General features: G+C 36.2%; 4 protein-coding genes across 5 annotated transcripts; 2 read left to right on the forward strand and 2 right to left on the reverse strand.

Moving 5' to 3' along the window:
- The first annotated feature begins 8,770 nt into the window (after positions 1-8,770).
- Positions 8,771-19,803, forward strand: LOC135153154 (uncharacterized). Of its 2 annotated transcripts, XM_064095185.1 has the most exons (4): positions 8,771-8,871; positions 13,066-13,146; positions 13,975-14,125; positions 16,702-19,803. In XM_064095185.1, exons 3-4 carry the CDS (start codon positions 13,981-13,983, stop codon positions 17,286-17,288), a joined length of 732 nt encoding a protein of 243 aa, XP_063951255.1. In that variant the 5' UTR covers positions 8,771-8,871; positions 13,066-13,146; positions 13,975-13,980; the 3' UTR covers positions 17,289-19,803. The 2 variants fall into 2 exon arrangements, with proteins under 2 accessions (XP_063951255.1, XP_063951256.1); XM_064095186.1 differs by lacking the exon at positions 13,066-13,146 and having other exon boundaries at positions 16,702-19,796.
- A 1,744-nt stretch (positions 19,804-21,547) lies between these two features.
- Positions 21,548-33,158, forward strand: LOC135153155 (mucin-2-like). The gene has a single exon (XM_064095187.1). It carries the CDS (start codon positions 21,564-21,566, stop codon positions 26,259-26,261), a length of 4,698 nt encoding a protein of 1,565 aa, XP_063951257.1. The 5' UTR covers positions 21,548-21,563; the 3' UTR covers positions 26,262-33,158.
- Positions 33,159-34,940: 1,782 nt separating this feature from the next.
- On the reverse strand, positions 34,941-75,382 carry LOC129253954 (protein VAC14 homolog). The gene is made up of 17 exons (XM_064095694.1): positions 75,276-75,382; positions 64,081-64,231; positions 63,257-63,424; positions 61,331-61,393; positions 60,458-60,565; positions 59,261-59,370; positions 54,797-54,903; positions 49,611-49,748; positions 49,004-49,118; positions 47,936-48,077; positions 46,715-46,780; positions 46,045-46,274; positions 45,254-45,428; positions 41,215-41,333; positions 40,186-40,265; positions 39,359-39,566; positions 34,941-38,896 (listed from the first exon to the last, which is right to left on the reverse strand). Exons 1-17 carry the CDS (start codon positions 75,380-75,382, stop codon positions 38,758-38,760), a joined length of 2,226 nt encoding a protein of 741 aa, XP_063951764.1. The 3' UTR covers positions 34,941-38,757.
- A 16,173-nt stretch (positions 75,383-91,555) lies between these two features.
- LOC135153156 (trypsin-2-like) lies at positions 91,556-110,498 on the reverse strand. Its single transcript, XM_064095188.1, has 6 exons — positions 110,304-110,498; positions 109,017-109,194; positions 108,231-108,532; positions 98,707-98,858; positions 95,565-95,751; positions 91,556-94,510 (listed from the first exon to the last, which is right to left on the reverse strand). Exons 1-6 carry the CDS (start codon positions 110,371-110,373, stop codon positions 94,371-94,373), a joined length of 1,029 nt encoding a protein of 342 aa, XP_063951258.1. The 5' UTR covers positions 110,374-110,498; the 3' UTR covers positions 91,556-94,370.
- Positions 110,499-117,988: the final 7,490 nt, after the last annotated feature.

A 117,988-nucleotide genomic window follows, 5' to 3' on the forward strand; every position in this document is an offset into this window, starting at 1 on the left:
TGACAATGCAGACCCGAAAACGGATATTTTGATAATTGCGCGGGAGCTGAAAAGATTTGAAATTCAGACCATACATTTTACAGAACACTTTAAAAGAATCAATTTGAAATCAAACAAAATAATGAAAGCATAATGTAAGACAGGGGCCGCGAAACGGTTTTGAAAGTGGGGGGCTAGCTGATGTTAAATTGTTATTTATCAATCTAATAACCCTAATGAGAGCGCGAAATTTGTTGATAGGGCATATGAAAAATTGACGTTTTAAGCACTTTTGTAATTGTGAATAGGATGCATGGGTTAATATATTTTAGAAATTAATGCGAGTGCAAATCGCGAGCAGATTTTTTTCCATGAAAGGGGGATTTTAAGTAGTTGTTATAGATTTACTCTAGAGGTATATGCCCTACATTACTCACGAATCAATTTAATGCGAGCACGCAGCGCTAGCTGATAGGTCATGTAGGTTTTTACGATCAGACCTGGAAAGGGATATTTTGAGAACTTTATGAAATACATGAAGAGAACAGGTATACTTAACAAATCAAATAATGCGGGCGCACAGCGCGAGCTAAAAATGTTGATACTCAGACAATAATAGGGGAAGGCGGGGTAATTAAGTTGAGCATATAAGTTGAGCCACCACCCCCGGCCAGGCCGATAAGGAATGAGTCAGACATTGCGGTGGTGCCATATGACCCACGCATTGCATAACCCCTAACCCCACCACACTCACCGTTTTCAACATTGAAACAAAAAATAATTTTTCAGAGGGTAAAATACAAATTTCAGTTAAAAAAAGTATTTAAAAAAGGTGTTGAATAGATAAGCCTTTTTTACCCACATGCATCTTTAAATAATAAAGGCATAAGAACAATAAAATTGTTAGTCCAGGAATTATGGATCCCCATTTGTAATAGTCTTTTACATGAAGGATGCATAAGAAATGCGTTGATGTGAAAAAATCACATCAAGCTCGGACCGGGGTAGGTTGAGCCAGCCAACATCAGACATGGGGCAAGTTGAGCCATGGTAATAATAATGTAAAAAAAAAACTTGAAAAGCCATTGATATATGCTGAATATGCAGGCAAAATGGACAAAATTCACAAAACAGTTGTTTTACCTTTAGCGGATGTTAGTATTTATAGAGAATAAGCAAGTGAAAAGACTTTAAATAAAAAAAAATGTCATGCTGGTTCTTGTCCCATAACTTTTGTACATAGTTTTTGTGGCTCGACTTACCCCAGAAGGTGGCTCTTCTTTTTTTTTTTCAACGCCGTATAGTGACTTTCAGTGTGGGGGTAGAATAATGTTATAGGTAAAAAAAAAATGTTTCCCAAGAATCAAATTTTCAGGCAAGGTAGTTATTTTCTACAAGATTATGAATCATATAGTTCTAACATGAAAAAAAGCAACAACAACAAAAATGGCTCAACTTACCCCGCCTTTCCATATAATTTTGTTGAAAATTGGTAAATCAAACAAAATAGCCGCGGCTAAATGAGGGCATAGCTATATACATGGGTGTCGATCGGTATTCTTGGTTGGGGGGATAATTGACACAAATGTTCTTGTGGATGGGGATCTTTCAACATTACCCCCACTAAAATCACAAGTTAGGACATTTGGGAGTGGTTGATATGCATGGTGTTCTTGCAGTGGCATACCGTGAGTCACTGCATTGGGGGGGCACCAGCAAAAATTTTGAGTCACTTAGTGAGCGCACGAAGCGCGCTCAGTTGCCAGGTATACTGACCTAATAGGGACATTTTAAGGACAGTGCCATTAAACGGATATGTATCTCACTGCTCAAAAAATGCAGACCAAAAAAGGACATAATAAGCAAATTTTTGTAATCATGATACATACCTGTCTCGCTAAACAAACAATGCGAGCGCGAAGCGCGAGCTGAAATTTTTGTAAATATTGACCCCAAACAAGAACATTTTAAGGACTATATTTTAGGAATCCATTAAGAGTATACATATCTCACCATAGTCATCTAATGCGAGTGCAAAGCGCTTGCTGATTTTGCTACATCTAAACACATGAAGCACTTTTTGTAGTCATTGTAATCATGATAATACGCATCTCACTCATCACATATTGCGAGCGCAAAGCGCGAGCTGAAAATTTAGGATATTCAGACCTGAAGAGAGGCATTCTAAGGCCTGTTTGTAAGAATTCACTAAGACTATACGATAAGTATTTCACTAAACAAATGATGCGAGCGCAAAGCGCGAGCTGAAAATTTTTGATATTCAGATCAGAAAAAGGGACATTTTAAGGACTGATTTTTAGGAATTCATGAAGAGCAGACATATCTCACCAATCTACTAGTGCGAACGTAAGCACGGACAGGAAATGTTTTATATCAACACCTTAAAATGGTGCAATCACTTTAAGTAGTCATGAAAAAGAACCATAATTATGTCACTCACATAAAACAATAATAAGTCGAAAAATAAGCAAAACTTGTAATCATTTGATATTTGACCGTGGGGCGCCAAATTCATGTTTCACATGGGGGGGGGGGCGCAAACTCATGTTTGCTCGCATCAATTGCTTATACTTAAATACGTATCCTGTTCATGATTACCAAAAGTGCAAATCTTAGGTCAGAATATCACAAATTTTCATCTCGCGCTTCGCACTCACAAGTCCACCCCCAAAAAATGATTTGAATCAATATAAAAATAGCCTAACACTGAAAATTTCACCAAAATCTGATGTAAAATAAGAAAGTTATGACATTTTAAAGTTTCGCTTATTTTTCACAAAACAGTGATATGCACAACTCAGTGACATGCAAATGAGATAGACGATGAAGACCCTCACTCACTATTTATTTTTTTTAATTATTTGAATCATAATATTTCATTTTTTACAGATTTGACAATAAGGACCAACTTGACTGAAGCAGTATGCTAATTCCACATGTTCCGGAAGGAATTAATCATTGTTTCTCTTGACAATGAGGAGAAAAATAGAATATTTCATATTATAAAATATAAAAGAAATAGTGAGTGGATGACGTCATCGGTCTCCTCATTTGCATACCGACCAGGATGTTCATATAACTGTTTTGTGAAATTAAGCGAAACTTTAAAATGTAATTTTCTTATTTTACATCCGATTTTGATGAAATTTTCGGTGTTATGGTCGTTGGATTTTTCTCTTTTTATCAAAATCAACTTTTTGTTGGGATGGACTTGTCCTGTTAGTAAGGTGAAGATCCTGTTCATGGTTAGATTGTCCAACTTTGGGTCGAAAGATCAAAAATTTTCTGACGACCCTGTTCATGGTTAGATACCCATCCTGTTCATGATTACCAATCAGGAGCGCCGATCCTGGGGGGGGGGGGGGGGGGGCACAGTGCCCCCACTTTTTAAAGCACTGAAATAATACCCTTTTTATGCAAGAAAAATGCCCCTCACTAACGTGACATACTGTGCCCCTTTCATCTGAGGAGGACCCGTTTTATATAGGTGTTACCAAGTGCCCTTTCTCGTATACGTGCCAATTTTTTTACAAAAAATGCCCCCTCTCGGACGTGCTCTGTGCCCCTTTCTCCCGAGAAGGACCCGTTTGTGTATGAGCAAGTGCCCTTTCTAGAATCAGTGCCCCTTTTTACCCGAGAAATGTGTCCCTCACGAATGAGTTCTGTGCCCCTTTCATACCTGAGAAGGACCCGTTTTATGCCGTTAGCATGTGCCCTTTTGCCTTCTTATAAGTGCCCTTTCTCGAATTAGTGCCCTTTTTTACCCAAGAAAAGTGCCCCTCACGAACATGTTCTGTGCCCCTTTTACCTGAGAAGGGCTCGTTGTATGTGTTAACGAGTGCCCCTTTGACATAAGAAAACAATATAGCATTATGTGCAAATTCCTGGATACGCGCCTGATAAGGCCTGAAAACTGGATATTTTAATCACTTTTATCAATTATGAATAATTGTGATACATGGGTTAACATTTTTAACAATTAATGCGAGCGCAAAGCGCGAGCCGAAAATCTGTCATTAAAAGGTGATTTTCAGCAGTTTGTTAGAATTCATATGGTAGTAAAGGCCAACATATCTTACAAATAAAAATGCGAGCGCGCAGCTCTATAGCTGATAAATTTTGACAATGCAGACCCGAAAACGGATATTTTGATAATTGCGCGGGAGCTGAAAAGATTTGAAATTCAGACCATACATTTTACAGAACACTTTAAAAGAATCAATTTGAAATCAAACAAAATAATGAAAGCATAATGTAAGACAGGGGCCGCGAAACGGTTTTGAAAGTGGGGGGCTAGCTGATGTTAAATTGTTATTTATCAATCTGATAACCCTAATGAGAGCGCGAAATTTGTTGATAGGGCATATGAAAAATTGACGTTTTAAGCACTTTTGTAATTGTGAATAGGATGCATGGGTTAATATATTTTAGAAATTAATGCGAGCGCAAATCGCGAGCAGATTTTTTTCCATGAAAGGGGGATTTTAAGTAGTTGTTATAGATTTACTCTAGAGGTATATGCCCTACATTACTCACGAATCAATTTAATGCGAGCACGCAGCGCTAGCTGATAGGTCATGTAGGTTTTTACGATCAGACCTGGAAAGGGATATTTTGAGAACTTTATGAAATACATGAAGAGAACAGGTATACTTAACAAATCAAATAATGCGGGCGCACAGCGCGAGCTAAAAATGTTGATACTCAGACAATAATAGGGGAAGGCGGGGTAATTAAGTTGAGCATATAAGTTGAGCCACCACCCCCGGCCAGGCCGATAAGGAATGAGTCAGACATTGCGGTGGTGCCATATGACCCACGCATTGCATAACCCCTAACCCCACCACACTCACCGTTTTCAACATTGAAACAAAAAATAATTTTTCAGAGGGTAAAATACAAATTTCAGTTAAAAAAAGTATTTAAAAAAGGTGTTGAATAGATAAGCCTTTTTTACCCACATGCATCTTTAAATAATAAAGGCATAAGAACAATAAAATTGTTAGTCCAGGAATTATGGATCCCCATTTGTAATAGTCTTTTACATGAAGGATGCATAAGAAATGCGTTGATGTGAAAAAATCACATCAAGCTCGGACCGGGGTAGGTTGAGCCAGCCAACATCAGACATGGGGCAAGTTGAGCCATGGTAATAATAATGTAAAAAAAAAAATTGAAAAGCCATTGATATATGCTGAATATGCAGGCAAAATGGACAAAATTCACAAAACAGTTGTTTTACCTTTAGCGGATGTTAGTATTTATAGAGAATAAGCAAGTGAAAAGACTTTAAATAAAAAAAAATGTCATGCTGGTTCTTGTCCCATAACTTTTGTACATAGTTTTTGTGGCTCGACTTACCCCAGAAGGTGGCTCTTCTTTTTTTTTTTCAACGCCGTATAGTGACTTTCAGTGTGGGGGTAGAATAATGTTATAGGTAAAAAAAAAATGTTTCCCAAGAATCAAATTTTCAGGCAAGGTAGTTATTTTCTACAAGATTATGAATCATATAGTTCTAACATGAAAAAAAGCAACAACAACAAAAATGGCTCAACTTACCCCGCCTTTCCATATAATTTTGTTGAAAATTGGTAAATCAAACAAAATAGCCGCGGCTAAATGAGGGCATAGCTATATACATGGGTGTCGATCGGTATTCTTGGTTGGGGGGATATTGACACAAATGTTCTTGTGGATGGGGATCTTTCAACATTACCCCCACTAAAATCACAAGTTAGGACATTTGGGAGTGGTTGATATGCATGGTGTTCTTGCAGTGGCATACCGTGAGTCACTGCATTGGGGGGGCACCAGCAAAAATTTTGAGTCACTTAGTGAGCGCACGAAGCGCGCTCAGTTGCCAGGTATACTGACCTAATAGGGACATTTTAAGGACAGTGCCATTAAACGGATATGTATCTCACTGCTCAAAAAATGCAGACCAAAAAAGGACATAATAAGCAAATTTTTGTAATCATGATACATACCTGTCTCGCTAAACAAACAATGCGAGCGCGAAGCGCGAGCTGAAATTTTTGTAAATATTGACCCCAAACAAGAACATTTTAAGGACTATATTTTAGGAATCCATTAAGAGTATACATATCTCACCATAGTCATCTAATGCGAGTGCAAAGCGCTTGCTGATTTTGCTACATCTAAACACATGAAGCACTTTTTGTAGTCATTGTAATCATGATAATACGCATCTCACTCATCACATACTGCGAGCGCAAAGCGCGAGCTGAAAATTTAGGATATTCAGACCTGAAGAGAGGCATTCTAAGGCCTGTTTGTAAGAATTCACTAAGACTATACGATAAGTATTTCACTAAACAAATGATGCGAGCGCAAAGCGCGAGCTGAAAATTTTTGATATTCAGATCAGAAAAAGGGACATTTTAAGGACTGATTTTTAGGAATTCATGAAGAGCAGACATATCTCACCAATCTACTAGTGCGAACGTAAGCACGGACAGGAAATGTTTTATATCAACACCTTAAAATGGTGCAATCACTTTAAGTAGTCATGAAAAAGAACCATAATTATGTCACTCACATAAAACAATAATAAGTCGAAGTGCGAGGAAATATATTTGGTGTATATTGACTTAAAAACGTTATAACAGACAATACCGGGAACAATGAAGACATCTAGGCCTGAGCAAAATAAAGTTATGAAAAAATGTTTCTTATGTATTATAACATAACATTATTATAATATAACATTGTAATGAACAATAATTTCTTCATTCCCACTACATTTCTCTTCCTTTCTCCTCTTCCCCGTTTTTTTTTTGGCCAGCCGATTGGGGGGGCACGTGCCCCCATGCCCCCCCCCCATAGTTACGCCACTGTGTTCTTGGAAATTCTTTCATTGTTGCAGTGTACTGTACTTATATAATTTTTTTGAAAATTCAATTTGTGTTACAAGTAAGCCTATTCTAAACTCATACGAAAGAAAAAATGACAAAAATTGTCTGGACCATGTACAAAGTGATCTGTTTATTGAACATGATGTATACAACTTCTCTCTTAAATCTAACCCGACTGGCGATATCTTTTTTCTTAATGCATGATGATAAAATGCAGATTCGGACAAATTAAGACTGGCACAAATTACAAACTGTGTGGCTTCTCGTGCGCCATCAGGCTTACCGTCATTCCTTAGACGATTTTAACCCTGGATTTTAACATGTTTTAAATGCTTTATAAGTGCATGAAACAAAAACAAACATAAAAACAATCAAAACTCAACTGTCATGTTATGATATTTCTCCAACATTTTCTTGAACCATCGGTGTGTAATATCAGCTAATATACGTGATATATGTGTTAAAATGAAATTTACGTACCGCATGAGTGTGCTCATATAGAATGCAAAACTGTCATCCCTTTCCAAACTCAAAAGAGATGGGTGGAGGTTCAAGATGTCAATCAAGTTTAGTTATTCAAGTCCATAACAATAACAAGAATAACATGGAAAAAAAAATATCCGAAGATACGCTTTAGAGAGAAATGAATGATTATTCTTTCTGAAACCATTAATTGATTTCACTTATCAAAAAATTTTAAAAATATGATCATATTACCACTGGTGGGATGGAACACCCTATCAACAAAAGTTGTTTTTCGTCGGGGTCCTTTTATGTCATGTGTTAAAAAATATCATATACATAAACATTTAATTCTTTTTCATCTTGAACCTCCACCCATCTGTTTAAAAGTCCTGGAAAAGAATGTTTTTATTTAATAACAATATACACAAATTGCGAGGGAAACAAACTGATTGATGGCATACTATAATCATCACTATAATCATCATGATTAAACTTTTCATTTTTTCATCATCATTATTTTAAATTTTCTACCCTAAATTATTGGGGGGGGGATGATAATACAGGCCATCCCCCCCACTTGAAATATTGGGGGGGATATATCCCCCCATCCCCCCGTGATCGACACCCATGGCTATATATAATGAAAGCTCGATGCATGATCCGAGCTGAAATATGTTTTGTATACTAAAAAACTTGATATTTTGAGCTCCATATCAGCCTATTGAACAAGATATATGTATTTCATCGAACATGCAATGTGAGCGCGAAGCGCGAGTGAAATCTTTATGAAAGATTTTTAAAAATTATTTTCCAAGTCTTCCCCTAACCTAATTATTTTATTCACTCGTCGGCTCTTTTTTCCTCTTCTTCATTTTCTCCTCTTTCCCCTTCTTTCTTTTTATTTTTCCTTTTTTTTTGCCTCGCCAAAAGGGAGGGGGCGAGCCCCTCGGCCTCCTGCATGGATCTGCCTATACATATGCATGCATGGTTTCACAAAATGGAGGTCGGTCCCCCGGGTCGGTCCCGAGATTCAAAGAAAAATATTTTGGGTTTACCTACAAAATCAAGGTCATTTTCCTTACGTACATTTTTACACATCATATCTTCCAGAATACCTAGCTGGGGTTGCTGCCTATATGGATAATAATACACGCAGCACCCCCAGGGCTACCACTGAACTAGAAATACGAGGGCTACCCGCGGGCACCCCATTGGAAAACTAAGTTTTCCAATGGAAGACTCCCCATAGTCATAGATATATATTGCAAACTAGTAATATATCTCTATGATCCTCCACTTTTTACCCCCCTTTAACTTTATTTATTTATTTATTTTATTTTTAGCGCCGCCAATAGGGGGGCCGACGCGACATACATGAAAGATATAAAACAAATTGTTGAAAGACTATCATTTTGTTATGGTGTAGTGCTAGGCCTACCGTACACAGTAATAATCGAGCGATTCTGACTGAGCAAGCTGATACAAGTCAACGCAAAATAAATACATTCCTAGGTCATATATCTGTCAAAAGGTGAATATATTTTGCTCTTTATATTATTCACTGGTAATCGCTTGTATTTTAAGTGTAATTTTCTGTGCAATATGCATCTTTATTTAGATTTAATTTCTCTTCATATGTGTCCCATGTTCAGTACCACGAATGATGTATTAGCATTGTCCCACATACCTGTTATTGTGTTAGTATATTAGTTTTAAATGAGATCGCGTCGGACTCGAGCTTCGCCGACGATCGCCGCCGGGCCGGGCTGAACCTGCCGAAGTCGGGGAGTTCAAGGTAAAAAAAAGGTTTTGCATTTAGTGAACATGGTACAGACTCTTATAGGGGAAGCTGACTGCCCATCTCTAATTTTTTGTTTGATAATTTGAAATAAAAATGAAACTTTGAACTTGATGACTAAACTTTTTTTTCTGTCGGTGTCAGCAGTGCCAGTGCGCGTGCGTGCGCAGCGGGTGTAAAATGAGTTCAACTACATGTATCTATTGTTTATGCTTCCAGTATGGAGACAGAATCAGCATTTTCAGCGTCATTTTAGAACGCCGATTGCAAAGGTTCTGGGAATGCTGTTTATGCTTCATTTTTCAGAGTCAAAATCGCAATCTGCAACTGGCTTCGCATTATAATTTTTCGTTGAGCAGGAAAGCAAGGTTAAATTGGGCACGCCCTTTTTTGAAATTTTTTTCAGTAGAGCTGCTGGTCCAAAAATTGGGTTTGTCCCAATCTTGTTCAATGTCCAATGGCCTGTTGCATGACGAGATGAGCGATACGTAGGAACGTCCTAGGACCATTCTTCCGAGATAGGAAGATTGGCGACAAATCAGCGCTTTCCGTTTCACGAAGGCAATTTTGTAATAATTAAAGAGTCATATTGACTGAAGAGCCAAGTTATATGATGATTAGCTGTAATGGAATCTGACAGTGTCGAACAATCAAGCATTTGTTCCATAGAAAAAGAGAAAATAAACCAAATTTTGCCAACCTTATTTTGCCACACATGGAGTACAAACAGAGAACATGGTTATAACGTCATAACCTTGTTCATTGAATGAGTGGTTTATGCTAGTTTTTCAGAGGCGAAATCGCAATCTGCAGCTGGCTTCGCATCGTAATTTTCGTTGAGCAGGAAAATGAGGTCAAATTGGGCGCACCCTTTTCAAAAAATTTTTCACCAGAGTGTTGTAATGGTACCAATTTCCGGTCTTTTAGTAATTGTATGGAGCTAATTGACATAACCATATGATTTATAATAGCACTTGCTTACTGCAACCATCCTGCCTGTGGGGAATCTACAAGTAGGACTATGGCATACCAATACAGTACACAACACACACTTTAAAAAATCATTAAAAAAACACTTTTGTGACAAAAAATACTAATTTCTTTACAATTCATTTTTCATTAGTAACTTGGGAATAATTTTTGTATTCACCAGAGTGCTCAAAAACTTGATTTTTTTGCATATTTTTGTGTACGCCCTCTATTGGTGGAAAGTAATATGGCAAGAAAATTTTCATTTTTCAGTCTCTTTTTTTTTTTTTTTAGAAAAAATAATTAAAAGAATGAAATTTACTTAAGAGCCAAGTTATATGATGATTAGCTGTAATGAAATCTAACAGTGTCAAACAATCAAGCAATGGTTCCAAAGAAAAAGAGAAAATGAGCCAAGCATTGCCAACCTTATTTTGCCACATACGGAGTAGGCCCTTCTAACAGAGAACAAGGTTATATCATAACCTTGTTCATTGAATAAGTGGATAATAGCACTCATCCAATGAATCAGGTTATATATAACCTTGTTCTCTGTTACTATACCCTGTGCGGTGAAATAAGGTTGGCAATGTTTGGCTTATTTTCTCTTGTTCTTGGGGACAAATGCTTGATTTTTTTATTTTTTTTTTCCTCACCAGTAATTGTTCAAAAATGTCATATCAAGTCTCTCAATCACATTTCAAGGACAATATTCCTACTGCCAGGACTGTTTTTCTGAATATCGCGATCGGGTGTGTTGTATGCTCATTCAGAGTTGGACATTTTGCTTGGCATGTTCGGCTTCGCCTTAGTTTTGATATGGACTGAAGTTAGCAACCAAAAAATCTGCCTGCGGCAGCTCAGCCGTTTGTGGCATGTTTGCATAATTTTGGTCTTCAGTCCAAATCAAAATTACATTGATTTCAAGCGAAGCGATGTCTAACTGAGAATTCAAACAATGATGTCGAGATCAAGGCCAAAATACAGTCATTCAATTAAAATATTCAGAAAAGTGGTGGGCATTTTGACCTTGAACTGTGATTGAGAGACTTGCTATGACATTTGCGAACAATTAGACTCTACTGGTGTTAAAATTTGTTGGAAGTCGGCTGGTGTGACAGTGAAACTGCATTAGCGCTGTTTTTTAGAAAATGACATTTCATTGACTTTTTTTTTAAATTCACGATACATGGGAAGCTGCTCACATATTACATACATGTATGAGTATGACGTCACAAATAAAAAAATTAAAACGCCAATAACTTTTTAAATCTCTGCTGGATTTACCTCAAACCTTCACCAATAATTTTTTTCTGCTATTACAATATAAACTTTTTGTCAGGGTGAACTTCCCCTTTAAGTAATATTGCACACATTTATTAAATATGGTTATTTTGCAATGTATCACAGCATACACTTTACACAGGACAGATTTCTTGTTTGGCAGTAGCTGTGATCACTGCAATACTGTGATAAACATACTTTTGATCTATTCATTACCACTTTGTTCATTGTATTATACAATATTCTATATTTGAAATGATATCAGATTTCTGTAACTGTACTTTTATAATGATTAAGATTATGAGAGGAGTAATGAGCAAAGTACAAGTCAATTTCCAATTAAATTGCTCATATTTTTATTGTTGTAGTGTAAGCACGATGAGACTGAGTAAGAGTGACGTGAAATTCTTTATTCTTCATTTTTTAAGAAATTAAAAGATAAGTACGATGGAGGTCAATAAGGTACACCAGACCTTTAACTAATATGGAATTTTCGAAGTTCATTGCCAGTATTGTTTATAGTAATTTATTTTAAAATGTGAATATTGAGAAATTATCCTACTTTATAGATGGTGTCCACTATCAGAGAATTTTGTCATAAATTTTCACATGCAGTTTCTTTTTCAGAGATGATCTCCAATATACTGTACATGTAGGGGACCAATTATTATTTTATAATGGTTAGTTATCGAGTTGAGGTTAAAGGCTTTTCAGATCAATTAATTGATTGAGAATTTTTTAGAATATTTAAAAATATCTAATCAAATCAAATGAAACTTGTATGAGATGATTATTGGAAATAACAAATGATATGAAATGAATAACAAGTTTATAACTTTCTAAGTCAGAAATCAGTCAGAAATTAGAGGTCAGCGAAGTTAGGATTTTTAGTGAGTGAGCCCTGCTGCTATTTTGAATGAAATATTTTAATGCAGGTGAGACTGCTAGAGACGTTCCACTTGTCATAAATATATTGGATTTTCAGGCTTATAAGAAAAAGATCAGTGTTTTCATTGAACACGTACACATGCAAATAATGCCTTAGGCTGAGTTCACATAGTATACTATTCAGATATACGATGCACGTTTTCGAGGGTGCATGAATAGCTTGAATCGAACAATAGGATTACGTCATACTGGTTCACTTAAAAGGGTACTATTCGGAAATGTCGTATACATGCAGCTGCATATAATAAAGTATAGTATAGTTTAGTACAGTGCGAATCGCACTTGTTCGATTTTCGTGTAGCATAAACAATCCAGTTCGAATGTGGCAGCTGGTGTGCTGTGGTGAAATAAGTCGAATTAATTACAAATAAAATGATTTCTTGGTTCCCATTTTATTGCTATTTCGTAGCACATGTTGTCATATTTAAGTTATCTAGAACTTCAGGAGGCAAGACTTCCATATGTCCCCTCCACCAAAATGAAAAAAAAAATTGGAAAGGGTTTATAAAGTCATGTCTGACATTATCTAAGAGATTAAGGAAAGAAAAGTTGAATACATACCAAATATATATGGCTTTATTCCGTCAAATTTTCGTGCAGGATCGAGTTTGTGTGTTTCCCACTGGTATCAGTTTATTTAGTCAGAAAAATAAATTCGCTACAGTCTCGGTGACTAGACTAGTCGCGATATCGGCTTATAATCACTGTGAAACCCTTGGCTTTCAGCAATTCCTGCTAGCTCAGTGAGTTAGGCGACAGACTGGAGATACAACGGAGACTCATCGAGAGGTTCGAGTCCAACCAGAAGTAAGTAGTAAAAAGAAAAAGAAATAGAGAACAAAGGAGGAGTTTTTGTAGTAGAATTTTTTTAATTAGTGGAGGGGAAAATGCACAGAAGTCTTTCCATTCAGGATTGCAATGTCAAACAAAATTACCCCCCCCCCCATTTTTTTAAACTGAAAGAAAAATATCTCATGCACATTTTGCATGATTTATGTGGGCTCCTCACTTTTCTTTCGTATTTGACCTCGAAATGATTGAAGACACAAGTTCAAAGTGGCTAAGCTAACCCGCAGCGCTGCATGGTTAGCTTAACCATGTTGTTGTGTATAGTTGAGCCATATGTATCTAATTACTTGATTATTCCTATAATAAGTTGAAACTATTGAGGAAATAGATTTAATTAAAGAAAATAATGTTTATCAAAAAAATTCTTTATTATTTCACTTTTGTGAAAGTTCATCACAGAGCTGTGATGGGGGAGTAGAATTAAGCTACCCTCATCATAAAAATGATGATATCACAGCAAAATTAGGAATAATTGATACAAATCAATTAGGCTGATAAGTGTTTTAAATGTTAAATTTTTTTGGGGAAACATAAGCACTATATTTTCATTCACATTTCCCCCAATGAATAAAATGTTAGTTTTGGTGTGTAAAATCCACTGACTCGAATAACACCATCTTGATCAATTAACAGTTGTATTAAACAGAAGTTAAATATTTTGCAGAGATGTTTGCACACAAAGGCCGATCCCACCCCACCAATCCCCTGTCTTGGCCAAACAAATTGATGCCCCAGAAATCTCCTCTTCATCTTATACTCTATCAACCAAATGATATTCTTCAACAGGTTATCATGGATGACTACAAGTACACAGTAATAGAAAAAGTTAGACAGATGCCTCTGCTGTGGGATCCAGAACATTTTGATTATAAAAACAAGGATCAACGACAGCTAGCATGGGACAAGCTTGAAAGTGATATGAAGCCGCCCAATAAAGGTATGTATTACTGTACTTGTTTTTAATCATTTTCGGGGCGTTGTAGTACATTTCTGAACACATGTTAATATATTGCCATCCCACACTCCCCTGCGGATCACAGTAAAACTCTGTGATAGCATCTCTCAGGTCAACTGCGTCGCCAACAAACCCTTCCCCAAGTGGGTGAAGATTGAAGAAACCATCTCCTAGATTCTGGAATGTGCCATCGTACTTCACAGATGATGTGCAATCTTTCATGTGGCCATCCCGTCTTCTGACATGGTTGTGAAGAACCGGGCCTGCATTCGTAAATACAACTGCTTTGTCCGGCTGAAGGCGCATAGGGCATTGAAAACAATGTTTTTGCCAAAATGCAGAAAGCGCATTCGGGCTCTGGAATGTCTATAGTCTATAGTTGTACATACATCTGTCATCAATCAGTGTATGGGCTGCAAAAGGGCGCATCAAAGCCGTCTTTAAGGGGAACGATTCATCCCTGATGATCGTGAACAGAATCTGTTCATCTGACATGTTTACTTTGAAATTGTTTTTGGAATGTTCAGCTGATTCCTTTCCAAAATATCAGTTATCACTGAATTCTTCAAGATGCCGGCATCACAAAATTTTACATATTGACTACAATCAACCAAGGTGGAACAAGAATCTGCATCACTTAATGCCATGAGCACAATACTAGGAAAGCCTTGTAATTGTTTTTGGTTTGATTTATTCTTTTACATTCCACAAAAACATACATCTTCAGCAAATGAGAAAATAATGACAATTACATTCACTTTTTCAAAAAGTAATATATAGAATCATGCGAAATATGAGGAACGTATTAAACAGCATTATTTTGTAAACATGTCATAGGTTCCCAGAAAAAATCTGTAATGATTACAAATTTCTAACGCAATGAAGAAAGTCATCATTCAGTGTATGGGCTGCAAAAGGGCGCATCAAATCCGTCTTTAAGGGGAACGATTCATCCCTGATGATCGTGAACGGAATCTGTTCATCTGACATGTTTATTTTGAAATTGTTTTTGGAATGTTCAGCTGATTCCTTTCCAAAATATCAGTTATCACTGAATTCTTCAAGATGCCGGCATCACAAAATTTTACATATTGACTACAATCAACCAAGGTGGAACAAGAATCTGCATCACTTAATGCCATGAGCACAATACTAGGAAAGCCTTGTAATTGTTTTTGGTTTGATTTATTCTTTTACATTCCACAAAAACAAACATCTTCAGCAAATGAGAAAATAATGACAATTACATTCACTTTTTCAAAAAGTAATATATAGAATCATGCGAAATATGAGGAACGTATTAAACAGCATTATTTTGTAAACATGTCATAGGTTCCCAGAAAAAATCTGTAATGATTACAAATTTCTAACGCAATGAAGAAAGTCATCATTCAGTGTATGGGCTGCAAAAGGGCGCATCAAATCCGTCTTTAAGGGGAACGATTCATCCCTGATGATCGTGAACGGAATCTGTTCATCTGACATGTTTATTTTGAAATTGTTTTTGGAATGTTCAGCTGATTCCTTTCCAAAATATCAGTTATCACTGAATTCTTCAAGATGCCGGCATCACAAAATTGTCCATATTGACCACAATCAACCAAGGTGGAACAAGAATCTGCATCACTTAATGCCATGAGCACAATACTAGGAAAGCCTTGTAATTGTGTTTGGTTTGATTTATTCTTTCACATTCCACAAAAACATACATCTTCAGCAAATGAGAAAATAATGACAATTACATTCACTTTTTCAAAAAGTAATATATAGAATCATGTGAAATATGAGGAACGTATTAAACAGCATTATTTTGTAAACATGTCATAGGTTCCCAGAAAAAATCTGTAATGATTACAAATTTCTAACGCAATGAAGAAAGATGAATCAAATGAAGAAAAACAAATACATTATATAGAGGTAGTCACTCGAGCCAAGAGTTTACCTACATACAAGCATACAACTGCAAAAGAAACTTTTTCAGTCTACATTTAAAAGTACACATAGAGGATGATTGAATTATATGGGTGTCTAAATTGTTTTAAAATGTAGGTCCTGTGTACATGTAGGTAAATATTTGAGAGCAAGAACAATACAAACTGTGGAAACGTGGAAATCGTGTACTTGTCGAGTTGGGTTTTTGTAGTACATTGACCCACTGTTCGCTGGGTTCACAAGCACAATGTGTTTCCCATTAAGTGTACTGACCGCAAAAGGATAAGCCCACAAGTTGCTGAAACATTTCACCATTCGTTTCCAGTCATCTTCGGACGGTTTGGGCATCTCGAGAGGCTGAAGTAATGTTCATAATTTCTCACAGGTTTCATACACATGTTGGGCTATCGTATTTTTGATATGTGAAACGATGCTGACATTGACGCAGCAAACAAGGCTCCTGTGGCAAGATTTCTGAAAACAAAACACATGAAAAAAACATTATTTTAAGATACATGTAAAGATGAATAGATGAATACATAAATGAATGAATTAATAAATAAATGAAATTTTAAATAAATTTACAATTGCCATGTTTTTTTGTTCAATTTTCTTTTCATTTTCAGGGGTGACAGTGAAACAAACTTGGGAAGGCTTGAACCGTGCTTTCAACAGTGCCATGAGTCGACGAAAAAAGAAGACATCCGGTAGCGGCCAAGGCAACGATAAGCCATGGAAATTCGAAACATCAATGGGTTTTTTGAAAGCTGTCAAAGAGAGAAGGAGCACTATATCCAATCTGGAGGAGATTGATGATTCTGATAGTGATGAGAATTGGAGTAGAGTGGTATTGGAACAGGCCATAGATAAATCGGGCATTTATGACGTCCATGATGATGACGAGGACAACATGGCTCCATCAACGTCATTCAGACCCATTCCTCATAAACCCAATTCAAAGAGGAAGGCAACTGATGATGTGTATGACGACACACAAGCTGGATTGTACAAAGTTATGACCCAATGTCTGGAAGAAAAACAAACATCCCCTCGACTGAAGTTCTTTGAGTCAATTATGCCACAGGTTGATGAAATGACAGATGATTGTTTTTTAGACTTCCAGATAGAAGTTCTGAACTCTCTCAAACGTTTCCTATATGATCCTGGCCCCGATTGCTCAAACTACAGTCACCCAATGACCCCAGCAACATGATTAATGTCATCGTCAGATTTTTATTACAAGAAAACTATAAAAAAAAACTGACCCAACTCCACAGGGGATCATTTTGGGCAAATCAGTTAAAACTGATTTAATTAAATTTGTTTAATTATATTATATCTGATCATGATATAAAGCACTGTATCAGAATATCAGTCTGTATATGTCGTTCTTGTTTTTTTTTTTGTTAACCGTCAAGTTTCAGTTAATCGGAGGAAGTCAATTTGTCTCGCCTGCATAGCAGAGCTAGACTATAGGTGCAAAAGCGGCGGCAGCGTCAGCATTGCAATCTTAACCTAAGGTTAAGATTTAAAATGTCATCATAACTTAAAAAATATACGGACTAGTTCATGAAACTTGGACATAAGGGTAATCAAGTATTACCGGACAGCTCAGTCGGTAGAGCGGGGGTTTCGGATTCAGGTGACCCGAGTTCGATTCCCAAGTGGTGCGCTAGTGCCCTTTGGTAAGGGATTTATCCTCATTTCCAGGTCCCTCGGAGAGGACCTTAAGCCATTGGTCCCCTGGTTGCTTGCTCACAGGCATTCGTGCTTTCTTAGCAGTCAGGTAAAAAAACCTCGGTATATAAGTTTCAGGTCACGTGACCAAGGTCAATGGTCATTTAAGGTCAATGAACTTTTTGCCATATTGGGGGTATTTTGGGGGATTGCCATTATAACTGAAAGTTTATGGATCTAGTTCATGATGAAACTTATCAAAAGAGTAATCAATTATCACTAAACGCCCTGTGCGAGTTTCAGGTCACATGACCAAGGTCAAAGCTCAATGAACTTTGGCCAAGTTCGGAGTATTTGTTAGATTACCATCATAACTTAAAAAGTTTACGGATCTGGGGCGGTATTCTGATGTCATTTGATCTTTAAAATTTTTTTTTTTTATCTCTTAAAATGAAATTGGTATTCTGAGATGACATTTTATCTCTCAGATAAAATTAAAATTTTTATCTTGCGTATGAATTTTATCTTGCGTATCTTTGATGATACGCAATAGAGCAGTGGCTGCGTAGACATACCCATCGCGTAGCTGGCCATTGCAACGCGAGTGATGTGCTTGCGCCTAAGTTACTTTGAAGAAAAAATATAATAAACTTAAAAGAGGGTAGGGGCTATTTTATCTCCGCGACGTTGATTTCGTCAATATTTCTAGGTGAATTAACTCCAAATGTTGACATGAAAATGAAGAAAAATTGTATATTCATTGAGACACCTTAAAGTTATTCCTGTACAATCGGGAAGTATTTTCATAAGACTTTCCTTGACTAATATTGTCTTTGAAGTGATGCTTGAAAAGTGCAAAATAGACTTCGAAAAAAAGATGAGAGTATTGTCAGTTTTGTCAAAAAGAAATCTCTGAAAGACGCGCAAGCGTATAGTGCAAGCGTATTTGAAGGCAATAAATTGACGCAATCTCACCTCTTCGCCACACCTCCTCGCGGAATGGATTTCCATTGGTTGAGTGATATGAGAGAGATATAAAAGCGCGTTTCTAATTGGATATTGATTAAAAAATAGGTGTGTCTTACAGATATAAAATAAAGATAAAATTGTTCTCAGAATACCAATTCATAGAGATTTTAAGGGCATTTTATCTCACTGATTTTAACGGATATAAAATGTTTCATTTTATCTGAGATAAAATGGATCTCAGAATACCACCCCTGATTCATAAAACTTGGACATAAGAGTAATCAAGTATCACTGAACATCCTGTGCAAGTTTCAGGTCACATGACCAAGGTCAAAGGTCAATGAACTTTGGCCATTTTGGAGGTAATTATTAAATTTCTGTCATAACTTTCAAAGTTTGTGGATATAGTTTATGAAATGTGGACATAGGGTAATCAAGTATCACTGGCAAGTCTTAGGTCGCATGATCAAGGTCAAATATCATTTCGGGTCATTGAACGTAGTATTGTATCGTTATATGAATGTTTTTTGTGAATAATTTTTTATAGTAGTTTTCAAAGCCAACACTGCTGCTATATTAAATCGTATAATGCAAGTGAGACTGCCAGATGCACTCCACTGGTTTAATCATAGAGTTGGGTCGACTTTGCATTCATACAAAAGTTTGGTACATGTCTATAATAAAATATTAGTTCTGCTACATAGCATCGTTATCAAGCACGTTACATGTATTTATTTTTGTGTATGTATGGTGATTCGGTGTGTGAGCTGTGTTGTGTGATAGTGATGATGTGAGTGATATGCATTTAAGCGCAAGATTATTTAACCCTAATAAGACGGGTAGGGGGCTGATTAACCCCCCCTCAAAATTTTGTGACCTCATTGCTCGCTGGCTTTCTACTTTAAGTCTGGCGCAAACTTTTGAAATCAAAATTGTGACCCCCAGGTACGCGGTTCCAAAATTACGGAAAATTTTGTAAGTGCATGCAGACCTAAAATTGCTCAAAAAGTGAATTTGTGTACAAATCCAATGCAAATAGTGTTTTTAGCCAAAATTCATAGATGTATCATTAAATTATCATTAAAAATAAAAAGTAAAAAACAAAGAAATACGTAAGAAATTTAGAAAATAATAAAATACGTAAGAAAATAAATGTGATGTTGAAATTTTTTTGGAGTATTATATTTGATCAGATTCTTAAAGTTATCATTTTAGGGGCATTATTTAGAGCTAACTTTTAATTTTACGCATAAATTACCGTAATTAGCAATGAGATTTTTCACAGAATTTGATCTTGTAGTTTTGTAGATTATGCCATGGGTAATGCGCGTGCCAATTTTCATCCCGATCGCACAATCGACAGCTGAGATCATAAGGGGGCTGAATCAGCCCCCCTTCCAGTCTTAGGTGTTGAAATAGCCCAGTCTATTTAGGGTTAACTCAGTTTAACCAAAAATTAGAGTTGGGTCGATTTTGTACTCACATACACAATTGATGTTTGTTTCACTCACCTGATTATAAAAACATGTTACTGTTCCCCTGATATCAGTGTCCTCCAGTTTGATCCATTTGGCCCTATGGAGGGGAAAATCAGGGCCCCATCTTACAAAGAATTAAGATTGACCTGATCAACCTCAACTCTATAGAAATTCATCAATGTCATAACTTTTTCTACAGGAAATTTCCACAAATAAACATCATATCTAGAAAATAATTTGAACAAGCATGCAGTTTAGATGTTAACTTTGCTGGCTTTCCATAGTTGTGGTTGATTGGATTGCTCGCTACTCTTTGTATGACAGAGCCCAGGGGCCGATTGCACGAAAGGGTCTTTGCAAGAACCGTCTTTCTTGTCACCCATTTATTATGATGCGCCATGGAAACGCATTTTAATTAAATTACTTGCAAACATATTTTATTCATCCAATAAATTAAACAAAATCTTTGTTTATAAAAAGATGTAATATATCATGAAATCGTATACAAATTGATTTAATACATTTCAGAAATATCCCGCGTACAGCTTATCATAAAAGATGGGCGACATGAAAGACGGTCCTTGGAAAGACCCTTTCGTGCAATCGGCCCCAGGTCTTTTTTTTGTAGCTGTTGTATGACATCCGCATGTAGTTGAAAAACACCATCTCATCAGGGTGGTCTATCGGGTTCAGAGATGTTATATGGAACTCCCCCAATGAAAGTGATGACACACCCCTTCACATGTGCTTCCTCAGCCTCGGCCAGTAGGAGAAGAGCCAAATCTTCTTTGTTCACTTTGACAGCACCAAAAGAATACATAAGTAGGACATGCGTGCTTACCTTGTGTGACCCGCCGTGCCCATATAACGTATCGCGAATACCGTATACTTCTATGTGAACTCAGCCTTACGCAAGTCAAGGGCATGCAGTGGTTGGGATTTCATGTAACCAATGGGGGATTTAAACATACCAGACCATGCCTCAAAATCAATCAAGTATACACTATGGGGCATAAGTTCCAAGTTTATTTCAGGGCCTGAAAGCGGAAAGTGTAAATTTGCTTCCCAATCATCTTTTGGACTGGTGGCCAAATACAAAATGTATCCAAAATGCTTAAAAAATAGAAACAAGAATGTTGAGCTTTAAAAATCAAACAATCTCCCCAGAGAAAATCAGGGGGGGATGTCCCTGTCACCCCCCCCCCCTGATCGCTGCCTATGAAGGCACACATGTACTTGTACCTGGAAGTGCAGTGGCCAGGGATATCATGAAATGTGCTACATCTTTGTGATCACATGGATTTCAAAATAATCTTTTTTTTTTCTATCTCATTTTATGTGCAGATGAGCTTTGATCGCAGAAAATGGAGTCTCGGGAGAAGAAAAAATTGGCAGTTGTGGCTGGAAAGAGAATGTCTGAAGAGAGTGACTCGGCAGATGCCTCCATGGAAGACCTATGTCGGAAAAAATTCAAACCAATCGCACCTAAACCTGTTATTAGAAAAGATCAGCATCAGGCAGTGTTATCAACAGCACATCCTGTGAAAAATGATTCAACACAGAGAAAAGAACAGGTGGTGTTTCCATCTCCCAAGTTTGATCCCAGCAGTGCATTCGTTATGAGACCAGGAAACTCCTTCCCATTCATGTGTGGTGGACCCATGATCATGCCGATTCCAGTGCCAGTTGTCCCTGGCAAAGACGGTTCCTACGTCCCCCTGCAGGTTCCAGTTCCAATTCCGGTTATGGTGCCTGTTGTTGTAAGTCTCAATCAAGCTGCTTCTCCAAGTGCCTTGAACACAGTCGCAGTATCTTCAGATTCCACCCATAATGCTCCATGTGGTGAAAAGGAAAGTCCCGGTGGCAGCAAGAAGGACAAAAATAATAAGAAGGTGGCTTCGTCAAAGCAAGACAAAACCTCTTGCTCAGGAGACAGTTCAGACAGTAAAGGAGCCAAAGCTAAGCCATGTCGGTACAAGTACAGCATGATAAAAAATGAATCTTTATTCAGGGATATTCTTCGTGGTGTTGGAGGGGATTTCATGGCAAACCATGGCATATCTCTTGCAGTATCATCCAGTGATGCCATTGATGTTAATAGCATATCAAAAGGAATGGTTGCAACATTGGGTCAGAATAAGAAAAACTCTGAGAGCATTAATGATGAGGCACCAGAGTGTAGTCAGAGGCAATCCAAAGTCCACAAAGATGCAGACGGTGATGACTCGAATCTATCACTTAAAGATATAAATGAATGTCATGATGGAAGTTCCAAAAGCACTGGAGATGTGACGGATACTGTAGTATCAAGTAAACCTCAGTCTTCACTTTCCACAACTACCGGTAATCAAGGATCAGTGGTGACAGTACCAGGAAATGTTTGTGTGAACAACGGCCCATCAACATATCCATGTTACACTAACTCATCAAAAGAAACAACAAAAAACTCAACTGTGTCTGCTTCTCAGGCAAATTCAAACCAAAGATCGCTTGGAAATCAGTTAGGGCAAAGTGTGCCGCATGAAAGTAATCGTAATAATTTTCAGAGTACTTCCACTGTAGAAATGAGTCAATCAGTGCAGCCTTCTGGAACAGCTCTTAGCAATAAACCATCAAGTGTGCGTGCTACCACTGCTTCATGTCCTTTGAGTGTTCCTGAATCATCTGTCCATACATTTTCTTACTACAATACATCTTGTCATAACAGTGTGCCTTCCAACCTGACAAATTCTAATACCCTTGTTTCCACACTATCCAGCTCTGTAGTTCCCAATAACAATTTGCGGGGATTACGTCCACAATGTCCCCCAACAAGTTCCACCATCGTCAGTGCTTCTCACAATCCCCATTGGAATTATGCTCAAGGAAATTCACAAAATATGATGAGAAATGAACCCCCAAACAGGAACGTGCTGAGACCCTTTCATAATTTAGCACAGAGGATTGCAGCAGTACAAAATTCTGAGCATGATCACCCCGATGAATCTAATTTTTATGGTATTGATGAGCTTCATTCCTTCGGTGTAGAGATGGACCAGTCTGCAGGAAGCTTACTCAGTTCTTCCGATGACAGTGTCAGTGGTGTTCTTGGCATGGCAGATGTTGCTGCTTCTGTGCCTGGAACTCTGACAGATAGCCCAACAAGGAGAGCTGTCACAGCTATTGTTACACCACTACCTCGCAGTGTTCCCCTTGCAACCAGCACAACTGGCAGTACTTCTGTGTCTCATATGTCCGAAAATGTTCCAAATGCATCCCAATCAGGATCTCAAAGTTGTGATGTTCCACTTGGGCAAATGCGACCATCTTCTGACCAAGGTAATATTGATAGCAATACCCCAGGATCCAGTCAAAGTAACAAGTTTCTTCAAGCAATTTCATCTTCCACTCAATCAACACATCAGTGGAGTTCTCCAAGTAACGATGGTGCGAGAAGACTACCTAATGCTGAACTATCTGCAATGCGTAATCACTACCCACAACCAACAACTTCCGGTAGTCAGGCAAACGGAATTATGAATGCCACATCTTCTGTCGGTCAGCAAAGGAATATGCATATGGAAGGGTTGCAAAGTCGAACATGTCCAACAGTAACGTCTTCTGGTCTCTTGTCAAACGAGCATGTTCCTAATGCACAAACCTGTGTTGAGAACTCACCGTCTACAACCCAAACACCAGCAGCATATTCTGCTGTTTCTCAGAGTGCTACATTAAATAAAAGATCACAGTCATCCATGTCTACAAATTATAGTATGCCAAACATGAGTACACATCAAACCCATGCATCAAGGCCAAGTTTTGATAATGCTAATAGGAATAGTTCAGGAAATGCACCTTCATATAGAAATAGGAATGATATGCCAAACCCCCAACAGATGCCAAATCCTCTAATAGCAGGAAATTCCACCAGTGGCTATCCAATACAAAGCCACACCAAGCAAAGTTCATACGCAGTTGGTGTAAATTCCAAAGAGAAATCTCCAAACAAAACAGGAGGCAACAGGCAAGCCGATCCTCGGCAAAGTCAAGTACATAATTCTGTTCCATCTTCATCTCGTATGGTTCATCAGTCTCAACCTTCCATTTTGCCTGGTGTTGCCACCAGCCAGCCCGGGTTATCAGGTTTCAATAGTGGGAATTTCTATAATGCAAGTAGAAGCCAGGCACCTATTACAACTCGTTCAGTCTCTGATTCAAGAGGAATGACAGTGACATCTTCTGTGACTGGTCCTTCCATGAGCAATGTATGGCAGCCTTCCTGGTCTGGTAATGTCCCACCCAGTCAGAGTCATCCTTTTACTGGTGATGGGAGTCGACATCAGCAACCAGTATCTGCTGCTCATGCTACTTGTCCTGATCAAACAGCAGCACAAGCAAGACATGTAAGCACGACGACTGTCACTGCAACTACCTCGGTACAATCTGTTCCATTGCAGAGCAATGTTCAGACAAGATCAAGCTTGATTGAAACTGTGCCACCACCTGATAATCAGTCTAGAAATCATATGGGTATGTCGGACACTAGAGGGAGTTCTTCTAATCAAATGCACTTACCTGGTTCAGTACAAACTCCTATGTTTTCAGGGAACAATCAGAGACAGTCACTTCCGCATCCTGTCTCTTCAGGAAGTTTCAATGTCCCTTGTACAGAATCAGGACCAAGAATGCCCTATCCACTAGTTCCTCCCATCATGTTTGGAAATTCAACACCTCGGGGTATTCCTATGGGAAGTCCTATGGGAGGAATCCGTGGTGTACCACTCCCAGGAAGCTTTCCAGCAACTAGCATTTCAGAACAGAATGTTCAACCACCTCAGGTTATGTCATCGTCGCCATCTGCCATACATCATACCCTGTCTCCTGCTATGCATGAACGCCATCGGATGTACTTGCCTTCGCATTTCAATACTCTTCACAGGCCTCTCTACATGCCACCAAGTCCTGCACCAAGTACAGATCTTCCCTTGCTTTCTCCCCACTCATGTGGCCAACTACATGTCCATGACAGTGTACTGTACAGTCCCAGATATCCATCTTCCATTCATAGTTTGTCTCCAGGAGTCAACACCAGTTTCCATGCTTCTACTTTGCATCGGACCTATTCATCCTCCGAACATCAAGAGAATTTTGCCAGAAATAGCATCAGCCATCCTGCACCTCATTATGATAGCCCTATGCCATTGCGAATGACACATCTTGGACAGAGTTCGATGGGTGTGGCAAATGCAGTGAGCTCTCAATCAGGTCAGGTACCACCATCGATAACCTCCTTGCAACATAGTAGCATTGTAGCCAATAGGGAGCAAAATTCACTTTTTGAACAGAATCTGAAGAGACTCCTTGAGCGAAGTGCTAGAAGACACAGCATGGCTTTGGCCAGCTCACATGGATATCCAAGATCATTGTCATGTGACCATACATTTCCCCCTAGACCAATGAGCACCTTTTCTTCACTTTCATCGTTTCCCCCTCCACATTCTTCATCCAGTGTACCCTTCAGTGCTCCATCCACAATGCCTTCAACTCCATCAATCCAACCAAAGACAAGGTTACCATCACAACCACTGCCAAGCAGGCATGCAACAACCACAGCGTCACCAGGAACCGGTACAGCAACTGTCACTACAGTGTCAACAACTCTTACACCGACAACATCCTCAATTGTGACAAGTAGAGCTATTCTTGGTAACACAAGTGATAAGTACCTCCCTCTTGAGTTGCTCAGTCCAGATTCTGCAAACGCTCAACCAGCAACACCTGCCACAACCCCCTCGGTACCTTCCCCGCAGGTTGCCGTTGACCTCGTTGTGAAATGTGGAGACACTGTTTTGCAGTGTAGTCGCCAGGTTCTTCGAGAGTCTGGTCGGACTGTTCTTTGCTGCTGGCATTGTGACTACCACACTGCTGAGCCACGTAAGATGAAAAGACATCAAAAGAAAGAAAACGAACCTCTTAAATGTCAGCTCTGCAGTTACCAGAGTGGCTCTCGATGTAGTGTTAACCAGCATTACAAACAGGAACATATGGACAAGGATGATCCTTTTCGTACTATTAGTCATTAAGAATTTTATATTTGCATGCCATGGATGGAAGCTTTGTGGAAAGTCTGACTATCTAATGTAATTTATGCACCCAGTTGTGAATTTTCAGGATTTGGGGAAAATTACTGCTGATCTCCTTCGGACATACTCTCCTGTACCTTACCGTGGGTCAAATTTTCATATATTTTGTTTACTTAATATTGGGTATTCAATATTTTATTCGTACACACAGAAATACTTGCTTGCCCTTTCTGATGAAGAATTATTTTTTACTGCTTGTAAAATATCCCACAAAATACCTTTTATACTTTAAGGATAAAATTGGACCTTTGAAAAGTCAGAAGTTGATTTGAATGAATAGAAAAAATCAAACAAACATCACACTGAAAATTTCATCAGATGGGACGGAATCTAGGAAAGTTATTCCAGTTCAAAAGTTTGCTTGTTTTACAAATGAGTTATATGCACAACTTTGGGATATGCAAATGAGTCAATCATGTGATATCACATCCTCACTGTTTCCTCTGTATTTTATTATATGAAATATTTCATATGATAAATAGTGAGTGTGTGACATTGGTTCTCTCATTTACATGTTACCTGTGTTGTGCATATAACTTTTTTTGGGGAGAAATTTGATCAGAACTTCATAGCACCATAACTGTCTTTCATATTTTACATCCAATCTTGATTTACATCCAATCTTGATTTACATTCAATCTTGATTGGATGTGAGCTTTTTGCTTGTCTAATTTTTCTGTTTAATTCAAATCAGCCTGTTCTTTTGAGTGGACTTGTCCTTTTAGAGTCTGAAATGTGACAGTAAACATATTTTGTTGAAAGCAAACTTTTTGTCGAAAACCATTTTGGTCACCCTAATTTTAATGGTATTCTGAAAGTTATATATTGTTGATTTTTCATTGATGAAATTTAAAAACTTGAGTTTCTCTGTCACAAGAGTCATTTTTTTTGTTGGGGTCTACTCCGCACATCCCTATCAAATAGTCTAAACTATGTGCCCCCAGCTATTATGCAGTAATTGTCCCAATATTGTTCCAATAAAAGTAACTTTTACATGACTGGCAAAAAGGACTTCAAAATCTGCAGGATGTGCATTACAGGTGTAACTATAAAGTGTACATATAAAGTTATATGATGTAAAAAGGTATTATTTCAAATATGAAAAGGTTTCTAAATCATCACCATGTACAACCGATCTTGCACAAACTAACTTTAAGAATTGTGTATTCACATTTTGTACTTTTACCTGCAGTACTTAACATATGTAATTAAGTAGTATGTGATATGCATTGATGACTGTGAAAACTAGTTTAAGTTTTCTTTTTTATAGTTTATTTTATATACAGCTATAATAAGATATGTTGACATGAAACACTGAATGTCTATAAATAATTCAATTTCAATCAAAGGACAATTTGAGGGGGGGGTACACTATATTGACTTATCACATGATATTAACCGAGGTGACATCGGTGAGTTCTGAAAAGTTTGCTTTAAATGCAGATTAATCAAAGTACTGGTACTCATAAACTCAATGACCCGTATTCTAAACTCGGGTTTAACTAGACCGTGGTCTCACTCTGGGCCAAAATTATGGGAAGCCAAACATGTCAAAATTTGTTCATATGCTATGTTTCTTATGTTTACTGTGCTCTCCTAGTTTTTTAATGGTGAAGACAATTATCTTATTTATCCTTCTCAGACTGACAGGAATGATTTGAGAGTCAAATGAGCTGATACTATGAACCTCTACTGTTAGAGAATATGTCACAATTTGCTATCCATAGTTAAACCACATTTTTAGACCACAGTTTGAATTGAACCCAACTTCAGAATACGGGCCATTATCTTCAGCTCTGAGCCATCAAGAGATTCATTGATTCATATCAATTTCAACTGGGAATTCTGAGGAAAAGGTGTCGATCATCATTCTCAATATGAGATTCATTCGTATATCAATCTCAGTTGTGTACTCTTAATTCTGAAGAAGTAGTTGCAATCATTCTCAATTTGATAATATTGACTTGTGGGGACGAAGTTCCAATCATTCTGAATTTGAATCAATCACAACTTCTTTAATTGACTTGTCAGCTCAGTACCCACAATAAATCTACCAAAATGACTTTTGAGTTACTTTTGTATACAGTTTGAAGAAACTGATGGTAAACTTTTGGAAAGTGATAAGTAGCCTGTTAAAATTGATCAAAAGTAACCCAAGGAATGCTGATTTATTTTTGAAGAATTTGGCTAGGATTCACTGAGTAAGGCGGGGGCAGCGGAAACGGGCGGTTTGAGGGAAGGGGGCTGGATTGGCTTCAGCACCCCTACTTTCTTTCCCAAAAAAAATGTACAAAAACGTATAAATGATCATCTGATCGTGATTTTTGGCATGGTCAGCCCCCCCCCCCCAATTTTCAAAACCGTTCGTAGGCCCCTGGTTGGCTTATACCTTCAGGGTTCTTTCTCTTTTCGTTGCTTTTTTTTCTTCAATTTTTTCTTCCAAAACCGTAAAAATGACAATCTAATTGTGATTTTTTTTTGCACGATCAGACTCCACCCCCACTCCCACTTTCAAAACCTGTTCCGAGGCCCCTGGTTGGTAATTCAGGGTTCTTTTACTCTAGATTGTTTTTTTTTTCAATTTCATCTGTACTTAGATATGCTTTATATGTATAATGGTTTATTTCTTCCTTGTTCATGTATTGATGTAAAGTTCATATCCCCACATTCTGCTATATCAATGCACATGATATGTATAGGTTAGTATTCATGAGTATACTATGGTTTGATTATTTTGTGAACATTTTGATTTTTGTGCAAGTTACGATATTTATGTTTATATTGTCTGAACTATCTAAGGTTTTTATTGAGTTATGTGGGCCGTGTAGGGGTAATAATACATGGTATCTCCCCAAAGTAAAACCAGCCAATCTTTGAATCGGACATTTGGGGTGGTTTTCATGAAAGGATTTGTCAGACATTTTATCTGACAAGTTCTGTTTTATCCTACAGTTACCATAGTAACTGTATGATGAGCTGTTGTTTCATCCCCCCACTTGAATAGTATGACGTCATGTGCAGGTAACTCTGCCTAAGTCAAATATTTTGGGGCCACAGAAATCGGATCGATTTAGGAGAAATTGGACTTAGAAGAGGTAGATAACACTTGTTTTGATTAATCTGTTCTAAAATATTGCTTCGACTTGGGCGATTATTCGACTTATAGAAGGTCAACTTATAGTTCTCTGTATTTACACCCATGGGCAGTAAATTCATGTTTGTTATTTTAATTGGCCCATTGTTTATGCAAATATGAATTTACATAAACAGACATAAGTTCATTAATGCTGTAACCCTTTAACAACTGTAAATGTAACTCTCTGAGACAGAAAGCATGCATTCATTATTAGACGCTTTCTCAATAAAAAGCGCAATTTTTGGAGTGAAGTCTGCATAAATCATGGTTTCAATCCACAGATTGATGGCTAAGCGCATGAATTTGGAAAAAAAAGTTTAAAGACTTTCACAAAAGATGGCGATATACGAAATATCTAATGAACAGAAAGCATGAAATGTGTATTTTTACTGTATTATTTTAAGGTAGTTCCAACGTTTCTGTGCTATTCATACTATTTTCATGTGTACATGAGTTATGATCTCAATGGCAATCAAATGTTTGGGAAAATGGTCAGGATTCATAAAATGTTATCTTTTTTCGGGAATACAAGGGCGAATCTGTGGTGGAGCTATTCTTTGTAGAATTTCTTTCTTAGTTGACTTACCCATCATGTTGAAATTTCTCAATACTTTGTACAACTTTGTTGTGATATGTTGTATTTTATACACAGTTTATTTATTTTGTCATGTTGCACCTGTATTTTAAATAATAGGTTTCTTGGTAATGAGTATACTATGTATAATTAAAGACTCAGACCGGAGCTAAAAGTGAACTTGGCAAATGAGAAATATATATGCTACATAGTACAACAATGTAAGTTTTATGCATATATTTACTGCTTGACAGCTGAGTAAATTGCTTAAGAAAAACTCAAATTTACAGGTTTTGACAATAGGCTTTATTGAGCCTCTAACAAATGGCCTGAATTATGTTATATCACATTTTGTCAGGGTGGTTGTGATTCCATAGAAAAGAAAGATAATGTTTGATTACCAGATTATGAATTAAATTGGTTTTCAATTTTTCAGAGGAAAATGACTTGGGCAATTACTCATTACCCAAAACGGATGGAAACCTAGAACTCTTCACTAGTTTTTTTTTTATTTCTTTGTTTGGCTATTATTGGGCCTAAATTGCTATGTCAGGAAAAGTGTTACACATAATCTGAATGCAGATTGAATTGAAAAGCTGTGCCAAAATTAAGCGGGAAAGAAAATATGGCAAAAACTTTTCTAAAACTGTATATTTTTATAAATTCAAGCTTGAAGGAAAGATGTTATTATTTCTGTGATAGAAGTGAATAAAATAAATGCATAATCAGAAAATCATAAAGTTTGTGTAAAAATCTATGGAATCACAATACTTAAATACAACATGACATGTTCTGAGGCCGGTGAAAAGCAAAGAAAGCCAATTGGAGCATGGTAGGTCCGTGATTGGAGCTACATATATTCTTAAGCAAGTACTCGGTTGGTAAGCAGTGAATTGCATTGCTGTGTTTAGTAGTTTATAAGCTTTCAATTGGTGTATGTTTTGTTAAAATCACTTTTGTGTCCGATCTTGGTCTTTAAAAATGAGAGAGGTATGTACAAGTATTTGAGAAGAGTGTTGTGGGATTACATAGAAAATTAGGTATGCCCAGTTTTATCATTTTTAACTAATGGATTTCATAATGTGTAATTGAATCATCTTGGATTTTTTATCAGTTTTGTAATCAATATTTTCCCATAATATTGTGCCTTTAGTATTAATAACACAACAAATCAATGATAACATAGTTTTGTATTCTTCTATTATAGATACATAATACATGTAAATGTAGGCTTATAATTGTCACCTATTATGAATATCAACATTTGTTTTAATGCTATGTATTTAGATTTTGTACTTTTGCACATGAGAAAATCATAGTTTATTTCATTTTCATCATGTTTTGACTTTCCATCTTAAAAAAAAAAATTATTTGGGATGATTTGGAAAGTCTGTAGGACATATGTAAATGTATTTGATTTTGTTTGTAATTGGTTATGTGTCAACTTGCAAATGCATGATCAATTTTGTGTTCAAGGCATCATTATTGAGCTGTTACTAGGTACATTATAATGGCTGTAAGCATGGGGTGGGAGGGGGGGGGGCAGAGGAGAAAAAAAGACCCAAGAAATTTCAATAACTCCCAAGTTTTCACAGTTTCTACCCAAATTTTCTACAGACCCTTAAATTTATTTTAGTTATAAAGAACACCCCTGTGATCAGGTCTGTTGCTTCTTTAGAAGTATGAATTTAAATTTCAACATTTTTTTATGACTGGGATAATTATGTCTGGAATCCAATTCAAGATACTTTTAAACACTAATATCTAGTTGCCTATTAAAGCAAAGATGCTATGTGCTTACATTCTCAACGTAGCCCAAATGGAGATGAAATGATCTTTAATATTCATAGTTTATTTGACAAGTGAATGTTGATGATGTGTGTGACAGACAAGTATTCAATATACATTATAGAAAACTTCATTGTTTAAGAATCCGTTGAACTATTGCTTATGCAGTTATGATTATGAGCTATATGATGATTATAATGTGTATATAAAAATTATATGTACTTTTTTTCATTTTTAGAAAAGGCTCAAGTTGGTTTAAGAAAATGAAAATACATATATGCAATGTATATTTTGTAGCCCATGTTTTCTTCACTCTAGTACTTAATAAAGTGAAATTAAACCCCAGTTTAAAATTTGGGGAATAGCTGTGCTAAATATTGTTCTTTGTGTTAACTGTGCTCTGAGTTCCAGCTTTTATAGTTAAGGAAAATAGTCATACAGTATTACAAACCATTCCTCAGCTTTTAGTTTTCTTCCCCAGAATCTTGATAAGTTTAAAATCTGTTTTGTTATTTTGTGGGGGGAGGAATTGATGTCACATTTGGCTACCTTTAATTGGTCTAGCAATTTCAAATCATTTAACTTATCCTAGTAAGCTTTCATATCACTCAGTGAATATTGTATGAATGGGTACAATATTTTATACTGTTCTTTTTATTGTATTTTTGCACTGCTGGCAAATTTTAAAGAAAATATTTTGTTGTCAATGAAAATTAAAAATGAAAATCTACATATTAATATGGATCCTAAATTGAAGTAACGAATGTGTAAATTTCATTTATGTATAAAACTATGAAAGGGACCATCCTTGAAAATTTTATGTTGAATTATATACATATGTTTATATATTTATAATTTTTCTTAGGTAATTTTATCCCCACATGCACAAGTGCAAGCTGTTATAGTTTCTTTTAAGTAACTGGGGATGTTAAAAAAGGGAGAAGTGGGAGAGTAAATGTCTTCTTTTAAATGAGAGAAAAAAGGTATCCTGTTTTGGTTTGTGGGGTGTATATTTTTACTCAAAACATGAAATAATGTTTAGCCTCCTTTTGGGAGTCAAGTGTTTGAATTCGCTGTCTTTTGTGAACAATTGATAAAACTTCATGATACTGAACTGAATAGGTTAAGATGAATATATATCAGATGTAATTATCATATGTATTATATTGGGGGGGGGGGGGAGCTCTCAGTAATATGTGATAATACAAGCTGTGTTGATGTATTCTATAAGTGGCTAGTTGTACTTTGAAATTTACCATTTGTTTTCTAGATTTTATGCACCAAAGATCCAAGTAATAAAACAGATTCATATATGATCTTTTGTACAAAATGGAAGAAACGTTCTTGTGTTAATTCTCTTTTGTTATAAGTGTATAAATAGTTTGCATGTTTTCATGGAGACAAATTAAGAGCAAATTGTCAGTGGAAATATGATCAAATAAAAGTAAAGTATTTTTTTTTTAAAGGTGACAAATTTTGAAAAGATGTATGACCCAAAGTGAGCACTCTGAATATTTCTTCATTGGGGTTTAATGTTGTATAATATTAATTATGGAATGCATTACAATATATCTGGAAGTATACAAAAACATCACATCCTTAGAAAGCCAAAGAAAACATGGAAAAAGCAAGTAGAGGAGGAGGGTTAAGGATGGAGGATGCACTGAATCGAGCAAAGTAGAAGGGGGGGGGGGGGCAACTCGGGTAAGGGGGATTACTGCAAGTGTGAGGTGAATCTGGCCACCCCTGTTAACGGGGACAAAACTGGATGTATATTATTGATTGATGATGGTGATATTCTCATCCGTCCATATGGGTTAAATGTTGAATATTGTTTCCTCTATTTTTTTACATTTCACATTAAAGTTTTCTGAAATATTGTTGATGGTGATATTCTCATCCATCCATAAGGGTTTGAATTTTGAATATTTTTTCCTCTATTTTTTTACATTTCACATTAAAGTTTTCTGAAATACATAGTATCTTGTCCAAATATCAAATCTGGTGTTGCAAAAACATTTCAAAATGCAAAGTCTTATTCTGGTTTTTACATATACATATATATAATTACCGGTATATATATTGCAAGAATTCAAATATGGGGATTGTAAGGAAATAAGATTTATGAGTTGTAAAGGTTCATTGAACATGTTTTCAGTAATTAAGCTTTCTTTAAAGGTATGGTCCAGGCTGGAGATATTTATATCTCAATAAATATAGTAAAATTCATAGAGCAAAATGCTGAAAATTTGATCAAAATCGGATAACAAATAACAAAGTTATGGAATTTTAAAGATTTGCATTATTCTGGTGAAACAGTTCTAGGCATGTCTTCATGAATATTCATTAGGTGGGCTGATGATGTCATCCCCACTTGTTATTTTGAAATTGGGTTTATTCAAATTTTTTCTACCAAGAACTAAAACAATTGGATTGACAAGTGATTAAGTGCATCAGTTATTTATTGCCGCAACTTGTTTCATCATAATGGAGACATCATTTACACATGTATGAAAAAATGAAACAATTATGATTTCATGTAATAACATAAGAAAATGGAAAGTGGGGATATAACATCAGCCCAGCTAATGAATATTCATGACAATGTGCATACAACTGTTTTTACAAAATATTGATAAACTTTAAAATTCAATAACTTCGTTATTTCGTATCAGATTTTGATGAAATTTTCAGCATTTTGCTCTGTGAATTTTACTCTATTTATTTAGATATAAATATTTTCAGCCCGGACCATCCCTATAACAGATTGGGACATACCCGGTAATCCTCTCTTTATTTCAATGGAAACGGATAAATGGCAAAGTGAAGAGCCATTTGATAAATGTTTAATTTTTTCAAAGTTATCAAACAAATATAATATCTTGGCATTGATGAGAGGTAGCTAATTTTTCCATCCCTAAACTATAGAAAGCAACAGCTTAATTATAATTCGTAAATGATAATTCAAAGATGTAACACCAAATTACTGTATATTTTTCAAGACACTGGTGATCCCGTGTACAATGCCCTTCCCAATTAACTACCAAATGAAACAATTCTTATTTGATGCCGTCGCAATCATTTTTTTTTCTGATAAAATGAGACAAGGTACAATCACCGATTTAATCATAATTGATATATATTTCATATATAAATACTCTGTATCAACAAAATCAGAATTGCAAAAGAAATGTAAAAAAAAATATGTTTTTACAAATTTACGATGATTTCTACAAAGACACAGAGCAAGTTCATAACAGTAAAGCTAATCATAGAGCAATTGTTGCATCCATACATTTATGTTACTGTTTGGTTTCTGGATTTAAAAATGCAAAAAATCAGTAAAATATGAAGTTACAAAATGCATAATAATGAAACTGTAACATGGAAATTACAAGATGAAACTACGAGGGACAGAGGGATGACTTCATTCACTGCCTCTGTCAAAACACTATGGCAGATGAAATGAATGATTTCAAGTATTTATATTCCACATACTAAGAACCTTGCTATACGATTGGTCAAAAGTAAATTATGTGAAAGAAAAGAGTAATTTTCCCTTCAATGTCACTGGAAGTGATGGAACTTTTGCATTTCCCGTTGTCACTTACTTCAGCTGATGGGGTCATAACGCATTGAATTATTAAGAGTATGTGCGAAATACAAAGTCATTGCCACTTTATTTTTTGTTTGTTCCATCTATCTCCATCACATGCAGTGATGATCATGCAAAGTACATACACACTAACAGTAAAACATTTATGCAAATATCCCTCGATTGTTTTGTTGTGAAGGTGAAACTCTTTAGTGAGGTCACAATAACCTTCCTTAAGCAAAATCTAGGTACTGTTCTTGTTCACAATTTATCTACGTGCTAACAGTAAAAACACGCATTGACTGCAGTGAAGAAAAAAACAAACGACTTGATATCTTTAAATCAGAGTTTTGACCGCTTGGTGTTTTGGATTGAGTACACAAGCAAACAATTTTTTAAATGCATAGATTTCTGAGAATCAAAGCTTTTAGGAAAGTTGGTAAAATCAGGAATATTCTGATGACGCTGTATCTATTTCTGCTCCAGCACCTCTCCAATATTGACTGTACTTCATACCCTAATTTAACTGGCTATTTCAGACCAGGATATAGGGGGAGGTTTCAGATCTCGGTCGCTGATATGTGATCGCCGCAAAAATTTGCACGCACATAGAGTCCGTTGTAAACTACAAGACTGTATCGTAAAATTTTCTAAAAATTGTTTATTTTTATTATTAATTAATTATGCGAATAAGTGTATGAGTGTTTTTAAATTGCGCGATGGCGTAGTGATGAAATTTGTAGAGGGGGGTCAATTTGACCCCCCCCCCCCCCCCCGTTAAATAGGGGTTAAACTGAAATACTTTGGTTACGTTTGTATTCTTGCATGATTTATAGTTAACAGTTGGAAAAGTAGAAAAATATGTCTCGGGGGGGGGGGTTCTAAGCAGTGATATTGGCAATGCATTCAGTTTTTGAACCATTTGGTTGCTTTTAAACATACAAAAATATCATATTACCATTACAATCAAATGTCAATGTCACTTGTTCATGTGACATACACACAGAGTTTATCTGTAAATTGCACATACAAATTCTATATTACTTTTACATACTGAATATTAATTTCATGAGAAATAAAACGTCACATCCTGGGAATGTTCAGAGAATGTCTGAAAGTCAATAATATGTTTACTTTTAAAGTAAGCAAGATAGATTTTCACTCAAATCTTTACCAAACTTGAATACAAGTCAATATTCTTGGTTATAAATAGCAAGCAATGACAATGCTAAGATATGTATTCAATAATATGGTTGCGAAAATCACGTTGGGAAGAGCACATAACAAATATTACAAAGAAAAAATTAAAACAAAGGTGAGGTTTTTTAGATTTATTCTGTTTTCCTCCCAACATTAACCCTTTTGCCATAAAATGGCTCAAGATAACTAGCTAAAGCACATCCATTTCATAGAATCTTATTCCTAATTAAACATCACCAATATAGGACAATAACATGACAATCTATGAGCCATATAATCTTTCATCATAAATTTTGGTTGACTGTCTTAAAGAAAACCTCTGAATATTTCAGTTATTTTGCTGAGATACAAGCAGCTCCATTCATTGAACATTTGACGGCTTACTTTCTGAGTCGGTAAACAATACTAATTCTTTCTTCATATTTTCAAACTTTGTAATCCATGTATGTTTAAAATATCAGAGAGAAATGCCAAATTGCCATCGAGATTAGGACACTTCCATAAAATGTTCCAACCTTTTTTATGTCCTGCTAATGACACGATAATTAGAGAGCATGACAATATCGCGACGACTAGAAAACTGATCATTTCAGGAAGCTCCCACTAATACAGTGGTTAAACACCCAAGTATATTTTTCATCCAGAACAAAAAATATAAATATTTAAATAAGAGAGATAGAGAGATGAAAAAAAGAGACCGAGAGTGAGTGAGCAAGAGGATGCCATAAAGTAAGAGCTTCTTAGAAAGATGGGATAAGTGGAGTGATTGCAGTCCAGAGAGAAAGAAACAGGAGAGACATAAATTCAGCAGCTTCAATTTGACATTTAATTCCATTGAAACAAACCAATCCTCCATCTCAATAAGACCATTAGTCACAAGATACATTAATGAGGCCTAGGCCCCTATCTTACAAAGACATCCGGGCGCCGTTACACAAAGGTAAGCGGTTAATCGCTACATGAAATGGCCTATGAAGATCATCGTTGCATGCGCATTTTGCTCGGTAGACTGACTAGGAACCAATCAGAATTGTTCTTTCAAAATAGGGCAATTCCATAAAATGATCAATCTTTTTGTACATGAGACCCCCATTTTTCTTGAGTCTTACTTCACTTCATAAACTGACCAAATCATGGTCATTTGAGAACATAACAGACTGTCAAAAGAACGAGAAATCAGAGACAGAAAATTTCATGAAGGTCCCACATATATGGGGTCGGACGTACACATTTTATGGAATTGCCCATTAGTGATCAATCGCTAACCTTTGTGTTACGGGACCCTGAACTATGGAAATCCATCAATGTCAGAATTCTTCAGATAAGAAATGTATGCAATTTCCCTTTGAAAACAAAGATGGACACACTGATTTGTCAATACAATAATGCATGTACCAGTATACATCATATTTAGAAAACAATTTGGACAGACATTGGCATTGCTGGCTTTCCATAGATGTGATTGACCAGTCAATCTTGACATGCTGTAGGACGGGAGTGACCCTGGCCTAGGTTTCCTCTTGCTTCCAGGATTACCTTATAAATTGATGATCGCACCTCGGTGAATTCAACACCATTTACAGTTCATTTCATAGTAGATATTTCATGGAAAACCAGGCATTCTTTTACAGTACATAAAGAATTTGGTGATCCTAGCAAGCACCAACACAATCCTGCCGTAGGTATGTTCATACTATGTTCATTCATTCATTCACAATAATCTACTTAATTATTCACGATGAATCGTACAGAGATCTTGTTGTCTTTGGCACTGGCTAATTGACAATAGATTATCAGGAAATGAACCATAGAAGCTTTTGACAAGAGACCATGGAGAATGTGTCACTTCAAGTTCACTGGCAATAGTCTTTGGCATCCGCATACTTGTCATTTCCTATCCTTCAGAGTTAAGGATCTACAATGACTAGCATAACTAAGCTGTCATCTTTGGCAATGGCTCATCAGCAACGGATGCTGACGAAAAACAAATAAAAGTGACAACAACTTCTAACCAAAGCCATGGGGGATGTCTCAAAACCTTGGCAATGACAGAATGCATCCCCAAACTGCCATATCCTCTCCTGCGTGCAGGAAGGCATATCCAGCTGAATGCATGAAAGCCGGCATCCCTAAGATCATGATCTCAGGATCGTCCAGATGACAGGGTCTCCATGGGTAGATGTCTGGATCTCTTAGCTTTACTGTGGTCCTGCTGGATCTGATGAAAGTGCTCCAGCATCTGACTCCAGTTGATATTCTTCTTGTAAGATGAGTCGCCCTTACTGTAGGATGGAGACAAAAAAAAGGAATAAGAAACAACATCTCAATGTCATGGCAAGGTATTTTCAATTATGAAAATCGTTGTCTCTCAGTTGAAATCTACTTAGATTGATTAAATATGTGTGACTTAATTTGATTTACATGGCAGAAAACAAAGTAAAATTAATATGATCTTTTTAAAAACTACAGGGATATGAAAAAAAAATCAACTTTCACAGAAAGTATATTAAACTTCTCAGAGTTTGATTTACATCAAAAAATCATTTTGGTTTATTGATTAACTCGGTTATTTTTTAGTTGAACACTGACTTCCATACAGGTATTTAATGCAAGTGTAAATCAGAATTTTAATTTTCATTTTTTATGAAACTTTTAACAGAATTTAAGAATTCTTAGCGTTGGTAAATTGCAACTTTACTATCATATATATCTTTTCCTTTCATTACAAAAAAAGCTCTGCTAACCTTGAGTCAACAGTAGCCTTATTCCCCGGTAGGAATAGTTTCTTGGATGTTCCCCCTGTACCCGACAAGTACTGAAGATTAGGTACACAAGTGAGCCTATGATGAAGGGTGTTGAAGGCAGTACTCTGTGGTAGCAGCATCAGCAAACCATACAGGCTCTTCAGAAGAAAGGGGTTGTGCTCTGCATCTAATAGCTGAAGCCGAAGATCTGTGAAAGGTCAGAGATCAAAGGTCATTTGGCTAGATGGGACCTGTTTGCTAATGAATTATTTTTTTACATGAGGTTTTATCCATTACATCATAAGACATTAGTAAGCTATAATATTCAGACAGTTTATCAACATCTGGGGAATACCTTAAAAAAACATAAAACTGCTCAGATAATCTTGTCAGGGAATATGCAGTATTACCTACTAGTAAATATATTATACACTGGTATCTGAGAAACAATGTACAAGTCAATAGAAGAAGAGGGAGTCATAATCCATATTTTCGTGACTGAAATACAGTTGTGCTCAAAAGTTAATGAACTCCTTCACAAAATTAACTCTTTCATGCTAAGTGTTGAATGTAGACAACAACACTACAATGTTCGGTTAGCCCAGAGAAACAAACTTTATTGAACGTAATATTTTATCACCTGATTTCACAATTAAATATCTAAAACACGACAGAACTTGAACACTTTTAAATATTTTCATTTTCTGGTGGGGTTCACTAACTTTTGAGCACCACTGTATATATACTGATTGATTGATTGCATTTATTCTGATATACAAAAATGAAAAGGTATATATGAATATACCTTCTTAGAAAACTATACTTACAAGTGAATATAGGTGACTCAATAAGCTGGACTAACTTGTCAATCTCCGTGAGAAAATCAACAGTGACTTCCAAGTCTCCACTGTAGCAGAAAATAATTCAGGGATATAAACATAACAGAATAACCCTATGTCACCCAAGCCTCAAGTTTAATTAGCTGTTTATTGTACAATACATGGAGTTCTACATCATGAAAACGGGCAAAGAAATTCAATGTAAATAGGGTTAATATTTCTAGGGTTGAAATAATCAACCATCTTGTACAACCATCCCCCATTTTGCTCCATTCTTATTTCACTTTAAAGCAGAAACAAACTAATAGCGCCATCTCCAGTCCTCAACTACTCATCCTGGGCACATTTCCTGACCCATAATGCTGGTGTAGTCTAGCAATATAGACCCACTTGAATGATAACATGCTAATTAACTACTCAATACATTTATACCGCAATAATGATGTTACCAAGTAGCAAAACAATTACTTTTCCTCTCAAAACATTTGAGTTTCTCTATACAAGCACAATTATAGGTCAATTTATTCTCTGTATAGTATTAACAGATATCTGAAAACGTATATTCTAAGACTCAAGTATTTATAAAACACAGTCAATGAGAGACCACATACAGTTCCCTCCCCCTTTAATAAAGGACTGCTCAAGCCATGATAATATGAGGGACTTGCATCCTATCATTTAAACCAAAACACAAAGAAATCATTTCAAAAAGATTCTAGTTATAAGGGGTAAGACAAACATGTTTCATGGTATCACCCTATTAAAAAATGTATAGTCTGGTATACAAGGGGGGAAACCCCAATTAAACATCCATTACTGCCTGATCTCTTTTCAGGGAGGGAAATGTAATAATCTATTAAAACATTGTCAGCCATAATTTGTGAAGGTTACGCCCTCAAAATGTGTTGCTAAGAGAAAAGCTATAAGCATAACAGAATATCAAAAAAATATTTGAGACATAACATGACATTGATTACTGTATTATTGCTGATAAAATATTGATTGTCATAAGGATACAATTGGTATATAAGATCACAGGAATGTTTGTAGTTTTGAGTGAGAAGACACAGTGAGACAGTAGCAACGGGACTATGGCACCAAGACTTGTAAAGACAGCAGAATAAACTGCAACTAGCCTGAAAGAGAACAAAGACAGTGAAAAGAACAACATTAAATTGTCTTAAATGCATAAATTCTATGCTCATAGTGAGTTCTTTTCCAAGGCTAGCAATGATAGCTTACTAATTTGAAGTACACCAATAAAATGGTAACAGCTTTCAGATGGAAATATCAAGTTTTGTTTCAAGAAATGTGACCTTGATACAAAATTTTGAGATTCTGGAAAAACATCAAGCAAGTAGAAAAACCAACATTAAAGATAATCATAAGTTCAACTTGTAGCACTGAATTGTGGAAAATTTGTTCTGAATTGATTTTGAAATATAATCATAAGAACTTGAAAAACTTGTGCATACTATCAGCATACCTGCCAACCTTTGATAATAAAAAATCAGTATCAAAGTTCCGTCGGCGCCGAGCGGGTGTCCGGTCCGGCCCGCTCCAACGGTAGGGACTCTTTGCATTTTCAGCATGTAAAAGTAGCATTTCCCTACACTTTTTAAGCAAATTTACCCTCATTACCACACCAGAGGATGACCTAAATGTAGAGTCTACCTTTATTCATCAATTAAAAAAAAAAAAAAAAGATCTTTAAAATATCACTTTTGTCACAAAAACCACCCAGTTTCATTCAGGTGTGATATGTTTTCATTTAAATCTATATAGTTAGACTTAGGGTTTATTTTCTTGTTCATCAGAGCTCTCTAAAAACTTTGATTTTGAGCATATTTTTGTGAGGCCCTCTATTGGTGGAAAGTGAGATTGATGCAGATCTTCATCTCCACACATTCTATTTTTGATTAGACAAAAAATAATTTCAAGATTTTATGATGAATTTCGATTTAAGTTATCCCTACTGGTATTAAAAACCAATAAATCAAACATTTATTATCAAGCCTATCAATCATGCATCAAGAGAAAATAAGCCAAACATTGACATTGTCTTATTGTTATTTCACCACACAGGGGTTACTGACTGAGGACAAGGTTATATCATAACCTACATTGGATAAGTGCTTGTTGGTAGAAGAAAGCAGATTTTCAACCATGACAAATACGGAGCCGAAACTAACGACTGCATGCGCCCGACCCGCACCCACCACTGCACTTGCGGTGCGCCGGTAAGACGGGGAGACTGAGGCGCAGCCACTGGGCGGGCGCCGGGAGTTTAGGCAAGCGAAGCAAGCAAAGTAGATTTGGCGTTCGGCTCCGAAGGCTCAACCCGAGATCGAAAGTTGATCATCTTTCTTCCTCAAAAAATAGACAATTATTCGAAAAATAAAGTACAGATCAATGTTAAAATTGCATAGGGATAGATCTAACTTAATTGCGTCGGTACGCGGGCCGGTGTTCAACGACCTGCCGAGTGCCGTTCATATCATCAGCAGACTCAGCGATATACCACTGTAATCACCAACACACTCTAGATATGTACGCTACATCACTAACTCACTCCCACACTACAAAATCATCCGGCGACATGGGCAAAAACCTCAAATAAAAAGTAAAATTTTCTTACCTAAATCACCATGTTTCGCGTCAAAAATATCACCATCGGTGATTCTTAACATCGTAGTTAGGAAACAAGGGGTCTAAAAAGGTAACTTTTTCACGGTTTTTCCGATGTTCGTGGATTGTGAAAACATGTCCTCACTAAAAACTGGCTCTTTCGCTAGCCAATGTCAGCCGCCATTTTTTTCCGGAAGTCAAAGCTAACGACAACACCTCAAAATGTAGCGCCCTCAGTGCTGCCGTTGTGTGTATGCTCGTTAATTTTCACATGTATTTGCAATGGAACTGCGCACTTAGCAGTGTTCGCGCCGTTTAAAGTCGCTCTCTGTGTATATCGTGTAGCTAGCGCATTTGCGTAGCCGTGCGGTCCAGTCGTTTATGCGTTAGTCGCATCTTACAGCCGTGCATGCGTTAGTCGCATTATACAGCCGTTTCAATAATTTCAACACTATATTGATTAACCCGAAAATCGGAATTTTGGTTTTAAAATTCGGAATTCGGAATGGAGGTCGAAAAATCGGTATAATTCCGCCAAAATCGGAATGGTTGGCAGGTATGTATCAGACTCTTGCCTTAAACCAATCTCTTGGAATCACAGATGTTTGTTTGATTTGGGGCGAAATTTGACTTACATGCAGAAGTAAATAGTGCATGCTTCGCAATTCCTGATCTGAATAGCTGCTCCCACTTGGCCAATCTTTTAGACTTGACTGTATATTTTGCTGTGAGTCATAGGATTATTCTTCTTTAGGATCATAGGATTGATTCTTTACGCTTGATTACAATAAATATCATGAACAATCGAGTGTACAAAACAACTATACCAGGGATTCTCAAATGGTGGCGCACGCGCCACTACTGGCGCACCAAGCCTTTCGGAGTGGCGCGTGGGAGCCGGTATAGAAAAAGAAAAAGCATTAGAAAATAAAAGGCTGATCTACCATTAATCTGGAATTGAGGTTTGATCATTTAATTACAAAGGGAAAATAAAAACTCAGCTCTTTTTTAAATCTAATTGCTATTTGATTTCCTCTGATTTTGTGTAATCTAGCATTCGATAACCCCTATTATGGAGGATCTATTTAATGTATTCATTTACAATTGGTACAAAGACTATGTACATAATATGTGAACATAGATTTGTGAACAGTGCTTTTAATAATAACAATAATAATCATAACTACGTTTTATTTACTCAGGGTAGCCATTTCGGTTAGGAAACTGAAGCGGGCCCTGCATTTCCATGTATGTTATTACTACCCTTCTCCAATCTAAATGCTGTGCGCCAAGCAAGAAGGCAGAAGGTTCCATTCCTATATTATATTTTTTTTGTATGACTATGTTGGGGATCGAACCTACGGCCTCCCGTTCATGAGGCTGACGCTCTACCACTAATCAACATACCCGGTTTGCTTTTCAAACACGACCCTCATCAAGAACAACATTTAATACAGAAACATAATAATTAACACTAATTTGAGCAAGTCACTCATCATTTTTTAAATAAATTGTGTAGTTGGTATTTTTATATCTTCTGTTGATTGAGAACCCCTCTTGGCCATTTAAAAGGCTTTTTACTTAAAGGACACGTCCACCCCAACAAAAATTTGATGTGAATAAAAAGAGAAAAATCCAACAAGCATAACACTTAACAATTTCATCAAAATCGGATATAAAACAAGAAAGTTATGAAATTTTAATGTTTTGCTTAATTTCAGAAAACAGTTATATGCACATCCTGGTGGGTATGCAAATGAGGAGACTGATGATGTCATCTACTCACTATTTCTTTTGTATTTTATTATATGAAATAGGGAATATTCTAATTTTATCCTCATTGTCAAGCGAGACAACGATTAATTCCTCCCTGAACATGTGGAATGAGCATTGTTTCATACTATATGATTCAGTCAAGTTGGTCCTTATTGTCAAATCTATAAAAAAATGAAATGTTGTATAATTCAAACAATAAAAAAAAAAGAAATAGTGAGTGAGGGACATCATCGAATGTCTCATTTGAGTTGTGCATATCACTGTTTTGTGAAAAATAAGCAAAACTTTAAAATGTTGTAACTTTCTTATTTTACATCCGATTTTTATTAAATTTTCAGCGTTTTGCTAGTTTGATTTTTCTCTATTTATTCAAATCAACATTTTGCTGGAATACTTGACCTTTAAGCTCTTCAGGTGGTCCTGCATTCCCCCCATACCACAATATTTCGCTCTCCGCGTGTTGGATAGTGGAGCAGTCCAGATTCTCAACAAGAAATTTGGCGCTTCAACAAAATTAATTGAGAATGGCTGAACTATACATTCAATTGTCAACATTTGTGTAACAGCCCCCAGAACTGAAGGTTGCCTTCATGATAGGACAATGCCCATGATACAAATGACAAAGAGAGAGACGAGAGTGCGTGAATATCACCTCTGTTTTAAGATCCTTGAGTTTACTGCGGAGTTCAAACAGCTCGGTGGAGGTCAGCAGGATGGTGTTCAGGGTCTGGACCATCGTAGTAGCAAACTTCATGTCGGGCGAATCCAGAAGAATCTTAGACAGGGCTTGGTAGATGTGTTCAGCATTCAATAACAGACACAGCTGCCTGCCATGGTAAGAAAGAACTCAAGCAATACCATCAACCATTCCAATGAGTCATTGATTCCATGTCGTACTAGTATAAAGATTATTTACTAGTCTAAGGTATGATTCAGTCATAGCAAAACAAAATAAGCATACAATTATTAGAAATAGTATCCCATTGTCACAGTTTTCTGAAAATAAATATTGCCATAGATCATCTTAAATTCCACTCATGGTGTTGTCAGGCAACTTTCTAGTGAAATAATACAAATGGTCAAACACAAACTGTCGCAACACTATAGTCATTCATGGCCACAGCTCCCCCACACAGATGAGCAGAGCGCTTTGTATACATGATCACATGACCAGAATCGCATTGGTTCTAGATATGAATTTTCAAACATATATGAACCAATTATGCTCAAATAAAAAGTTCCTTACGTTTGAAATCTATTAATCAAACTTTGAGCCATTTTCATTCCAACCAACAAAATAGTTAAATATCTAAAGCACCAACTCTTCCACTACTGAACCTAAATTGTTGAAGTGTATCTTATTCACCACTCGGTCTTGTACCACTCCAAATAAAATCTCAAACAAACCCCCAAATATGACCAATCTCAAAACCATGTACCTACCTAATGATAAAAGAGCCTCTATCCTCAAGAAGTTGTGGATCAGTGGAAAAGAGGTTGAGAAGCTTCACCATGAAGTCTTTGAAGTACTTGTTGGTACCTGATACTGCCTTGAAGGATGTGTTGGATGCTGATTGGGCGATCTGATTGGCTGCTTGCTGGTCGGCAATAAACTCCGGACCAGCCGATGAAGAGACTATCTCGGCAAGGACCTCAAGGTCACGGAGAACAACCTACAGAAACGAATAACAGAATTTATCACAATGATAATTATTTTACAGAAAATAATTGAAATTCATTACTTTTATGAGCAAAAATAATCAGCACTGTATACAAAAAAGAAAAAAAAAAGTCTCAAAGATTTGCTGAAAATTGCAATTCTAAATGAAAATTTGGTTTGGAATATGGTGTTGGTTGTAATCAAATGAGAACAAATAGTTTATAATTTTGAGATTCTCAAAGGCACATTTTTCATCAGACTAAATTCAGCTTTTGCAGGAATTCAATTCAGTGACTACCTTGCACCTTATAAAATTTTTAAGAATATTCTTTGGTTTTTGGTCTTCCAGTGATAAAATGACACCAGACCTCCATGGGTCTTTTTTCTTAGGATGACAAATAATCATTTTCACACTACAAATCAAATTAGAAATTTCAATTCCATTTTACCAACCTCATCGGATGGATCTGATAGAGTCTTCAGGAGAACTGGGAAGAGTTGCTCAACATGATAGAATATCTGTTCAAAAGGAAAATATGAAGTACTAGGATATTACTAGGATAATTGTATGGCCAAGCCCCTAGTTATCTTTTAGAATTGCTTTCCGTGAAAATGCCATCAACCTCACACAACCTGTGAAATGCGAAGGATAAATTCCTTTTGGAAATACCCTACTCTAAAACCAAGGCTACTCTTGGAGACTGTGCATTTAGCTACGCAGCTCCAAAATTATGGAACCAACTTCCCCTTAGCATTAGAATGACCCAATCTGTTCCTTCTTTCAAAGCATTATCGAAGACACATCTGTTCAAGGAAGCTTTTAAGTAGATCATCATGTTATGTTAGTATAAAGAGTAGGAGTAACCAAAGCACAGTAAAGTATATTTATATAGTGGTTGCGCTATAAAAATCTATCTTATTATTATTATAATATTCATGTATGGCAGGTGTGCTGTAGGAGTGTCTTCTTGGAATACGATAATCATTGATAAGGAAAGGCTTTTCCAAGAATCCTGAAGATCTTTTTGTCAACTCAAATCAAACCATCATCTATGATCACAGGAATAAACTTTTTCTGGCCCCTTTCACTATTTCACTAGTTTCCATTATACAAACTGTATCAATTGATTGTAAAGTCAACTGATTGCGGTTGATTGCATGGATCAATATTAAAGTGCAATCAATCATTTAAATCAACTTCATGATCAATCACTTAAAGTTTAGAGCTACAAGGCATTAGTCTAGTTTTCACAGATTTGTATGATTAAGTGCTGTAATCCATGTCATGGAATGGTGACCTAAGCAGTAACAAAAGAAAACCCCCAAATGGAGCAAGAAAGTTGTTCACCTCTCACTTTAATTAATAAAAAGTTTGCAAGTGCATTAAAACATTTATTATTGTTAAGTCACTTCACGATAATTTTGAATCGAAAATTCAGGTAGAATGTAAAATTATATGTAGGAAGGAGCCAACTGCTTTTTCTCCTAAGTAAAAGGATAGAAATTTAATAATCATAATTTACTGTGCATGAATGAAATACCAAATGACAAATTTTACTTAAAGACTTCTGCCTGTTTATATATTTTTATGTACATCAACTAATTTCATTATGAAGCATTTCATCTTTCTTTTTAATTGAAAAAAAAATGGTTCAAGTAAATTTGAAAGCTGACCTTCTTTGGTGTCTTGATGTGTAGATGATAGATCCACTGTAATACAGCTATCCTGGTCTGCATTGACTTGTGACCTAAGTACCGGGTCAGGACCTGGACTATCGGGGCAAGCTGGAGCTTCACTGGAAGAGTAATACTGGTTCTACACGCAACATATCATACACCAAAATATAAATGAGTTTATACAACATATAAATAGATCCTTGACAGCTGATTGGATGAATGCAGGTCACATGATATTCAAAGGAATCAGCTGTAGCACGCCAACACGTGACAGTCGTGCAATAGACATCTATTGTACGCTTGAACAAGAGAGCGAGTAGTGCCATAGATCCCAAACACAATTAACGAGGCCAATCAAGGGGGGATATGGCCACTATTGGTGACCATTCTAGACAGTTTCAATCATTTCTTGTGCAAGGGAGACCAAACACATGGCCATTGTAGAAAATTGGACACTGAGGGGGGCATTTAATGACACTTGCAATCAATTTGATGGATTCACAATACGGTGTGCCATCTATCATGGGAAAAAGTCAACATCTGTTGCGCGTGCTAGTACTTTGGTGAATGTATGCATGCAATTATTCAGCGCTGGCCGACGCAGCTTGACCGGATATGCCGTTTACCTGGGTCCAGTGAGTAGGAGAGAAATATGCCCGCATATTTCTTTGCGCAAGTTAGACCGCTTTTGGTGAATTCTTGGCATATGGATTTCATGTTTGAAGCACTAGCACTGTGCGCTGCCTGCGCACGATGTCGAACTCAAAGTTAGACATTAGGCCTATTCGCTGCAACCGATAGATGGCGCACCGTATTGTGAATCCACCGAATTGAAAGTCAATTTTGGGTCACAAATCAATCATTTACAAATTTGGAAATGATTGTTTATCTGCTTCTTGCAACAGAAAGTATAAATGAATTTGCAAAATTTACAATTGAAATAGAAAGTATAATCCATTTTGTAAAAGATAGCAAATGGTTTCAGGTCAAATATAAACCCAAGAGCAAATTCATGTAATATTCAAATATTCGATGAACAGTGGGTGAATTGAAATAGCTACTTACATATCAGATTTCTCAGGAGTACTTGTTATTGCATGTTGGTTCGTATCTTCGTCATCACTCTGTGTTACCAGTCTCATCAGACTTTGATTGACTGATGTAGCAACATCTTTGATACGTGAATACCAAAGGTCAAGGAAAATTCTTTTATTTATGATATCACTCTGGGGAGACTGAAATCTAATTATTTTATTTTATAATAATAAAAGGATTGAAAATGAAATAATAAAGGATTGTAGAATCTGAGATTGAAAAAAAAAAGGAAATTTGTTCCTATTTAAATATCAAATTCGTAAATAAGCTTCAAATAAGGATGATTTGAAAGACATAGTTAATAAGCAACTTTCAGGTAAATGTCATTTTTAAGGCATTGCAATTTAAAATCAAGCCACAAGAAGCATTCACGTAAAGTACATAGCTCCCTGTACACAAAAATCTGCGTGCACATTGTGCACAGAAAAAATACATCAAAACATTTCAAATGAACGCAAGTATGTTTACAAATGCCAGAACCAAAATTGGCAATATTTCACTTGAAAACTTTTCTCATGAAAATGCCCCATCCCACTGTTCTCATAAACTTATAAACTTTTGTTTATCCAAAGGATATTCTTCCGATGTTGTTCTTCATAAGCCAGACAGGGAAGTGCGGCACTCATTAATGCTGACATAAAATGAAGCAATGATCTTCCCGCTAAATTCAAGAATTCTCTAATCCAAGTCATTGCTGTAAGCTGGATCAATTCAACTGCAAGCAAGCAACAACAAAAAATGGTAAAAGGAATTAAAAACTTAAGTAAACAGTACAGGTAAAAGACATTCATTTTTAACATGTCTATGAAATATCTCCTGTATACAGGAATGACATTGTCAAAGACCAGCAACGCACACAAGGTTGAAGACGGGGACATGTTGTGAGTGAAACTACAGGCATTTTATATATATGGCGGTAGACTGCAATAGAGGCATAAGAAAAATATTAGGGGGAAGAACAAGCGCCCCTTATGCAAGAATCTCAAGTCTAGAACTACTACTAAATACTTTTAGAAATAGCAAGTTTTCATATAGCGTTAATGTCCATCAGATATCCCTGTGATGCTCAACATTACTAACCTCACTTAAGCATAGATGCCAATGTTACACATTTTGAATAAAGTCTTAGTCAGTGGCCCAAGCCACTATGTACAAGCACCAGCCTACATCCAAAACTTACATGGGCTATTCCACGGTTACCCATGTTACATTTGGAGACACCTTGACTCATACTTGGAGCTGTAACTCCATTATTATTGATAGGAACTAAACATCTCTTTATCACAACATAGTACGCAGTCTGACTATCCTTTTAGACGGGTCAATATACGACCAAAAATAGCCTTACCCGGAACAAATTGCAACAAATGATTTTTCAATGGTATTTTGTACTATTTGACCTCAGGAATAACATACTAAAAATCTACCAAAATCCGAACCCGGGAAAGTGGTTATTTTCAAGATGGCGTCCAAGATGGCCGCCATTCACTGAAAATTGATACAACTGACACATTATCCACTCTAGAATCCTATTTCGGTTCATATTCCATGTTCTGGGGTTACAAAAACTGATTTAGGCTAGAATGAATTATAAGCCCTCCAGTGTACCAGGCAAATCCAAGATGGCGCCCAAAATGGCTGCCATATAGGCTGAAAATCAACAATTCATCTAAATTTGTTTTTATTCAATGGTTTTAAGGGTAAAATATTACGTCGAAACAAGTTATAAGGACAGCCAGTGGTCTGGTGTGTCCAAAAATCCAAGATGGCTTCCAAAAATGGAGTTTAAAATGGCTGTTGATAATTAAAATGGACATAGTTCATTTCATATCCGCCTGGGACATAATGATTTGGTGCGAAGACCATGATTTCAATGGTCAAATAAGACATTGGGACAAGTTACAAACACAGTCAGTGGTCTAGTATGTAAAAAAATCCAAGATGGCCTCCAAGAATGGAATCGAAAATTGCTGTTGCAACTTCAAAAAATCCGTCATAGTTTGCTCAATGTCCAGAAATATGATTTTTGTGTCTTGTACCATGGTTAAATGGGTCGAATAATACATTGGGACAAGTTACAAGGAAAGTCAGTGGTCTGGTATGTGCAAAAATCCTCGATGGATTCTAGAAATTGATTCTGAAATGGCTGCTAATACTTAAAGCGGACGTAGCTCATTTCATTTTGGCCTGGGATATGTGATTTTGATGTCTAAACCACTGGTTTCAAGGGTCAAATAATATCTTAAGATAAGTTAAAAGGACAGTCAATGGTCTGGTTTGTCCAAAAATCGAATATGGCGTCCAAAAATTGGTCTTAAAAATATGCTGCTGATACTTAAAGTGGACAAAGCTCATTTTATATCGGCCTGGAAATGTGATTTTGGTGTCTAAACCACTAGTTTCAAAGATCAATTTATACATTAGGGCAAGTTACAAGGACAGTCAGTTGCCTGGTCGGTCAAAAAATCTAAGTTGGCTTCCAAAAATTGATTCTAAATTGACTGCTGCTACTTAAAGCGGACATAGCTTATTTTATATTGGCATGAGAGATGCGATTTTGGTGTCTAAACCGCTGGTTTAAGGGCCAAAATAATACATTAGGACACGTTTTAAGGCCAGTCAGTGGTCTGGTATGACCAAAAATCCAATATGGCTTCCAAAACTTGATTCATAAATGGCTGTTGATACTTAAAATTGGCATAGCTCATCTTAAATCCTCCTGTGAGATATGATTTCGGTGTCTAAACTATGGTTTCAAGGGTCAAATTATATATTAGGACAAGACAATGGCAGTCAGTGGTCTAGTATGTCCAAAATTACAAGATGGCTTCCAAAAATGGAGTAAGAAATGTCTGATGTTACTTATAAAAGGACATAGTTTGTTTAATATCTGTCTGGGGAATATGAGTTTGGTGTTTAAAGCATGGTTTAAAAGGGTCAAGTAATACACTAGGGTAAGTTACAAGACCAGTCAGTTGTCTGTATGTTAAAAAATCGAAGATTACTTCAAAAAATGGGGTGTAGATTGACTGTTGCTACCTAAAAGTATGCATAGTTTATTATAAATACACCTTGGAGGTATGATTTTACTGTCTATACTAGAGTTTACAGGGTCAAGCAATACATTGGGTTAAGTTGAACAGACAGTCAGGTGTCAGGTATGTCCAAAAATCAAAGATGGCTTTAAAAATGGGGGTCTTAAATGACTGCTGTTACGTAAAAGTGGATGTAGAACATTATAAATACACCTTGGGGATATTATTTTGGTGTCTACACTAGGCTTTCAAGGGTCAAACAATACTTTGGGACTGGTTACCAAGATATGCAGCTATCCATTTTGCCTTAAAAATGGGTTCTAAAGCATGTAAAGTGACTACTGCTCCATAAAATATCTACCTGTTAGGAATAATCTTGGTGTCTACACTTAAATGCATGGGGACAAGTTATCATATTGCTTCATGAGTTAGTAACAGCACCCATTTTGATGAAATTTTAGAATCTATCATGGATTCTTTGACAAAATGGAGTACTAACCATCCTGTTACTTGTCCGAGTGTATTATTTGACCCTTCATACCACAATTTGGACACCAACATTATTTCTTGCAGATGAATATTGTAGAACTCTGACCACTATTGAATGATATGAGTCGTTTTAGATTCCTTTTTTAAAAACCCTCTTGTGTTTTAGGCAAATTGGACAACTGCATATCAATGTAACCAGTCCAAACGTATTATTTTAACCATGAAACCATAGTGTGGACACCGAAATCATATCTCCTAGGTGGATTTTAAATGAACTATGTCCATTTTTTAAGTAACAACAGTCATTTTAGACTCCGATTTTTGGAAGCTTTCTTAGATTTTCGACATACTGGACCACTGACTGTCCTTGTAACTAATTTTCTGCCTTTTGAAACCATGATATAGGCAACAAAATCATATGCCCTTGACGAATAAAACATGAATTATGTCCATTTTTAAATACCATCGCGGCTGATTGATACTATTTTTTTAGCCACCGTAGACTTTTGGACATACTTGACCACCAATCGTCCTTGTAAAAGATCCCAATTTATTATTTGACCCATTTAACCATGGTATAGGCAAAAAAATCATATTCCAGGATATTGAACAAACTATGTTGGGTTTTTTTTTTTAGTAGCAACAGCATTTTTACTCCATTTTTGGAAGCCATCTTGGATTTTTGAACATACCGGACCACTGACTGTTCTTGTAACTTGTCCCAATGTATTATTTGACCATTGAAACCATGGTCTAGACACCAAATCACATCTCTCAAGTGGATGTGATATGAGCAATGTCCAATTTAAGGATTAATAGCCATTTTAAACTCATTTTTTGGAAACCATCTTTTATTTTTAGACACACCAGACCCACTGGCTGTCCTTGTAATTTGTCCCGATGTACTACTTCATCATTAAAACAATCGAATGGAAACCAAATTAAAGCCACTTAAGTAATAGATGAATTGTGGATTTTTTAAACTACGGCAGCCATTTTGGGCGCCATCTTGGATTTTCCTGGTACCCTGGAGTGCTAATATTCACTCTAACTTGTATAAATAAATTCTTTTACCCATTGGACCATGGAACATGAACCCAAATAGGATTCTAGGGTGGATAGTGAGTGAGTTATATCCATTTTTGGTGAATGGCGGCCATCTTGGACGCCATCTTGAAAATAACCATTTTCCAAGATGCGGATTTTGGTAGATTTTTAGTATGTTATTCCTGAGGTCAAATAGTACAAAATACCGTTGAAAAATCATTTGTTGCAATTTGTTCCGAGTCAAACCATATATTGACCCGTCTATTTGTATAAAAACAAAACTTGGGAAATTTCATTATGCTCCTCGCAAATCTTTGAAATGTGTCGGTTAATCATGTTACATGATTTGGACATGCATAAAATGAAAAGTGGACATAAGTGAAGTGTCCTCATACAAGGCTTTTATGAAAGTTGATTATATCCATTTCAAAGAAGTATATTAGGGAGACAAATTTGTATATAATTCAAAAAATAAAGAACACATGGTTTTTACTAGAGGTGCAGATAAAGTGGTTACTCACGTTACGGTTCAGATGGGCTATATGTACAAAGACACATTGAGCTCATGTCCACCAACCTATGGAATTGCCCACGTATGCAATATTTTGATGTGGTCTTATGATATATAAACCCATCAATATTCATAAATGCCAATAAATGAAATATTTCATATGCTTCCAGGAATTCCTTAGTTTTTAATAATAAAAATAACAGTATATTTACCCAGGGTAGCCACTTCAGTTCCGAAAACTGTTCTCCCAGCGGGCCCTGCTATTATCATTACCCAGCTAAGCTAGGCTACCTATTCAGGTGCACACAGCTTTTTGAGGAATTGCTTCCTGCCGGTACCCATTTACCTCACCTGGGTTGAGCGCAGCACACTGTGGATAAATTCCTTGCTGATTCTTGCTTTTTCAATAAATATTGAAATAAGAACTCTCCTCATGTTGATATACAAGCTTTTTAAGACCATCAATTCAAATTTGCAATCTTTAAGTCACTCAACGTTTAATAATATGTCAGGTAATGTCACAATACTGATACATAACTGAACCATAAACACAATGCTCACTGATTTTTTTTCTATCAATGTTTTACAATATCTTGCACCTGGTAATCTGTGAAATCAACCAGTACAATTTAAAAAAAATATTGATTGCTATGTTTTGTGTTTATGGAGCCCTGAACTAACCTTGGGATGTCGTGTGAGTGGTTAGAATGTTCACCATGTTTGGAAAGTCAGCGCTGCTCGGATTCTTGCGGATTCCTTTCAGAAACTCATCAAGACAAAACTCACACCTATTCAAACAGATTAATGACATATGGTTTTAATACAATTAATGTCAGTTCCAATAAATCCACTAAGACTTGAATCTATATTGCAATAGGATAAAGCAAGTTGCTGTGTATATAAAATTGTTACATGGGAAATCAACATTTATGAAAAATTGTCTGTCCTACCAAAACCCCGATATCAGCAGAGATTAACATTCACTGGCTGCCACAAAAAGACAAAATATCAAGTTAACTATTAGAGCTGTAACTTGAAATTGCAATGTCAAGCAAATTAGTGCTGTCATTCCTAGAATTCAGTGATAACACAAATTACTCATTCTAAAATTTATGAAAATCCCTGGAACTTTTCTTTATCACTCATTTGCAGACCTGCCAACCTTCTACAAAAAAAAGTATTCTTAGAAGGAAAAAATGGACTTTTGACCCAAAAAAAAGAGTATTTAAAAAAAAAAATTTAAACATAACAATTGCCAGCTTGTTGTAGTGAGATCAGTGAAAAGAAATTGTAAAATGACTCTACTTGAAAACTTGATAATTCACCATTTTAAACACATGCTCGTAGGCAAGAATTTACTTGTTCTTTTCATGCAACAAGTTACCCGCCGGAAAGTGATTTTTACCGGTCTGGGACCATCGGACCGGCGCTAGTGTCGCGCGCTATGTATAATACATTTCCATGATCAGAAATTTTTTTTTAAAGTAACAAATCATACCAAAAAAGTATTGGCGTACTCATAGCCAAAAAGAGGAACAAATACACTAACAAGGCAAAAGTGATTTTGTGTCTCGCCCATTTATGAAAATAACCAGAAATATAGTGATTTTTTGCGAGGGCATGCAACGGAATTGTATCGAAACTTCATTGTGAAATGACTGGGATGGAATAACACTTGTCATAAGACTGAGTCTTGCATGTAAACTTTAATGTTGACCACAAAATGAACTTTGACCATACCATGTGACCTCCCAACACAATAGCATGCAGGTCCCCTAAGTACATCTACCAACCAAGTTTGGTTGAAAAGTGATTTACGGTTGCAGAGTTATGTGTCAGAAGAGAGTCTTGCACGGAAACTCTAACGTTGACCTGAAAATGACCTTTGACCTTATCATGAGACCTCCGACTGCAGCATGACATGCAGGTCTCATAACTACATCGACAATCCAAGTCTTGGTGAAAAGTGACTTGCGGTTGCAGAGTTCTATGTCATAAGAGAGTCTTGTATGTAAACTTTAACGTTGACCTGAAAATGACCTTTGACCTTACCATGTGACCTCCGACTGCAGCATAACATGCAGGTCTCCTAAGTACATCTACCATCCAAGTTTGGTTGAAAAGTGACTTACGGTTGCAGAGTTTGATGTCATAAGAGAGTCTTGCATGTAAACTATAACGTTGACCTGAAAATTACCTTTGACCTTACCATGTGACCTCCGACTGCAGCGTAACATGCAGGTTCCCCAAGTCCATCTACCATCCAAGTTTGGTTGAAAAGTGACTTACGGTTGCGGAGTTAGGTGTCATAAGAGAGTCTTACATGTAAACTTTAACGTTGACCTGAATATGACCTTTAACCTTACCATGTGACCTCCGACTGCAGCATAACATGCAGGTCTCCCAAGTCCATCTACCATCCAAGTTTGGTTGAAAAGTGACTTACGGTTGCAGAGTTTGATGTCATAAGAGAGTCTTGCATGTAAACTATAACGTTGACCTGAAAATTACCTTTGACCTTACCATGTGACCTCCGACTGCGGCGTAACATGCAGGTCCACTAAGTCCATCTACCATCCAAGTTTGGTTGAAAAGTGACTTACGGTTGCGGAGTTAGGTGTCATAAGAGGGTCTTGCATGTAAACTTTAACGTTGACCTGAAAATTACCTTTGACCTTACCATGTGATCTCCGAATGCAGCATAATATGCAGGTTCCCCAAGTCCATCTACCATCCAAGTTTGGTTGAAAAGTGACTTACGGTTGTGGAGTTAGGTGTCATAAGAGAGTCTTACATGTAAACTTTAACGCTGACCTATATATGACCTTTAACCTTACCATGTGACCTCCGACTGCAGCATAACATGCAGGTCTCCAAAGTCCATCTACCATCTAAGTTTGGTTGAAAAGTGACTTACGGTTGCGGAGTTAGGTGTCATAAGAGGGTCTTGCATGTAAACTTTAACGTTGACCTGAAAATTACCTTTGACCTTACCATGTGATCTCCGAATGCAGCATAATATGCAGGTTCCCCAAGTCCATCTACCATCCAAGTTTGGTTGAAAAGTGACTTACGGTTGCGGAGTTAGGTGTCATAAGAGAGTCTTGCATGTAAACTTTAACGTTGACCTGAAAATGACCTTTGACCTTACCATGTGACCTCCGACTGCAGCATAACATGCAGGTTTCCAAAGTCCATCTACCATCTAAGTTTAGTTGAAAAGTGACTTACGGTTGCGGAGTTAGGTGTCATAAGAGGGTCTTGCATGTAAACTTTAACGTTGACCTGAAAATTACCTTTGACCTTACCATGTGATCTCCGAATGCAGCATAATATGCAGGTTCCCCAAGTCCATCTACCATCCAAGTTTGGTTGAAAAGTGACTTACGGTTGCGGAGTTAGGTGTCATAAGAGAGTCTTGCATGTAAACTATAACGTTGACCTGAAAATTACCTTTGACCTTACCATGTGACCTCCGACTGCAGCGTAACATGCAGGCTCCCCAAGTCCATCTACCATCCAAGTTTGGTTGAAAAGTGACTTACGGTTGCGGAGTTAGGTGTCATAAGAGAGTCTTACATGTAAACTTTAACGTTGACCTGAATATGACCTTTAACCTTACCATGTGACCTCCGACTGCAGCATAACATGCAGGTCTCCCAAGTCCATCTACCATCCAAGTTTGGTTGAAAAGTGACTTACGGTTGCAGAGTTTGATGTCATAAGAGAGTCTTGCATGTAAACTATAACGTTGACCTGAAAATTACCTTTGACCTTACCATGTGACCTCCGACTGCGGCGTAACATGCAGGTCCACTAAGTCCATCTACCATCCAAGTTTGGTTGAAAAGTGACTTACGGTTGCGGAGTTAGGTGTCATAAGAGGGTCTTGCATGTAAACTTTAACGTTGACCTGAAAATTACCTTTGACCTTACCATGTGATCTCCGAATGCAGCATAATATGCAGGTTCCCCAAGTCCATCTACCATCCAAGTTTGGTTGAAAAGTGACTTACGGTTGTGGAGTTAGGTGTCATAAGAGAGTCTTACATGTAAACTTTAACGTTGACCTATATATGACCTTTAACCTTACCATGTGACCTCCGACTGCAGCATAACATGCAGGTCTCCAAAGTCCATCTACCATCTAAGTTTGGTTGAAAAGTGACTTACGGTTGCGGAGTTAGGTGTCATAAGAGGGTCTTGCATGTAAACTTTAACGTTGACCTGAAAATTACCTTTGACCTTACCATGTGATCTCCGAATGCAGCATAATATGCAGGTTCCCCAAGTCCATCTACCATCCAAGTTTGGTTGAAAAGTGACTTACGGTTGCGGAGTTAGGTGTCATAAGAGAGTCTTGCATGTAAACTTTAACGTTGACCTGAAAATGACCTTTGACCTTACCATGTGACCTCCGACTGAAGCATAACATGCAGGTCCCCCAAGTCCATCTACCATCCAAGTTTGGTTGAAAAGTGACTTACGGTTGTGGAGTTATGTGTCATAAGGTTTGTGACGGACGAAAGACGACGGACGACATTTGGATCCCTAAGTCTCGCCTTCACCTCTGGTGGGCAAGACAAAAAGGGAACAGTTGGCGTGTCTGCATTTGTAATATGAAACTGACAGAACAAGAAGTAATGAAACAAATAGTACATCCACCTTTCAATTCATTTAAGTAATAACATGATATTTAAAGAAAAACAATGATATCAAACTACATCACAAGAAGAACTAATTGTAAAATAAGAATATTTCCAATAGAATTATGTACATTACAAATGCTAAAAAATAGTATTAAGTGGGTCTACAGAATTAATCTGAAAGTTTGTTTGCTTTTCATCCAGTCTAATAAAATGTTGGCATAATCATATAGCTTTCCATACTCACTGAAGTTAATCTTAAATTAACATAAAATGCAAGTCCATAATATGAGCTGTATGTTTTTTCTAAACATATCTTCAAAGTCCCTGTTTTAAATGCATTCTACCAATCTAATCAGATAATCCCTCGTCTAATATTTGATTACAATTTGGTTTCAGACTTGGTTTCAGACTCAGTTTCAAAGAAAATAAAAATAATAAAGCCCTTTTATGTAAAATTCCCAGATGATTAATAGGAAATGAGGAATAAATAGTTTACATTTTTCTGACTTCCTTGTTCTGATCACTGAGAATATGAAAGAGGCCATCCAGTATCTCAGGTAAGAAAACCAGCATGTTGATGTCTGGTACAGAGTCCAATGTAGTCACCTAAACGTGATTATCAGAGATGAGACAATCATTGTCAGGAAATGTGGCATAAATACAAGAAAGCTCAAAGAAAGAGACCGAAACTCATTTAGGTTCCAAGATATTTCCTGTCTTTTCTTTCTGCAGGTTCTAAGTCTTCCAAAGACCATTATAATTCTGTTCATTTTAACTAGCTTACTATCATCACTAGGGGATAAAACCTTGTATCTAAAAATTCATTTTTATTTCAGGAAAGCAGTCAGAGCAAAAGCTTGATTTAACAGTTTTGAAAGAAGCAGCATCCTTCTTTTATCCAGAAAGTGTTCTTAACAGGAATTAAGAGACTGTTTTCACACATGAGGTTGCCGCCATTGCCATATTTCTACACTACAGCTTTTTCTGAGCTAATTTTTTTTACAGTTCATATACGAGGTCCTAAGAACCCATCGTCGATATGCTGAATTATCTCAAATATCTATAATTTCTTTATGCAGGGACTACTAGATTCCTGAAGATATGAGGTTAATACATTCCCTCTCTCCCAGACGTTTCATTTCATCCCAAATAAATACTCAGTTTCTTAAACTATTCATCCATCCCTCTGTTCATTAAAGAATAACAAACGTTTGCAGCTAGAGCAGCTGCAGCTAAGAAAACAACATAAAGTCAAATGAAATGAAGGGAAAATACGATAAGGAAGTAACTATGTCTTCTGGGTCCCGAAACACAAAGGTTAGGGATGAATTGTACGCTTGATTTTTGCGATTGATTGTACATTATTATCAATGGAATCAATTGTAGAAAAATGTTCTATGATCATTGCTAAGCTTTGTGTTCTGAGCTCTTGGAGCAAAGAGCAACAAAGAATCTTTTAAATCAACAATATCTGGGTACACTACAACTATTAGGCATAAATTATGTGTAAAACAGTAATCGAATGAAACATGTAGTGAAAACATAGTAAACAATTATCTTCTTGGGCAAGAAGGATCAACCAAGATTTTTTTTTCACAGGGCAGTCCAAAATATGTGTATAGAATTAAGGGCAATGCTTTTCTTACATCATCAAACACTTATCTTGTAGAAAATATGAACAAACTATACATACCCATGATAGAATAAACTGGCCCACAAAGGAATTCTGTGTGTAGATCCTCTCTCGTAATAAGTTGATGAATGCATTCAGATCAAAATTTGGGCTACCTGTGACAATGTCCTACAAAAAATATACATAGAATTTAATGACGTTTTCAATTTACAAAAATGAATGAATTTAAACAAATAAAATTGAATGAAATTAAGAAAAAAATAAACAAATTACAAATAAGTAAATGAGTGAATAGTTAAATAAATAAAGGTTTGCCTTATCATTTCTTTCTCTTGTGTTGCATTGCAAATATGTAAGAAGTGAAATTGAAATAAAAGTTCAGGTATTATCAGTATCAAGTGGGCTTATAATTGCTGCATTTACCTGAACAGAAACTACACAGATCTGAAGAATTGAATTAAATAAAATAACATTTACTCTTTTGACTAGTTAAGAAAAACTTATTCAAATAGATCACTAAAAAAAAAAGATAGATTATGCAACTATTTAAGATAATCTGAGACATGATTTAAATAGCATCAAATAGTAATATCAGGTGGGTGTTTCATAAAGCTGTTCGTAAGTTAAGAGCGACTTTAACGACTGGTGATCTTTTCTTTTGGTAAATGGTATATTCATTGGCGATGGTTTACCGCATAAGAATGGTTCACCAGTCGTTCTTAAAGTCGCTCTTAACTTACGAACAGCTTTATGAAACGGCCCCCAGGTTATATAAAGATTATATTTGGAATTTACAAAGACACATTAACTAAAAACACTCAAGATCACGATATAAACAAGTTCAACAGAATACCAAAACAAAGAGCACTGTCTATTAATGAAACTAATATACTTTTGTGTTGGTCTGATAAATCTGAGATAACAAGTAATTACCTTCAAGAGTCTATCCAACAACTCTGAACCATTCTTGACATTTATATCTGGATCTGCAGCAAGCTGTAGAAGATAAGGACACATTATGAAACTAATACTCATTTAAATGAAGAGCATCATTAATATAATGGGCCTAAGTCACATACACAACTATCTGCATAATATGAGTGTTTGATCATCAAGTATCTTTCTTGAAAATAGGGGCCTCATCTTACAAACAATTGTGATTGATCAGGGGAGCGTTTCATGAAAGGACTTGTCGGACGTTTTATCCGACAAGTCCCATTTTATCCGACAGTTAACATAGTAACAGCACCTCTCAGCCAATCAACATCAGAGAAAGATGTCAGATCTGAAAACTTGTCGGATGAAAATGTTGATGAAACACTCCCCAGGTGGGTGTGTCATAAAGCTTTTCGTAAGTCAAGAGCGACTTTACGAACGACTGATGATCCTTTCTTACGTGCTAAATAATCACCAATCAACATTCAATGGTGAATATCATTCGCAACAAGAAAGGATCACCAGTCGTTCTTAAAGCCACTCTTAACGAACGGACAGCTTTATGAAACGACCTCCCCCCCCCCCCCGGTCAATCTCTACTACTGAGTACTGAATCTACCAAAGTCACAATTCTTCATCAAGAAAAATACACAACATCCCTTTTGTAATCAGGAGGCTCACACTGATTGTCAAGACACTTATGCTTGCAGCAGTATACATTATAGCAGGCAAGCAATCAATTCTCGCTACCCCAAATAGCGATTTCGCCGAGATCCGGGAAAATCCCTGTAACGTGCATTGCATTATGGGATAGCTTTTTCGGTATTACAACTTCCTGTTCGGAAGTCCAACGCACTGTTTTGCCATTTAGATCAACAGTGCCGTCATGCACAACAACACAACGTAGCTTTCGCTCGGAAAGTTCGTGATCACAACCTTCTCTTTCACTAACAGTTTTACAGCCTTTTCTGCTAAAGTCACTAATTCTGCCTGACGCTTTCCATCGCACGGTATTCATCTGTCAGTTAAGATTTGTTTAAGTTCCGAAACTGATTTTTATCCATTTTGTGGTCGACGAAAAATTGAACGAAATGAATGCTGAATATATTTAGTGTCTAGTTGAATACGATCGTGATGTCAGGCCGGTCGCTAAATGCAAAATTTTAAGATATTCATTATTTGTTTGATTTTTTATAACCGAATAAAAACATGAATAAAAATTATTCTCACGTGAAATATATTTTTTATTTTTATTTATAATTCAAATGGAATCAAAACTGACCAAATGTAATAAAAAGTATTATACTCTGTACATATTACGCTGATTGGCATCGATTTCAGCGTGGTGGAAAACTCAGTATCGCGAACCTCGCGCGAGCATGACTCTAAACCGGAAGTGGTGATGACGACCCGACGGAGTGAAAATTATCTCGTCTCGCGCATTATGAGATTTTTGTTCCTATTTGGGGTAGCGAGAATTGTTTGTTTTTCGGGGGCTACATTTTACAACCTACTGCCTAAATTTGGATAAGCTTTAACGTTGCAATGATTGGGGAATTTCCAGGGCTCTTTTGAGCATATAGGGGGCTAAGTCGTCCTGAGCCTCCTTGTAATTTTTCCCAGTATTACAGTTCGAAAACACTTTGAATAAAAATATATGCATTTAGAGGTTGGGGTTCTTGGCTTTCCAGCTATGAAATCGGTTGGATCAATCACAACTCTTTGAAAGAGCCGTCTGTTTCAGGTTGGTATCAGGTTTTCCCCGGGAAGGTTGAGAGTTTCCAATAATAATTGATTCATCTCTTAATTTGACTCCAAACCGGCTCAATGGGATTCAGATCAAGGTAACTTTTCACAAAACAATTACAGTTACAAGCCACTGAAATTGTGTCCTTTGATTGGCTGATCAATGGTAGAACTCACCACAAAGAGGACATTGAATACATCATTGAAGTGCTTGAGGATGGCATTCCTGGTGACCTTGGCTATGTTATAGAGTGCTTCACAGGCTAGGTAGCGGGTCCTGCTATCTGGGTCTTTGAAACAAGGCAGGACTGGTTTGATCAGCTCTGATACATAGCCTGAAGACTCCTGGTGCATTATGTAAAATAAACATACTCAGGTACAAAAATTGATGATAAATGTATAGAAGATAAATTGCAAAATAGTAGACATAATTCATGAAATGTATTTAGTAATGTGGGTGACATTCAAGTGGATAAAATCAAATTCTTTATTGATCAAATATACATACAGTAAATCTCAATAAAAAACACATAGCTTTAGACAGACAAGATTTCTGCCAATACAGTGAATACAAAATATTGCAACATAATTTTCAATGATAAAACATTGCAAGAAGCAATGTGGACGTACAAATGATATTAAGCAATGGTTGGGAATGAACTTCAATATTACTATTCACCACGACATGGTCCTCAATAATGAAAAGTATCCTCAATATACGGTTGGAAAGGTACTCAATCATTTTGCAGGTAGATTATTTCTTACATATCATGGAGCGACAATATTACCCCCTCTCCTATAAGACAGACACAAAATGGTTTCTATTGGTGCATTTCTCTTCCTACAGGGTAGAGCGACACTTCATGGTACATAACACAATGACACCCGTCTGATAAAGATCCACAATTCACTATTGACTGTGGCATCCTACCATATTTATTTCAATCAACAAAAAGGCAATGCAAATGAAGATGCTGTGATTAAAAAGTCTTTTTTTGTACCTTTCCAAGTCCAGTGGCTGTAGCAGCAAGACCGATAAGCCCACCTCTCTTGAGACTTGTGTTTGGCGAAAGGGCAAAATCAGACCCAAGGACAGCTATCAACTTATGGATCTGGTCTTTGTCTCCCTTGGCTGCTAGATCACGAACAAGCCTGACAGAATATGATAAATATTGAGGAGGGATCAATCTCCTGATAATCAGGATATAGTTAGTATGAGTAACCTCGAAGGCCACACCTCACCATCACAGTAAAATACATGTCCATTAACCAGTGTGGCGTGGCAAGGTTAAAGGGGAATCCAACCCAAATGAAAACGTGTTTTTATAAGGATAAGGAAAATCAGACAAGTTGATAGGTGAAAGTTTGAACAATATTGGACAAACAACAAGAAAGTTATGAATTTTCAAAAGTTGTAAATATTGGTAATCACTATACCCATGGACACTTCAAATTGGCCGTATATGGGATGTCATAGTGATGTAAGGCAAGGACTACTCTTCCATGTACTCCAATACATATTATGGCTAAAATGTCATTTTCCCCAAAAGTTTTATTTCAAATTAGGTGGTTTCAGACCGCCTCGAAGTTCGCCAGTTCCAGGTATTCTCTGATCGGGAAATTTACCCCGATCAGAAAATACCAGGTATTTTGGCGGTGTGAAAGCAAACTACGCGTAATATCCCCGAAAGAAAATACCCGATAAATAGTAGGTACTTGGCGAAATTACGAGAACTTTCGCGGGTATTTTTCCAAGGTCGTGGGTATTTTGGCGGTCTGAAAGCAAATTACGGGAACTTTTAGCCCAGCGTGTCGTTGGGTGCGGCGCCGTGCATGGGTTGCTGCTGGGCTAGTGATTTTGAATTTCGCGCCTTGCTGCTTATCAGACCATACTGCGCATGCTCGTAACTTCAGGAACTTATCCCGAAGGGTATGTTTCAGGGCGGTGTGAATGCAGGAATAATTAATGGGTATTTTTCAGCCTAAAAAAGTTCTCGTAATTTAACGGGGATTCTTGTGATCGAGGCGGTTTGAAACCACCTATTATAATTTTCTTTCATGAGGACATAAAACAATGTACTACCTGGGTTATATTTAGATTACTGCCCCAGGGGAATGGGTACTTAGGATAAAACCACAAATCCCTGATAATAAAGTACATGGCCTATGGGAAAGTTGTCCTTGCCCCTTGTCATAATTTACTTACCCAGTTGCCAATTTGAAATCTACATAGTATTAGTGATCTCAATTTTAAAGCAGCTATAACCTTCTTATTGCTTGTCTGATTTCTTTCAAACTTTCACCATTCTGTTTAATTTATTTTTCTCCTTCCCAACACAACATGTTATGGCCAAGGCTGGATTCCCCTTTAAGTTTTAGAAGTTTTAAAAACCCAGGTTTGAGAGTTCTATTCCATCTTTAATTGAGGAGTGAGGGAACATTAATGGAAGACTGTGGCAGCTTATTCCACTTGCTGGTTACTCTTTGACTATATATAAGTCTTTCTAAATTGAAGGCAGCTTCTGGTTCGAGCAAATTTCATAAGGTGTTTACTCATCAAAATCTCACAATAAGTAATTGTGTACAGAGTACAAAGTAACTTGAAAATAATGGATCACATTAAAAGGGATGGTCCAGGCTGGAGATATTTATATCTCAATAAATAGAGTAAAATTCACAGTTATTGAATTTTGAAGATTTGCATTATTCTGGTGAAACAGTGCTAGGCATGTCTTTATGAATATTCATTAGGTGGGCTGATGATGTCATATCCCCACTTGCTCTTTTGTATTTTATTATATGAAATTAGGTTTATTCTATTTTTTTCTACCGAGAACTGAAACAATTGGATTGATAACTGATTGTGCATTAGTTATTTATTGCCGCAGCTTATTTCATCATAAAAGAGACACACCATTTACACATGTAAGAAAAAATGAAAAAAATTGTGATTTCATGTAATAACATGAGTAAAAGTGGGGATGTGACAACATCAGCTCACCGTATGAATATTCATGACGATGTGCATATAACTGTTTTCACGAAATATTGATAAACTGTTATCCGATTTTGATGAAATTTTCAGCATTTCACTCTGTGAATTTTACTCTACTTATTGAGATATGAAATATTCTCAGCCCAGACCACCCCTTTAATAGGTATCATGCATGTTGCAAGGCATGCACATGCACACTCTGATGATTTCGATCTAACTTTGATGTAAACCTCATGTGCATGCATATTGTGTATGTAGTTAATTGTCGCCCATTTATCGGACATTTGCGAATGCAGATTAGTTCTCAACTGTTTGTTTCCAATGTGCTTTAAAAGCTTTGTGTTCGATTTCACGAAACATATTTTCATCAAAATGGATCAATGTTTTCTTAAAATTATGGTAGGTGGGCCACGAGAAAAATCTGAGAGTCAAAGTGGTCCTCAAGTAAAAAAAAGGTTGAGAGGTGCTGTGATATATGAACTTCCCTTCTATTGAACTGAACACACAGTAGACCCAGGTTGCTGCAAAAAATATTCCAGGGATTAAATCCAGGGGTAAAATCCATGATTTTGACTTCAAAAGATTCTTATGACCCTTGCTAATTGTAGACTCCAACAGATCAATGACCAAAAAAAATCTTGTAAGGGGGAAGTGATTTTCGCTGGAAATATCGCTGCCGAGATGACATATATTCGATATCGCAAAATAAAATCTGGAATGGCCGTCGCAGGGTTTTCCCATGGTGGAAATTCAACACCCTTCCAAATATGGCACTCTCCCAATTTCCCAAATATCGGACATCTCAGCCGAATGAATTGGAAATGCGTGCTGTAACGCGTGAGAGCTTGCTTTCCAGAATGGAGGCGCGCAAAGCTGAGCAAAGACGTCCGATGTTTAGAGCCGAAAGAGGTCAGTTTGGCACGTAAACAATTATTATTCACCAATTTCTATATGAAAATTATTAAAAGTAATAATCCAAATCGGCATTTGTGCTGCTGAAATAAGTTGATTTCTCAACAATCAAGCAATTATTTTGGGTTTAGAGCGCGATTTAAATTGCTAAAATTGATCGCGACGCACAACATTGCGTGTCCCATTTCCAGCCACTGCGTCTGATATTTGGCGAAAAACAACTCACACCAGTACAAGTGCATGTAAATATATATATTCAGTGAAGTTTAGCTCTACAATCTAGTAGTTAATGTCATTTTTCTACCATCTTGTAAATGTTTGTTGCTATATCATGACCTTTCGCAGAGAAATGGGGGGAGCATATGAATGCTAATTTAATTTATTCATGAGATTATGTTTTTGGCTGCCAACACTAGGTTGCAAGTTGCACTGTACATGTACCTCGATGACTCCAGCAATGCTGAATGATTTGTGGATATGCTGTGTGTGCATTTGTCATGTGATCACGAGAGTGGCTGAATTGCTGCAAGTACAAAGTGGGGAGATTCAGGCTTATGAGGAGGGGGGAGAGCGGGGGGGGGGGGGGGGGGGGCCGGGGAGAGCAAAAGATGTGAAATGTGGTTGTGTGTATGACTGTGTATTACATGCTGTGTAAGCTTTTTCGTTCAAAAGTTGCAGTAGAGGCGGGTCCAGGATATACCTGCATGAAGAGGGGGGGGGGGGGGAGTTAAAAAAAACTGAAATTCTTGAAAGGGTCAAGAGCAGGTCAACAGCTTTTTCAAAGCTTCTCCCAAATGTAGATCTTGGGGGTGGGGAGGGGGGGGGGGTGCATGCCCCCATTCCCCCATCCCTGGATCCGTGTCTGATCATTTTACTTTTATGGCTAAAAGACGCTGCTGAAAACTGCTTATCTAATAAAAGAGAGCCAATGGAGTAAATTAGAAAGTCAAAAAGGGGCCTAAGCTTTCGATCCTAGCAGAATCTTAGTCGGAGGCAAAATGACAAACATGTAAAGTGGAACAACCATGATATAGACCACAAACAAGCTACAGCAACACTAGAAACAAGGAGACAAAAGGGGCATTAGTGAGTAGAGAAGACCAATCAGGTTAGTGAAGGGGATGAAAGAAAAGGAGTAGGCAGACACAAAGGGAAGTTAGTGTAAGCATGGACCTATTACGAATGGACATTCAACGAATCCCCTCCTTTGACCCAAAGACCGTCGCCGCTAATCCTTTTATAAACAGAGCGCTGGCAGCTGACACCCATCAAGCCGGTCGTAAAACACGCTCTCACTGATGGACAGCGGAAATCAATTGTACGCTGCTCCGAGTCCTACCCATTGCGATGTTGTTCGTTCACTTTATCAAAAGCAACGCACAGCAGCGAACGTTAGCGCTATGAAAATGATAGCAGAAACAAGAAAACAGGCGTGCATAAACATATTTTTTACGTACATCGCTAACAACCGGAAATGAAATGCATTGACATCACCTTGCAGATCCGTATATCTACGGCAAAAAAGCAGTTGAAATTTGACGAAAAAATCTGCGGAAAAACGTTAAAATTTCATCTTTTTCGGACAGTCTTGATGTCGATAGTAGCGCTTACCTTCGGTCAGAAGTTGATTTTCATTTGGGCATAAAATTCCACAGGATTGATGAAATTTAACGGGATTTTTTTTGATGGACAGACGACAATCGCACATTATAGACAGCCTAAAATAATGTACTGAAAAACCGGATATGAATTGCGCATTGCATTCTAGGTAATGTAGGGACTTTCCCTATTGGCAATCGGGGCTACAACATGAGCTTCTGGTCGAAAGAGGGCCAGTGATCGATCGGTGACGATCATCGGCCGAAAGGAGCTTGTGTAAACAATCGCCCCGGGCGGTCGTCGTAAAAACCGCGTAAAGAGAAAGTTAAGGGTTAGACAGCAATTTTGACAGCTGGTAACAGGTGGTGGTCATAAAATGCTCTCGTTGAATGTCCATTCGTAATAGGCCCATGGTGTAAGTAAGGCCAGTAAAAGACCTCAAGCCAAGAGGGATTAAGATAATGAGGCAGGCAACATCAAACAGGATCTGGAACAAAACAGTGAAAATGGGATGAATAACATGAGAATTAGTGAGAGGTGGGTCAAACAGGTTACAAAGAAAGGCATAATAAACTGGTGCATAAGAGTGGGGGAAAAAAGGAAAAGAATGGGGAACAACTGATAATGTGCAAAAGACATATAAGTATATATGATAAAGCATTAAACAAACTAAGAGAAGAAGGTAAGTGTAAATATGTATCTATAAGTGATATGTATATAAATATATAAAAAAAAAGAAATGTATATGAACAAATATAAATACACATATATGGTGTAACTGATATTGTAATCCGCTAGGTGTGACGGGAAAAAAAACATAAGACTACCTGTATATAGTAGGGAAAAAAAAAAAAAAAAAAAAAACCTGTATGAAAAAGAGGAAGCAAATTGCCTAAAAAGGTAAAAGCAAATATAGAAGAGAGGGGGTGTATTATGAAGAAACCATAGTATACATGTAAATAAGCAAATGTGGTAAATCTAAAAGAGGTGAGTGGAGAAAAAACAAATATATATATATATAATAATTATTATATCGCCTGAATAAGGAAGGAAAAATTGGAGCTGAGCTTGTATGAGATATGGGAGGAAAGTAGAGGAAGAAACTATAATGTAACTATTCAAAAGAGTTGAGGGGAAAAATTATATGTATATATAAATTGAAAGTGGATAGTAAAGAATAATCAGTCGTTCCCCTCTTGGATGTTCAGGCCATGAGGTTGGGTGGTGCGAAGCCGTCTCATCCAGAGCTTTTTACTTTTAAGAAGATTAAAGCAATATTGACTGGCCTTGGGGTGATACGACATATATCGCCCAAACTAGATTTATATCGCCCGAGTCGTAGACGAGGATGGTATCAATTTAGTGAGGGTAATATATGTCCTTTCGCCCCAAGGCCAGTCAATATTGCTATTATTAACCAAATCAGACATCTAGAGCAAAAATCGTTAAAATTTAGATATTTTAAAGTTTAAGAATGAGAATCTAGTTTATCATGTTGAACAGACTGGGCCTCTGAACTTTACCATTGTGACGTAATTAAAATGACGCATCCCTGGCCTAGGGACGCAGTATCCAGCGTTGTGTCAACTTGATAACCATTGACGTATAGCACTGCGCAGTTCAAGGACGCGTACACAAACGCGTAGAATACCCGGATGTTAGCTCTGCTTTATTGCCCGCTACATTTCCACGCATTTTTTCATTGACTTTCCTGAGCGGGCAATAAATTGGGCCCGTGGATAAACAATTGGAAATTTATTGACCGGCCATTTGATCCCAGTCTTAAGCAGGCAACAATGTATCAAAGTTGCCCTGCTCAGATGTCTGATACGGTTAATAATAAAAATGATCACATGGTCATGTGCAGGGGCGGATCCAGGATTTTCTAAGGAGGGGGGCACATTTTCATTTTGGAAGGAAAATTTGACAAGCAAACATGAAAAAATAATCACCTTAAAATGCATTTCATTTCGTCCAGGTACAATTTGAAAAGCAAAAAAAAATATTCCTATTAAAAATGCTGTGACTTTTAAAGGGGGGAGGGTACACGTGTAAAAGCAGCAACATTAAACATTTTGATAATGGCTCTCAAGGGGGGGGGGGCAGGTACGGTGTGCCCCCCCCCCCTGGATCCTCCACTGGTCATGTACAGGAGGCATATGGGCATTTTCACCACAGATGGACACAGAGGCAAAAAAATCAAGTTGATATTCATGTCAAATGCTTTGTTTTTTAATAAAACAAGACCTGAAGTTTCTGAGACAAAATTTTTTCCCAACTCTGGCAGCCATTTTTTATTTCAAAATGGCTGCCAAAGTATGGATACAAATTAGTGTTCAAAATAGTATATTGATACATATTTTGTTTTGACAGATTTTTAAAGAACAGGTTTGATCATGTTTTCGCCTGTGATTTAGCTTGCTTAATATCAAATTTGCCCTGCTCAGATGTCTGATACGGTTAATAATAAAAATTATCACATGGTCATGTGATAAACACTTTTTAAAATCCCACAGAAAGAAACACCAGTAATTCATTCTTCTGATAAAAAAAACATTGATGAAGTATGTGACATGGTATGTAATGTCAGTTACCGAAAACATGAACTTTTTTTCTCATTTCCTGGAAAAGAGGATATATTATATGAAACTTGGTAGATTTCCTCTCTAGGTAACACCCCTCCCTTCTACACCAACATTAAAGATTACCAATTAACAATGAAGCCATAGGGTACCATTAAATATATGTAATGTCAGTTACCAAGTGGAAAATGTAATGTCAGTTACGGAAATGTAATGTCAGTTACCGAGATGTAATGTCAGTTACCATGATAAAACGTTGGTAACCAATATTGAAATGCAAATATGTGGTCAATTTTATGGTGAAGAAATATTGTATACTTGTTATTTAAGTCTTTCACTTTAAAATACACACAAGAAGGAGCTTGCTATTGACTTTTAAAAGGTATAGTTCACAAGGAATACTATATGAAATTATGAAGGAAGTTGCATTCCCATCGTGGAAAAAAATTACTATGAAATTGTTTTGTACATGCACTTACCAAGTACCTAATTGTTTGTATCAGACAATTTTTTGTTTGGTTTTTTTTTGGGGTAGGGGGTACTTTTCCCAACCTATTGCCTAAATCTGCAACATTTTTTAAGCTTAACATTGTGATGAAGGGGATTTCCAGGGTCCCTTTTTTAGTTTCTAGGATTCTTTTGAGCATTGCCTCGCTAAAAGTAAATTCCTGGTTTTTATACCTGTTAGTAGTGTGGATGTGTGATACAATTTTGTTTTTGGTTTACAAGTATAGATGAAAAGTGAAATTTGACAGTTCTGATCAATGTTGCATGGATCTACTAAAACTGTGGGGTTTTTTCTAATTTACAAATAGTTCAGTTTCAGTTTAGAAGCTGGAGTTTATTTTTTGTTGACAGCTTAAAAAAAGAAATTAGCAAAGAAAATGATTAAACAAACTATGAAGAGAATTGAAATCCGACAGATATGAACAAGCATTGCTTGCACTGACCAGAATAGAAATCAATAAAACTACATGGCTGCATGAGATTCGGGGGAGGGGTACGTGTAGCCTAGGGGATGAGACCCTTATTCATTTTGCCTTTTTTGAGGGGAGGGGGAGGTTGGAGAAGGAAAAGGTTTAAAGAGTCAATATAAAACTGATGAATATATTATGGGTGTATAGTCAGAAAAATCCATGTGTACAGTCAATGCAATATTAAATTACTATAGGAAAACATGTAGCTGCTATGACCCACCCCCCCCCCCCCCCGAGTAAGTAAAACATACATTCTTATCTTTTGATAATTAAAAATGTGAAGTATTATGAAACTTTTATGATTTTAAAAAGCCTTACATATAAGTACCAAGAAAATTATGCCTTTGAAAATCATATAGCACTGGTAAATGTTAATGTGTATTGTCAGTTACCGACAAGTAATGATAAAAATGTTCAAATCAAAGAAAGGAATTAAGAAAAAAGAAAGATTTTTCATTGAAATGTTCCTAGAAACTTGGGTATACTTCCACATCAAGCTCACTTTCATGTGAAGCCCTGCAAAGAAGATACAATGCAATGATTCCACACATTTGACTTCCATGTGTTATCTCTATGGCAAATTAAGTGTAATGTCAGTTACCAGCATGGTTGTGGAAAAATTATCATAGCCCCCAAAAGACAAAAACGAATTGTTTAATATTTTGTCACATCTTAACCTAGTAATGGAGGTATAATTACATATTCAAATTATTACTCTATCTACTCAGGGACATGAGATATTTCAATTTTAATAAACACCCTGAAATTGCATGTCCTTTTGCGTAATGTCAGTTACCGACACATTTTTGCTTGCTGATGCGTAAAAAAATGTGGTTACATAGGAAAACTTAGTATCAGACTATCAGAGTATACAGCAAGGTTCACTTTATTAACTCTATCAAAAGCAAACTCCCATCATTTGTTGTTTTAGAGATACACACATTGAAAGGTGTGAAAACATTGTGCCGTGTAATGTCAGTTACCGTGAAAATGCCCATATGCTGCAGGCTTGCTTCCCATGCAAATTTTTATGGGGCATGAAAATATTTTACTTGCATTGAAATGACACATAATAAAATGGGGGGGGGGCATTGGCGGTGGAAGGCAAAAAATTTAGGGGGGGACCGTCCCCCCCACTTCCGCCGCCTATGGGGGGTGTAACTAACCTCTGGTGTCAAGCACTGGCGGATCGAGGGGGCACAGCCAGCCCATGCCCCCCCCCCCCTTTGAGAGGCACAATTAAAATTTGTAATGTAAAAATGCTGTTAAAACTTAAAACACAAGTGTGCCCCCCCCCCCCTTGAAAGTGAGGACTTTTTTTTCTTGTCAGATTATTTCCTAGACGAAATGTACTTCATTTTTGGTTGAAAACATTTTTTTTTGCTTGTCAAATTGTGCCCCCCCCCCCTTTTGGAAAATCCTAGATCCGCCCCTGCGTCAATACTATATTTGAAAAGAGATATACCCTTTCCATCCCTGATGTAACCCATTTGCTGTCAAAAAATATATATTTGAAGAGGGGGCTAACATACCCCTTTGGCTTCACACCTGATGATTGCACATGACTTGCCATACTATACATGCACACACACCACATGCAGATGTACACGTACATGTTCTACCGGTGACACCTGCACAAGCTAGAGACACACAGAGATCGATAGGTCCATGATCCGCTCGACTCATTCATTAGCTCACTGCACAATTTGAATGCGGCATTTGTTATTAATTAGAGGTACGAATTGTTATCTATATCAATCAACAATTTCTAAAGGGTCATTATTAATGCCAGTTCATCCTCGCTCAAACTCGAGAAAAATTATTACTCATTAGTCCGAAATCGCCTTGCGTTTTAGCTTTGAGGGCAATATGCGACACATTTGTGAAGTCGGAAAATGACCATCGCCCGAAGAAAAAACCTTCCTTAATTCATACATTGGCGTCAAAAAAACGTCGCCTGAGAAATAAAAGATAAATAAAGGCTGAACAAAAATTGATAATATTCATGAATTTTGCAAACAAAAAATCACTTAAAAAAACACAATTTTGCTCACCCGTTTCATATTTCCAGCATCGAAAGAACTTTTCGAACTTGAAATCATGCTCGCAAAGAAAGAAATTTGATGTTTCATCGAATAGCGACGATATGAGAGAGAAAATAAAACCCAGAAGTCAGATCCCGCGAAACTTGATATTTTTAAGGTGGCGACTTTTTTTGGGATGTTCGAGTGACAAGATCGTCTCTGTAAAATGGATTATTATGGACCTCAATGTACATGATGTAAGTTTTAAATGAAATTATTTCGTAAACCATAAAACTTATTTCCCTTAAATACCATTTTTATTTTTTTAAAGTGTTTTGCAAATGTTAAAATTTATCACGTAATTATAAATAATTAGTATAATAGTTACTAATAATTATTTATAATCACGTAATAAATTTTAGTATTTGTAAAATAATCATTTTTATCTATAAATTATTCATCAGAACGGCATCGCTAGCCGGAAGTACGTCATACATAAGCTGTTCAAGGGTCGACACTATTGTACTTACGTTGTTTACATGTGGATCGAGGGGTCTACTCGGCATCAGTTAGGTAAAAACCTTAATTTTTTCACATTTTAATAATATAATTTTAAAACCTTCCTACGCAATTAGGCGTAGGAAGGTGTAAAAATCAATGAAATCCATAAAATTCAAGTGATTTTTGTTTCAAAAGATGGATTTCCGAGGGAAATCAATCTTTCATTCTTTGTTTTGCACTTTTGGTCCTTCTCTTCTGCGACTACGGCACGGGAAGAATGTCAAGACGCGTACGTCAATGATGAAGAAGTATATTTCATTATTTTAAAAGTCATCATCATTGTGTCCTCAAGACTACGTATGATGCGCGCGTTCGGTAATACAAGGCCGGTCGGTAATACAATCACTCACTATACTAACCTCGCAATACGTGTGAGTGGCTCAGCCCTAGCTACGGCTACGCCCACCGCGCCCCCGCCGCACCCCCTCGCTCGGGCCGACACCCGAGCGCAACTAACGGCATCATCATCGGGCATGCTGCCATGAGCCGGCATGAACGGGAACTCCTGATAAAGTGATATTGACAGGTATACGGTAGAATACTTACTTTTCTATATCCAGTGCTGCTCCCTTCCTTTTCTCATACATTTTATCACTGAGAGCCCTACCAATCGCTTGTGGAAGAGGGCCATAATCAGACTGATTACTTGACATTTTCGCTGTTTGTTGATTTTCCTGTTCTCGTGACTGACGTGACTTCCCAATTTCACTCGCAAAATATTATGGAACGCTTAATCGTGCCGATAATGTTCAGAAACACCCTCTAGTCCAGTCAATCTAGCCAGAATAGGGGGGTAACCCACCACTAATTGCAACACGAGATATTCGACTGAAATGCTTTCTAGGAAGGTCCCCTAAACAACATACTAAAAGTCCCAAGAAATCCAAGCAGTGGAAATTCATGAAATTCGCATATTATGCAAATTAGCCCTGAAAAATTAGAAAAAGAAGGGAAATAATCCAAAGATTACAAATTAAATGTCCAAAACAATTTAATTTGAATGGAAATTCATGATAAATAACTGAATTCAATGTTTTTAATCAAAAGTGCAAAAATTTCTACCTCATTTGCATATTATGCAAATAAGCATCCTTATATGGAAAAAATGTCAAGATATTGTGATTTTTCTCATCCCAGGACCAAAATCCAATTGAAACCAGTTGGATTTCCAACTGGTTTCAATTGGTTTCAATTGGTTTCAACTGGTTTCAATCGGTTTTAACTGGAATTTAACAATTTCCAGTTGAAACCAATTGAAACCAGTTGGGCAACTGGAAATCCTAACTGGAACCAGTTGGGTAACTGGAAATGACTTCCAATTGGAAATGATTTCTTACTGGAACCAGTTGAGTAACTGGAAATCCCAACTGGAACCAGTTGGGCAACTGGAAATCCTAACTGGAACCAGTTGGGTAACTGGAAATGACTTCCAATTGGAAATGATTTCTAACTGGAACCAGTTGGGCAACTGGAAATCCTAACTGGAACCAGTTGGGTAACTGGAAATGACTTCCAACTGGAAATGATTTCTAACTGGAACCAGTTGAGTAACTGGAAATCCCAACTGGAACCAGTTGGGCAACTGGAAATCCTAACTGGAACCAGTTGGGTAACTGGAAATGACTTCCAATTGGAAATGATTTCTTACTGGAACCAGTTGAGTAACTGGAAATCCCAACTGGAACCAGTTGGGCAACTGGAACCAGTTGGGTAACTGGAAATGACTTCCAATTGGAAATGATTTCTAACTGGAACCAGTTGGGCAACTGGAAATCCTAACTGGAACCAGTTGGGTAACTGGAAATGACTTCTGGAAATGATTTCTAACTGGAACCAGTTGGGTAACTGGAAATCCTAACTTGAACCATTCAGTTGTGTAACTGGAAATCCTAACTGGTACCAATTGGGTAACTGAGATGACTTCTAACTGGAAAGATGGGTAACTGGAAATGAATTCTAATTGGAACCAGTTGGGTAACTGGAAATTATTTCCAATTGGTTTCCAATTGGAAATTTTCCAGTTACCCAACTGGATCCAATTGAAACCAGTTAATTTGCATATTATTTGCCAGTGTGCACAGATTAATGTTTTATGAGATTAATCATCATTAACAATGTATCTATTTAATTCTTTACAATTTCAAGTACCACACTTTTTAAAGATTAGTATTTAGAATACTTAGCAGTGAAAACCATGTTCATAAATGTTATAGATTATAATTAAAACAGATTAAAGGATAATTAGTACACCACTAACTGTTACCAAATTACATCAAATAAAAGTACATATATTTGAAGATCTTCCATATAAATATATATACATGAAAGTCTGTATTTTATCAATGCCCTTTACATTGGTATTAATAGACATATAACACTGCTTCTGTGTTGGCATGAGAAATAGTTACTGCAAATGCTAATTAATTTGTAACTAATTAAGTTCGTTCCAACTGGAAGTTCCAATTGGATCCAGTTGGAAACCAATTGGTTTCAACTGGTTCCAGTTGAAACCAGTTGCCTCCAATTGGTTTCAACTGGAACCAATTGAAACCAGTTGCCTCCAATTGGATTCAATTGGTTTTAATAGGGAAATTGGAACAACTGGAACCAATTGACAACAATTGCCAACTGGTTCCAGTTGCCCAATTGGTTTTAACTGGAACCAATTGGCAACTGGTTTTCAATTGGTTTTTAACTGGAACCAATTGGCAACTGGTTTTCAATTGGAACCAGTTGTTCCAATTTCCCTATTGAAACCAGTTGGCCAACTGGTTTCAATTGGTTTTGCCCTAATTGGTTTTAACTGGATTTTGGTCCTGGGATATAGACTGCTTGAAAACATTTCATTAATGTTGACATTAATATGCTACAACAGTGCGTATCAAAAAAAAATTTACACTTAGAAAAAATCCTGTAAAATTATACATTTGTAATATCCTGAACATATTTTCACATTTTAACATTGGTACAGGTCCAATTAATCAAATGATGATATAACTGTCGAAAAATATTTCCGCTTGAGTGAGCACCACTTACTTTTGAAAAGTTAGTGAAAAATGATTTGCGCAGAACTTTGAAATAGTTATGAGAATAAAAGTAAACCTTAATCATGAAGAACACATTGAATTTAGTTATTAAAATTGATTTGAAGATATCTTTTACCTTTTTTAACTCGTTTCCTTGCCCGAAACACTTCGGAGAGTGCATTGCGCCCTACCCCACTCCCCCAAACACCGAGGCCATCGTGACGATATTTGCTTTACACTGAGCTGTGATTTACATGAAATGGCTTAGGCTCAACTTTCATTGTCAAGCTTGGTAAAAGTGTGGAAAACCAAGTATTAATGAAAAATGAAATGTAAACCTACTTTAAATGATAAAAACTTAGTGAAAAAAAATGCTGGAGATGTCTGATATAAACTTTTGTTCAGATTCAGTTATGTCCTCAGATACAGCTGGCAGGGTAAAGGTTGTGCTTACTGAGTGTTGACATTTCAATTTGGGTGGCAAAATTGTTACAAAATGCTTGAATGTATCCGTTTTATTTCAACTGACCAAAAGTGCAAGGGAAATGTATGAAAAATGTTTTGCAGGGTAAGTTTGATTTCGCCCTTTCCCCTTGACACAGCGTACGTGATGACGAGCATTTCTGCACAAACAGATTTATGCAAGCTTTACAAAAATGGACAGTGCTCACTCAAGTGCAACATTCTATCATAACTTTTACTTTCATTGGATAGATGAGACCCAAACCCAAGAATATATGTAAAAAAAATACCCACATGTTGTATATTTTTTTATTCCCAGGGCTTTTTCAAAGTGTAAACTTTTTTTTGATACGCACTGTATATCACTAAGCATGAGAATTCATCCCAATGCCTGAAAATTAATTTGCATATTATGCAAATTAGCCATTAAAAAAAAAATTAGGAAATTAATCCAAAGATTACAAATTAAATGTCCACAGCAAGTAATTTTGAACAAAAGTTCATGACGAATAAATAAGTTCAATGTCTTTATTTAAAAAAGCTAGCAAATCTGCCTCATTTGCATATTATGCAAATAAGTATCCTTATATGGAAAATGTCAAGAAATTTTGATTTTTATCACATTGCCTGCAGTGAAAACATATCAGTTTTTCAAATTAATATGCTGCTATCACTAAGCATTCAAATCAATCCTAATATGATTTATATTCAAGGAAAAATACTGGAAATATGTTCTTCGCTTCCTAAGCCGCGTTGTTAGTCTGACAAGATGATGGGATCGGCAAGAACAAAGCCCAGTATTTGAACTGGTGTGTAGTTTGTTAGAGTTGACAACCCTTTCTTATATGGATGGGAACGACTTATACTTTGTTGAAAATTCACCGTATAAACATGGTAAAGGGAGGCCAGGAAAAGCAAACTTATGGCAGGTAAGATCTGATGAGTAGTCTCATTAAGAAGTGTAGCAGAGATTCCGTCTGGCCTAGTAGCTTCATGCAGGGTGTTTTCTTTAACAATTTCTTCAGTAGTCTGGCTACACCTGTTTGACTAAACAATATGTTATCTGGCCATATCTGGGTCAGGACTGGGTCCCAGGACTTGTAGAGCAGCGTCATCATCATCGTCATCATGATCAGTGGTGAATACTAAGACTAAAAATCTTTGCCTTCCTTTAATAATGCTATTCCAATGCAGTCATAGCTATTGATATTATAGGCTCCCAACATGCTAATTGTTACAGCCTTGATCATTGTCAAGCCGGTCAACAAGTTATGTATTACGTAGGCTTGTCTACAAACCCTCTTATGGTCCTCTTTAATGCATTGTAGCAATTCTGAGCTTTACTTTACTGATGCTTTTGAAGCTCTTAAATGTGCAAGCCTTCCTAAGCCTTTCTCTAAAACCTTTGACATCTTCCGACACAACTTATGTCCATTGTCCATTTAAGGCAACTTGTGTCGGAAGAAGGCATGGTTAACGATGTGTTCTTGTTAAAGTCCTCTTGATTGGCATTCAGTCTCCTATGCTCGACTTGTCGGATTTCAGTACAGAGTTGTATGATTGTCCAAAGTACATCTGCATGACACTATTAAAGTCAGCATTCCTCCAGAAGAACATCCTTAGTCGTACCATAATTACTAAAAGGTTTATTCCTCTGGATAACCTCACTGTATACCCAATGAGTAACACATTGTGGCAAATAAATACTGGAAGTGGTACACACTGTCTAATCAATGTTGGATGGTATTTGATGGTAATGTTAAGGGTGTTCCATTACGTTGTGTCCTCTTGTTGGAAAGGCAATAATCTGGCTTAGTCCTCCATCTGGTTTGTTCATTGTCTCACTGAGGAATTTTTGTTTACCATAAATATCAGGACATTAATATTATTATTTGCATACGACTTACTTAGAAACTATAGCTTTAATATTTGGAGATGGTTGCCATAGGATATTTATCAAAGAGGAAAGAACAGAAAATGGATGCTTCATCATGAAGCAGCAACTGGATTCAGCAAGAACGTCTAATCACGATTCCTGTATCTGAGAAAGATGCCTACAATGCACTTTAAGCCTTCATCATGAATTTATGAATGGCTTTCATGTCGCTCGTATAGGCAAATGCCCATTGTTACTCTTATTAAGCATGCCCAGAGATCTTGTGATCCAAGCAAGTACTCATATTCACCACCAAGACAAGTGATGATGATGATGGGCTCTTGTAAAGCGCCGGCCCTCCGCCTCAGCTGGGCGCTCATGGCACTTGCTCAAAAATAGGAAATATCTCACAAATTTCAATGTCTTCAAACAGTGCTTAGGATCATTATTCAGTTCAAGTACTGTTCTAGTAATGCTACAATCGAGTTATTCTTGGGGGATAATGTTGGAGTGGGGAACAGAAAGGTACGACTCAAAAGTTGATTGGGTCTCTGCTCTCCTGATAAATTGGGGAAGGCTATATATTCCACAGCTTTGGTCCAGAGATGTAGAAGGCTCTGTCATCCCAGGTTGTGTGGCTGAGAGATTCCCTCAGCAATGCTTGATCTGCTGATCTGAGACTGCGTGTTGGTCTATGCTGAGATAAGAGTTCTGATATGTAATGTGGAGATTTATCGTTAAGCGCTTTAAATACAAGGACCCCAAGTTTATAAGCTAAGTGGTGTGCTACAAGGACCAAATATTCGAAGCTAATGGACTTTTATTTGTACGGGTGTGACATCTTGTGCTGATCACTTGGCAATCCAGGAGCTTGCTAGCGTGGACTATACTCGCAAGAAACGCAAAGTCTCTACAAAGTCAAGAAGAGAGCAAGACTTGGATGGAAATAATGAAGCATTCAAGCAGTGGGATCCATGTAGAATGGACTCATCATTGTACAATATGGGTGGGGTAACTGCTCGTGACAAAAGTCAATATCAACCAAGCAAGAAATGTAGGGAAGGTCATCATGGTTAATACACATGATCTACATGGAATTTTAGAGGAAAATATCACTATGTGTTTCCTTGAATATTTATAACATGTCGGATGCTTATTTGCATAATATGTAAATTATACTTAATCAGATATTAAGCTTATTAAGATTATTAATGTTTTTGCCATTCTTAGTGATCACATCATATTGATCTAGACTGAAATTTTTTCCTAACTGTTTTTGTGAGAAAAGTCAAAATTTCTGGATTTTTTTTTCCATATAAAAATGCTCATATATATGCAAATGAGGTAGATTTATTTACGATTTCTTATTTAAAAAATAACTAAATTTGTAAAACTTATCATGGGCTTCAGTTCAATTCGTATTGTTTTCTGCACTTGATTTCCAATATTTGGATTATTTTCCTTATTTGTAATTTATTATGGCTAATTTGCACAAAATTCAAATTTTGTGATTTTCCTATATGCTTGTATATTTAAGGACTTTTAATATGGTGTTTAGGAAACCTTCCTGTAAGGTATTGCCATATTCCAATTTCAATAGATAATCTACTTGCAATTTTTGAGGGATGTATCACCAGTGTGTTTTCTTGAATATTTATAACATGTTAGATACTTTTATTTGCATAATATGCAAATTACACTACAGACACTAAGCTGAATACAAATGTATTCAACGTCCTTAGTGATAGCAGCATGTATATTTCAATATTAATAAAATTTTCAAGCAGTTAATGAGAGAAAAATCACAATACCTTGACATTTTTCCATATAAGGATGCTTATTTGCATATTATGCAAATGAGGTAGATTTTTTGCACTGTTGACAAAGAACATTGAATACAGTTATTTATCATGGATTTTCGCTCAAATTAAATTGCTTTGGACACTCAATTTGTAATCTTTGGGCTATTTTCCTTATTTTTCTAACTTTTTATGGCTAATTTGCATAATATGCGAATTTCATAAATTTCCACTGCTTGGATTTCTTGGGACTTTTAGTATGTTGTTTAGGGAACCTTCCTTGAAATAATTGCAGTGGAATATCTCATGTTGCAATTAGTGGTGGGTCAAACTCTATATTGACTGGACTACTCCTTCGTCAGATCATATCCCTCTCTCGTTTCAGTTCCGTTCCTCAACAGTTCGAAGATTGGCGGGTAATCAAAATTCATCATATAGCCGCCTTGTCCCTAGTCCACGTCCTGGACGATTTTTATTGATTGGGCAATTCAAAGGGGCAAACCCTATTGGACCGTACCGATACCCCGCGCGCACACATAACCAACACACACACGCCCTCACTTACCCCCAGTGATTCGCCTAACCCAGTGATTCACCTAACCAACTGATTCACTTTCCCCGAAAAATCAGGGGGTGTGTGTTATTTGTTTGGTAGTCGTATCGTACCAAATAACAACAGTCCAGGAGGTGGACTACCTTGCCCCCGGCCCCCAGCCCTCCCCTAGTTTAATTCCGCCAATAATTGAGCGGTATATTATCTACTATCATCATCATCTAGTATCCCCAAATTAGACTCCAAAATAGCCAATCTGGAATAAAATTATTGGAAATGGTTTTTCAACTGATTTGAGTAGGTATATGGGTGTCAACATTTACCAAAAAAAAGTTAGGAGGAATATGGGGAAAGTGATTTTTTTCAAGGTCAAAGTTCAATGACCTTTTCATATATATACTGTATAACGGTATCTCTGAGATCGAAAGGCGTTGGTTGGTGATAATGGTGTCAAAATGCACAAATTCTTACCAGAATATAAAATAAAATAAAATTAATTACCTAGAACGCACATTCACCGATAAAATTCAAGGTCAAAGCCTTTCAAAGGTGAATGACCTATTTTACATTATATACCATACCATATAATGGTATCTCTGAGATGATAAGGTACAGGCTGGTGATCATGGTGTCAAAATGCACAGATTCTTACCAGAATTAGATCAAATAAAATAAAATTAAGTAGATAGAATGCACATTCACCCGTAAAATTTAAGGCCAAAGGTCAATGACCTTTTATACATTATATATATATGTACCATATTATATAATTGTATCTCTAAGATAAAACGGCGCAGGTTGGAGTTCTTGGTGTCAAATACACAGATTCTTACAGGAAGAAATATAATAAAAGTAAGCATCGAGAATGCACATTCTTCCATAAAATTCAAGGACAAAGGTCAATGTCCTTTTTAGCATTTTTATCTAATAATGGTATCTCTGAGATAAAACACCGCAGGTTGGTGATCTTGGTACCAAAATGCAAAGGCTTGTACAAGAAGATTAAACAACACCACTGAAATAGTATAAAAAATAAACTTTCACCCTTAAAATCCAAGATCAGAGGAAATACATAATCTGTATGACATAAAAATAACAAAAAAAAATATCCTTTGTGTTCATAATTTATTTGTGAATAATGTAAATAAAGATGGCTAATTTGTAATGAAAACATTGAGGTTTCATAATTTCAGTCTGAAATATTAAAGGTCATGGAGAATGTATTTAGGGTTCAGAGGTCAATTAACCCTTTCCAAAATATCAGTGGAAATTAAGTTAAAAAAAAGTTAATAACCAAATAACACTTCTTCATATACTGCGATGCGTTGCCAATAGCAATGAAATCAAGTATATTATTTAAAATGATTTATATCTTAAGTAGCAGCATTTGATGCATCATAATATCTAAATCAATGTTGTCGTGTCTTTTTCTCTCCAGGGATAGACCACTCACCTCAATGCTATAATAAATACTATAAACTATTAGCTTAATCTTCTGAAAATGGATAAGATAGGTCTAACTCTCATGTCACAGCTAGCATCATCTGAGAGCATTTCCAAACGGCAGAGGGATGATGATGAAGATGAAATGAAGGCCATCATTAGAGCTGCAGCTTCTGTCATACATGTAGTAAATGGCATGTATATCAACTTCAACAAAGATGAATTCCCGTATCATTATTATTGCGAGCAGCCAGAATCTCTTGAGATGCTAATGCTGCAGGACAAAACTTCATATCTGCTCTCTGCCGTACGTCACCCATAATGCTATTCTTACTAGGTATCGGTTTGTACAAGGATCGTCTATTTGGTCCAGAACAACTGATTGTTATCATGCACAAATTAGGCATATAATAATGAAATTCAAAAGGAGATAATAGCTTACAAGACATCCATCCACCTAACAAAACTCCTACAGCACCACTTCCAGTTCTTGAGAGTCAGGCTGTGCAACATATCAGTAATAATATAGATCCTGATCTGATATCCCTTGACAGAACGTTAAGCTTTCATTGAATGGGCCAGATCAGAGTCTTGAAAATGTCAGAAGGTTTTCAAGAGTTTAATTACTCTTTGATGAAGTTGAGACAATTAACTTCATTTACTATGACAAAAGCTGCAGCTCTAATGATCGCCTTACTTTAATTCTTCATCATTGTCCCTGGCTATATGAAAATGTTCTCGGATGATGCTTGCCATAAGAATTAGGCCTATCCTGTCTTTTTACAAATCAAGTGATAGTATTGATTGAGCATTTGAGGATAGTGACCTATTGCTCCAGAGAAATTAGTACCTTGATTTATAAAATGCATAAATAAATGCTGCTACTTTAGACAACTTCACCATTTCAAATTATACCATCCATGATTTTTTTAACACTTTTGGCAATGCATTACTACAATATATACTAAAAAGTGCTATTTGATCTCAATTTCATCTCGAACTTGTATTTTGACATGATCATTGGTCAAGGATTCAACTATCAAATTTGTGTTCAATTTCCACGCAGGTCAGTCTTTTTCCCATCAGAATCACTATACCTAAATGCCACAATCACGTTATATCGACCTATTTACTTAAATTCCCTGACGTTATTGACATAGTGTTGATTGACCTCTAACCCCTAAATATATTTTTCATGGCCATTTTCTATCCTTATTTCAGAGTAAAATTATCAAACATCCAAGTTTTCATTACAAATAGCTATCTTTCTTTATATTATTCACCAATAAAATGTGAATATAATGGATTAATTTCTTTTTGGGGGAATCATGAATAGATATATAAATATTTATTAACTTTTGACCTGCGACTTTGGATATCAAAGGTGACGGATTATTCTTTATGATTATTTTGTGCCTTTTTATCTTCTTGCAAAAATTGCTTTTTGACACCGAAATGACCAACATGCAGCGTTTTATCTCAGAGATACCATTATAAGATATATAGTAAAAAGGTCATTGACCTTTGACCTTGAACTTTATGGATTAATATGCATTCTAGGTGATTAACCTTATCTTATTTGACCTTCCTGTAAGCTTTGAAAAGCTTTGACCTTGAATTTCATGGGTGAATGAGCATCGTAGGTAGTTGATTTTATTTTATTTGATCTTCTTGTAAGAATCTGTGCATTTCGACACCATGATCACCAACCTGTAATATTTTATCTGGGAGATACCATGATACAGTATATTTAAAAAGGTCATTGACCTTGACCTTGAAGAAAAAAAAAACACTTTCCCCGACCCGTATTCCTCCTTAATTTTTTTTGGTAAATGTTGACACCCATACCTACTCAAATCAGTCAAAAAACCATTTCCAATAATTTTATTCCAGATGGTGACTAATTATGGGATACTAATCATCATCATCATCATCATCATCATCAGCATCAACATCATCATCATTATTATTATTATCATCATCATCATTATTATTTTTATTATTATTATTATTATTGTCATTTATTGTTAATATTACACATAATATTACACTTAATGCTCATGACACTCAATAAAGTGACCTGAAGTTTGGCACTTATTAATTTTTCTTCCCTTTCTCCTTACTAAGCTTCCTCTAAAATTCTTCTTTCACGTTATTTCTTCATTTATCATATTTATGCGAGAGAAGAATGATGTGAATCGAATAATATAGGACCAAAATTGCTAAGACGGACGGTACTATTTCATTTCAAGAAAATATGATTTTTTTTTTATTAAAGACCTCTCATTTCCATATTCTCTTTAATTAAAAAACCCAAAAATTTTCGATAGCATATTCAGAAAATAATATCATCTTCTTTTTTAATTGCATCTATAACTTTTTTATTGAAGTAATCAAAATTATTGGGGCAAATTGTAGATCGCCCCTGCTGAAAGAACCAGGCGCGGTTTAGGGTGGGGGCTTTGGGGACTGAAGTCCCCCCCCCAAAAAAAAAAAAAAAAAAAGATCGCTCAAAAAATCGACCACAAAGAAAATATATATATATAAAGGTCCTATATGCGAAGGTCTATATACATTATCACATTCATGTCGTCAAGTGCTAACAAATCAAAGTTCTTGATATTCAAATTATAACAATTTCTCTCTCGGTCGCTAAACACTCCCTCGCAAAATGTCATCTGAATGAAGAATACATTAATGCTCTCTGCAATAGGCTATAGTAGACTGTCTTCCAACTTTTTTCCCCAAATTTTTTGTTATTCTTTAGGATATTTTTCTTTAGAAAATGTATCCGTCGCTATATACTCCCTGGTAAACTTATAGAAAACATATAGTTATAAAGTCAGTATAGTGCTGATCCATATTTTGGATGGCGAGAGGGAGTAAAGACAATGTCCAAAATATTTCGGCGCGCTCTGCACGCCCAACAATACACAAGTTTGCACGTGAAACTCACCGAAAAGTTTACAGTTTTATAATGTTTAATAATTTTCATGTCAAATCTGATGGTTTTATAGCGGTTTCAAATGTTTGTCAAATACATTTTTGCAATGGATTCTTAAATTTTTCAATATCTGTCAAAATCATTAGGCAGGGAAAATCGATATGTTTGCTGCATCCCCAATATTTTCATGGCGATCGCCCCCTACCCCATGATAGAAGAAAGATCTATAATGATTTGACTCTACTCTCTACCATATGTGTATACTTTTGTGTTATACAGGGCAGTGATCATTGGGCTGTTTTTTGGCAGCCTTTATGAAAGTTAAAAGTGTATCCCATTCAGCAATTTAACGATGTTGCAGGTGTAGGCCTACATTCAATTGTAAATATCATAAAGTGCTCCAAATGCTAGGTTTTACTTTAAACTTTTTCTCCCTGGTCACCATATTTCCTCGTAATATTTTAAGGGGTGTCATTGATATTAAAACCCAATCCCCTGCCATGTTCTACTTTTACGTTCAAAGTCTAAAAAACGCATCAGGAGAGAGTACCAATTAACACAAACCATTTCCTGATAACCAGTCCTACCCCCCCCCCCCCCCCCTTATCGTTAAATTCCCTCATCTACATCTATAATGATATAGATGAACAATTCTCAAGCATTAATTTGAAAATGTGATTTCTTTCGCTCGGTCGCTACGCTCCTTCCGCACGATATTACAAATATTTTTATAGGAGGGGGACAAGCTATTTGGTGTATATCCGCAATAGGCCATTTTCATTGTATTGAATAAACCGTCGAAAGTTTTTCAAGCCCTCAGAAGTCCCAAAAAAACTTTTAGTCTACAACCCAATGTGAAGTCATATTCACTCGTGTTAATTTAAGCATTTCAATTAACAGCGTGAATCATCATCATTTCGACCATGACTGTGAGCACGCTGTGAACCGCATACATTCGTAATTACGACGCTTCGTTATTCAGAAGGTTCGAATATTCCGAAGGTTCGTAATTTCGAAGGTTCGTTAGTCCGAAAACGAAATAAGGTTCGTAATTCCGATGGTTCATTAGTCCGAAAACGAAATAAGGTTCGAAATTCCGAAGGTTCATTAGTCCGAAAACGAAATGGGTTCGTAATTCCGAAGGTTCGTTGGTCCGAAAACGAGAAAAGGTTCGTAATTCCGAAGGTTCGTTTGTCCGAAAACAAAATGAGGTTCATTTATCCGAAGGTTTTTTAGTCCGAAAAGGAAGTAAGGTTCGTTAATCCGAAAATGAAGTAAGGTTCGTTAATCCGAAAATGAAGTAAGGTTCGTTTGAAGTATTTATTCTATTCATGTAATACATGAAGTTCTCAAAATATTCCTATTCAGGTCTGATCGTAAAAACTTATTAGCTGGCGCTGCGTGCTCGCATTTTCATTAGTATGCATAGGCCTGCTTATATGAATTCTAACAAACTACCTATTTATGACAGTTTATACAAAATTTAAACTCGCACTTCGCGCTCGAAGTAATTAGGCATGAGGCAAAAATTTTGAGGGGGCGATATGGTGTATCGGGCAAAAATAAAAATGCGAGCAAGCGAGCAAAAATTTTGACATTTTTATTTTTAAAAAAAAATCAAATTTTGTGATAGATTTTGACATAATGTTAAAAGATAATATCATATTTCACCCTTCTCTCTTCTTTTTTTTTGTACACCACGGTGAACAGGATTTTTGCTATGATTGTGCGCATCAGGGCGAAGCTCTATATACCCGAGGGGGCCAGTATGGCGCGTGTGGCAAGAAGTAGCTTAATATAAGTCCCGAGCGAGCGAAGTGAGCAAGACAAAAAAAATCACCTTTTCATGAGAATCTAACATGAAGATAAATTTTTAACGTGATATTCAGAAAAATATAATACACTTTTCCTTTGCCTTTCTTTCTTTACTTCTTTTTTGTGTTTGGTTGTAGAACTTTTGGGGCCATAGTCCAAACTCATCCATACAACAGTGCTATGTGGGTGGGGTCCGGGGCGGAGCCCCAGAACCTCTTGATATTAAAGCCATTTTAAACCTTACAGATGGCCACTAATTTTAATCAAATTGCGTGTATATTTATATAGCTTTCACACAGCACATAAATTCATGAAGTCAATTAAAATGTTTAGAATCACCTATTTCATGTTCTATGGAGATAAAAAAGGGACTTTTTCAGTTCAATTCAATTCAATTCAATTACTTAAAATGAAATAGGCCTACTATTTATAGTTTCTGAATCCAAATCCTGCAATTAAATGCAGTATATATTGTGTGTCGTACGGGACAACTTTTAATAGGACAATTATTGAAAAATGAAGGGCAGTAATTAGATCCTTATGGGATAAATCGATCACCCATGGGTCAAAGATAGATAAACTGATATTGTGAAATTGCATCATCAAAAATAAAATTATAGGAAAAACTTTTGCATTTTCATGTGTCGTACGGGACATTGCCAAAATTAGGTTCTGATAAATCAGGGCTGCCCCCATTATGGATCATGATAATGTTGTAGATGTTATTTGGAACCATCAATGATACATTATTCCATTGACCCGCAATATTTTCAATCTTCTCGTGCTTTGCCAATAATGGTTTTACGCAGTGTTTGTACTTGACTATTTAATTAGGAAATTATTGAAAATTGAAAATTCCATTGTTTCCCCCCCAAAAAACTATATCTGACTTCACTTTTGGTTAAAACTCATAATTTTCATAAAATTTAGGTATCATAGTAAAATATTACACTACTTATGACTTATTGAAAGCATGTTGAAATTTATGATATTTTTGAAGTTCTAGTGTGGAATCGCCCCAATTCACAATTATATGCAATATTTAGAGTCAAGCAAAGCCAAATTATGTCAACATTATATGTCCCATGCATTGGCGGCGGGAGCGACAAATTTTAGGGGGGGGGATCACAAAAATTGTTTGACAAGCAAAAAAAAAAGGTTATCAACCTAAAATTTTAGGGGGGACGCAGGAAAAAAAATTGACAAGCAAAAAAAAAAAAAAAAAAAAAAAAAAAAAGGTTATCAACAAAAGATTTAGGGGGGGACCGTTCCCCCACCTAAAATTTAGGGGGGGGGGACACGTCCCCCCCCCCGCTTCCGCCGCCTATGGTCCCATGTTACAATGTACACAATACTTTTAGGACCTATGACAGCCATTATGGATTTCAAAGTACAGCATTTATTACCTCCACGACCAATATATGATGTATTTAGTTATAAATCATGTTTAAGACAATATGTTTACTCGTACATCACAGTTATATGCATTTTATGATTCTCACTCTTGTGAAAATTAGTTTCCCTATTTGCATGTTACATAATTTAGTTAGGGCTTGTAGAGGTTATTTTTAATGTCAAAATACAGTATTTATCACCTAGATGGCAGAAGAAATGCTATAATTTTTTTTAATGTTTTCATATAACATTTTACTCATACAACTGGATTATATGGATGTCATAGTCAAGCAAATCCAAATTCTTACAAACTTATATGTCCCCATTCACATTGTAGATAATACTGTTATAGGGCCTATAGGGGCCATTTTGAATTTCATAATACAGCATTTATCTCACGCATGACAAAAGAAATGATATGTCTTGCTATAAAACATGTTGTCAGACAATATTTTACTCGTAGATCTCAATTACATGCGTTTTATGTTTCTTACTCGTGTGAAAATTAGTTTCTCCACTCGCATTGTACATGATCAATATAGGGCCTATGGCGGCCATTTTGAATTTCAAAACACAACATTAATTTTATCACATAAATGGCATATTAACAATTATGTTTTTAGTCAGTATTCCACTCGTTTATCTTAATAATATGCATTTTAGTGCTCGCTCTTGTCATTTTTTTGGCCCCGGCCATTGCCATTGTATATAATACTCTTTGGGCAAGTGGCGGCTATTTTAGATTTTAAAATACAGCAATGTTCCCATATAATAAATGATATATCTCGTTAGTAATGATGATTTGCATATATTACTTCGTTCATACATCGCGAATTTTTGCAGTTTAGTGCTAATTTTTTGAAAATTAGGTCTCCCTATTCTTATTGTACATAATAGAGTATACAATGGTCTATGGCGGCCATTTTGAATATCAGGAAAATAAATATTTTGTCAAAAATTATTTTTTCAGAGAGTATTTCACTCCTGCCACACAATTTTGTGCATTTCATATAGCCAATGTGCGGACAATTTTATGATTTTCATGGGTAATTTGCATATTTTGTCAATTTGCGGAAAATACTCAAGGTTACACGAGTGGCATCATCCATATTCGTAATCAGCACCCTCGAATTGACAAGAAACCATGTTTCATAAAATATTGTATATACAAAAAACAAGGTTTGGTCAATTTTCTATGGGGCCTATCCTGGACTAGATCTAAAAAATCAAAATTTCGCTAATGGAAGAATTAATTTTTCACTCGTTCACTTAGCTCACTCGCGTATAAATGAATAAAATGCCTGGAGAAAGTAACAACACAAACCTACTTCCTAATTACCAGCACTGTCTCACTCAGCACATGACCTCATCTTAATCCATCAGGCCCTGATGGGTGTTATACATGTAGATGAAATGGTTATCAAAACATTCTCAGGCGTTTTGAATTTGTGATATTGTTTTTGATCGGCCGCCACACTCCCTCGCATAATATTAGAGACATTTTGGGGCCGAATCCGGTAGCTATTGTATTGTATTTATTTTCCATTCATAAAAAAAAACATGCAAAATACAAACAAAATACATCAGATATAATTACAAACAAAATACAAAATGAATACATATCAATGACTGGAATGGCCACTCAGAGTGCAAGGTAATTGTAACCACTTTGTTCTGCCTAGGGGTCCAGAACGTAATAAATGATAGATCAAACTGTAGGCCTATTATAAACATCTTCAACAGGCAGAAAAGAACGACATTAAACACAATATAAAGTAATGAAAACTAGACAATAGACATAAACAAAATTTAAAGTTAGGGCCTATGAGTTCAAGCTACAATTAAGCAAATTCTTCTCCCGGCATAACAACGCGTTGCTCGGAGATCAATGTAATTTGATATCTTAGAGCTCAAAGAAGTAATGTAGTAATTTTTTTGATAAATTTCATATATCTAAAGGGAAGTCATTATATGGGCGTGAACCTTTATATAACATACGGCAATTTTTTTGTATTTTGGTTTGGGCATAATTACATTACCTACGGATCTTAAATTATATGAGTAATTACAAAGTGAATCTGCTAAATGTAATGGAGCAAGGCCGTTCGATGATTTGAACATGCACCATACTGTACATGAACATTTTGTTGTTCTTGTTGTTTGCTTGGGTTTTAAGGCGCGTACACAAGGGAAGTATGACTAAATAATTTAAATTACTTTCTGTTACAAAATGTCTTATACGTGCTAAATATTTGACAAGATTATTAGTTTTTCTCACACAGTTCTTCAATATGGATATCGCGCTTAAATTTTGGATCGAGATACATGCCTAAATATTAGTTAGATTGCTTAGTGGTTTCATCAGATATGTTAACATTTATATTTGCACATTTTGATAACCATGATAACATAATATTTGTTCCGAAAAGCATGAAATTCGTTTTATCAACAATAGTTTGTTGTGGCACAGCCAGTCATATATGTTATGTAGATCAATATTTATGTACTAGTAGTATTCTATTTCACTGATATTTTTTCCAGAAAAATAAAGAACTGTGTCGTCAGCATACAGATGCAGTTTACAATATTTTATATGTTTATTGATATCGTTTATGTATAACATAAAGATAATTGGCCCTAGGGTTAAACCCTGTAGAATCTCATACTCTACTTGAGACATTTGATGTAATATTCTCGATACATGTACATACATGTATATTCCGGTTGTATAAATAACTTTCAAACCAGTGCAAAGAATCTTCTGAAACACCAATCTTATAGCGAGCTTCTTCACAAGTATTTTAACATCCGCAGTGTCGAAGGCCTTTTTTTTAAGGTCGATGAATACTGTTCCCGTATAAAGACTCTTTCCCCTTGCATTGAGTCAGTCATCTGTGACTTTCATTTGAAGACCGTATAATAAGCCCTCATTGACATTCATGAGCATGAAGATAGTCATAATCTAGCCTTTTCATTGGATAAGAGCGTTATTAATACGCGATTTCCTCGATTCTTGGCCATCGATACTAGTGGTATCGTGTTACAAAAATAATTGTTCATTGACCTCATTACGTCATCTAACTTAATCATTCTGAAACTTTTCTTTCCACACAAAATATGGACCTACGAACACTTCAGTGAGTACGTCTAAATTGATATAACTACTTGAATTCAGTTGACTATTTACACATTTCACACTATTTCTTGTGATCTTAGGTTAATCCTTTAACTAACTAGAAAGTTTGCCATCATTCTTCTGTAAAAGAAAAGCAGAATTTGGTCTTTAAATTTGAACTTAGATTGTCTACAACACTCTACTGAAGGTTTTTACCCCGGGTTTTTACCCCGGGTTTTTACCCTGGGTTTTTACTCCGGGTTTTTACTTTTCTTTGCATCGACGAGGAGAAGGCCAAGGAGAGACAACTCGTAAACGCCCACAGACTACCCCGTCGCAACCCGATTGGAACCCCAGGTACCCGTCCATCAGGCCGACCAGCCCCCGCCCCGATCATCGCAAAGTTTTTACGGATGCCCGACCCGGGACCTGGTCCTCTCCACCTTCGAGAACCTGAAGCGACCTACTCCACAGTCCGCCCCGCAGCCGCAAGGATCAGCCTCAGCTATGCTGCCACGCCCCCTCGCATAACAGTAAGGACCGTTATTATTACTAAGGACGGTGACTTTTCGATATCTAATTCCAAAAAAGAGCAAAATTCAAAAATATTCAAAAAAAAGTAAAATTACGTTATTTTCATCAAAATTTTCACTGATGGTGTGAACTTGTATCCACAATATGTACCTAAAAAAATTGAATGCTCAACTTTATGTAAAATATGAAAAAAACTTTCTATAACCGTATATAGTGGATTTAGCTCCTTTTGGAACAAAACTCAAATTTGCAATTAATGTTTACCAACCTTTCCAAAATAATTTTCAACTTTATGTAAAATATGAAAAAAACTTTCTATAACCGTATATAGTGGATTTAGCTCCTTTTGGAACAAAACTCAAATTTGCAATTAAAGTTTACCAACCTTTCCAAAATAATTTTCAAATGCGATACGTTGCATTTGATTCCAACGTCTAAAATGCATAAATTTGTATAAAAAAATCAATTTTGGTGAAAAGTGGATTTATCTCCTTTTGGAATTAAGCTCTTATATTGTAATTTTGTACAGAAATGCATTTATTGCATGATTCCATCAGGCCAACACCTTCAATTTTATTTAGAAAAAGAATAATGAAGAAGAATAAAGAGAGTTTTAATCAAAATCATTTCCCCAACGAAGATGCTCATCAATATCTGGTAACATTAACTCCTCCTCATTCTATCTGCATACTATTAGGCAAATGGAACAAGCTATGTTGAGGATGATTGAAACGCCGAGCAATGAAGATACCACTGATATGATGATAATGGACAACTGAGATAAGGCTTGGGTGTACATATCACAAGCGCACGGAACATCTGAAATATCATGAATGAAACAAAGTTTAATGGTGGTATGATTTGGTACAATAAATTAAAGAGCAACGTCATTGAAATTGTTTCTCGTGAGTCAGGTTTTCTTTCCTACTCTTTGAATTTGTGTGCGTCACAATACACTCTAAAAAATATTGGGTAAAAATACTCCATGAGGGTAATTATGTGTCCAACCAACATTGGGCATTTCTTTTAGGGAATTTTATTAATCCAGTGTGATGAAAATTTTGCCCATTCTAAAGTAATTGCTGCTTATTTTTGTAACCTTACTGGACAATATGCTTTCCGTATTGCCAATGGGTAAAATACTGCCCCAAATTGGTTGGACACATAATAACTCTCGTGCAAGTTAAAAAAATTTACTCAATATTTTTTACAGTGTACTCATTATACACCCAAAACACTGAATTATATTTATTTCTTGTTTTGTGGCTTAAAATGTTAGATCAATCTTCGGAGGTTGTGCACATGCTCATTATACAAAATGACATATAATTTGAACAATACTAGATTTTCAATTTAACCAATCTTAGAATAAGTTAGAATAAATTGGAAAGGATGCCATCATTTTGTAATTGGAGAAAATAATTTTTCCCTAACTTCCACAAAAAGTGGCACCACTTTTAGACAAAAATAATAAAGTCAAAAGGGGCCTAAGCTTTCGATCCTAGCAGAATCTTCGTCGGAGGCAAAATGACCATTTCGTCGGAGGCAAAAGGTCATTTTGCCTCCGACGAAGATTCTGCTAGGATCGAAAGCTTAGGCCCCTTTTGACTTTCTAATTTACTCCATTGGCTCTCTTTTATTAGACAAGCAGTTTTCAGCAGCTTCTTTTTGCCAAAATAATAAAGGAATTTAAAATTCTCATACAGGTATATTAGTAGTGATTATACCTAAAACTATTTAAAAACATATTACTTATTCTATCAAAATTTTATTCAATTTTCATCCATCTGATTCTCTGCTGCCTCTTTTCCCCCTCCTGTTTAAAGAATTTTCCATCTTGGTTGGATTCCCTGAATGTTTTTGCTGAACTTACATGAAATTTGCGTTGGAGTGGTGACGAACGACCGGATCCAATCTTCATAACGTGTCAGCCTAGTATAAACACCGGGTGATTCCCGTATGCCACACTTATACCCCCAGCTCACCACACCGATCTGAAAATACTGGTCTGTATAATAATAATGATCGGAGAGATATACCATGGGACCACCGCTGTCGCCCTTTAAGGGTAAAAAATGAAGAAAAACGTATTACATGAAGATAGTAAAATATCGGCTCGGTGTAAAAATGGCAGAGGTAATAATGGCAGGGGTAATAATGGCAGAGGTAAAAATGACAGAGGTAAAAATGGCAGAGGTAAAAATGGCAGAGGTAATAATGGCAGAGGTAAAAATGACAGAGGTAAAAATGGCAGAGGTAAAAATGGCAGAGGTAATAATAGCAGAGGTAAAAATGGCAGAGGTAATAATGGCAGAGGTAAATATGGCAGAGGTAAAAATGGCAGAGGTAATAATGGCAGAGGTAAAATGGCAAGGGTAATAATGGCAGAGGTAAAAATGGCAGAGGTAAAAATGGCAGAGGTAATAATGGCAGAGGTAAAATGGCAGGGGTAATAATGACAGAGGTAAAAATGGCAGAGGTAAAAATGGCAGAGGTAAAAATGGCAGAGGTAAAAATGGCAGAGGTAATGATGGCAGAGTTAAAAATGGCAGAGGTTATAATTGCAGAGGTAAAAATGGCAGAGGTAATAATGGCAGAGGTAAAATGGCAGGGGTAATAATGGCAGAGGTAAAAATGACAGAGGTAAAAATGGCAGAGGTAAAAATGGCAGAGGTAATAATGGCAGAGGTAATAATGGCAGAGGTAAAATGGCAGGGGTAATAATGGCAGAGGTAAAAATGACAGAGGTAAAAATGGCAGAGGTAAAAATGGCAGAGGTAATAATGGCAGAGGTAAAAATGGCAGAGGTAAAAATGACAGAGGTAAACATGGCAGAGGTAAAAATGGCAGAGGTAATAATGGCAGAGGTAAAAATGGCAGAGGTAAAAATGGCAGAGGTGAAAATGGCAGAGGTAAAAATGGCAGAGGTAAAAATGGCAGAGGTAATAATGGCAGAGGTAAAAATGGCAGAGGTAAAAATGGCAGAGGTAAAAATGGCAGAGGTAATAATGGCAGAGGTAAAATGGCAGGGGTAATAATGGCAGAGGTAAAAATGACAGAGGTAAAAATGACAGCTCTAGGTAAAATATGGCCAGTCTTAAACCCCCATGCAATGAATTGTCAAAAAGCCCCCGCATGTACATACATTAAATAAGAAGTACATGTCACGGTTAGGCATTTCATCATCATTATGTCTTCATCGGCCTAACAATGCTATTTACGAATTCGTTGAAGGTGTACCGTGAACGCTTTTTAAAAAGAAATCAAACGACAGATATTTTTTCATTCAATTTATCAGGAGCAAAATGAAACTGCACTATTCTCATTCATCATTTTATAACATTCCTTTTTGTCTGGCTGTTTTTCTTTTATATCTAAAATTTTGCCAGGTTTACCGATGCAAAAATGAGGAAGAGTAGACATAAGAGAGGTGGAGAGACAGAGAGGGTTAGGGGGCGGGGAAAAACATAGAGAACATAGCGGGGAAAGCTTAGACGTTGAAATTATTACGAATGATTGTGGTTGAATATTATGTCCTTATTTGTAATGTCGTCTGTACTATTCTTTTTAAATAATTGAATGACAATAAGCATGCGTTCCCAGGCTTGGCACTGAATATGTAACTAACTTGTTTTGACTGGTAAACCAATTTAGGGTCGATCGAGGGAGACCGTCTGGTTCAGATTCTTTGCATAAAAGAAGACCCTGAAACCTTACCACTGCATCCAATATGATATAAACGCCTTGATGGTCATAACCCTTGGAAGCGGAAGTACTGTTGGGTATTTTGTACACCATAAGCAGCACCCTCTTGGTAACTAGCTTGGTATGCTAAAATGTAGAGATTTGATACAAATCTCTGTAATTTTTCAAACAGAAGAAAAAACATTGTTTATCATCTAATTGTTATTATTTTGTTGTAATTCTTTTTCTGACCTAAAAGAACTTCATTTAGTTGAAATAATTTTTTGTGTCATTTCCCCCTTCAACCAAATCTCCTTTCATTTTGGAGTGAAAACTTTTTTTTCTCGGCTTTTTAACAAACCAGCACCCCATTTTTCATTAACTTTTCAAAAGTAAGTGGTGCTCACTCAAGTGGAAATATTTTTCGACAGTTATATCGTCATTTGCTTAAATGGATCTGTACCAATGTTAAAATGTGGAAAAATCTTCACTAGAATTTACATGCGGGGGCTTTTTGACAATTCATTGCATGGGGTTTTAAGACATATTTTACCTAGAGCTGTCATTTTTACCTCTCCCATTATAACCCCTGCCATTTTACCTCTGCCATTATTACCTCTACCATTATTACCTCTGCCATTTTTACCTCTGCCATTTTTACCTCTGCCATTTTTACCTCTGCCATTTTTACCTCTGCCATTATTACCTCTGCCATTTTTACCTCTGCCATTTTCACCTCTGCCATTTTTACCTCTGCCATTATTACCTCTGCCATTTTTACCTGGCACCAAAATATCAACGATTTGAAATTATCAAAAAAAATTGAGCAAATAAACGCGCAACACTGGACTGCAAATTCATAGAGTAGGCCTAATTTCCCACATAAAGGCGGAATTGTATTAAAATCCGATCCCCATAGTCAATTTTGCATATCAAATTAGTGGAGACTGTTTTGCAAATGCTGGCTACAGTTTTTTTGGAAAATTTCACTCATCAAAAACAATTAATTGAACGTGGGTTCAATATGACATGAAAACTATTTCTCGAGAATGAAAAATGTTTTTTAACTTTCTTTCCATCCTTGCAATCCTTTCGGACTTTTTACGAACCCTGACGGAATCCCAAACTCAAACCAAACTTTTCGATAGTGTTTAAATGCCTCGGACAAATTCACCCACTCCCCCCCCCCCCCTCCTCATCTTAATTTTTCTCTTTTCACTCACCACGTGTCAAAAGTGCTGGCCTTTATAAACAGATTGATGCATGACTGCATGTTCATTTCCATTTTATAGGGCATAATTACACTTTAACAAACTTAGAGCAATGATCACCTGACAAGAATCAGCAGTACCATCATCATAGCCAGCACAAATCATATTCTCGGTGACGTTGCCACTTGTTTTTAAAAGCTTGGACTGGGTGCACTTTGTCCAGTTATAGATGGGAACGATTGCCTCATAAAGTGTGTCAGGTAAGTCAAGCACTGCAGAAAGAATAACCCATCATCCTATTATATAAATTCCATTATACCCTCGAAATATTGTATTATCTATCTAGTAAGTGACCTAATGAGCCAAAAGAAATTGGAGTACATGGTATACATGTGCGATGGCGTGTGAGGCGGAAATGGTAAAAAAAAGTTGCGAGCGAGCGAAAAAAACTTTTCTTTGCAAAAATGTAATTTGATTTAATTATTTTTTATATCATTCAGAAAATAATATCACATTCCACCAACTTGTCTTTTCGTTTTCGTTCCTTTTTCTTATTTTCATTGTCTTGGTCGCTGAACTCTATGTGTGAGGGTGTGTGTGGACGGGGGGGGGGTGGGGTCAAGTGCCAAATGCCATCCGTACGCCAGTGTATCTTACAAGAGTTTACCATGTGACTCGACGACTGCAATACCAGCTTCCTATACGACTGAGGTAGTCATCGGGATTGAAATACAAATCAATAACATCATCATCGTCATCATCATCATTATCATTATTATCATTATTGTTATCATTATTATCGTTATTATTATTATTATCATCATTATCATCATTATTATTATTATTGTTGTTGTTGTTATGAGCAAATATCATCCAAACAAAAATGCAATTTCATTTAATCAACTGCCACAATGTATACCATTGGTATCGATCACGGGGATGGGGGATATATCCCCCCATTATATTTTATTTTATTTTATTTTATTTCAGAAATTATTAACAAACATAATGTACAACATAAAAAAATAGTGATACATTTCTTTTTACAAATATAAATACAAATAATAATTAATTGGCAAAAATGTATATAGATAGTATTAGTTTGCAATATTATAAGTTGTACTTTGTTGAGTAGACAAAAAAAATGCTGGAGACCGCTACCATAAGCAGTGCTTGACTAGGGTAGCGGCCTCAAACGTAATAGCAAAATAGCAATAAAGAAAACGAAGTCAAATACAAATCGGGCATTGACTTAAATAGATTATAAACAGATATTATTAATACGATATTTACATGCAAGGACCTTGTATGCCTGATATTATGTGCCCAGTTGACGTGTTGGGGTGTGTTTGTGCATGTGCAAACGTGTGCGTGTGTGCAAATGTATATTTAAAATTGTGTGTGAATGTATAAGTGTGTCTGTGTTGAGAGTGTGTGTGTGTCGATATATGAGCAGCGGCGTAACAGGGGTCGGTGGCCAGGGGGGGGGGGGCAAGAACCAAACATTTCCCGGTCATATCATTGAACAGGCAATGGCGTCATAAGGCAAAAATTTTGAGGGGGCGATATGGCGTATCGGGCAAATGTATAAATATATATATATATATATATATATAAGCGAGCGAGCGAAGCGAGCGAGCAATTTTTTTGGACATCTTTATTGCTAAAAATCCAATTCCAATTCACCCTCCTCTCTTTCCTTTTTTCTCTCTTTTTTTGTACGCCACGGTGAACAGGATTTTTGTTATGAACTTATGATTGTGAGCATCAGGGCGAAGCTCTATATGCTTGAGGAGGCCGAGTATGGCGCTTTTGGCAAGAAGTAGCTTAATATAGGTCCCGAGTAAGCGAAGCGAGCGAGATAAAAAATCACCTTTTCATGAGAATCTAACATGAAGATAGATTTTAACGTGATATTCAGAAAAATATAATACACTTTCCTTTCTTTCCTCATTTTGTTTGTTTGGTTGTAGAACTTTTGGGGGCCATGGTCCAAACTCATCCATATAACAGTGCTTTATGTGTGGGTCCAGCGCAGAGCCCCGGAACCTCTTGATATCAAAGCCATTTTAAACCTTACAGATGGCCACTTATTTTAATCAAATTGCGTGTATATTTATATAGCTTTAACACAAGACATAAATTCAATGCAGTTGTGTATCGTAATCATCCAAATATTGTGAGGGGCACACCATAGCAAATGTGGGAAATTTTGTAAAAAGTCGCCAGCGAGCGAAGTGAGCCAGAAAAAAAGGCCTGTTAAAATGAAATTCTAATTATGTGATAGATTTGTACATCATTATAGAAAATATCATGTCATATATTTTTTTTCATTCATCTCATTTCGCTGCCTCCTTTATTTTCTTTTATTTCCCCTTGGCTGTGGAACCCCCCCCCCCCCCCCCCGGTACGCCAGTGCTTCAACGTAAAGCTTAATGCAGGAAGGGTCCATATAGGGACCCGTTATAGAACCCATTGAAGGTTACGGATGAAGAGCCCCCACTGCACGGGGTCTTGACTCTTGGACAGAGCCTTTGGAGATTTAGCAAGTTTATGATAGACTTTCATACGACATTATGCTATATACCATCCATTTTTCTTCCCGCTCGTTATCTCAATCCTCGGCAGCCCGGTATAGTGTACGTTTTCTTGTCCCTATTCTTTATTTTCCAATTTAGATTTTGGCTAATTCCATTCTGCCTTTATTTCCCGCTTTTGTTTGCCTTTTTGTCATCTTTGATTTATTTCCCTGTCTTACTAATCATGCTAATGTATTTGTATATAACGGGGCGAATTGTTCTTTGTCACTTTTTGTTTTTCCTTCCTTTTCCTGTTATCTTTCCGTTTTCCCTTTTTTATGTTTTTTCTTAGTTTTCTTTTCCCTTTTCCTTTCCCTTCCCCATTTTTTCTTTCCTTTCCCTTTCCCTTTCTTCCCCCCTTTTTTTTCTTTTTCCCGTTTTTTTTATTTTCCTGGTGAGCTCCGCCAGGGGGGGGGGGCAGCTTGCCCCCCCCCCTGCCCCCGCCTGTTACGCCACTGTATATGAGGGCGTGAGGGTAGTATTAATTAGGAATTATTGAATGGTTCCAGGATTACAGCTTGAAATGTTAGAAACGTTTGATACTATGACTACTTTTTTCAATACATGAATTTTTCTGATGTAACAGTTTATGAGATCAGATAGAATTTAAAAATTGACCAAGAAAATTGAAAATTGACCAAGACCCGAAGAACTCTTTTTATATATATTTATAAATTAATCAGAATTGTATTTGCTTTGCGTATCATAAATTTTTAAAAGGATGATTTGAATGAGTTAAGAGAGGGACATTGTTTTAAGTATTGTGGTAAGGAATTCCAGGTATCTGGTCCATGATGGCGAACTGATTTTTGAGCAAGAATAAGTTTGGGGTTGTGTAAATGATAATCGGAAGAATGGCGGGTTGGATATACATGTATATTTGAATTTAAATTGAATAGATTTTGGAATAATGATGGAAGATTATTGTAAGTGTATCTAAACATAAATATACCTGTTTGTAGAGTGTGAATATCCTGTATTTTAAGTGCATTTAATGAAATAGAGGTTCTGTGTGGGAAAAATAATGTGAATGAGTAACGTTACGAATTGCTCGTTTTTGAAGAAGTAGAAGAGAGTTTCTTTTCGTTATACTACAGTTACCCCATACAATATTGCAATACATCATATGTGAAAGTACTAGGGAGTTATATAGAACCAATAATGATTTTTCAGAAAGAAAGTCTTTTAATTTGTAAATTATTCCTATGTTTTTTTTATATAGATGTATGTACATTGTGTATGTGTTCATTACACGTTAGATTGGAGTAAATTGTTACTCCCAAGAATTTGGTAGAGTGCTTTTCAGTAAGAGGTAAACCGTCAATTGATAAATTGGGAGCTGGTAAGTGTGGATTAGCTTCTCGAAAGTGTATAAAATTGGTTTTGCTTATGTTAAGTGAAAGATTGTTTGTTTTAAACCATTGGGATATTTTAGAGAGTTCTGAATTAAGAATATGAGTAAGAGTATCTAAATTAGCATGGGAATAGAAAATACTGGTATCGTCGGCAAAAATTATGAAATTCAGAATTGGGGATGAATTTATGATATCATTAATATAGATAATAAAAAGTAGGGATCCCAGAATTGATCCATGTGGTACGCCGCACTTGATATTTTGTTTTTGTGAGTTTTGAGATTGGAAATGTACGTATTGTTGTCGATTATATAAATATTCTTCAAACCAGGATAATGCTTGTCCCCTTATTCCATATGATTTTAATTTATGAATTAATATTTTGTGGTCGATTGTATCGAAAGCTTTCGAAAGATCCATGTAAATTCCAATCAAATGTTCCTTTCTGGTGAAAGCTTCAATAATTATGTCGGATATATATATAATAAGGCATAATCTGTTGAGTGTCCTTCTCTAAAACCGAACTGATTAGGAATCGAAATATTGTTTTTCAGAAAAGTAAAGAGTCGTTTATAAATATTTTTTCAATAATTTTAGATATTGATGGTAGTAAAGATATGGGCCTGTAATTGCTGATTAAGGAGGAATCTTCTTTTTTATAAATTGGTATTACTTTTGCGAGTTTCAGGGAATCCGGGCATTTGCCTGTCGAAAGAGAAAGATTAAATATATTGGATAGTGGATGAGCAATGTAATGAATAATTTGTTTAAGCAAATAAACGCTAATTCCGTCATGCCCACAAGACTTGCTAGATTTCAGTTGTTGAACAATACTGATTAGTTCAAGTTCATTAGTTGGTCTTAAAAAGAGTGAATTTTCACATGCTGGAGATAGGAATTTAGTAAAATGTGAATCATTAACATGAATGTTTGAGGCCAGATTGGGACATACATCATTTATGTATTCATTATTTATATTTCGTAGTCATGTACTGTTTTCCAGGGGGCCCTGTAAACAAATATTTACAATATAACCGACAAGCAAATTATATAAGGAAAAAACAAACATAACATGCAGAATAATCAGAAGTGAATACATGGAAAAAAGATGACGGTACATGAGTTCAATGTAGGAAAGTAACGTTTATTCATCTAGATTTCAATCAGTATTACAATACAGGAAAAACAACTCCCTCCCCATACATTTCAATTATTTAAATTCAGGTAAATCAATGTGATTGCTACTCAATGTGAATAGTATATACGAAAATTTACTTGTGGAACCGAACATAAGCAAATCATCAATTATTTTCTATGAAATTAACAGAGAAACTCATAATTATTTCATATGTAACAATCTTTAACATGTGTTGCATATAATTAAGATAATACATACACTATTAAAAGCCTATATCTCTGCTTCACGTACTAATTTCTGCATGTTGCAGAGTGTGAAGGGGCTATTTCCTGGAAGAGCACCACTTCAAGTACTGGGAACAAAAGGCATTCTTACTACTAGCACTTCTCACATTAGTGAAATAATCATTAAATGCATTTGAAATTGTTTCTGGGTTAGTAAATTCTTGACCATCAACATTAAAACTATTTGCAATATCATGTTTTTTCTTACCTAAGAGATCGTTGACAGTTTTCCATAAAAAATTAACATTATTTCCGTTTTCCTCTATATTTTTTTAAAAGTACAGTTTTCGAGATAGACGAATAATGGATGGCAATTTATTTCAATATTTTTTATATTTGTCAATTTTTTCCTTGCATTGAGTATTTAGCGCTTGCTTATAGAGTTTATTCCGTGTTGATATTTATCGTTTAATGCCCTTTGTGATCCATGGCTGTTTATTCTTTTTAAGGACATTATCTTTTACAAGAGGTATGTTTTTGTTATAATAATGTAAGAGTTTTTGAATAATTATTTCAAAAGCAACATCAGCGTTAGTTTCGTTCAAAACTTCATTCCAATCTTCTTCAGCTAAATCAGTTTTTAGAGCATCGATGTTGCGTTGGGTTTCTTTTCTGTGCATTTCTTTTTTGTTTTTATTTTTATGTTGTTGAATTTTAGCTTGATTAGAAATAACAAATATAAGTAAATGGTCCGAAATGTCAGAATAAATTATGCCATTTATGAAGTTTTTTTTTGTTACATTGGAAATGATATTGTCAATGAGGGTTTTAGACGTACTTGATATTCGTGTCGGATTACTAATGTGCGGGTGGAAAGAGTATGAAAGCAATGAGCTAGTAAATCTTAGAGTGTAATTATTGTCAGTATTAATAAGATTAATGTTATAATCTCCCATTATGTAAATGTCTTTATTTTCCCGAGAAATAAAATTAAGACATTGATCGAGCTTATCTAAAAAAAATCAATGTTACCATTTGGGGGTCTGTACACATTACCTACGATTATGTTTTTATTTTTAATGTTTAAAATTTCAATGAAAATATCCTCCGTGCCTTGGATATATATATATCTGTCCTTACTTTAAAATTTATATCATTGCGCGTGTACAAGGCAACGCCACCCCCTTTACCATGCTCACGGTCAGAACGAATCATTTGATAAAATTTTATCAATGATATACCGATAATAGAGAAGGGGTAATTGTTAATATCGGAAAGAAGTAATTCAATAGAATTAAATGATTTATTTAAACTTCTAGCGTTTATGTGCAGAAGACCTAAAGAATGACTAGACAAAATATGATTTTGAACACTAGCAATGCTGTTAAAGGATGTGTTGGTTTCAGTTGTAATAAAAGAATCATTCGGTGAAACGTTGAATTTATTATTAAAATCTTCTGTTGTGAAATATTTACTTTCTGAGTCCATCAAGTCTTGGTCATGCATGCTTTCGTCACGGGGTATCATTTAGACTTTTTGAATGTGGATGAAGAACTGTGTTGTGAATCGAGGGTAGGTGTGTGTGTGTGTATGTTGTGGTTGGTAGAGTGTGACGGGTTGTGCGAGTGCGGGAGTGAATGTGTGTGCGCACGGGTAATAACAGGGGAACATACCTGCATGAAGTGACATAATGCATGACATGAAAAGTGGGGTGGCTTGCGTTATCAGATCCCCCAATAATTTACGGTCGAACATCATAATATCTGTGATGAATCCATATGCCAAGTATTATCATGATACTAAAGAAGAAGTACACGATCATAATCATGATGGTAATATTGATGTAAGATGACCATATTTCTCCCCGGAATTTTCTTGTGTTCATTGTTATCGAATGAAACCATTCGTTTCAGATATTGTTTTAAAAATGGATGGGGAGGAGGAAAAAAAAATCCATGCAAGATGAATAGAAGGAAATGCTCATGTTTTTTGTCTTCTCAACAAAGTACAACTTATAATATTGCAAACTAATACTATCTATATACATTTTTGCCAATGAATTATTATTTGTATTTATTTTTGTCAAAAGAAATGTATCACTATTTTTTTCATGTTGTACATTATGTTTGTTAATAATTTCTGTTGGAAAAATGCTGAAATAAAATAAAATCAAAATCAAATGTTAATGTCTTTATGCATGATATTACACACACACACACCCACCCACACACATATATATATATATATATATATATATATATATATATATATATATATATATATATATATATTGTAAAGAAATGGATGAAGAGAATAATGGTAGGCGTAGCTTAAATCAAGGTTCCCCAGAGCTATCTACCCTTTGGAAAAATTGGTGATGCCGAAAAAATGTCTCTGCCGGGAATCGAACCCGGGCCCCCAGCTTTGAACGCCGGTGCCTTAACCACTAGACCACAGAGACGGGTTAGTGGCTAGGGCGACCCCGATCCGATTGACCGTCAGATAGACAGATTTTCGACACTATACCAATTATAATTTCCTTTGTCGGGTGAAGGTGGGTTTCGAACAATGACAAGCCGCCATGCTTCATACGTGTACTGTATCAAAGCAATAACTTTGATCCAGCTGAAGCATACGTGTACTGTATCAAAGCAATATCTTTGATCCAGCTGAATCCCGATGTTTAATGCATCAGTGAGCACACAATATTCGAAAATTATGCAAATGAGAAGAAAGTTCAAGGCCTTGGCCCCACTCTGTGCCGTATTGAATGGTTATTTTGGTGTGAGCGCCTTTTGGATAGTGTTACTCCGAAGCCATGTGCGAAGTTTCATGAAATAACTGTTGGCAGAAGTAACAAAAACCGTCCATGAAACAAACCCTCATTTCATATTTGTTAAAATTTTGAGTTCCTCTCTCATAGACTTGTGTACATTATGGGTGCATATGTTTAAGAATAAGTAACCACTTATTCAATATGGTGGAACTTTTTTTCAAGGCTGTCACTAGCAATGTCATTTGGCAGTAATGTTTATCAACCTATGGGCAGAATTCTGTGCAAAAATGAAATCGATTTGTTTATTAATGGATGAGTGAGCACGCATCAAAGTGGGAAAATTTGTATTTTCAATGTCACAGACTCATTTTAAAGGGTAATAAAGTGAATATTGGGGGCGAATTCGGTTCCAAATGTGACTTTAATTGCTGTTGTTTTTATCATCCATCATTTCTATCACCACACACTTTCCGAATTTTAAACATTTTCATGGTTGAGAGAGCACATTCGAAAACTTAAGAATGAATACTCTTTATACTGCATAAATGTATTGTTTTCCTAACAATTTCTCATGATCAGTTTAATTTATGGAAAAATCAGTTGTGGATCCAGAATTTTAAAATGGGGGAGGGGCCTATAATCGGGGGAGACACCGACATTTTCAAATTTTAACATGATCTAACAAATTATAGAGGATACTACCATAAACCCCTATGATGATATGTCACTATACAGGGGCCGCGGAACGGTTTTCAAAGTGGGGGGGGGGGGGCTGACCATGCAAAAAATCGTATGGTCATTTTTACATTTTTGTACATACTTTTGGTAAAAAGTGGGGGGGGGGGCTGAAGCCCTCCGTCCCCCCCCCGCTTCCGCGGCACCTCCAATACATTGTGTTCACTCAACCATGAACATACGATTTCAAAATTGTGTGTGGAGTGACTAAATGATGGATAGTAAAACAGCATAACACCATAAAATTCACCTAAAATCAACTTTTGCCCAACTTTGTATTTGCACAATCTGAAAAAATACTCTTGTGACTTTCAGAAATGGTCATTTTAATTCAATCTTTAATTACTCATGCATGACTCAACTGATCAATCTCATTTTTCACCAGGAGTTGCCTAATGAGTGTAAAAAACCACCTGCGAAATATCATATCTCAAAATAATTCTGTTCAAAAGTTACAGCAATTCGATTTAGGGGGGACTTACTTTTTTTGTTGTGTGTATATATATATACATATATATATATATATATATATATATATATATATATATATATATATTTATGTTTAGGTCCTTGCTCATCACAATTATATATATATATTTATATATATATATTAATTTACCAAATGTGTTGAGATCGGAATAGTGTGTAAACGCAACCTTTCAAGAAAAGCCCCCCACCGGTCTCCCAGCTGTTGACGGACATTTTCAATACATTTGCTGTGTTGTTGAATCCGTCGTGCATCGCAGAACGAAAACTCCCCATTTTCCTTCTTGTGAATATTTCGTCAAATGCAGTTCTTAACATATCAATCAAAAAGCAGATTTTTTTTATTCTTACCGTCACTTTTCCGTGTTCCCCATCCAGTGATTGTTACATTGTCTCCTTCGCTAAACCAATCATCCATGTCTTCAGTCGGAAGACAAACCGTGTTCACTTTATAATCGAGGGTGAAAGGTACTTCCACTTTTAACAAAGCGAGGTCATTGTCGTTCTTTTTTATATCTCTGAAATCATATTTGGGGTGAACGATGATTCTTTGTGCGTTCCGTTCTTGCGTTACATTATTAATAGTACCAGTATTGTTGACCGAGCCGACTCTTAAACTGTACACTTCTGGCGTACAGAGAAAACAAGGATCGCTTCATCCATGTAAAAAAGAGAGAAATTACAGAGCTTCGTAAAATATACAGGAACGAAATTATATGATGTAAAATTTAAAGAGAATATCGATTGGATCCCTCTTATAACGATTACTAAAGTTTATTATGGGAAGATTCTTATTTCCAATTTTAGTCGTCATCATCATCATCATCTTTTTCTTCATTACTATCATCATCATATAGGCCAACTATAGGGCCATGGGACGCTTCCGTACCCCCTCCCCGATTCGGCAGCGCCTGTCATCCTCCTTTGCGTCATCATCATCGTCATCACCATCATCATCATTATCATCGTTATCAGCCTCTTATCAGCACCTTATCAGGAAATTCGATTTTTTTTTTTTTAATTAGAAGTTATCATATTGAACATTATACTGTATATCAGAATTACTTTCCCCAATAGCTTTCTCCAGCTCAATATTGAAATAGTGGAATAAATGATGAGGTTATATGACCAACTTACACGCAATGCGCAGCAGTAAGGACCCACCACGGGTCAATCAAAGAACCTCCACAGATAAACTTGCCCTGTTCGAACATGGCTACCTGCCACGGCCAGGCATTCTCTGCTGCTGGCTCTCCGCCTAGAATACGGAGACTGGTTCCCATCTTGTTAACCCTCCCACATTCATTGGGATTTGCTGAGTACAGAGAAAAAAAAAGGAATGACGATATATCAATATCATTGGTTTCATTTATGTTTAATATATCTCCATTAAAATGAAGGCATGCAAAAATATGGGTTGCCATTAAAAATTTGTAAACTTTGTACAAGCATCTGAGCATGGGCCGAATACTTCACCTTGAGAGGTTCTGCTCATAACGCTGGAAACTATGAAATAATTGTAACTTTAATTGACAATGCACTAACATTGGATACGTCCACTTCATATTTGAATTTCAAAAGTCTGTAGAAATGATATAAAAAAATATCGTAAGAGATTTCGGATCTGAGAATAATTTGATCAAATTATTACCTGAAATATGTTTTGACGTGTAACTATTAATTAATCTCCTTCAGATAGATAGATAGATAGATAGATAGATAGATGGATGGATGGATGGATGGATGGATGGATAGATAGATAGATAGATACGAGATAGACAGACAGACAGACAGATAGATAGGTATATAGATAAATAGATAGATAGATAGATAGGTAAACAGTGTTATGTGAAAGGACGGAATGGCCAAGGTGAGGGGTGAGACTGTCCGATGCCAATCAAATTGAGGAATATGTCGACGGTGGCCTCGAGTATCGTACGTTACTACTAACACGATTTCCCATTAAAAAAAATGTTAGACCTATCAACTTATTGATATTACCTTCTTTTTCATGAATCTCTATTAATACCCTGTCCGGTTTCGGTGTGGCGTCGGCCGAGGTCCTAAAAAAGAGACCAAGGTCAAAGTTCCAAGGATAAGGACTTCATACCGGCCGCTGGGACCGAAGCGGCAGCCAAGGGAATGACTTCCTCCGAGGGCAAGAACCGCGCAGGTTGTGGGTGGGACTTTTTCAATAAAAGTGCACAAAAAACGTAAAAATGACAATATATATTTTTCATGGTGACCCCCACCCGAGCTCCTTTTCAAAACCGTTCGGCGGCCCTTGCAAGTTATTAGACCAAACTAGTAGAACCATGGAGAATATGGTACAACAAAACATTTGGCTTATGTGATATTAGACTATCTGAGAACTACACAAACTGCAGCTGTAGACAAAGTGAACATAGACCCGACTAAACTTACCTTGCCAATCAGCTGCCATTGTTGTGGCGACCATCAAAACCGCAAATAATAAGCATACCTTGACCATCATTTTGAGTGTTCTTTATTTTGAAGTTTACAAAATCTGTGATATGACGGTTTGTGTTTTATTTGGGATGGTGCTTCAGGTTCGTAATAGTCCCACATCATCACTGATTGAATACATCATTGAATACTTCATCGACAAAAAAAAAATCAAACGGTGGGAAACGATGAGATGTCTATTATGTCTATTCAGCATTCATGATAGAGTAAAACCAACCAAGTGGAATCAACTTTGACATCATTTTTCATGGTTCTGGATGATATGACAATGAATGTTTTTCAAGCCATTGAATATTCACAAAGGTTAAAATTCGCTTTTATCTCCCCCTGGGATTTCCCAATTCGCAATAGTTTGACGAGTATCATGTAAACAAGTTATGGTAGTAATAGTTAACTACCATTCGAATGCTAAATGTAAAAAAAATCCGAACGTCTGTGATAGTATATATAATAAAATCATGATAAAAAAATCGACAACGACTACAATGGCGGAAATCCCAGGGGGGAGGCAGGGGGGACGCGTCTCCCCTACCATTTGGAAAGGGGGCACACTATCAAAATTAATGTCTCCCTACTATTTGTGGTCTTTCATGATGGAAAAAAATACATCATTCAAAATCAAAATAAACATGTAGGATCCTATCCTTGAATTTCGAAATATATCGATATATTCTATTGTTAAGAACTTGAAAGGAAAACAAAACGTATACCTGTTTGACTACTAGTATTAACTATTCAAGCGCTATCGCTAACTATGCCAGCCAGCCTGCACCAAAGCTAGCTAAGACGATCCGAGTGTACACCGATCGCCACAGTATACGGTACCGGTACGTTATCATCTAGATTAGACTGCAGTCGTGCACGGTCGGTCTCTGCTAGCTGCATCAATTGTGAATCCCCTCCCCTTGGATCCGCCAGTGTGGGGGGGGGGGGGCACAGCCGGCTCGTGTTCCCCTTTTGAGAGCCATGATAAAAATTTGTAATTAAAAAAAATTCCCCCAAGTGTCCCCCCCTCAAATTTATTAAGGACGATATGACCTTACATTTTGGGTGATAACCTTTTTTTTTTGCTTGTCAAATTTATTTTGGACGAAGTGACCTTACATTTTGGGTGATAACTTTTTTTTTACTCATCAATTTTTCCGGGGGAAAAAAACCTTGATCCGCCCCTGGTCCCCCCTTCCCTTGGGGAGAGATTTCCGCCAATTGACGACGATGATGATAAGGATATTAGTGATGATGGTCATTACGATGATGATGGTGGTAATAATAACGGTGTAATAATTATGATTGATGTATATGAAATAGCATAGTGGAAAAAATTGGGAGAAAGTGGGGAAAATGTTAAAAATGAAAATTTGAAGAAAAAAAAATGACACAAAAAATTACCTTGCATATTTCGATATCAACATGACTTTAACAATCGCCTTAAATGAATATTTTTGTTTTGTAATACTATTATTAAATCATTCAGTTCAAAATCAAAGTAATGGTACATTGCAAAATATTACAATATCAATATCAACAAAACTCTGTTCACAAAAGACAAATAATCATCCATATTAATCCAGATAATCGTACAAAAATGTCATAGTATTAACATATTCATATACACTGTGGATAAATTCAGTAACAAAAAATATGTAGATATTAGCCATTTATAACCAATATAAATTCACAAATATCATACAATAGTTATACGGAAAAAAATCATTGCTCAACATTAATGAAACTGATTGAAATTTATGATATAAAAAAACGGAAAAAGGATCGAGTGCTCACTCCCCACGCACGCCCATATACACACACACACATAGGAACGAAATCGCTCTCACATCCGACCCCCCCCCCCAACAGACAAGACATAAAACAATTACAGTACAAAAACACAAAACAAATAAGAAAGAAAGAAAGAAAGGTAAAGAGAAGTAACATGCAAAGTAAAGAAAAGAGGACAGTTTATAGTGTGGACAGATCAGTCAACCCCGCACGTGTGCAAACCGGATGAAGCCATCCCTTCCAATAATGGTATTTATTTGACAAGTTCAATTGCATACATGGCAGCCAAATGGCTGAAATTTTAGCATGCTTACATATACAATAATTGTCTAACATATTACATTTCAAGTTACAAGACAGTATACAGATAATAATAATAATTATAGCATCCTTAATCAATTGCTTTTTAGGTGTTCCCACTTTTTATAGTGCTGTGTTAATGTTTTTCGCTCTATTGCAATTTTCTTTTCTTCTTCTTTACTTTTTAAAAGCTTTGCTTGTATCTCTTCAGCAGTTGGTAGTTTATGATTCCCCCTCCCGTGATATATTAAACATTTGATAAGTAAAATAATATGATTTAATAATTCTCTATTTCCTGTTTTCTCTTTTAATTCAACATGGATTTCCTTCCTGACCACTGTAAGCTTTTAAGAATCGGAAATGTTAATATATTGCTACACAATCTCCACAATAGGCGCGATAGCTCAGTCGGTAGACGGAGCGGGGGATTCGTATTCCGGCGACCCCGGTTCGATTCCCACTTGGTGCGCTAGTGCCCTTTGGTAAGGCATTAATCCTCAGTACCAGGTCCTTCGGAGAGGACCTTAAGCCGTCGGTCCTCTGGTTGCTTGCTTACAAGCATTCATGCTTTCTTAGCAATCAGGTAAAACAATCACAACAACCAATACTTTAACCATTTCACATTCATAAAATATATGTCTTATAGTGTCTACAAGTTTCTTCATCTTTACTGCAAAAAGAGCATTCATTACTCGATATAAATCGAAACCTATATAAATGGTGGTTAACAAAGATAATATTGAATAATAATTTATATTGAAACTCTTTTAACTTATTATCTAATGTGCTAAATCTTGGACGATAAAATACTTTTTCGATTTCTTTTTCAGACATGTTATATGACGATTCGAGATTGTAAAAACTGACAGGAGTGTCGGCAATCTTTTTTATACAATTGTTTTGAACAAACCGACTTAAACTGGAAAACATGTTTGAAGAAAATAAATTCAATCTTCAAACCATCGACTAAAGTATTATTTCTTAATTTCACTTTCCATTCCACAGGAACGTGTGCAAAAAATTGTTACTATTTCATCGTCATTAAGACCCATATAATAGTTCTAAAATGGGTATTTGAGTAAAGTTCGCCATGTTCATTTACAATTTGGTGCAGTTTGTATGTGTTTTTTAAAGAAAAAATAACCTAGGAATATGGTGAACATACGATGATTTGATTGAGTCTGGGAGAGGATTCCAAAGATTTAGACCATGGACGGTGTGTTGTATATCTCTGGACAACATTTAGTTTTTGATTAACTACATGAAAATTAGAAAAATTACGGATGGGGTAAGTCCATCGGCGGATCCCCCCCCCCCCCTATTGGCGGAGCAAAAAAAGAAAAAAGGGAAAGGAGAGAAAAAAAGAAAAGGAAACATAAGAGGAGGAAAACGAGCGAATTAAATAAGATGATGGAAAGTCTTGAAAACTAATTTAAAAAAATCTTTCATGTCACTACAGTGCGTATCAAAAAAAGTTTACACTTTGAAAAAATTAAAAATTGTACAACATGTGGGTAATTTTTTCACATATAATCTTAGGTTTGGGTCTCATCTATCCAATGAAAGTAAAAGTTTTGACAGAATGTTACACTTGAGTGAGCACTGTCCTTTTTTGTAAAGCTCGCAGAAATCTCTTTGCGCAGAAATGCTAGTTTTCACGCTGTGTCAAGGGAAAGGGCAAAATCAAATATACCCTGCAAAACATTTTTCATACATTTAAGCATTTTGTTACAATTTTGCCACCCAAATTGAAATTTCAACACTTATAGTAAGCACAACCTTTACCCTTTTTGTGCCAGCTGGATCTGATGACATAACTAAATCTGAACAAAAGTTTATTTCAGACATATCCAGCATTTTTTCACTAAGTTTTTATCATTTAAAGTGGGTTTACATTTCATTTTCTATTTAATTCTTGTTTCTCCACACCTTTTCCAAGCTTGACAATGATTTAAAAAAATGAAAATCAAGCCTAAGCCATTTCATGTAATTCACAGCTCAGTGTAAAGCAAATATCGTCACGATGGCCTTGGTGTGTGGGGGAGTGGGGTGGGGCGCAATGCACTCTTCGAAGTGTTTTGGGCAGGGAAACAAGTTAAAAAGGTAAAAGATATCTTCAAATCAATTTTACTTGCTAAATTCGAACTGTTCTTCATGATTAAGGTCTACTTTTATTTGCATAACTATTTCAAAGTTCTGCGCAATTCATTTTTCACTAACTTTTCAAAAATAAGTGGTGCTCACTCAAGCGGAAATATTTTTCGACAGTTATATCGTCATTTGCTTAAATGGATCTGTATCAATGTTAAAATGTGGAAAAAATTTCAGGATATTACAATTGGATAATTTTACAGGATTTTTTCTGAGTGTAAACTTTTTTTTGATACGCACTGTATATAAAATTTTCGCCCGCGCTTCGCGCTCGCATACCTTTTAGGCTCTAGCGTACCTACGGTGGCGGGGGCAGGGGGGGCACTCTGCCCCCCCCTGACGAGTCACAACCAATGCAAAAGACGTATCTTTGCCCCACCTGACGGGCTTGAAAAACCTTTTTTGCCCCCCTGGCGAGCTTGAAGACCTTTATTGCCCCCCTGACGAGCTTGAAGACCTTTTTTTTTTTTTTTTTTTTGCTTGTCAATTTTTTTCTGGTACGGAATCCTTTATTTGTGATCGAAGACCTTTTTTTTTTTTTTTTTGCTTGTCAAATTTTTTGGCGGACGGTTTTGCCCCCCCTGTGGAAAATCCTAGGTACGCCACTGCTTTTAGGTGATCTACATATCTTGCTCAATATGGAGCTTAAAATATCAAATTTTGAAGTCAATAAACAAAATATATTTCAGCTCGGAAATAGAACTTTCATTTTTTTGTTTGATTTTTAAAAAGTGCTCTGTAAAATGTATGTTTTATGGTCTGAATATTAACATCTTCGGCCTGTGCCCCCTTGAGAGTCATAGAAAATGTTTTTAATGGGAATATGTTATTCATAATCAAGAGGATTTTTTTTCTTTTTTGCTTGTCAAAATAATGTTCACTTTAAGGACGTTCCACAGTTAAAGTGAAATCCATGTCATTTTCACCATACTTTGCACATAGATACTTTAGAACCTTAATATTCGAAATATGCAAAAATTAACATAGGTCCATGTGCTTGATTTTTTGCTATTGAACTTCAAAGTTCACCCAAATTGATGTTCTTAAGAATTGCGCATTCAAAAGAATTTGGCATTTTTAGACCGCCCAAGATTACTACAATGAGTTTAAACCTGTATTACTCAGTCAAAATACATGAAAAAGTCATCATATTTCGCAAGAGAGTTAATAATTGTATCGTTAGAATGGAGAATATATTTATAGTGCTATTTGTTTGCAATTTTAAGTTTAACAGCACTGTCAGTTCTTAAAAATGGCGTAAAAGATAACAAAATCCCAATCTAAAAAATGTGAAATTTCAGTAACAAACTACAAAAGTACAATAAATGCTGCATTTTATTCAAAATCCATGTCATTTTCACCAAAATTTGTAGAGTTGTAGAGGAAGGTATACCTAAGAGGAACAAACATTAAAAAATAGGGGTTCATGTGCTTGTTTTTAAACTATCAGTATTTTTATTAGAGCAAATGTGCTTTTTAAAACACCAAAAATGCGCCGAAGGCTTTGTATCTATGTGAAGAAAAAATCAAAACCGCTCTACCATTTATTCAAACTCGGGGTAATATTCGTGATTCTTGGCAGCACTGCAGAGTAAAGTATTTTGAAATTGTAGAGAATCTTTTTTTTTAATGGTCCATGGAATAATTCCATTTTTTAGCTTCATGAAATAACGCAACCGATCTGCAGTTAAAGTGCAGAAGATGAGAAAAATCAGCACATACCCGCAGCTGCGGGTATGTGCTGATTTTTCTCATCTTCTGCACTTTAACTGCAGATCGGTTGCGTTATTTCATGAAGCTAAAAGATGGAATTATTCCATGGACCATTAAAAAAAAAAATTATCTACAATTTCAAAATATTTTACTCTGCAGTGCTGCCAAGAATCACGAATATTACCCCGAGTATGAATAAATGGTAGAGTGGTTTTGATTTTTTCTTCACATAGATACAAAGCATTCGGCGCATTTTTGGTGTTTTAAAAAGCACATTTGCTCTAATAAAAATGCCGATAGTTTAAAAACAAGCAGATGAACCCTTATTTTTTAATGTTTGTACCTCTTAGGTATACCTTCCTCTACAACTCTGCAAATTTTGGTGAAAATGACATGGATTTTGAATAAAGTGCAGCATTTATTGTACGTTTGTAGTTTGTTACTGAAATTTACATTTTTTAGATTGTGATTTTGTTATCTTTTACGCCATTTTTAAGAACTGACAGTGCTGTTTAACTTAAAATTGCAAACAAATAGCACTATAAATATATTCTCCATTCTAACGATACAATTACTAACTCTTTGGCGAAATTTGATGACTTTTTTATGTATTTTGACTGAGTAATAGAGGTTTAAACTCATTGTAGTAATCTTGGGCGGTCTAAAAATGCCAAATTATTTTGAATGCGCAATTCTTAAGAACATCAATTTGGGTGAACTTTGAAGCTCTATAGCAAAAAATCAAGCACATGGACCTATGTTAATTTTTGCATATTTCGAATATTAAGGTTCTTAAGTATCAATGTGCAAAGTTTGGTGAAAATGACATGGATTTCACTTTAACTGTGGAACGTCCTTAAAGAGTTGATTGCTGACTCCAACTAAGAACACCACATTAGTGCACTTTTAAAAGTATTTTACAGAGTCTGAGTGCTTGGGCCGAAATGTCTTCAGTTATGCTGCTTATTAAAGCTTGTTTATATTTGATGAATAAATAAAGTCAAATCAAGAACTAATTTCAATCTTAATTGTATTTCTAATTCATATTGACATGCACAGAACCCACTCCCCTTCATGTATCTTCATAATTATGAATGTGTGTTTGTGTGTCTGTGGGTGTGCAGGTCTTTTTCCAGGCCTGCTCTTTTATTTTCAGAATGTCTATGCTAACAGTTCCAAGGACCACGTATCAGTTTTTTTAAAAATGGAACGAAATAATTTAAAATCAGCAGTTTTTAAATGTTTCTTACAGGGATCCAATCCAATCGAAACCAATCACAAAGTAATTATGTTTTAAACGAATCAAAGGAACTGTATAAAACCAGCTGTCTGATTTGTTAAAATCGTTTCCTGTTGAACGTAATTGCCAACTGCTTTAACTGCTTTTGAGAGGGAAATTGCAAATTTTACTATCAGTTGAATACAGGCTATCATGTGGAATCAATTGTCCTTTAATAGTTAAATGGTTATAAGTGGTAAAACAAATTGTAGACCATTGGCTTCAGTTAGATCCACGTTAAATTTCTGTATGGCCTGAATTTGAATTAGTTAACAAAATTATAAATAACTATATACTGTATAGTGGTTATAACAATTCAATGAAAAGTCGAAGAAGACTTATGAATTTCACTCAAAAATTTAAACAAAACTAGTTAGAGTGATTTTTTTTAGCCTTCTAC

The sequence above is a fragment of the Lytechinus pictus genome, chromosome 2, assembly GCF_037042905.1.
Source record: "Lytechinus pictus isolate F3 Inbred chromosome 2, Lp3.0, whole genome shotgun sequence".
NCBI classification, from domain to species: Eukaryota; Metazoa; Echinodermata; class Echinoidea; order Temnopleuroida; family Toxopneustidae; genus Lytechinus; species Lytechinus pictus.

Bases quoted from the DNA above. Each gene is read 5' to 3' on its own strand.
- LOC135153154 (XM_064095185.1), top strand. From the start codon at position 13,981: ATGGATGACTACAAGTACACAGTAATAGAAAAAGTTAGACAGATGCCT. The intron at 14,126-16,701 runs GTATGTATTACT...TTTCATTTTCAG, and splicing joins TATGAAGCCGCCCAATAAAG to GGGTGACAGTGAAACAAACT.
- LOC135153155 (XM_064095187.1), top strand. From the start codon at position 21,564: ATGGAGTCTCGGGAGAAGAAAAAATTGGCAGTTGTGGCTGGAAAGAGA.
- LOC129253954 (XM_064095694.1), bottom strand. From the start codon at position 75,382: ATGTCAAGTAATCAGTCTGATTATGGCCCTCTTCCACAAGCGATTGGT. The intron at 60,566-61,330 runs GTAATTACTTGT...TATTTTTTGTAG, and splicing joins TGTTGGATAGACTCTTGAAG to GACATTGTCACAGGTAGCCC. The intron at 54,904-59,260 runs GTAAACTATTTA...CTGTTTGAATAG, and splicing joins AACAAGGAAGTCAGAAAAAT to GTGTGAGTTTTGTCTTGATG.
- LOC135153156 (XM_064095188.1), bottom strand. From the start codon at position 110,373: ATGATGGTCAAGGTATGCTTATTATTTGCGGTTTTGATGGTCGCCACA. The intron at 108,533-109,016 runs GTAAGTTGGTCA...ACATGGATGAAG, and splicing joins CTTACTGCTGCGCATTGCGT to CGATCCTTGTTTTCTCTGTA. The intron at 94,511-95,564 runs GTAAGTTCAGCA...ATGATATTTCAG, and splicing joins CACTCCAACGCAAATTTCAT to ATGTTCCGTGCGCTTGTGAT.